The 121,896-nt window shown below is 41.1% G+C and overlaps 7 protein-coding genes across 9 annotated transcripts in view; 3 read left to right on the top strand and 4 right to left on the bottom strand.

The window, feature by feature from the left end:
• Positions 1-1,636: 1,636 nt before the first annotated feature.
• Positions 1,637-12,215, bottom strand: parp14rs1 (poly(ADP-ribose) polymerase family member 14-related sequence 1; the record flags this gene model as incomplete). Its single annotated transcript, XM_080839167.1, has 17 exons — positions 1,637-2,156; positions 2,357-2,531; positions 2,715-2,854; positions 3,157-3,816; positions 4,319-4,549; positions 4,814-4,990; positions 5,117-5,179; positions 5,337-5,486; positions 5,685-5,745; positions 6,029-6,250; positions 6,480-6,713; positions 6,800-9,066; positions 9,442-9,666; positions 9,844-10,098; positions 11,683-11,716; positions 11,817-11,923; positions 12,035-12,215. 17 exons carry the CDS (start codon positions 12,213-12,215, stop codon positions 1,873-1,875), a joined length of 5,466 nt encoding a protein of 1,821 aa, XP_080695293.1. The 3' UTR covers positions 1,637-1,872.
• A 200-nt stretch (positions 12,216-12,415) lies between these two features.
• Positions 12,416-19,895, top strand: parp9 (poly(ADP-ribose) polymerase family member 9). Of its 3 annotated transcripts, XM_080838881.1 has the most exons (9): positions 12,416-12,467; positions 14,852-15,749; positions 16,472-16,699; positions 17,021-17,239; positions 17,437-17,509; positions 17,739-18,293; positions 18,457-18,578; positions 18,768-18,924; positions 19,250-19,895. In XM_080838881.1, the coding sequence occupies exons 2-9, from the start codon at positions 14,880-14,882 to the stop codon at positions 19,528-19,530; spliced, it is 2,505 nt and encodes an 834-aa protein (XP_080695007.1). In that variant the 5' UTR covers positions 12,416-12,467; positions 14,852-14,879; the 3' UTR covers positions 19,531-19,895. The 3 variants fall into 3 exon arrangements, with proteins under 3 accessions (XP_080695007.1, XP_080695006.1, XP_080695008.1); XM_080838880.1 differs by lacking the exon at positions 12,416-12,467 and having other exon boundaries at positions 14,599-15,749; XM_080838882.1 differs by lacking the exons at positions 12,416-12,467; positions 19,250-19,895 and having other exon boundaries at positions 14,599-15,749; positions 17,739-18,247; positions 18,768-18,918.
• Positions 19,896-21,832: 1,937 nt separating this feature from the next.
• faima (Fas apoptotic inhibitory molecule a) lies at positions 21,833-25,006 on the bottom strand (the record flags this gene model as incomplete). The annotated part of the gene is made up of 4 exons (XM_080838418.1): positions 21,833-21,982; positions 22,173-22,222; positions 24,409-24,637; positions 24,893-25,006. The coding sequence occupies 4 exons, from the start codon at positions 25,004-25,006 to the stop codon at positions 21,833-21,835; spliced, it is 543 nt and encodes a 180-aa protein (XP_080694544.1).
• A 6,108-nt stretch (positions 25,007-31,114) lies between these two features.
• On the bottom strand, positions 31,115-49,227 carry LOC308366083 (aryl hydrocarbon receptor-like; the record flags this gene model as incomplete). Its single annotated transcript, XM_080839719.1, has 11 exons — positions 31,115-31,264; positions 32,897-34,493; positions 34,649-34,790; positions 35,571-35,680; positions 35,881-36,083; positions 36,501-36,637; positions 37,203-37,329; positions 38,778-38,867; positions 39,431-39,549; positions 47,800-47,987; positions 49,187-49,227. 11 exons carry the CDS (start codon positions 49,225-49,227, stop codon positions 31,115-31,117), a joined length of 2,904 nt encoding a protein of 967 aa, XP_080695845.1.
• A 2,559-nt stretch (positions 49,228-51,786) lies between these two features.
• On the top strand, positions 51,787-76,055 carry LOC308366082 (aryl hydrocarbon receptor-like). The gene is made up of 11 exons (XM_080839718.1): positions 51,787-52,123; positions 56,271-56,452; positions 66,258-66,358; positions 67,142-67,231; positions 70,930-71,050; positions 71,225-71,364; positions 72,539-72,741; positions 72,920-73,029; positions 73,210-73,351; positions 73,450-75,220; positions 75,585-76,055. Exons 1-11 carry the CDS (start codon positions 52,053-52,055, stop codon positions 75,690-75,692), a joined length of 3,039 nt encoding a protein of 1,012 aa, XP_080695844.1. The 5' UTR covers positions 51,787-52,052; the 3' UTR covers positions 75,693-76,055.
• A 2,530-nt stretch (positions 76,056-78,585) lies between these two features.
• On the top strand, positions 78,586-85,055 carry ndufa10 (NADH:ubiquinone oxidoreductase subunit A10). The gene is made up of 10 exons (XM_080840011.1): positions 78,586-78,725; positions 79,297-79,465; positions 79,972-80,187; positions 80,347-80,433; positions 80,645-80,766; positions 82,116-82,195; positions 82,293-82,347; positions 82,434-82,519; positions 82,935-83,043; positions 84,813-85,055. Exons 1-10 carry the CDS (start codon positions 78,654-78,656, stop codon positions 84,879-84,881), a joined length of 1,065 nt encoding a protein of 354 aa, XP_080696137.1. The 5' UTR covers positions 78,586-78,653; the 3' UTR covers positions 84,882-85,055.
• A 17,014-nt stretch (positions 85,056-102,069) lies between these two features.
• gypc (glycophorin C (Gerbich blood group)) overlaps positions 102,070-121,896 on the bottom strand; it is a 20,364-nt gene continuing 537 nt past the window's right edge. The window contains exons 2-4 of the mRNA XM_080839408.1: positions 120,504-120,715; positions 103,652-103,690; positions 102,070-102,853 (exon numbers count right to left, since the gene is read on the bottom strand). Of these exons, the coding sequence (XP_080695534.1) occupies positions 102,657-102,853; positions 103,652-103,690; positions 120,504-120,561 (294 nt within the window). The 5' untranslated portion in view covers positions 120,562-120,715 and the 3' untranslated portion in view covers positions 102,070-102,656. The remainder of the gene's footprint in view (positions 102,854-103,651; positions 103,691-120,503; positions 120,716-121,896) is intronic.

The raw sequence follows: 121,896 nt of genomic DNA, 5'->3' as shown, positions 1-121,896 counted from the left end.
TAATGTATGTAGAACATCTAGGTTGGTGGGGTGGTGGCTCTGGCCTATAGTACCGCAAATACTAGTCCATGATGCTTTGGCCTTCTGCAGTTGTCCTACTGGTACGTAATCACTCTCCCAATAGAGCTTTACTATAGACTACAACAGGTTTTGTCTTGTGATATTGTGTGGATTTTATTTTCATTAATCCTCTTTAATTCTAAAAAGTTTTGCAGTTCCTGCAATCGAGAAATATCTATGAGGTTACCACTGCCATATTTCACGATTGGGATGCTGTTTCTTGGTGGTGTTAGATTGGCACCACATAGAGCGCTTTGCCAAAAGCTCTATTTTGGTCTCATACGACATAAAACCCTTTCCCCCATATCTTAGTCAACCTTCAAACATGCTTTCATGTGGATTTTCTAAAGCAATTTCTTTTTTGCCCCCCTCAAATAGAGTCCAGTTTTATGGATAGTTCTTAAGACTGTGAAATCCTACACCTAATGGCAGCCACTACATTTTGGAGATGTTTTGGGGTGAGATGTGGACAGTGGAGGAGTCTATCACCAGTCAATATCTTTTGTGGATGCTTGGTTTGGGGGACATGCTTTTCTACACAGCATATGGGTGGTGTGATGCAACTTCCACTTCATTCATATGGATCCAGTGGTGCTCAATTAGACATCAAAACACTTTGTGACGGTTGTGGTGCGACCGCACATTAACTGCACACTTCTGCCCCATTTTTGCAACCACAAGCGCACCCAACACACATGGTTTGCAGACACACGCACACACAAACACTCACACCACTGATTACAATTGGATCCACCTAATTGAAACACCTAATTGCCTAGACTGGCAGGAGGGGAACTTAAAATGGTCTGGGGCAGAACACCTGGACAAGGTGGTTGGTTTGACATACCTTTTGAGACATTATTTATTACATTGTGACTGCTTTTGTTTATAATTGTGGGGAAATGCTATGTTCATGTCTCTGGGTCTGTCTTGTTATTGGGTATTGTTTGGTTTTTCTCCTCTGCCTTTTGAGAGGCTTAGCAGTTCTCCAGAATATTGGAAGGATAATAAACCTTATATTTGAACTCTGTGCTTTTCGGGCCAAGCCCGCACATTTTGACAGCAACCGAGGCTCGGTCCGTCACACACTTGCACTCTGTTTTTTCCTTACTTAAGCATCTGAATAACCTTGTCTCTGTAAGCTTTATTCTCTCTATTGGTCCCCTAAGATCTTTTATATCCAGAAGGTATGATCAGCCAACTCCGTGGCACCTCTGTATCATTTTTGAATAACTTGTCACCTGCCTAAATCTGGAACTCAATAGCAAATGGGTGTGAATACTTATGCTTAATTAAAATAATGTATTTTGCCTTCAAAATATACTAGCACATAAATGTTAACAATAACAATACTGATTTGGAAAGTATGCGTAAGTAACTTTTTACTTGTGAAATCATAAGTGATTTTCTGGGGGAGTGAATTATTTTCCAAACCACGATGTGTATTACACTTTATTATATAGATTACATATTGCACATGCTGAAACAAACACTCGACATAATCAACATAATATCAAGAATACACAATGATTCTTAACTTTATGTATTATTAAAGAGTTACAAAAAAGCAGCAAAAACTACAGTTGATTATCTTACAGAACAAATAACAAACTGCTAAAATGTCAGTTTGGACTGCGCCCATCTTGAAAACAACCTAATACACCATAGATAGACGGTTGCTGAAATATCTATTTAGTTTATTTAAGACATTCAAATAGTGTTTCACAGCAAAGGCACTTTTAGCAATAGAAAATGGACAAAAACAAACCAAATCTATTAAATCTTTGATGCACATTTGTCCCTTTGCTAATTTTACCTGAAAGTGATCAAATACTCTGGATATGCTTGAATGTCGTTGAAGACCACAAAAATGGTTGGTGCGTTGGGGTTTTCGGTTACAGTATCATATAGGTCGGTGCTGTTGGGATTTTTGGCCGGGGGCACAATCATTCCTTGGATTCCCTTTGTGAAGTCGCCTGTGAGGACTCGACACAGGTACATGTACTTTTGTCCCTGAGAGTCAGGAACTGAGTAGGTGCCATGCGCAGAGTACTTTGCATTGACTGCAAAGTAGGTTCCGTTACCATAGTAAGCAGCTGCAACAGATGATGGCACAAACGTAATACCGCATTAGAGGGTAAGCAGAAATATTTTACAGCAACTGTGTGTTTGAAGCATATGTGTTGTACATGTTTAATCCCTGATAATGTTATTCCCAATTTCCCAATCCAATTATGCCAACATCTAGTTCACCCCTCACTCAATGTTTTACATGAAGGCCAAAAGATGTATTTACCATTTTTGCCCGCATAGCTGCGGTTAAATCCATTGTTGTTGATGTGGTCTATGGAATCCTGTCTGGTTCCATGAAACAGTTTCCTCTCATTGTTCTGGTGGCCATTTTTTACTTCCATGGCTTGCTTTTTGATCTCATAGTTCCTCCACAGGTATTGGTTTTGGACTCTCTCAATCTGAAAAGCAAAATATATTACGCACTCACATTTGGAGACAAATGATTTTGTAGAAATAATCAGCTAAATTACTCATACTTGGACAAACATTTCAGTACAAAGATGTAAGAAAGCCTTACAGTTTGAATTCTGAAATTGAAGACAAGAACCATTGAAATGCAATTTATATAGTAAAAAGCATACCTTCAAAATGTTATTAAGGCAAGAGGCACGGAAAAGTTTCTGAACATCAAGATATTCTTGGCTGTCATTTTTCAGGGGAAATACTTGGCACTGTTTCTGGGCAGTCATGCTATCCCAGTGACCAGGAAAACTGGCATCACCTTGAAAATTGGGGAAAAGGATATAGAGGACATTAGTGATAGTGTACAGTGTGCCACTATACTGAACGCTGAACTTTATATCATATAATATCCCATTCTGTTTCCCTGTATGAAGAAAATTAGATGATTCATTTCCATTAACTTTCTTGCATGATTAACAAAATAATCATGACAGATAAGGATGACAATGTTATGACAGAGCGTAATACTACCCCTTAAATACATATAAAGCTCAGTCGAGTGTGTAAATGTGGGGATAAAACAAAGTTATAATATATAAAACTTGTTAAGAGAAATATTACCTCCTAATTTATCTCTGCGTCTCAATTTGACCTGCTTTCCATGGATGTCCACAGAAGGCCCGTCTGGAAGAGTGACTGTGAACACTTGGCCTTGAATGATGACTTCCATCTGTCTCTTCCCGTTCTCCTTGCCTTGCTCCAGCCTGAAGTTAGTCTCAGGATCAAAGGCCTGGTATTGGTCCTGAAGATTGAACTCCCACTGCACCAGGTTGCTAGTGAGTTCTGTCTGCCTCTTGACACTCTCCCTCTCCCGGCTCTTCCTCAGGAGAGTCTGCACCTCTCTGGAGGCCACCAGCACATCTCTGCTGATGCCCTCGATGGTCAGGCTGGCATCCACTGCATCCAACGTGCCCTGTGATTTAGGGCACAGGGTCATCTTCACATCATACTTGTCCTGAAGGTCTTGGATGATCTGTAGGTCGCTGCTGGGCAAACTCAGAAGCATCTCGTCTGAGATGGGGTCTGTGTACTGGTCTTGGGTGATCAGGTCATCAATCCATTTCTTGACTTGGTCGACGCTGTCTTGTGACTCCCCACAGATGTGGAAAAAGACTGGGTCCAACACTTTGGATTTGATGATTCTTTGGATTTGATGAAAATTGCTTATCTCTGGTTTAACATCTTTGACCAGTGATCCGGTGAAGAACGATTTGAGGTTTGCTGTAGGAACAGATGGTACAGTTTTATGTTTTCCCAGAGTGAATTGGGGGTGCTTGCTTTTTTTCTTTTCAAAAACTTCAAACGTGCTTTGAGAAGATAAGATAATGTTGCATGTTCAAGCCAAATAATTTCATTGTCTGCAGTAGGAAGTCATAATCTCCATAATGAATACAATACTATCTACTTACTAACCAAGAGTGAGGTCATGCCGGGAAATATCAAACTTGGCCCAAGTTTGATATTTCCCAGCATGACCGAACGGTCAAGTTAGTTAGTAAGTCTTCTCACAAAAAAGTTTCGTCGGAGGGCAATACGCAATTCCGTATCGCCCGCTGAGGCCCCTGACCGGGCAATACGCGAGAGGCATGACTATGCATTAGCCAATCAGAACGTTCATACTATCGTTGCCATATAATAAATCACAATATATTGCCAATATATCCCAACAACTAGACATGCTTGTGGAACATTTAAGCATAAACAGTATAAAAAGACAACATACACATCATCATGGACACAGCGCCCTTTTTTTCTGGCTTGCTTGGGCCTTCCTCTTCTGGCTCGCTTGTACCCTCTCTCTCCTGCATGCTTTTGTGAAAGTTTGCCAGCATTGGGGCCTGGAAGATAACTATGCGGACCAGCTGTAAGGATGACACGGACATCCTCCCCACCACATCTATCACTGCATCCAGCATGGCATCTGCCACCAGTCCTGGAGCCACATTGCCTTGACCTATTCCAGAAACAAACAAACAAACAAAAAAATACTGGTAAGTGACAATAGAGATTTATTTGTTATTTGAAATCGTGTAAGGGACTGGTTGAGAGCCTTTGATATAGAGAGGTAATTTGTCATCATTTCCACATTTTCAGCCCCCTTTTATGTCCTTATAAGAGGCGAATGATTCTGTATACTAACATAAGTCAACATCCTGTTTTTCTTCCTTAAATTTCCCCCTGTTATAGGAGATCAGCAGTTATGGTAGTCATCGCATACCTGTGCCAAGAGCTGGGAAAGAGATGGATCTCATGTTGTTCTGAATGCACATTGAGATTGCATCACCAACAATCTTTCGTATAATCTTAGGCTGGCTCTGCCCATGCAGATGAAGAATCTTCTTACACTTCAAATTACCAGGCTGGGTCATTATCATTGCTGCACCTGGTTGCCGTCCTGTCAAAGTCACATATGCCACAGCTGTATTCATATTTTTGTCCGATATCAAAACTGATGTAGAATTAATCTTTGTGACAACAAGGTGTAGTGTGAGATGTTTTCCACCAGGGGGCGGTTACTCACCCTGTAGCTGGCATTCTAATGAAACAGTTGGACCAGCAGCATTAAGAATGGCTTTTGAGACACCTGTGATTCAAAATGGCAAATTCAATCATGTGTTTAAAGCTGGTTCAGTTCAAGATCACCAGGATGTATTCTTTGAGACTTTACCATTAAGAAAAAAAAAGAAAAGCTTAAAAGACAAGGAGAACATATATCTTAGTAAACAGAAAAATATGCCTACCTGAATTCAGGGTAAAAGTCTCATTGGAAGAATTAACAATAACATCAGTTTTCTCTTTAGTAATATCGCCAGTGGTAATCTGGAGAATAACTGCCTCCACTGTTGTTTGATACAGTCCTGAACTTGGGGATGTGATCTTGGAGAATGGACCTGTCAAACATCATGTAAACTATTAAACATACACTGAATGCTCCACTCTTTAAGCACAAACAATTAAACATAAGAGAAAGCAAAGGAGCTCAAATGATTAAAGTGAGATTGTGAGAAACACAGGCTGGGAGAAACATCAGATAAGATTTTGATGACACTGACTCTCATAAAGATTAAAGCATCAAAACAGATCTGTACCTCTCCTCGGGGAGGATGCAGACTGGTCTGAGAATCTTTGGTTGAATTCATCTGTAAAGGCCTGTGACACACAATAAATGACAATTTCCATTAACTCAAACTTAACACACAAATAAATAATCTCACTGTCCAATGTCAGACTGTGGCTGACGTCACATTTAACCCTCATGTTCCGTTTTCAATCAAAAATGACAATTTTGAAACTTGACCAGAACCACAAAAAATGTAACCATGTTGCGAACACAGCACAACACAGCACTAGGTTTGTGCTGTTCAATTAACACAGCACTAGGTTTACAGTGACTCTTCCTTCACCATGACAGAATTCTATTTTGGCTTCTTACCTTTGTGGTGTCGGTGTCGCTAGGGTGGAGGATGAATACCACCTCTTGCACGTTCGCTGATGCTCTTTTCTGGCTGAAATTGAGCACAGTGTCCAGCATGAGGCTGGCCACCTCCGCTCTGGGGAAGCGCAGGTTTCCAGTGCCGATGGCAGGGAAGGTCAAAGAGCTCTGCTCGTGCTGCTCTGCCTGTGCTAAGCAGTCAGCCACAATGTTGCCCAAAACCTGTGAATTGTTACACAATTATCCCAATCACAATTCGTTACGAAATGTTCCTTCAGAAATGTAAGTCACCAAATATGCACAGTTCTTCTTTTCCACTAACATTGAAACGACATTTTATTTGTGGCTGCCATGATTGGTACACTGTAACTGATCTTTCAGCAGATGTAACTATTTTGACTTACCTCAGAGGAATTGTCTATCTTATAAATAGAGTTAAAATGAAAAGTACCCTCTTTGCGTTGCCTTGACCTCCGTCCCACTCCGGGGCAACAACATGGAACACCATCTTGCTTCTCAGATTGCAGCCCTCTGTTACAATGACGGCTCCTTCAGTGGCAGGAGCTGCTGACTGTTGGTCGACCAGAACCTGAAGCTCTGGTCCGGACGCTCTGAAGAGGGCATTAGAAACAGCCCCTTGATCAAGCTTCAGACCAGGGCCCACCGTGTTCACCACCACATCCGTCTGCAGAGAGACATCGACATGTATTACAATGTTGCACCTGTTATCACCTGTAACATCATGATTCAGCACCTGAGCAGGTCACTTACTGTAGTATCCTGTATCTGTCCTTTCAACAGTGAGATGATCAGTCCTTCTTTTGTCTTCACACTCTGAGTCGTGTTGCTAGTATGAGCGCGTCTTTGGCCTTGGTTTTGTCCTAGGCTTTGAGTTGTGTTGACTTGGGCTCTATCTTGCGGCTGGCGCTGCACAGGTCTGCTAAACATCTTTCTCACAGCAGCCACCATGGCCTGAACGGTCTTGTCGTCCTTGCTAACCAGATGTATTTTTTTAAGCAAGCAGTCACTGTACATGTCTTCACAGTGCTCCTTTATTGCCCCGGCGATGGTGTCGGCGCAGATGTCCAGTGGGAATCCGAATATACCTGAGCTTATGGCAGGAATTGCTACGGAGTGGTAATTAGAGGTCTCTGCCACTCTCAAGCACCCTTTTACAGCCATTTTCAACAAACCAACAGCCCTTTGTGGATTGTCACTGCTAAACCTTGGTCCAACCGCGTGTATAATGTGTTCACACTGGAGCTGCCCGCATGCTGCCGTGACAACGACCTCCCCCGTGGCCAGATGCCCTCGGCTGGAGATTATGTCGTTACACATCTCCTGGAGCCGAGGACCAGCAGCCTCGAGAAGCGCTGCCGCCAGACCCCCGTCGTGCTGAAGGGTCTCGTTAGCAGCATTGACGACAGCATCCGCTCTGAAGCGGGACAAGTCGGCCTTGAAGACGGTGATCTCCATACCATCAGGTGTTTGCAAGTGATAGACAGGCTTGCTCTCTCTTCCTGAGGCGCTTTCCTGGGGTGTGTCTACCTCATCCGCCAGCTGGACTAAGCAGCCCCACTTGGAGATTGCTGTGCTCACATACAGAGTCTCTTTGTCCAAGAATGACTTCTTTGCTCCTGGTTTGGCCACTCTGAGAACATCATGATGGACAGTTGAGATCAGATCGTTCATGGTCTGCAAACACTCTGTGACACGGACTCTGGGTCCACACAGGGAAATAGAATCCTCCTCGAAATCAATTTTGATGTCATCTTTGGTCATCTCTTTCCACACATCTCCTTTCTGTTCACGAATAAATTTGATCAGGATCTTTCTGCTCGTCACGGTCCTGGTCACGGAGGAGTTGTCATGTACAAAATCATGTAACTGTTTCTGTATGGCATCAACTGCCTCAATAAAGCCAGACACCACAACTAGTGTACCATCAGTGTGTACTGTGACTCTGCTCTCTGATTGATTGAAGGATGTTTCCAAACTATTCACTAGCTGCTGCCACTCTGTCATTCTGAGGACATTACAATCTTCTACTTCAATGCAGCTGTGGGTCAAAAGCTTCTCTAGTTGTGCCTCTCCAGCCCGGAGGGTATCCTCTGTTTTGGCCAGAAGGTTAACTCTGTTCCCCTGAATTTCTAGGGCAGCGTTGATTTCTTGAGACGTGAATAACTGTTCATTTAGCTCCTCCTGGTCTCCTTCACACAAGAACCGTATGATGCTATCATCGAGATCTACTAGTTTTCCATTCCTGGAAAAAGCCAACGCCTCCTCTAAGAAGCAAGCCTTCACTGACAAAATCTCGTTTTGAAGTCCATAAAATTCTATGTTTTGACTTGACTTGTTGTATGTGAACTTAAGCTCTGGGAAGTCATTCGTGATTTTCTGATGCAAGCCAACATGCTCAAGGAGGTGGTACATGGAAAACGCGAAAGGGACATCTACATCTTGGCTATTTAACTCCCTTTCAGCCTTTTTAGTCATTTTCTCGACAATCATCTTCAAATCACCAAGGTTATCAACATTCTCATGGAGCCCTGCGATTATGATACGTTTCTGAGTCTGATCCAGGACCAGTGACACATTCTTCTGCTGAACGGCTTCCTTAATCGCCGATTCTGACTCTGTCCACGCTACAGCTGGCACATCCAGTTGAAGGCACTTGAACCTTGAGAGCAGCTCTTTAAATCCAGAAGCAGCATTGTCCCTCCAGGAACGAATAAGCTTGGCTGTTAGTTTTTTCTGCTGGAGCAAGGATGGTGAGGGGCTGATCTTCACGGGCTGAAGCTGGAGATCTACTTGAGAGAAAAGCTTGGCCATCTCGTTGAGGATCAGTGCACTACACTCTGGGTTTTCTTGGAGGCACTTCAGCAGAACAGAGTCAATGTCCTCTGTAAAGGCATCGGGAAGTTTCCAGGTGGGCCTGTCTTTTCCATACAGCGCCATTCCCAATGACTCGTAGTACGGAAACACTTTAAAAGGGTGCCCCGAAATAACATGCTGTCTTTTGAGAACTCTCGCCACAGCTGCAAAGATAAATATGCACATTTAATGCAACAGCCTTCACCATTAAGTCTCTCATAAAGATGTGTACTTATCTCATAGTAGATAGGATTACAAAAATGTATAATTTGGTCTAAATTAAAAAATCCATTCTAGAGCTTAATTAATAACAAATCGATTCCTGGAATGAACCATAATGGCTTTTCACAAAATGGCTTTTATAGCTACCAATTCAATCTTTAACACTTTTTACACTTTAAACTTTTTGGCAAGTATTATATTGTATCTACATTCTGCCATGGCACAACATGACTGACACAATCACATCATAAAAAGTTATCCATATACAGGCAATGGTACAACTTTTAAATCTGCATCTTTTTTTGAGAATTTCTTACTGGTGGGATCACTAAAGGTGACAATGGCTGCTTGTTCCTCCTCCAGAATTTCAACATCTTCTTTTACATCTCCATCCTTTTGAAAGTAAAGCTGTAGGTGGTCAGATGTGAGGTCATTGATGTCTTCAGCTTTTACTTTCACTGGAACCTCAAGGAGCCTGACAGTTAAATTCTTCATGCTGAACATCTTGTTTGATGGGCATGTTTTGACGAAATGCCTTGCATCTACAAATGTTACAGATAAGAATATGACCAGACAAGGTTAGCCATAAACATCTACAATTGAATGCACCAAAGTAGATTATTGTGGTTACTTTAGAAACTGAAAAGGTAACCAAAAATCTTGAGAAAATGATTGCCAAATAGAAAATGCTTTAGGTAATCACTTAGTTCTCCACTTACTTCCTGCGTTATCAAACTTCACTACAGCACAGCTGATCTCAGGTAGGATCTCCACAGTGAAGGAGGAGGGCGAGGGAAGGTGACCTCTGAGAATGTTCTCCACAAGCAACTCCAGAAACTCCAGCTTCTGTCCCTCTGCATTCCCCAGGACGGCAGCCACAGCCTGAGAGCCCTCAGGACCCTCCCCTGGGTCCGTCTCCTTCTCCCCTGGCTGGTTCGGAGGCTCCACGTCAAGGAGGGGGGTCTCATCCTCACCTGTTCTCACAATTTGATGTCATGATAAACATAAATAAATTCCCACACCACACAGTTTACTATTTGGTCATTGTCTTAGATTTGAGGGGATCATGACGAGTCATAGATAAATATAACCAGTCTGTGCTGTGCTGATCTGTTTTACACTTCTTTTTTTAAACTCTGTAGTTCTCAGTTATCGCCTACTGTAATTTTTTCATATTGTATGACATTTATCGTATCATTTATCACAGCCTTTATCACATTCTCTTTTAAGGATTATCTGGTGACGTTTGCCTGTGTCTTAGAAAAAAGACAAAATTATTTTGTTGAAAGTAACATTTGTATTGTGATATGTTCACTAGAGTCCTCATTACACTATTAAGAAAGACAAAAGCAATGTTTGAGTAAAAGTCAGACCTAATGACCTATAGCGCTTCTTTGCTTAGGGCCTAACATGGTAAATGTGCTGGCACCATCTTTCCTCTTGTGATGGCTGTACGCTGAGCACGTTTTACAAACAACTATTGTTAAGTTTTACATACATGCAAACATAAATTGAAATTAATAGTATAGCCAAATCAAGGGGAACAAACAGTGCCAAACCTTAATAGCATCTTTAATATGATGACTGCTGCAGTTTTAGTTAAAACACCTTGCCCTTAAATTGTAAGAGTTTTTTGGTGTTTTACTTGTCGTTTTAATTAACTCATAATTAAATGTGTCCTACATAAATACTGTCCTATTTAAATTTACAGCAATGTGTCACGGTGGCTCAGGTGCTTGCACTGTCGCCTCACAGCAAGAAGGTCATGGGTTCGATTCCCACATGGGGAGCTGTTGGCTCTGGGGGCGGCAAGTCCTCCCCCGACCTTCAGTGCTCAGGTGGGCTATCTCCCGGGCTTTTCTGTGTGAAGTTTGCATGTTCTCTCCGTGTTCACAAGGGGTTTCCTCCAATAAGGACCCCAACAGAAAAAAACATGCAAAACAGAACATTCTCCTGTCTGTTTCTGACCGAGACGGACGGTTCACTTTGTCCCCGGGCGCTGAGAAGCTGCCCACTGCTCCTGGAGGGTCCTGGAGGAAGGACAGTCTGGGATGGGTGAAATGCAGAGTGTACATTTCACAGCGGCCACAGGTCTGCGTGTGTGTCCTGTGTCGCCTACATAAAATCCAGTGTGTTGCAGTGTGTCGCTTGTGGAAATAAAGACTGACTGAAGTCAGCCTTGTTTGTTGTTTGTATGTTTTTAATGTGAGGTATTCTGATATTGCAGCCTATCTCTTTTTTTTTCAGGACAAATTTCGCATTTACTGCATTCTCAACACGTACGTCAATATATTGTAATGACACTGTCTTTAAATTGCTACCAAATCATCACATGCCCTGTTTATTTTGTATTTGTTTCATGTGCAACCAGGAAACGGACTGCCATGTACTCCTTACATTTTACACAGCCAGTTGTCATGCTAAAATGACAATGTAGGCCTAATTTTACGTTAGGTTTTACGTTAGCGTAGTCATGGACATACAGGATATAAGCATTATATTTTATTTATGATCTATTGTTTTCTAAATCATTTATATTAGTGAACTGCCCCACTCACCTGCTATATCTGAACTGTCGACACTCAGTGATTTCTGGAAATAAACATGCAAACAGAGAACATTAATCGATGATATACACCGTGTCTTCAATGTAATGTTGTCTTTTCTCGTGTTTCGAAGCCTTTGCACCCACCTCAATCTCATCCTCAGTTGCCTCAGGGTGCAGTCGTACCGACAAACTCAAGACATTCTGACCCAGCTTTAGTTCGTGTGGACATTTTCCAAGAACATTTAACCTCACTGTTCGGAGGGAAATGTTGACACAGGCATCAGCATAATGTATTTCAAATAATTGACAGCATTTGTATGCTACTAGGCCTGTGCTGTTTCTTCCACAACAAAACAACTTACCTAGTTCGTTTTTAAACCACACGATAGCTCGCTGGCCGTCAGAAACATCATGTTGCACACAGCAGTCGCCACCGTTAGATTTTTTGCTTTGGAAATAAATGGTTAGCTTGTTCTTCAGGTTGGGTAGACCTGGATTCCACTCGCCTTCCACGAGTAGAGGGAAAGAAAAGTTATCGTCCATGTCCTCTGCGATACTAAAAGCACAAGCTGATCAACTGGCTCCTGGCTTTACTCATAAGTTTCACTTTTCATTCGCCAAAATTGGTGAGGGTTGGTGAACATGACATTGCAAATAGACCAAGACCATGTGTAACCTTCCCGGAACACGGAAGTTTCCAGTTCATAGTTGGAAACATTTTCGCTTTCGATTTTAGGAAAGTCCAGACAGATCAAGTTCTTCAGTGCTCACCAGTGAAAACCTTTACGCTGAAAGGTAAGATGTTGTTTGTTTGTTTTGTGTCACTCTTTTGTTACTGCATGGCTGATGCAAACACGCTCGTATCTGGTAAATGTTCTACATGTTGCTATGCCGTCCGAAGATCAAATAGCATTTCCCTACTAAACAACAAAGTTGTGGAATTGGTGCACGATGTAGAGGTCTGGGGCCTCGTTTATAAAACTGTGCGAAGGCTTCACCTCAAAAAGTGGCGTACGGACGAAGCACGGTAAGTGCTCAAAAATATTCTGATTATTAACACAGTCCGTTGATAAACGAACATAACAAACTCGCCAGTTGTGACGAACGTGAGCGAGCGTCTTGTCCCACCCTTAACGCCCATTAAATTAAAGAGTCAGTGCAACGCCCCTAACATTCATACAAACTCTGCACTGCATGAATAAAACGACGGAGTTAAGAGAAATAAGAAATGTTTTGTGTAACATAAGAGACATTGAAAGTCAATATGTGTTTATTGTGTTCTCACAAGGTGCGTCAATACAATTAGACCTCCTAACATGTCTGGCAAAACGCGGCTAAAAGTTGGCTGAGACAGAGATCCCTGACCTGTCAGAAATTCCCTGTGTCTATCCCTAGGTTTGTCAGGACTTCAAATGGGACAGGCACGGCTTGGTTTCTGTGGGTGCTTCTCTGTAAAGCTGTCCCGCAACAGAGATCCAAGGTAGCTCTTGGTAATCCTTCTCTGAAAATTTGCTCCGAATTCTTCCATTGGCTAAAACTTCCCACAGTGCCAAATCAGCCATTGTGCGTCCTTAAGCATATTATACTCACCCACGAACATGTGATAATGATATTTGAAACAGCACTGCCCGACTGAAGAATGGGAACCGTCATCAGCTTAACGCAATTTTTCCTACTGTTCACCGTATTATGTATGCAAATAAATGTTATAATGCAGGTATTGTTTAATAATTACAGATCCAATATGTTCAATATATTTGAGGGGTTCAGAGATCTCTGTCTTCATTCATTATCCCAGATCACGTTTGTGTGCGCTCTTTATATAGTGTACGTGAGAGGTAATATTTCGCTTTATTTTACACAATGGTATCAATTCCAAGGCGCTTCTCGAGTTTCATTCTTCTGCCGTCATAGTCCAGGCAAAATAGCGTTTTACGACAGACTAATTGCTAATTGTGAATCACTAATTGTCAATTGTCAATTCAGCATAGATCATTTATATAAGGTGTCCAGAACAACATACTAAAAGTCCTAAGAAATCCTAGTTGAGGAAATATGTTTAATTCTCATCAACCTGAGATGTGTGCTAATAATACATGCATGGTAAAACATTTTTTTTCTTACTCCTATCAAAATGAAACTTCACAAAATGAAAGTACCCATGAAAATGAATTTGAATATGCACATGAGCTCCACACTTATTGAATATGTCCATAGGCAGAGACACCATTCATATGAATGACAAATAAATTGGCCTAATCTTCATCCAATCATCCTACTGCCAATGGGAGATGGCAATGTTGCTTTTAGACTGGCCTCTAACCTGGAAACTGCCTGGCTTGGTAGTACCTGCCAGGGTTATGGTGTTTTTGCCTATGCAATCAGGACATATTCAATAAGTGTGACGCTCGATGTGCATATTCAAATTAATATCAAAAGAAACTTGTAATACAAAAAAAGTTACTTTTTATGTATACTTGCACTATGTAAAGTTTTATTGTGGTAGGAGTAAAGGAAAAACATTTTTTTTTTAGGTGTATATTTGCCATGCATTATTAGCACACAACTCAGATTGATGAGATTTAATCATATTTCCTCAACTAGGATTTCTAAGGACTTTTAGTATGTTGTTCTGGAAACCACATAGAAATGAAAAAAAAATCTTTTACAATTTATTCTATTTTTGGCTCCAAAATGGGCTATTTTGCCTGGACTATCAGAGTCGTAGTTTCTAATATCTCCTGTTGATTTGCGTAGGCATGGGTCACAGTGTCCGTGGCGGTCCGCACATTCTCGCCTAAAGTTTGTATTTTATGAATCCCAAAGTTTGCATAGAAAGTGGTGCACGCGTTCTTTTGTGCCTGAAGTAGCGTTTATAAATGAGGCCACTGATCTTTAAGCACATTGATTTAATGGGGTATATGAACTCAGTTGTAAGTGGGAAACATCGAAGAGCCATTTAAGAGCCATTCATTCTCCTAGGAAAACAAGGAGGACGTTTGCCACTTACTCTGAGTTAACCTAACTTGAAAATATCCCCTCAGCATGAACTTAAGAATATAACTAATATAGTTGGTGAGGATGGAAAGGCAGATGTGTGACTGAGTGTGTGCCTGTATATGTTCTGACATGTGCATGTTTGTCAATATATTGTATGTTTGCGATTATATTTGTTTCAGGTTATTATCTAGCAAGTGTTTCTTCACCATGGAGATGATTTTCCTACAAAAACAGGAGGCCCAAGTTGTGGCACAGTGTGGGCCAGCCTTGAACACAGCTGTGTACAGGAAATTTGGCTGCACTACTATATTGCATGGAATGGATGCAACCTCCTTGGACATCAGCACTGATAGTAAGTTGAAAGTCATCCCAGTGGAGAGGTACTCCATTCGTCTTCCCAAGGGCCTCAGGGTAGAGGTGTGGAAAGATGACCTCACAACCCATAAAGTGGATGCTGTAGTGAATGCTGCCAATGAAGATCTCAATCATTGTGGAGGTCTTGCTGCCGCCCTTGTCCAAGCTGGTGGTCAACTTATTCAGCAAGAGAGTGACAAGATTACAAAACATAAGAATATGAAGGTGTCGACAGGAGAAGCTGTAGTCACGTCAGCTGGAAGGCTACCATGCAAGAAGATCATCCATGCTGTAGGTCCTCGAGTGAGCCCTAATGCCACTTCCTTGGGAATTGATGATGCTTCCAAATTGTTGGCAAAAGCCATTGACAGCATCCTTAAAAAAGCGGAGGAAGAAAATCTGAAGTCAGTTGCTATTCCAGCTCTTAGTTCTGGCATTTTTAATTTCCCTTTGAAACGCTGTGCTGATATCATTGTGAGTAGACTGAAAAAATATGACGATAGCTATGCAAGAAATAAGATATCGGAAGTCCATTTGGTAAACCATGATGATCCTTCTGTGTCTGAGATGGTGAGAGCCTGTAAAGAGTTCCTTGGCACTCCTGCTCCGACTCCTAAGACCTACTCTGGGGCAGTAGGGGCATCAGGGAGTGCACATCTTTCTCCTGTGAAACTGAGCCAAGTGACACTGCACACCAAGAAAGGATACATTGAAAAGCAAAAGGTAAGTAAAAGTGAATGACTGATATCCTCTGCCTAAAATTGCCTGAGTTATATTCTCACATTGTATAAGATGCCTTTCCCAGGCCACATCATTACCTGGCATTAATCTCGGTGGAACCTCCATTTAAAAGGATAAGAATTGATCCTAATCAACGGAGACTCAGTCAAGTGAATATGGAATGTCAAGATTCAGGTTTAATCTTACAATGATGATCACCAGAGGAGGGAGAGACAAGACCAGGCTGCACTACAAGATATAGTTTCACCTAGGTTGTTTTTTCACTAACTAACTGAAGAGAGGTCTCCTGTATTTAACCTATACAACATGTTGGAGTGGGTGGTTACCAGAATGCTAATATTTGCCTAAGAGACAGGAGGGCTAGGAACTCTATATTTAAATGGGGAGTTCCTGTCCTGAAGTGTTATCACTTCTCACAGTGATCAGGGCATCTGGGAGCTGTGACCATTTGGGTTCTTAAAGAATCCACAGGAAGCTATATAATTAACATTGTATAGCTTTGACTGTGGATTACATTGAAATAAATGATCTTCTATTTCTCAGATACTATCATAAGGAATTTGTTTGAAGATAAACTGAGTTTTTAATTTTACTGATTACAAATTCATTTGAGTATTACTTCTCTGTGTGTGAAATTTAGCTTCTTGCTCACCAATTTCAATATAATATATTGTGGCTAAATATAATTTTTTTCTTCTGGCCAGACATTTGTCACTGTGAACACCATCACTCCTGATCTGAGTTTGTCATATGGGGCAGTATCCAACGCCATCCTAAAGAAAGCTGGCAGTAAACTTCAGAATGAAGTTTGGACATACAGTGGGAAATGCAAGTTGGGTGATGTACTGAGAACTAAAGGATACGACCTGACTTCAAAGTTTGTGTATCATGTACTTTGTGCACACAGGACATCAGGGATCAAGGTTGAACAGGTGTGTGATATACAGTATAATCTTCTGCTGGAATCTTACTCAGTGTCATATCATTTTACTAATACTAAAACATATTCAATCTACTGTCCTCAGACATTCGTTTTAATTATGGGTGTTAATTGAGGCTGTCCTCAGACATTCGTTTTAATTATGGGTGTTAATTGAGGCTAAACGTGCTGCAACTAGCTGTATGTTCCAATGATTCTGCATTATCATTCTAAAATCAATGTTGTTCTATTATAGAATTGGCCTGATGTGTTGTAAAGATGTATTTTGCTGTAACTTCCTCATTACTCATTTTGAATGTATTCCCTATAACAGGCGCTTGCTGATGTTGTCTCAGAGTGCTTGCGCATGGCAGTGAAAGACAACTGTTTCTCAATTGCCTTTCCTGCCATTGGATGTGGTGGGTTGGGGTTCAGTAAAAGTGAGGCGGCCCAAATCATGACAAAAGCAGTTAAAGACTTTTCCAGTTCATACAAGGGAAACTGCATGGAAGTACACTTTGTAATATACCCTTCAGAAGAGGAGACATTCCAGGTACTTATTTGTATTATCCTTGTAGTTGTTTTTTGTAGGTCACACAGGTCTGGAATTTGTTTGTAATACTGCTGTTTAGTTTTTCTTTTATCAAAATAAAGTGGAAGCTGTGATCAACCATTATAACCCTGGACAACACATCTTATTTTAAACTAGCAGGGTCCTCTATCTCAACCAGTGATGCATTTCTATTGTAGGCGTTTGCAGAACAACATGCATCTCTGCAGCAGCCAAGTCTTTATGCCAGCACTTCCTACACAGGACAAAATGGTATGCAAAGCAGTCATATTTATACTAAGGACTCCTAATTGTGATGGATTAGTGAACCCTTGAAGTAAACAAATCAGTATTACCAGGAATAATTGAATACTATCTTTTGAAATGTGTAGGACCCCAGTAATAAAACCAAAGTAATTAAAGACATTGCAGGTATATCAGACCTTGTCTGCTGTTTTACAAAACTCTAAAAGCTTTCCCTCAATCTTCAACATATCTTCAGAATCTTCAACATATGAGAAAGAGTACAACACATCCACTCCTTGTATTGAGCTCGGGGCTCGTTTTCCTGAGGCACAGCAGGCTGCCAAGAGATGGATAAAAGACATTTTGAACATAGCGAGAGTCTCTACTAACTACATCATCAGAAATAATCATGTCCTACATTTTGGCCTGCAAGAACATGAGGAGCTGCCTTCCCTTCTAGACAAATTCAAGGTGGGGTTGCAGGTGTTCTTCAACGATGGCCAGGCTGGCATCAAAATCACGGGGTCCCCTTCAGGTGTGGCATCTGCAGTGCTGGAGGTGGAAGCTATGTGTTGCAAGGTACAGGAGGCTTATGCGCAAGCTGAGGAAGCTGCCATGCTGTATTCACTTGTGCGCTGGAGATGCAAGGATTGCTCCCAGCTGGAAACCCCAGAAATCAATGCTGCCCTGGAAAAGGCCTATCTTGCAGGCAGTGAGAGTAAAGTCATTGATTCTGACATCAGGGTCGACTTCACATTTAACGAGGTACACACCAAGCAACCAGCAGGGAGATACAAAATTGAAAGAATTTGTAAGTCATGTTTGCGTCCCGTGCCACTATTAATATATTTTATAATATTTGCATTTTAATAATAATAATAATAATAATAATATATAACATTAAAATATAATATATAGCAGATTAATACTTGCTTTTGCTTGACAGTCTGGTGTACTTCACCTCTTGTTTGTAGGCTTTTTCAAGCACTACTTTGCTGGAACACGATCATCTACAAAATCATACTTTGAGCGAAAGCTTAAGGACCATAGTAGGTATCAGAATAAGTTTGGAGATGCTGGACTTCATGTTGTTCGGGTGAGTAAAAACTGTTTATTGGTCTTGGTAGATATGAAGCTGTAAAGAGGTCAAATTATAACGTGTGAAAAGTTCACACTGCATTTACTGTGTACACAATATATTACATATTTTATACATGAGTGATTATGAATGCAGTTTGATTTAATGCTGTAGCACTAATGGAATGTGGTTTTGGTGTTTTGTCAGGAGGAAACAGTTGAGAACCAGGCCCTGAAGCAGCTCTTTGAGTTGAACAGAAAACGTATCTCGGGTGGACAGAGCGTCCATTACCAGCGTGTGCCAGCACAGTTTTGCCAGCTGGTCAGCTGGGTGGGCTTTCAGAGAGAGTATGCCCCACCCGACGGTAAATGCCCCATCTTAATCCTTCAATAATAGATTCTGAAGTAATGCTGAAAGACGCTGACAGTTGGCTTAGCACATGATCACACTCACAGCTAGGACACAGGATTTTCCAGTCTGTCAGAATCTACACTGGCATTGTTTACCTTCTCAAAGCTGGCCTGAGATCAGGATTCTACTTGACACAAAAGTATCCATTTTGTTGTAGAGGAGCATTCTCCAATTTAATTAGAATTAGACTGCACAGTTTTACAGCACATTGCACTGAAGTCAGGGCTGATTAATGTTCTACTTTTCATGGATGTCATTGTGTCTCTTGTTCCCCTCAGAGCAAGGATATGGGCAGGGGATCTACTTCAGTGGCAGTGTCAGATCAGCCATGAGTATGTGGAAAGGAATGGAGGAAGAGGAGTTTGTGTACATAATTGAAGCTGAAGTTCTCACTGGCAGAGACACCCAAGGATCACCAGATTTAATCGTTCCACCACCAACCAGTGACCCCCTGATTCATTATGACAGTGTAAAAGGAGGCACAGATACGATTGTGATCTTTAATGGCCACCAGGCCCTGCCACTGTCCATTTACACCTGCAAAAAAACAAAAGCATGATGGCCCAGAGTATGAGATATCATCTCATAGTGAGGTCTCTGGTATTATCTTGACCACATGATGAATGCTGAGCATATACATTAATGAAGATGAATGCCTGAATTACATTTGTTCCTTTTTCTATTTACATTACAAATACTTACAATATGGGGCTGTATACATTTGAAATGACTGCTTTTCTTCTCATATACCACTGTGACCATTTTCTTTTCCCTTGTAACAGTCTGGTGTTCCTGGAATGTGTATCCGTGCAGGTATTGTATTTTATACTGCACATTTTGGTAAGCAGTAGAATGCCAAACTGCTGAAACTCAGAAGAGCTGTTTGTTTGCAAAAGGTTATGGGAAGTATTATTGTAGAGACAAGGGTGTCAAATTCTGTTGATGTGTCGTTGTGAATTCAGTACACTAAACCTGTAATAAAGCTAATCATTAATATCGTTTTGATTGATTATTTGTTTAATCTGTTTCATGACCCAAGAGCATAAAATAATCTGAAAGGGAGTGTTGGGTTTTAAGGAGTAATCTGATATAAAACTGAATGCAAACAAATCAAATATTTTATTATAAAATACATTTACAGTTGTACACTGATTGTTGGACACATCTTTGTAACAAAAAGTATTGGATAATAATAAATATAAACAATCAAATGTAATATGTATTTTATACTGCACATTTTGTTAAGCAGTATTATGCTAAGTGGCTGAAAATAGTGCCTTTACTATGATGAAGATCTATGTGTTTGCAAAGGATTATGGGAAGTATTACCATAGGGACAAAGGTGTACATTTCTGTTGATGTGTGGGTCTGAATTCAGTACACTAATTCTGTAATAATGCTTATCATTAATATTGTTTCGATTGATTATCATTTCCCAAGAGAATGAGTAATCTGATACAAATCTGAAAACAAACAAATCAAATGTTTTATCATACAATACATTTACAGCCGTACACTGATTGTAGCACACATCTTTGTATCAATAAGTATTAGATAATAATACATATAACAATCATTTGATATAAAATAAACAAATCCTATTTTAGGGCCTTAAGACAATACAACAATGTCTACTCCATTACCAAACAACCCAATGCCTGGTAGTTAACCACCAGGCCACAATATACAACATCAGCTTCAATATATCAATATCTCTGGGTAAATTACAAAAAATAACCATCTATGTGTTTCATAATCACAGTAAAATGACAAAAAAAGAAAGAAATTTGTTGGCTGGTTTGTTTCTAGATTATTTTCACACAGTAACATGAACACCTCTGACTAGGTTAACAATTAAATACTCCTACTGTGATCCCAACGTGCAAAATTCACAATGTTTTCGACTGCTGAGCCAACAAGTCAAAAAAAATTCATGATAACTGTTTTACAAGCACGAAACTTGGTCAGAAAGGTTAGTTTCATATTTTGTTGGCTGACAGTAGTGTTTTAATCAGAGACCCTGCCAAAAAATAAATCAGTCAAAATGGTCCATGTTTGTACGACGATAAACCAAGTATTTGGTGTAACACTGTCAAGGACTATGGCTTTGTAGCTGCACTGTGAATCAGATGCTCTATATGTTTTTGTGTGCATGTGTGCAGCTAAACTCACAAGTAGTGCAGTGGGAATGTCACATATCTCTCCATTATAAAATGCCTGTACTCCACTGTTACAGGATCTCAAAATGAGAAAGGTCAGCCACTTTATATGACACAAAGTCAGCATCAAGGGAGGGTGAAGAAGAAAAGAAACTTCATTACTCATCTCCAGTCTACTCACACTATTCGAAGATACTACTGGTGTATAAAATACCACTGTATAACTGAATAGATGAAAGGGCAAGACTGGCACATCGTTGAAGTTTTAACTAGTAAACACTGAAACCTCGGGCTGTGTGAGTGTCACAAAAAAACCCAGTGACAGCAAGGGCACTTCCTAAAAACTACTTTTACTAAAGTGTTGCTGCTGTTATTGCCTTACTCTGTCTTCACAACCAACTAAGATGACTGCTCATACAAGGCTGCCTATAATCAGACCAGTGTAATTGTGATTCATGCTGGTGATTAGGACTGCACATAATATCGCTGAGCCTATATTCCTGTTTGTGGTATTTGTGTTTCTGGAGACCTTGATATGATGGACCTGTAAAACTTGTTGCTAGTAAGAATAACCGTTGTCATGAACAGCCAATGCTCTTTCTCTCTCTCTCTCTCTCTCTCTATCTCGCACTCTCATTCAAAACCTGTATAAATTCTCTGTCCGTCTGTCTGTCCCTCCCTCTCTCTCGTCACACATGCCGTTTAGTCAGTGCACTCGGCCACTTCGTTGCCATCCACTAAAAGCGTGTGGATGATGCCATCTCTTCTTTTCCCACTGCTGACAGCCTTGATGCAACAGTCATGGTCGGCCAGGGTAAAATGTGTCTCTGTGCCATCTTCCACAAACTCACCCTGTGTGAGGGAGAGAGAGGGCAGAGACAGAGAGAGGCTGTGTGGGATATTGTGCAAGGCTTCACAGGAAACAAGCATCTGGTTGATGTTTTTTATTTACCATAGTGTGAGTTTGTGTGTGTGTGTGTGTGTGTGTGTGTGTGTGTGTGTGTGTGTGTGTGTGTGTTCGTAGGTATGGGCTGATACTTACAGCTGTTTCCATCATTTGTCCATTACTCCAGATGTCCATGGTATCTTTCTCTGTGAAGTGTTAAGAAGATCCCGACAGTTAAAAATCAAGAAGGTCTAAAATTGGTCAACTTATCTGGAAATCACTGCATCAAAATTGAATTCATCCCATCTCTTCCTGTGCTACCATTTGTCCCATTGAATGCCACACGGTGTCTAATGAGCAATACCATACTGAATATAACAAGTCAACAGTTATAAGAGGAAGAGCAGTGTCTTGACTGTCATGCCTGGCATAAAGACCCTTCTTCAGTGGGTGTTTGATTGATAGAGCAGTGTATGGTTTGGTTTCCACATTATTTTTGCAATACGTGTGTAAGATAAATTCAGTTCACTATAGTTTATTGTGCCATACAGGTACAATTGTCTCTCTGTGGACAGAGCTTAGAAAGAACAGGCAGTTACAGCCTTTGCCACAACTGGTCAAATGGAATGTGAGCTATGCTCAGTGTTTCCCCTACAATGATATTAGGTTGGCGGCCCGCCCCCCCAACGGCCCCGCCCGCCCCCCCTGGAAGGTCAAGTAAAAAAAAAAAAAAAAAAAAAAAAATTTTTTTTTTTTTTTTTTTTATAAATATAGCGCCAGATCACAAAATAAGTCATTTAAGGTTACCTTTACCATAAAACATGTAAAATTATACTTATTGACTGCTGTCATTCAAAGAAACACATAATCATAATTTATTTAAGTGTTTGTGTCCGTGTCCGCCGCCGCGGCGCGTCCGCCGCCGCGGTGCATCGCGCCCCGCCCCTGCCGCCGTCCCCCTCCCCCCCCCCCTAAGCTGTAAACCTAGGGGAAACACTGTATGCTACATTGTAAGTTATAGGTTGGCCTCTGGAGATAAGACATGTTCAACTTTTCCATGACACACAATTACACATAATTAATGTCTTTATTGCTGAGAACAGGGCGTAGGAGATGAAACATGTCACAGGTCCCATGACCACCTGGCCCACGAAATGACATCAGTGAGAAATGGACTATAAGAACTGTTTCTCTCTTGGACTCATCAGAGTCTAGAGATCTCTGGTTGTGTTGACACGATTAAATTGATCTGTTAAACATAACTGTATTTGTGCCACAATTTACCATATAAAACTCTATCTTGTTACAACAACTTTGTACTGGCGTTTTCCATTCCTAAACTAACACGCAAGAGTACAAATACTCTTACACGTGTGTAATTCTCAATAAAAAAAAAAAAACAAGTATATTGACGTAACAGTGTGGACTACGGTCAATCCCCCAAGTAATTGACTATGAATCATAAGGTGCAGACCTGCTAAACCTGTGATATAAAAAGTTGATAGTAGTGAAAAAGCATGTGAGTGTTAAACGTTACAATGCGCAGGTGCACAGTTGAAGATGTCTACAATCAATCACAGAGTACAAAGGTGTGGGAAGTCCCATGTTGGATACAGAAAGTTAAAATAGAATTCCTTCTGTACCATATAGGCTAATGGCACTGGGGCACCCAGTAAAAAATGCAATCCTATAAACAAACAACCAATATCAAAAAGGTTTAGAGATTCATGTTCCTGTGGTGTCTGGGAGGGTGGCTATTTAATGCCTGTCTATAAGATAAGGCATGTCTGCAATCAGCCAATGAGGACAAAGGTGTGCAACATGGTGGCTACATAAAAAGATAAATGCTTTCCTCACCAGAAACAGCCACTAAGCCACCCAGTTTTAGCAAATATGCAATTTCAATATATTTTTTAGATTCATGTTCCTGTGGTCCCTGGGAGGGGTACCTGTGAAATGTGTTGTCTTCATCAAAGCCATGCTGACGAGTATCATGTAATTCTGTATTCATCAGATAATTGCCTTATTCTTTCTAGCCAGCATGTACAGCTGGATGTGACTGAATCAGCTGTGGCTCCAAGAACCTTAGTTTTATTTTCAGTGGCCTTACAGAAGGCAATATGATGTGAGGTCAATAAGTCAAGGTGCCTGACAGGTGCTGACTGCATGCAGATGGTGAGCTGTAAGCAGGTTAAGAGATCAGAGGCCTTTCAATTTGCTGACAGGCTCAATGCTTAAGCATGTCACTACAGGCTGCCAGTGAACCCGTTATCACCCAGAGCCAAGCTTAGCTCCGTTTCCATTTTGGCCACAAACACGTCGCTTTTGTTTTTGTTTGTACTGCGCTGTGCTCACTCTTTTGAGTACTTTATGAAAAGGTTAAAAGTCTTACCCAGGACAACCCTGCAGTCTGTACCATCCAGGTTGAGTAACCAGGTGCTGGTCATCTTTGAACGATTCTCCATGTACTTCTTCAAGCTCTTTCCATTAATCTCGAGCGTGTACTCGTAGGCAAAACCGCTCACCGCATCAATATTTATGGTGGCCTTAGTCTCTGAGTTCCCTACATAAAATGTCTCCTTGCCAACCAGTTTGAACATCCAGTCCCGTCGCAGAACTTCCTGTAGAACGCACAAACACAACCAAAGAGGGTAAAGGTATGAACATTTTACTACCCTCACAAATATGATTCGAATGTGCTCAAGTACACAGCTCTCTATGTATGTATTTAAATAGGCACACTAGGTTCACATAATTAGTCAGCATACTTTGGGTCTATGAATAAATGTAGCATTATCAACAAATGGAATAGACTTTTTCACTCTTTGATATCGCCCGGGGGAAGCAGGTACACTTTGGGGTTGATAAATATTTACCTTCCCATCAATGCAGACTACCCGCTTCCCAGTGGTTGTGCCATGCTCAAACTCGATCCTGTGGACTCCATCACTCAGAGCAACCTCCCACACGCCCACCAGGTCGTTTGACATCCTGGCCCGATGTAAAGCCGCACCAGTATTTCAACCTCTGGACACAAGTACCTGCAAGACATAGTAAAAGTGACGATTTCTCAAGGCCCATTGAATAAGCTGCCCATAAGGACCTATGTATATGTGTGTGTGTGTCTAACGTTAATAGTAGCTGTTTTGCTTTAACCACGTCGCTTTGTATCGGTTGTGCAGTTAAAGCAGAGTTCAAATTGAATTCGATTAACTAGCCAACATACCTAGTTATCGTAGCGATGGATGTTTGTTGGTTGCCATATGTTTTCAGTTAACGATGGTTGGCTATCCTAGTTCGCCATGGCTTACAAACTGATTGCAGTTGCCAAGCAGAAGTCCACAAGAGCAAACAGCAAGCGACGACAAGCTGATTACACACTTTTCTCACGGGATTGCTAGGGTTACGAAGCATTAACCTAGCCAATTATACCTAGCTAGCATATGTAACGTTAGCTAGCATCAGTAGGTTGTGATGTTACCTAGCAGGCTAACTTCAATGAACATAGGGCAACGTTACCCAATAACGTTGTATCGATATATTACTGGGCTAATCATTTTGTTAAGTTATTAATGATAGTTTATTTTAAATCATCAACACCTAACTTAACGTTAGCCAAGTTTTTGTCTGGATAGTTAGATGTATGATGTAGATACCAAGCATAACATCTGCGGATGCTAACGACAACTATGTTATCGTTAGCAATGGCATCATGATACATAGCAAGCTAACTAGCATTTCTTACCTGCATTCAGAATAAAGACAAGACAAAGTTGTTGTTTTTTTCAACTTTGTTGTCCTAACTGGTAAGTTGCGCTTTCGCTGGAAGGAGGGCGTTAGCAGGGCTGAGCCTATGAATAGAGTTAGCAAGGTTGATATGGCTAGCTAGTTGATCAAATTAAAAACAACTGATTGGTCACTATGGAAACGAAAGAGGTTCTTCTTCTCGGGTGGCTTATTGGTGGGTTAACCCCCTCAACACACACTGACACTTAGGGGTTTGGAAAGTCTGTAAAGAAGCCTCTGGCATTTTAACCTGTACGTTTTAGTTATTGGTGCACTTGCCATGAATGTCATTTTGCGTTTGTTTACTGACAGGTTACAGTTGAAGCATGGATAGGCTACTGGACGCAGAATTTCAAAGCACCCCACAGCCTGCTCACTACCAAGTTTAGCCCTCTTGTGGAAGTGGAAGTAAACACATAAAGATAATAAAATTACTATGATATACAGTGATCTGACATGTAATGAGTAAGTGCACTTAGGTGCCGAATGCTTCCATGCATGCATGCTTGGATTGTGCATCTTAGAGTAAAGGAGAAAGCCCTAGTAATGCTGAGTTTTCTCAGGATGTCTCTTTAAGACTGAGCAGGTGGGTTATCTGTGTACTTTGTACTCCATGGCTGCCATGATAATGATACAGGGAATGTAAATCCAACGTGGCAAGTTGTGGAAATGAATATCAACCAAAGAACTAATTCAGATATGGAATCTGTTGACTTGTTTATTTAATTGCAAAAGGTGGGGAATGGCTTTGGATGCTGATAAAGATGGTTAGTATACTGTTTCAATAAGTCCTTTATATTATGCTTTATATTATCAGTATTATTGCTTTCAGTATGCTGTTTTAGCTGGCATTGTAGATATTCTACACTTGAACACCCCTACAGTCTTTGATGAACGATTGAATCCAATTATGTTAGTGTTTTGTCAAACAGGGTGAATTATATCCTTGTATCTGATAGTAGTGCTGTTGACAGTGTGACGATAAAAGCAAAAGTCAGAGTAAACATTTAGTTGTTTCCTCTCTGTACATCTCAGCGCATTCACTGTCACGACTGTAATGCATTTATCTTTAACAGGTCAATGTTTGCCTCTAAAAGAGCTAAGGATTGTTCTCCTGGGATGGAACCAGTTAGAAAACAGATTAGTTGGCAATGCCATACTCGGCCATGAAGCATTTGACACAGAGAGAGACACAGATATGTGTATAAGGAAACATGGCATCAACGCAGATGGAACTCAGCTCACTGTAGTGAGCACACCACAGAACTGGCTTCACTATGCTGTCCACGACCCCACTTTTGTTGAGCACCGGATGGCCACGAGTGCATCAATGTGTCAACCAGGGCCTCATGTCTTCCTTGTTGTCGTCCCCGTGGATTCACTGCCAGGGAAAGAGCGCCCCCTAGAGGCTGCTCTTATTCTACTGAGTGACATTGTGTGGCAATACTCTATGGTTGTGTTCACAGGTCTGGAAAAACGAACAGCGTTGCCAATACAAAATATGGAATGTGAGTGTCTTCAAAGCATTTTTGAAAAGTGTGGGCACAGATACCACATTCTAAACACAAGCCAGCTGTCTCACTATGGTGGCACTCAAGCTATGGAGCTGCTGAAGAGCATGATGGCAATGGTGGGAAGCAACCAGTGCCAGACTGGTGAAAACTTTCTCTGTACCAACATTATGTTGAAGAAGGCTGAGAGGAGGATTATGCTGATTAATGAAAAGGCAAAAGATAGAATCTTAACAGCGCAAAAAGAATATCAGACACACAAACTTTTACAGGCTGGTAAGAAGTTATTTTTAATAGCTCTTTTCTTCTAATGCTTTCTGTAGTTGCATGTGTTCAAATCCAGTTTCAATGTCAGATGCACACCTCAATTTTAAAAGATGTGAACATCTGTTTTTTAACTTTTGAGATGTAAATATCTGTTTTACTAGGTAGTCCAAGTCGACAAACAGCGCTGAGGGTTGTGATGGTCGGTGCCAGACTGGTAGGGAAGAGCACGGCAGGAAATGTCATACTTGGTCAAGAAGTTTTTCAATCTGGACACCCAACTAGGTGCTGCGTAGAGAGGGAGGGGGATGCAATGGGGAGACACATCTCATTGGTAGACACTCCAGGTTGGCATGGGCGAGGCTGCTCAATAGATACATCAAAAGAAGCCAGCCGACAGATTACTCAAAGCACCTATTTCGGTGATGTGGAACCAAATGCATTTCTTGTGGTCATCCGCTGTGATGAGACATTTACAGAGACCGATAAGTGTCTACTGCAAGAGCACCTGAACCTGTGGGGCAGAGATGTGTGGCGAAGGAGCATCGCCCTGTTCACCTGGGGTGATCGGCTTGGAGATACAACCGTGGAGCAGCACATCGAGAGGTGGCCAGCCCTTGTGTGGTTCATGGAAAAATTGGGGAATAGGTACCACGTGCTGGACAATGTTGTCAGGACATGCAACTGTAAGGTGAAGGAGCTGGTGGAAGAAATTGAGGAAGTTGACCTGATCAATGACAGCCAGCTCTTACTTCAAATGCTCTTGAAGGCTGAGCAGAAGAAGAAGAAGCAGCAGTCCAAGGTAAAGGAACTTCAGAAGAAGGTGAGAGATCTTCAGAGGGACTACGAGAAGCTGGAGAAGCTCCAGGATGAGAGGAACAAAAGAGTGCAAGAAACTCTTCAAAGCTGTTCTGAGCGGGAAAGGCTCACGAAAGAAAAGGAACAATTGATAAAGAAAAGCTCGACAGAGTCTGAGAAGAAAAAAAAGGAACTGCAAGAAGAGATAGAGCAACTGACCCAGAAATGCGATGAGCAGGATAGAATGCTTCAATTGATGAGAAGGGATCAGATGGCATCGAGGCAAGCCATACTTAACGAAGAAAAGGAATCAAGACATCACAAACGTCGGTACAGTGACCAATACAACACGTTTGAAAATATCTGCAGTGATATGGAAACTGAGCTGCTGAAAAGTAATAACCTGCAGCACATCCCATCAGAAGATCTGCAACTGAACTGGCAGAGGGAAGTGAAGACTCTGCCCCTGAATGAGGCAGAGGGGAGACCAGAGAGAGGACAAACAGACATTGGAACTGAAAGCATGAGCAGGACTGAAAACATGCATTTGACTGAAGCTGCTATTGATCATTTGAAGTTGGATTCCGCTGGTAAGTATAGACAGATCACAGGCATTAATCAGAGGCTAATCAGGGACATTTGTGGGCATATAAACTAAACTAATGTCTCAACCATCTGAAAATGTGAAGACAATGTTTATTATTGTCTCAAATAAGCATCTGAACTCTGTAAACCTTACCTTCCAGTGGCTCAGAGAGCTGAGGAGCCTACTCAGGAAGTCAAGGCCACAGAGCAACACCCACAACAACAGCCGATCGAACATGCGGGGACAACAAACGGGCTTGAGGGAGCGGTTATAGGAGCACTGGTTGGGACCCTGACAGGACTCCGTGGGGGGCCGCGGAGGGCAGCAATCGCCACTGCCATTGGAGCCTCTGTGGGGGCTCTGCTGGACACCTACCTCTGGGCAAATGTCAAACACTGAGGAAACCAGGTCTGTGTCCTTTGACCATTTGTCCTCATACAACATGGCTGATACACTAGGAAATGTTTCATATGTTCAAACATACATTACACTGGTTAATTAAGGTGTTTTAAGCTATTATATGGAATCTTGTTATGTTTTCCTGGTGGATTGAAATCGTACATGAAACCTCACAAGCCTGAAATGTATTATTGTTTTCATACCATGTTTGCCAAGATGTTTACATTTAAACTAAATACAATGCAACTTCATAGTATGAATTGTTTGTCATAGAACCTCCATAGGTGGGAAGTGACTAAGGCAATGACGAAATGGTTAACCTTGTCAAAACAGAGCTGGTGTACTTTATAATGTTAACTTAAGAGTAAACTTAAGAGTGCGGACTAGGCTACCATTTGACTTAATGTCATGCTTAACCTAAGAGTCACTTACTTCTGAGTGATCTAAGTTATGTCACCTTTGAGTCTAGTTTTAGTCTTTTGAGTCAAAACCGACAAAACAAGTGTCCACTCCATTTGCACATACTCTTTATTTCAAAAGAACAAAATAAAACATTTCGAACAATAAATTGAAGACAAACATGAATGATCCAACAGGACAAAAAAATCAGTAGGTATGGCACAGTTTCCTTCCTGTAAGAAAATACATTTTTCCTGCAGATCATGGCTTGCACAATGACAATACTGGGAGGTATTTATTTCTTTATATACACAACATTTTCTATCTACAGTCAATACATGAGATTTAGAAGCAGCAACAAGTAAATCATGTAAAAAAAAAAAAAAAAAGTGAAATATCCCCGAAACATTTGTATCTAGTATTTGAATTATGATGGTACCTGAACTGTGTAATCGCATTGCAGATTCGTTGGTCTGTGTGAATATATTAAACATGACTTTAAAAAGAAGAAGGGGATTTAATAAAATAAAAAAAAATCAGAATGTAAAACTGTAGATACATAAAAATGGTGTATTCATTCATCACATTATGTCCAGTGTAGAGCCATTCAAAATCTTTTAGGGTCAGCTTCTGTGTAAAGACAGACAAACACATGCACCCACATATACTTCCACGCATAAACACACACCCACACGCAGGCACGCACGCATACACACACACACACACACACACACACACACACACACACACACACACACACTCACACAGACTCCCACACTCACAAACACATGAAGGCCTCAGACAGGAGAAGGTCGGGCCCATTCAGAATTATCACTGTGCATATTGCTCTATAAAAACAATATGCACATATTCTTCAAGCTCCTTCTGATCTCTCCTCCATCCTAGGGAGAGTAAAAACCTTTCCTGTTTATATAAAAAATGTATTAAGTAATCTACAGAGAGGTAAAAGTGATGTTCACAGCTGACATGAAGAAGGGTTAACAAAGACTTCGTAAAGCACAGGTCCTTGGATTCCAACTTGTGCCTATCCATTTGATGAACCAAAAGAGGTAATCACCATTTTGCCTGTTTTCTCTGTCTTTGAAACAGAGATGTAGACAAGTACATTTGAAGAACAATTCACGTCTGACATGCATCATAGTTATTCTGAGAGAGAAACTCTTCAGCATTGGTCTCACACACCTGCCCACTCTATGTTGTAAACATATCAGATGATATAGTTCCATTTGATTACAAATATGGAAAACACACACACACACACACACACACACACACACACGCACACAAATGTCCTGACATTTTCCAGTTGCTGCTTCTTCACCTGACCAGCCCTGTCAGAGGAAGAAGCCTGTTGTCTGTGGGTCACTAAAACTGGGTAATGTCTCTGGATGCGGTGCCATGCCGTTGGGCATCGTCAGTCCATTCCCACCGGGCGGGGCGCTGCCTCCTGGATGGGTGGCGCTGGGTAGGCAGCCATTCTGCAACTAATGGATACATAGATACCAGTGAGTAACATGACCTGCTAAGGTGAAAGCCATGAATGAATACATATAGATTTCTTGATAGATTTCCTCTTCAAAGATGGATGTTATTCTGTGTCACACCACAAGGTGGTGTACATGAAACAGGGCTGTAATTTTCAGAACAAGACGAAAGACGGACCTCAAAGTGTTAGTTGGCAAGGAGAGTTTAAACTTCCTCCTTGCTTCTGTTTGGCAAAAAATATCCAAAAGCAACAAAGGAAACAGAATTGAATGTCCCATTGAAAGCATAGAAGTATAATGTTGAACTGTTTGATACGATCAAGAAATGAAAAGAGAAATTAAAAGTGAAATGAAAAAGTGAATAAGGGCCATTGGATTATTATTATCATATAATTATAGGAGCACTTTAATTCAAGTATTGGCCAAATAATAACTCAAATTACTTAAGTACAATACAAATAATAAGCTTTGTCAGAATGCACTGGATTCAGGGCAAAATATCAGAACTTGCTCAGATGAAGTATATGGCCAAGAAACTAAAAGGTTCTTTTTTATCTTATAAATGTATAACCCCTCAAAAAAGGATAATGCTTTGCACTCAACAAACTCTCTCTCTCTCCCTTCCTCTCTCTCCCCCTCTCTCTCTTTCTCCCCCTCTCTCACTCCCTCTCTCTTTCACTCTCTGTCTTTTTCTCCCTTCCTCTCTCTTTCTCTCTCCCCCTCACTCCCTCTCTCTCTTTCTCCCTCTCTGTCTCACTCTCTCTGTCTCTCTCTCCCTCCCTCTCTATTTCTCTCTTTCTCCCTCTCTGTCTCACTCTCTCGGTCTCTCCCTCCCTCCCTCTATATTTCTCCCTCTCTCTCTGTCTCTCTCTATCCCTCTCTCCCCCTCTCTCTCTCCCCGTTTATTAGGCAGTGGATAGTTGAACAAAATGTTTGAGGTCAGTGGGAGAAGAGAATACGTGCTTGGCATCCCAGCAGAGCTCTGTTGTCCCCCCCCCCCCCCCCCCCCCCCCCCCCCCCCTCAGTTTAGACCACTGACCCTGAACAAAAACAAACAGAGCATAGGAAAGATGGGACGAGAGGGAGCATGCATAAAAGACAGCAAGCATGAACGGCGATGGTTCCTATTGCAATCACACACAAATCTCTTTCACTTTCATTTAGCTCTGTGAAAATGGGGTCTCGAAATATGACCCAAATCTTTCTTAATGGCCTAAAGCCATGCCATTTCCTTCCCTCAATGACACCAAGGACATAACAGTTATATGAGATATATGATTTGATATATATTTAAATGTATTATTATAAATGTATCTTTTTGCAGCACCTAAAGCAGACATTACAGGACTCTGTCTAAAGGCTGAAAAGTCTTATGCCATACATTAACACAACTTTGCTAAATGAGGGTCCAGACTGAAACTGCTGTTTAGGACACTTTTTTCTGAACCCAGTTTACATTTATGTCATATGCTGTCCAATGTCATGTCCTCTACATATTCATGTTAAACATACAAAATAGTTTTTTTAGTGTTCTTTGTCAAAGGTTTAGTGAATTTCACAACCATGTAAAATGCACTGTGAATTATGTAAAACTGTAAAAATGTAAGCATTTGAGTGACAGATGTTTCTTACCTTGTGCTGTGCTGGACTTTGAGCAAGCTCTGAGGTAAACAGTCCGCAGGACTCGATTGAGGACAGTTGTCTGCAGGGCTGACCTGAACCCATGATCTGATTTGAAATACTGGACAAAACCTGGGCTAGTTGCTCCTGACCCTTTGGATTGACCATCTGGTAAGAAGAAATGGAATTCATTGCACTCTGGTGAATCCCATTCCCCCTCACTATGCCTCCATTGACTGTGACGGGAACATCCACCATGCAGTAATTAATACAGGAGTCTGTGGCGCAGGTTGATGGGACAGGTCCGTTATAGAAGCAGGGGCCAGAGTTCAGCGTCGGCCCTTGGCTGGTCTGGTTGAACCCCGGCCAGTGGTCTTTGGTGGTAAAATGGTCTGTTTTAAAAGGTGGCTGTATTCCGCTAACAGTACTATCCTTATGGCTGTTGTGGCACTGAGGTTGAAGCTGAGGAAACTGGTTGTGCTGGTTGTGCTGGGGATGATGCTGTTGCAAGGGGAACTGCTGGTAGTGGAGAGTTTGGCTACCACCACCCTCCAGCTGTGAGGTCTGTTGGTTTACTAAAAACGTCTGTTGGAGTTCAGGTTGAACACTAACATTACCTATGTTGGCCAGCACATGCTGTGCTGAGCCGTATCCATTGGACACAGAGTGTCTTTCCAATGCCACACCTGAATGACTGCACTGCTGTCCCCATGAGTCGAAAGCTGACATCGCAGGTTGTTTCAAACTCAGATGCTGATGCATTTGCTGGGAAAGCGTCACGATCGGAGGCTGACCGCCGACTGGTGGTCTCTGAGTGAGCGTGTTCACACTGGAGGCGTGAGCACCGCAAGATTCAGGCACCTGGGCTGTAACCGTCTGCGGGGCTGGGAGCGGCAAGGTGGAGGCCAACTGTCCCTCTGCATCACCCCTGTGCTCCAGAGAGTCGTGGATGTAGGACAGTATCTCGTCGCCGGTGAGCAGGTCGTCGAGAGAGGGCACGTGCTCTGGGTCCATCTCCACGCGGATCATCCGCTCGTCCAGCAGAAGCAGTTCCAGGTCCTCCGCGCTCAGCCCCAAGCCCTCCAGAGCGCTGAACAACTCGCCATTCGAGAGATTGTCCTTGCTTCCCTCCCCAGGCCCCTCGCCCCCCAGAGACAGCGAGTCCAAGGTGGCCAGGAGAGGGTCGAAACTCTTTCCGTTCTCGGGCAGCCCCAGCACTGAGGCCCCGTTCGTCATCTCCTCCCAGCGCTCAAACATCTCTGAGCACTGGGACACTGGGATACCCCCGGCAAACTGGTGCTGTCCCTTGAGGTCGCTGAACAGTTGGCTCTGGAGGGACGCCTTGGCCTCGACGGCCGGCTGGCTTATGTAGACTGACTCGTCCTGGCTCATCATGGCCCCCAGCAAGGAGCCGGGGTCCAGGGTGTCCTTGGACTCCTTGTTGGCCTGTCCTTTCTTGGAATTGCCGCTACCCTCACCGCTGCCCATATGGCTGTCGCCGAAGCCTGGGATGGGGTGGCTGCTGTGGTAGAGCGTGGCTTCGCCGGTGGTGAAGGTGAAGGGCAGGTGCATCGATCGCTTCCGCAGGTGCTCGCCTCCCTCCTCCTCCCTAGATGACATCAACACAAAGACAAATTAAACACAACGGCCGTCGTAGCACCATAAAGGCAACAAGCGATCCTCATAATTAGCATTACAGCATCCACTGGGAATAAACCTCACGTCAGTGGTATACTGGAAGAGCAGTGGATCATCACAACTTACAGTAGAGGTCGCTGGGTGGCGATGATGTAATCAGGCCTGCCATTTTTGTACACTAGGCGAGCGTTGGCCTGGACCCACTTCCAGAGGTTGTCCTTTGTGAGGAGCCTAAACACAGTCAGCCCGCTCTCACCTGTCTTTATCACTGCAAACACAAAGGGCAAACATCAGAGCACAAAAACATGGACGATCCAGTTTAAACGATTTACAAGCATTTGCTTTTGAAAGCATGGATTATAAAACATTCCTACCTCAGTAGTCAGTGTAATTGAACCGGTGACATTTTATTTCCTCATTAACAACCTATTTTTACCTATTTTGCCTAAATGACCTATTATTTACACTGACAGACTAATGAATAATGTTTCTAAAGCACAGGCTACCTTCCAAAAGGAACACATGTTGGTAATTCCCATTGTCATTTCATCTATCTCTACAGTGCACCATCATTTCAACTCTTTTTAGACTAAGGGCCTCTGCTTGTACTTGTACTTCAGTGCAGTACATCAGTGTGGTGGCCTTGCTGTGAGTCTGAATGCTTATTGGGACTTTATCTGTGGATAACAACACAGTGGACTGATAGGGCGTATGTGAGCCCTAAGTCTATCCTCCAGCTACTCTGCAGCTTTGCTCAATCTGTCCCATAATCCATAGGGATTATTTCGAAAAGCCTACCGAATGCTGTGGGCAGTGCCTAGCGACCCTGCTGACTCAAATCATGATGACCTTTCCGGTGCAAAAACAAGACCAGATCTCAATTCCTTTAATGGTGCTAACCTCTGCAAGGATCATTTTGATAATCGTCTGAAAACAAGCACTGGGAACAAACTTCTGATCTTTGCCCTGGGAGTTTTAATCATCGAGTGCCAGACACTACAAACACGTTTAACACTGCAGCCACGAAGATCATTAGGGTACCACTCACTGCGGACATGGTTCTCTGCACAGTAGAGCATGTCTGCTGCATGGATGAACTGATAGCCGGAACCACGAACCCTGAGCTCTGCTTCCGTGTAGCCCAAAACTATCTTGCCCCTGGAGGACAGACGAAGAGCCAAAAATACCGTATCACAGGGAAATACAAACACAATAACAGTGGTTACATAATTGTTACAACAACAGCCAGTTAGCTATTTCTCAATGTAAGCAGCAGAGGATAATATAGTCATTTTAATGGTGTGGTTGAATCACTTAGAGGCTGAGTGTGGTGTGCAGTGTGTAGTTGCACTGTTTACTTTGCATCACAAGCCATGGGGGTAAAGTCCAGTTTGTGCTTGGTTCGGAAGATCATGTTCTTTGTCCGAATCTCCAAGATGGAGGGCGATTGCAGGGGTGTGGCGATAGCAAACAGGGCCAGCTCAGGTGGAGCCTTAACTCCGTTAGGCCCTTGCTGGCTCTGACCATGCAGGAATTTGAGCCTTCCCTGAAGATTAAGAGCCTGGGGAAGGGAACATGTTTGCATATGCTTCAGTGTGACAGAATTGATTTGGTTATACACTTGTTGGGCTTTTTCATTGATTGATGAAAATGTTGGAATTTGTGAGCACTATATGTGTATGTCGATGTTTATATATGAGTATATGTAGGTGAGTTTTTCTGAGTGGCTTTTGCTTGGTGTATGTCTTTATGTGTGTGTGTGTGTGTGTGTGTGTGTGTGTGTGTGTACAGTATGTGTGTGTGTGTGTTTATGTCTTTATGTGTGTGTGTGTGTGTGTGTGTGTGTGTGTGTGTGTGTGTGTGTGTGTGTGTGTGTGTGTGTGTGTGTGTGTGTGTGTGTGTTGTGTGTGTTTGTGTGTTTTACTGTGCATGTCTTAGGCATGTTTAATTCAGAGTTCGCACATTAGCTATCACTCACTAAGAAGCCAGAGGAGTTGTCCAAGAGACATCGGAAGCGACACACAAAGCTCCTTTCAAGGAATGATGAGTTCTCAGGGGGCAGCTGCTCCGGATTGCAGGGGGGGGCAACCAATGAATTGCCGACTCGTTCGCCATCTGTAGAGGGGATGGGGTTGCGGATGGGGGTTGGGGTGGGCGGTAGTGGGTGAGGAGGTCACGTCATGAACATTTCAAGCGTTTGGATCAGTGTGCCCAACCACATCAGCCATAACCACACAAGATGCGTGTTCGCCTGACAAAATCCTCTCCATTGCTCCCCGTACTCTCTCAACCCCCTCCTCGTCATATTCCATTCATGTCGCCATGCTAGCTAGCTAGCGGCCCTGCTGCAGCTTTGCAGTGCGGGAGTGGTGTGCTCTCTTCAAAGGCTGACCTGAGAAGCTCCCTGCTGCAGAAATGCACTTATGTAATTAGCCCAGTGGCTCATCGCCACTTTAAACATGTGACAAGGCTGAGCTTGCAAAGGGGGCAAACACACTCTCTCCACCACTGTGAAAAACTGTGTAGGGGAAGGGCTATGAATCTTTGCCATTTTGTTGAAGCAGTTTTGTCTATTTCTATTTTGCCTACAACTATTATTACTCACAGTTTTACTATTTATGTTAGATTGTATTAGCGCTGTTAGCTAGCAGTTAGCAGTTGCTATGCAGGGCTTCCTCACCGGTGGGAGAGTCCTGAGGTGTGGGGTAGGCTGAGGGAGGGTTCAGGGCCCAATGAAGGCTTCGCCTGAGCTCCTGCTGGTCCTCCGTGTGAACCATCTCAAACACACTCTGGTGCATGACATCCGTCTAAAGGAGGCCAGAGAGAAACACCAAAGAGAGACACAATTAGCAATCATAATCATAATCTGTCATAAAGTAAAAAACCATACAAGTTTTCGAATCCCATTATGATAATAATGAAATAAAGAGATATCACCTATAAACTCCTACATTTGTTATGTGGCTGGCTTAAAATGTTTATATTTAGAAACTAAATGAAAAAGTATTTATTAGATTATTTGAGGCTGTTACATGTCGCTGCACAGCTCTGGACTTTGTGTTCAGTGTCCTGATTCATCTTGTTGACTTGTAGTGTGACCTACTTTTTTTTACTGTGACAAGGACAAAATATACACTCATGTCTACCAAATAATCATTTCACGTGTTTTGTTGACAGAGATGAGTACACAGGAGATTAAGTATACAAATAAAGACATTCCAAAAGATGAAAAGTCATCAACACAACTAGTTTGTGACTCCTCATTGTTGTATTGATGGTGTTGCAGTGAAATGATCAGGGAAATATTCATGGAAAGAAACAGTAGGACAGATAATACAATGGAGCTTACAGCAGAAAAAAAACTGCTTTGAGCAAGCCTTGATCATGTGAAAATACAATTAAAAATTCTGTTTCTTGAATCATCATGCATCGATGGTGTGTTATCTTCCACTGCTAAACTCATCCACGGGCCGTGCTATAAATACACTCACTCACACTGGTTTGTCTAAATAATATCTGTCGACAAACAACTGCAGAAAAGTCAAAGGCATATCCCCTGTCATTCATGAAGAAATTAATTTACAGCTAACATACGCAAACACACATCATGTCACGTAACATGTAATATAGGCACATACTTAAAGGAATGCATTCAGATTTGGTGAATGCTTTTTTTAAGCTGAACACTTCCGATATATTTAGAATCTAGCCATATAACAAACATTTCAGCACCTTGGAGAATGATCTCTACTTCACAATTACTGACATAATCATGGACATTTTCCCCTACTGAAAAAGCAACAGAATGTATTGAATAGATATATTCTAGTGAAAAACCTACCATATTCGACTAAAGATAAGTTTCCATTGTTAATTCCTGACAATATGATAACTGGGCAATGACTTGGGACATGACACAATACACCTGACTGGATGGCTCTGGGGAAATTCTCTGTCAGTGTTGGCAAACATCTCCTCTGTCCTCGTATTAATCTGGTTTATACTCAAAACATTATGCTATTAGTCTGTCAGAAAAAAATAAACCACAAGGACAGAAGGACTGGTCTAACAGATGCTACCCTTCATGCTTTCTCAGGGTCAGTGAGATAGGCAAAGCAACTATCTCCTGCACTGCACCTCACCGCCTAGTGGTGCAGGTAGCAGATACCTCCAACATTGGAGATAGTTTGGAGGTGAACTGTAAAAACTCGTGGTGTGAAAATCCATCCAGCAGAATTGTAAGAGCTGTACCTACCTGATGGAAACCCAGATAATCCTGAATGGTGTGTGATGTGTAAAATATGGTTCCATCAGCAGTGATGACCAAGACAAAGCCATTCAGGGCCTGTAATCAATACATAAAGGCATGATGAAAATTCTTGTGGCGAGAAAGGGGCAGGGGTTACATTTTGCTGAGGTGGAACAAGGGGTTTTGGTTACATATCAGTGGTGTTCCAAGGAGCAGAAGCAGAGACAGAGGGAGCAGTGAACATCTAGTCAGTGTGATTACTGGGTAGTAAACATAGACGTGGTTCCTCTTTACACAAATATTTAGACAGCATTTGTCCCCAAAGAACAATGAAGGCTTTGCCTCTCTCATTCTCTCCTCTAATTGAATAATTCATCACCTGACAGGTCATCTATAATTTAACCTATCGGTGCTGAAAAATTGCTTAAACAATGCACAGAAATAAATAAAAAATGATAACTGCAACCAAAAACTATGGGAAACCTCTCTCAATAAACTACTGCTTTTAAAGAGATTCATATACAAAAGATATACATGAAGACAAAGTAATGAAGAATCAACATTACTTGATTAACATATCGATTGCAGGAGGTACAATCCATTCTTCTCGACTGAAGAATACACATACAGTCTCAGAGTATCAGTATCAGAGCACTGACCTGCAGTAGGAGTTCACCTTCAAGCATCCAGCCGTCTGCCAATCTAGCTGCTTTGCCATTGTCATGCCTACCCACCATGGCGGTCACCCCATTCTTGCATGTGTGGTTTTTTAGGGCAACTGGGTGAAGAGAGAGTGAGTGAGGTAGAGAGAGATAGAAAGAGAGAGAGAGAGAGAGAGAGAGTGAGGGAGAGAGTTGCTTTATTGTTGTAATAATGTTTACAAAGCACTGCTGTGAATGTCACAATGCCTCATGTTTGGTGTGCTAAGCCCACGGTATCCCCTGCCAGCCCCAAGCTCATTAACTATTAATCAAATTCCATCTTGAAAATGACAAAAGAGACATAATATTTTTGTTCTGTGTTTAACATCACGTTCTTCTGGGTATGGAAGCGTCATACATACATCACTCCAGAATTTGTCATATGCTTGACCTCATACTCATTGGTTAACAAAGTGTGTCCATGTGACATACGAACATAAATAAATATGTTTTTAAACCCATATTGCGAATGGATGCCCCTTCCGGTCAGCTTGGCAAGTAAGGGAGGGTGTCATGGTAGACACACTAAGCCCTTTTCCCAAAAAACACAAAATATTTGTTTTTCGAACTAATTCTAATACTAACCAAGATAGAGGTCATGCTGGGAAATATCAAAATGAGGCTTTGGTGTATCGGCAGAGCGATACATAATAATATATATATATAAATAATATATGTTAGTGCACAATTATTGCATTTCATGATGCATGAATATGCCTGTCCTAATAAAAAGGAGACCACGGGGAGAGTTTGAAGCAAACAACAATGCTTGGCCTATTAGTGCAGCATCAGAGTGAAACAAGGTGACATTTGCTCTGGGCATCTCTCTATATATACTCTTCTGCCTGCCTGGCAACATTCAGCCCATTCGCATGTCTCCCATACTGCTTGTTTTTTTGTGCTACATGGAAGACAACTGCAGACATCACGCTTTATGGAAAAGTAATGTTAAAGTTTTTGTAGACAAACAGTACCTTCTAAGTGAGGTTGATGTCAAAGTCGATACTAATTGGGCATTTTGAGAAGGTGCAGTGCCAATATATGAGAGGTTGGCTCTCATAGAAAACAAGCTGTTGTTTGCTCATACAGTTGGTCAAACATGGACATATGTGCAAGATTACAATATGCCTATACAGCAAATTACCTTAAATAAAGCACTAAGGACCCACATGTAATGTATAATGCAGCACATATACATAAATCTCCTGCGCATGCCCTCTCATGCAGTGCCACTCCCATCTCACCACACATCAAGTGAAGGGGGTAGGGGCAAGTGAAGGGGGTAGGGGCAGTCCAGTGATGGCACTCCCATCACAGCAAACATCAAGTGAAGGGGGTAGGGACAGTCCAGTGATGGCACAACGCCAGATCCCATCTGTGCCCTGTGTAATGGCTGTTTATTTCCCACCAGAAGCATTGGCATTGACCCCAAACCACTGATGCTGGGTAGAAATGCCTTAAAACCGATGTTAAAACCGAGGGGAAAAAAACAAATTGCTTTTGAAATACAATTAAATGATGCAAAATATGAATTCATAATGCATAAGGTAGAGCAACACTGGGTTACTGCAAAGCAACCCTTTAATCAATGAGAATTTAAAATTCACGCATAAATGATATAGGATGCTCACATTTTATGCACAGTATTTTCATTATTTTTTCAGAACTTCATAGTCAGCCAAGCACTAAAATATGTGCGTATGTAAGTGCAGAAAAGGAGAGCTATTGCATCAGTATTATTATTGCAACGCCTTTACTTTACACTAATGCTTTGTGACAACCTCTAACCTGCCGCAATACACAGGGGCTGAGGACATGGCCAGCTGTGGCCTGATTCTAGAGGCAGACATGCTACCTTTATTAAAGGCAGGCACAAAAGTCATATAAATCATGAACAAAGACTGAAAATATTCATGCTGTGGCAGATTTTCAGAGATGTTCTTGACAGCTCGTGATTTATTTTGAAATTAAATTTTGAAACTATTTCACAAAGGTTTCTTTGTTTCTTATATTTCTAGAGCCGTTTCAGCTCAACATGCCTTGTTGTGAAACATATTGCAAAATGACTATAACTAAGTGCCGGCTAAGCTTGTTAGACCACAGGTAGTGCGATGTTTCAAGTCAGGCATTAATGTTACTGTTTCAAGCCAGGCATTATGGTTACTGTTTCAAGCCAGGCATTATGGTTACTGTTTCAAGCCAGGCATTATGGTTACTGTTTCAAGCCAGGCATTATGGTTACTGATTAGCATGTCACCTTATATTGTGTGTGAACTGGCTGAGAAAGTAGATAGATCATCACGACTAAGCCATGTAGTGAGCCAGGGCTCTGGTGCTGCTCGCACTAAAGGCCGGAATTATTTCTTAACAAAAAGTCTTTGAAGGACATGGGTGTTACGTGCAAACCACAAATATGTGGTTGTTTTTATAGGCATACTGCTACTTCAAACTATTATGCATGCACAAATAAGTTATCATCCAAAACCTTTGTGGATTTTCTATATAGGGACGAAAATGTTACACCGAGCAACAAATGGACCATCTGACACCTTGGGTGCCTTGACATGAAGTAGATATTAGACTCGACCTGTGGTCACATACAATACCCTTGTCACTTGCGTTTTTGATTATCACAATATAACACAAAAGCGTTGCACCCAATCCAATGCCTTGGAACAGAAGAGGGCTGAGAATTTGATTAAGTAAATCCGACAAAAACCTCTGACCCAGAAAATTGAACAGCTTGTGAAAGGGCCATGGGCCGTGAGCTACGTGTTTGTAATTCGTTGCTAGCATGGGGGCGTGGGTGGAAGTAGCATCAGGTGTCATGGAAGGTTAAGATGGTCCGAGGCAGAGGCTCCCACTATGTCTCCCCCTGCCAAACGGTCCCCCTGATGTGGGCAGTCACACACCTCCCTGCTGGGCCAGTCACCCTGACCTCCATTCACCACGGAGGAGAGAGCTTCAGAGAACCTCCCTTCAGTCCACAGCTAGCAGGCTAGTCTATCTGACTACTTTATTCTTAATCATGATTCATGAATATCACCACTGACAAATATATAGAAGTCCAGGTTTTTCTAACATTTTACTGTCATTCCAAACTAATTACATCTGGATCAGTTGAGACATTTTAGGATAAGCACAAGCTCATAATTCCTGTTCCTCTATGTCTGTAGAGAAGCAGAAAAATGAACAAAGCTAAACGAACAAGGACTGTTTCAACTGCATATTCTATTTGACGTAGCTCCGTATTTCCAAGCAAGCAAAGCAAAACAACAGTGTCATAAGGGAGCAAATGCCAGTGTTTTGATTGCATCACTCAGGCCTACGTTGTCATGTCATGTAGGATCACCCAGAGAAGAGGTTATGAATCACGGAATGCTCCTATATTTGGCGAGCATTAGCAGTATTAAGAGCAAGGGGGATGGGCCTGCTTGTTAGACATTTTCAGAGCCTATGGTCGCACTAATCATGGATGGTTGCTCCGCCCTGTGACCCGTATGAATCACGTGATTAGTTTCAGGGATTGTGTCGTGATATGTCAGAGGGAGAAAACCCCCAACACACACACAGACACACATCATCAGAATATGTTTGTGTATCTCGACACAGCCTCTCAAGCAAAAATAAATAAATAAATAAAAATAAAAGAAATAAATAAAAGAAGTGTGCGTGTCAGCAGGCCCATTTGCGTGCACATACATTTCTGAGCACATATGTATATGAATGTTAATTATGCTAACACCATGTCAGGAGACCGCTTACTTTCCCCTGACTGGCAGAGCATAAATACAGCGAACTGTTACACACATTCTCTCTCTCTCTCTCTCTCTATCTCTCTCTCTCTTTCTCTCGCTTTCTCTCTCTGTTTCGTTCTCTCTCCGCCTCCACAGAATGGAGTGAATGAACACGCAATCTACAACGCCCCCGTGCATGGGGTGGGGGGAAACACATGGCAAGCGAAGAAAAACACATACGCGTGAGCAAACACACACACACACACACACACACACACACACACACACACACTTAAGACTAGCATAGGCATGTAGCAGCTGATGCCGACCACCCTGTTCAGTGTTTTGTGAAAGTGCCTTGGTCACATGCCCATATGAGCTTGTGGGTTTGGAACTCCTGGATAGAAAACAAATACAGGCACTAGCCTATGACACCATGCTCCCCATCAGTCCCCTTCTCTTCCATCTCTTTCAGCCAAGTGGCTAGGCGACTGTGATCAAGAGGGGGATGGGGATTGCCCCAATTAGAAAGAAAGGGGGAGGATAAGGAGTATGTCTCGCTCTGATCACGTCCCAGGGGCGACATCTCGTTTAGATCGAAGGGTGAAGAGGGAACAAATGAGAGGACAATGAACTGAATTATTGTCAAAAAGAAGGCTGATTGAATAAGATGAAGTCAAAGACATAGAGTTGTCCCACTATCAGATTGATAAATACGTTTTTTTGTTGGTGGACCCAGAACACTTTACCTCACAGAAGCCTACACTTTGACCTCGTTGGCATCCCTACAGTTTTAAGTTGTTGTACTTCTCAGTCACTCATCCCAGAGTATGTCGACTGACTTACTTAATTACTGTTTTGTGTGATTGGGCAAAGTTGATGTTATTGTAAAATAAGTTCATGTTTTATTTTGAATTCAGTGAAGGCCTCCCAGATGCATTAAAACAGCTAAATGTGGGCAAGAACATTACAACTACAGGCACATGTGACTAGTTCACCTCGGTGGTAGAATTACTGTGTATCAGCAAATTTCTCAAAAAAATTATTCTTATAACAAAGGCATACAATCAGAATATGTCAGAAGCATGAAATATACATGAGTATTTCTGAGAGATTGTGTAGGATTGTTGTGTGTGCATTGGTGAAAAAAAAAACATAGGCATTATTCTATGACACAGGTATATGCTGTGCAACATTTGGCACCAAATATTTAATTATTAAGCGTAGATTAATTATGAGTATGACCACTGCTAATTGTCCTGGTGATTGCTGCCAGCATCTGAAAGTATGTCATCTCAGATTTGCTGGACTTTCTATAATCAGCTGAACCATTATGCAAAGTGATTTAAACAACCTCCTGACAGCAATTACAACAGAGCTGAACACTCAGGATAAAATAAGGGATTCCCCTACTCAGGACTCCTGAGAAAGACCTGGTTTCCAGGGACCCAAGAGAGTAATAATTGGCTTAGCACTGGTATCCTTGTAAAGGGGTTACCCTGTTTGGCCTGTTCTGTGAAACATCAAAGCAGTGACATGCAGGCCTAGCTGTGCCTTTCAACCTTTCTCTCGGACGATTCTCTAGTACCAAGAGTGCATTGATGTTCCCCATGTCAGTATGGGTGCAATAATCCTCCTTAACAGCATGCCTAGAGACACTAATGATCTTCATCTACTGCTACTTGGGAGCATTTAGCCAACTTCTCTTTTTTTCAACTGAGATGGTACATGTGAGGTGATTAAATATTGAGTAAATACTACTTAACCTAGATCTCAAAATATTCAAAGTTTCATTAGAAGATTTAGCTGCTGCTGAGTCCTAATTGTCATACCTAAGGAGAAATATGGGCAAATAAGGCACTTAAACTGTTTTCCCGTTGATCTAAAAAGTGGAGACTGAAATCAATTTGAATTTAATTTCCCTGGACTCATGTGACTTTTGGCAAGGTATGACAGAAAGAGGGTCCTGTTTAAATGGTTACAACTGATTCCTGTTTTCACTTCAAGTGGCTCCGTTTAGAAAACTTCCATGGCAAACTCAAACAGCCAGGACTGCTCAGTCAGACTGAAGATTAAAATGTTCTATGAAAAAGAAATGGCTACACTGGGGTTGTCAAGTACTCTGTATCTCCTCATAATAGTGCACAATATGCTTGTGACAACAGCATGGCCCATGACCATTTTTCCTCTCTATACTTGGCGATATTTTCAACAATGCGCACATCTCACTTCAATAGACACACTGCATGATGTACAGAGAACAAATCCCTTTTTGAGAAGTTTGAGAATGGTAGAGATGAGGCAGCTGGGCCAGGATAATGCTATTGCATGGATTAAGTGGACAGTGGATGGCTTTGTGCTAGTACAAGACATTTCATTAGACCCACTCCCTCTGCCAATCATACACTAAGGATCCAGCTACCCTTAATACCAAGGCGAAATATACATTCTGCTCCTCATTCTGCGTTTTACATGACAAAAAACTCTCGGTCACTATGCTGGTCGGTGTTTCCAGCGCTCGGAATAGTCTGGTACTAGATTTCACATCTGTTCGATTTTTCCTTCCATTATTTAAAAGAGAAAAGGAAAAAAAAACTAACACATGATGAGTGACCCAGTGACCCACAGCACAGCTTATTTGCAAACAGTAATTACTTATATAAAAAAGCAAGTGGAGTGCACATATTGTGCACCGAGTCACATCTATGACTCATAAGCAGCAACCCTGTGGTGACCTACAATCCCGGCATGCTTGTGAACAATTAAAGTGTTTACATTCAACACACCATGGCTTCTATAACAACCTTTACATAATTCCCAAAGGCAGGAATGGGATCTGTGACAAATGGGGCAAATCTATGAACGCTGGCTTTCTCAGCTTACAGTGATTATACCCCTGCTGTTTAATCAAGAGGCCCCATTGGGGCTGAGTTTACAGAATACGTTCATTTAGGAGAATCATGGCAATTACTTTAAGTGAATGCTTAAAGTATGAATGCTTTAAAGAAGGTTAATCTATTGGGCAATGCCTATGGAAAGGCTGGCATCAACTGGTGTGTTTATTCAGAAAAAAAATAGCTTTTAGAGAAATTGAGAAGATTGAGCTGTTTGTTATTTGTGTTGCTTGACACTTGGCACATTACGTCCTAGATGCACTACTGATATGGACACTGACAAAAACAACTGATCAGTATCACTGTATCTAGTGCTCATTCTCAAAATGAGAAGATAACCACCCTAACAAGTGAGCATGCACCAAACTCCTCTCTTGCCAGTTGGGGATTCAAACACACGGCACATTTACCAACTTGTTTGCTGGATCTATTCATACTCCAGGTACCATATGGGTGCCATATCCTACCCATCACTGTCTGAAAACAGCCTTTTTCGAGAACCTTGCAGGCTTAAATAAACATTGCGTCCCCCTCCATTTCATAAATTCTTTAAAGTCATGGGTTTCCCGTCAATAATTCATGCCGCGAGTGCATCCCTCGCCTGCACTGCAGTATTCTCATTCTAAGTACACTGCTGACAATGTTTTTATCCATCCTTCCTTCATAAGTGAGAAATTGTCATTGCGATTTCTTCTTCACACTGACAATGGTCATTGGGGATGATCCCACTCCAGGCTATAATGTGTTGAGGGTGACATCATGGACCACTGTGAAACAACGAAAGCCATTCCTTGGCAGGAAGAGTAATGAGGAGGAGTGGTTTCCGCTTCGTAGGAGATCTGCACATCAAAGCTGGCTCTTCAAGGTGCCTGAGATGCTAAAGGGCTCTATGGTAGTGACATGTCTGTTAGAGTTAGAGGGACTTAGCGCAAGGGCAGAGCATTCTGAAGCCCAGACATGAGCTGTGGTGGCGATCATACCACTTGACCAACAGTCACAACCACAACATTCAAATGAAACCGAGCTCAAAGTACCATTCCTCAAAAGTATAGAAAACAGTGAAATAATTATTTTGCAATTTGCAATTTGCTAATTTGTATCATTGCATTTATAATATCATATTAACTATACTTCATAAAAGAATAGTGATAGATGGTTGTGAGCAGGGAACAAATGCAACATCTAGCAAACTCTGTGCTGTCCAATAACCACAAAGCTCTTTAGATATGATACTCAACAACAACAACAACAACAGCAACAACAACAACAATCCCCAATGACGAGTGAGGACTACAATGTCCTATTTCCTGACAGTCAGTCAGTGTTCTGGTTGGGAAGAAGAGTTTCGCACACAATTACAGCAGGTTTTACAGGTGTATCACATGCTGGCCTGGTGGTGCCATTTGGTATGTGCTGAATAATGTCCTCCAACAGAGCACCAACTTTACTCTTTGTGAGTATAGTTTACCTACAATGTACATTCTGTGGTATATACCCTTGTGGGTACTATAAAAACTCAAATAATATCAGATGTTTCAAATGAGGAATTGTGAATTGACATTTACTTTTCACTCGGTTCAAAATTAATCTCCAGTGCATAACAGGAAACAGCGCACTTGACACTGAGTGTGACAGTCATTCAAGGAAAAGTTGCTGTTTTGTATCTTCCTGGTTGCTTGCTTCAGAATGTCCTTACCTGAGAAGAAGTTCTTGGCTCGTAAGTAGCTGACACTCAGGCGTAGAATGGAGAGTTTGTCCAAACTTGTGGTGATGTCCTCAGGAAAAGGAAGCAGGCTGGCCAGACGCTCCAGTTCTCCATTCAGCCTGTCACGGTGGCGCTTGGAAGGGTTAGACTTCACTGCCTCAGTCGGGGGTGGTTTTGCCCTGCCGCCCCAAAAAATATGGATGATTAATAAGTAAATAATTACCGAGTGAACATCTGACAGCACAGACAAAGCTGAAATGTACAGGTGTTTGATATCTCCAGTGGAGAATCAAAATCTGCCTACCCCTTCAATGGACATATTGTTCACTGAACTGAATTGAAACTGATATTTCTAAACTTGACGACAAAATATGGCTTCCATTAGGAGTAACATGATATCACCAGATGTGGCCTACTATATCTCCACAATTACATAACTTTTATAGCTCAGAGAAGCACATTGACAGCGTGATGCTATGTCCATTTTGAAGATGTGGGCCCCCAATGTTTGGTCCAGCTGTGTCCAATATAACTGTTTTGAATTCATGCCTTCAGGCTAAATGACAGCATGTTCAAAAATAACTCAACACAAGGACTCTCCTGGCTGCCTAGCAGGGTGCAACTGCCCTGACTAGACCAGATGATTTTCCACAACTGACACATGGTTCCCCCTGATGTATAACTACATAAAATGGGATCATTCTTCATATTTGCTTACGGCAATATATTATATTATAATGACATGAACACAGCTGAGTATGTCATGCTTTGAACATTTGTAAAGCTATAGGCATGCAAGACATGCAGTAATGTCAGAACTGTAAATATTTGCAGAAACTGCTAAGATCTATGCTGTCTGTTTGGCTCTCCCAAATTGATTAATACTTAATACGTTTGTTTGGTGCCCAGGACCATACATTTCAAGAGCATGTCACACTGACTAGCCTACCATATCCAGAAAAGGTCAGTGATGTGGAGGGACGTCCTTCATTTTTGACTGAACATACACTGTTAGTCCGATAAATTCGCCCTTTTGACAAACATGAAAACGTCCATCCTAATCTGATCTGGGACATACTGTACTCTATTCTGATGGGTTTTTATTTAAACGCTTCCAAGTTTAGGTCAAGACATTACATGTGGAATGTGTCAGGTGCCAAAAGGCACACATTGAAAAGAAAAGCCACATCTAACAAACAGGTGGAACAAATAAACTGCCGTCCATGCCTTTGTTATTTTATTGTGGACTAACCAAAAGGCCTAGCAACTCCACGGTGCGATTAATTTGTGAATGCGGTGCCTGGTCACGTCACCCCATGATTTCCTTTGGGCCTGTTCGCAAAACAAATAAAACAATCACAATTTCAAGTAAACTTACGTTTTCGTAACCGGCTTCCTCCTTTTGCGTCCAGCATACATTATACGGCCCTGCCAAGAGCCTTCTGATTAATAGAAATACGTCACTGTGTGGTGCACATGCATCCCATTCATCAAGAATTAGGTCCAATGCAGGTGCTCCAAGGCGCAATGGAATTCTGCGAGCCGCAAATAGGAGACTGTAGATCAAAATCACTTGAAATATATTCGAATGTAACTTCACGATTTACAAAGAGTTGGTAAAATAATCCATGGATTATAGATTTCGTGTATATCCTTTCAGTGGAAATTGCGATTCTTGTCAGAGCTGTGCTAAATCGTTCCAATGCATTGCGCACTTTTAGAACACTAACTGTTTTCAAACTAAATTGTTCCGAAAATCAAACTTTACACAACCCAAGTGAAAATGCCAGTAATTAATTTCCAGAAGAAAGTGTCCAAGAAGGTAATTTGATTAACACGTCTAAAAGAAAAAAAAAAATCAATGATCACTCATGCAAAAGTAAAAGTATAGGGCCTGCTGTCAGACCAATATGCTTCCATAATCCAAAACAAAGTTCCTTTCCCCCACAAATAACACCTCAAAAATACAATGCCTCTTGCACAGAGCTTGCAGTCCAGTGTCAGCGCTTACCAACTACAGACTCATGACTGAGCACACGCATTCTTTCTGACAGAGGAACCAGCACAGATTTGCGCGAGAGCGAGCAAAAGGGCTTACAGCGCAGGGTTGGAGGGGGCCAGATGAAAAACCTCCCAGATACACAGGCGCGCACGTCAGAGTTAGCGCGTCCACAAGCGACCTATTCTGTCCAATCACATGGAGGATGAAAGGGTAGCCGTTTATGTTGAACCTAAGTGGCTTTTGCTCTATGTAGGTCAGGGGTTAGACCATTCAATAATGGAGTGCTAAGTGTATGGGTATTTCCCATAATGTAAAGAATGGCTTCAAGTATGAGTTGCTTATTATATGGATCTTAAAAAAGATGTGTAGGCTATCTATTTTTATCATATGTTAACAAAACATGGCACCCTGCGGGTTTATCTACCATCACAGAGTCACTGTTTTTTTTACTAACAACTATTCTGATTTGCATAGGAGTTGCTGTAGGGTCATCTCTAGTAAGCTTACATTAACAATGAGCAATGGATGACTTGAAAAAGTGGACCGCTGCTTATAGTAGTTCTGCCACTAATGATTAGTACACTCATGTGATCTGGAAACTTATGTAGGGATCTGTTGGAGGATGGGTATTCCTGTCACTCTAAAGGTAATTCTTACATTTGGGGATGTATTACCTAAAATTAACTGATGCGAAGCAAAGGATTGTCTTAGGCACTTTTCACATTCCTAGCCCAGTCTGACAAATGCATGGGAGCACAATGACGTACACTTTTGTAACATGCCCTTTAAATTGAAAGTTTAGTTTTGTTGTTTTTCAGGTCTCATTGGTTGATAGTACAATTTCAGTGCCTCCCTATCACATGTGACAAAGATGCTACATGATTAAGACTAAATTGTGTAGTCGTGGTGTAGGATGTAGAACCAGAAAGTATGAAAAGAGGAAAAGAAAATACTGTTGGGCCCAACTGCACCCATCACCATTCAATGCACAAATAGCTTATCTGTTTCCATGACTGCCTAAGTCATTGATAACACATGACCATTATGTGTGTGTGTGTGTTTCTGAGAGGGAAATATATATAGGCTATATATATATATATATATATATATATATATATATATATATATATATTTAGAGAGAGAGAGAGAGATTTAAATGGATATTCACCTCATGTTCAGAGTGAAACATGTTCAGAACATACCAAACGCAGCTTTTTACACCAAGTTTTAAATCCACAAAGCATAGTGTAAATGCTCTGAGACAGAAATCAAAAGTGAGCTGCTCTGATCTCACGTCACAACACATGTTGAGAAGTCAAAGTGCGCCACCTGGGCGTATGTTTGTAAAACTGCTATTATTGCAACTATTTGAGCAAAGGTCCAAACCATGATCACAAGGTTATTTTATTTAGAAGATGAAGCACACAATAATGTTTAATATAACAACAAAATACATTGAAGGGGGGATGTTTAAACAAATGTCATCACAGCCTGTTTTATTTGTATCGTGTGGTTGATAAGAATCTTCGCCGAACTGAACTTATGTCAGACTGCCTACAACTGCTTTCAAACTTCTGTAAATTTGCGAGTAGACCTACAACAGGTGGAAGGACAGATCGGCTCTTGAAATGACAGAATGTTTAAAGAGTTCTGTTGTATGCTTAAGATCTAATAGACTGATACACACAATCAGAACGCTGGGAAATATTGCAAGTAAAAGTGGAAACATAATGTTTAAAATAAATATATGAATGTAACCACCATGTTGATTAGGATAGGCCTACAGCAAAACTCCACGATTTACTGGATTTAGCCAAAATTAGTTGCATAACTTCTCGGTCTACCTTAAAAAGAGCGTATGACAAACAGTGCGATTTCCTGAAACGCCCCTCACTGTCGCAAAGGGCCTATATTCCCTGTTGGGATCTACACTGACATAAGTCAGAGTTGCCTTGAAGACGAAGGCGCTTGTGAGGGTCTTTTTTTCTTGGTATGATAAGGGTTTATGAGAGGCAAATTACATAGTAAATAGTCCACAGTTTATGATTTGTTCACCATAGTTAGGAGAAACTTTTCATAGATGGAGTGTCTCTGGATTTGAAGCGCACAGCGATAAGGTCAATTTCATTCCGAGGGCTTGGAATATTTGTCTGAACAGTTTCATTATTATCGAAGACTAAAGGAGCTAGAAGAGGAAGGCGTGTGACGGAATAGTGTGAAGAATTCTCCGAGAGAGAACGTCATGTTGGGTAACGATGCGACCTACGCTGGGACCTATGCTATCAAAAAGCGGAAGAAGCCCGTACAAAAAAAGTAAGCATGTCAAACAAACCTGTCAGACGCGACTAATTAATGGTCTATGAATGTCATTCTTGAGTAGCCTACTTCTTGCTAGTCAGGGTAGACCTTTGTGCCTCTTTCTTCTTTTCAATAGTAGACTACATTCTTCTCTAAATATCGGTGCTGCAATCGTACATTCTTCTCTAAATATCGGTGCTGCAATCGTTTACCGGTATCATTAATGTGTATCGGTATCATTAATGGGATTATTATTGTTGTTATTAGAGACGGAAAATTGGGGCTAAGTCTTTAAAACGTACAATAACTAACATGTTGTTGCCTAATAGTTTAGTGATGCCTTAGAAATGGGTTCGTTTTTTAGTTTTACAGTTTTCACAACATTGATTTATTCTTCTTTCTCTCACACATATCACCTTCTTGTTGTGGTGAGCGAAGTTAATTTCTAAGCCTGAGATGCAAAGTGCAATGTTCTGTGTGCTATCCAATGCTTTCTCCAGTCTTTTGGGGTGTCCTTAAAAATCTCTGTTCGTGTACAGTGTTGGTCTGGCATGGAAATAGTACTCCTGCATTTATCACTATCAAGCTCCAGAGTCGGGCTCCGCTCGCACGCGATGCTTACAAGGGGGAGGGGGGCGGCGGGTTCGCTGGCCTGAAGTAGGCTATGTTATTGTAATCTGATATAGCCTAAGCTTTCTTCGCACATGAGAACGGGCTGGTGCGCTTCTCCCACTTTTTGTTTTCTTTCTTTGGCTGTTTTGTCGATGCTTTTAATAAGGTTGAGTTTCATATTCATATTTATAAGTATGCCATTTATTGGCTGATGTTTAACCTGACCATTTGGACTCTTTTTGTGTGCACTGGGTGCAACAAGCCTGTTGCCAATATAGGCCAATGTATTGCAGATCCTCTCCTTCTCTTTAATGATGCAGCTTGCAATTATATTTATACAATTACATATACAATTCATACATACATGATACATTACATAAAAGTATACAATGACATTCATTTTTAACTTGTATTTTAGGTGAAGGTTATTATTATTTTTTACTACAGGAAATAATAGTGAATATAACGTCATGTAGGCCCATGTCCAAATCTTACTTATCAGTGCCTCAGCACCTTTGTATGTTCTGGTATGACCTGTTATTGGTGTATCACTGAACGATAACATCTACCATTATCACATACTATCATCAATGTGCTTGATAAACAAATGGGCGTAGCTAGAATGCCCCCTAAAAAAAAAAATCTCAGCCTTGACTCTCCTAAATCACAGAGCCTCAGAGATCTGCTGGATCCTATCCCACTTCCTATGTATCTTAATTTATGAACAGCAGTCCTGGTCTTTTAAGCATGCTCAGTTTGTTTAAGTATGTGTGTGAATTATGTTACCGTTGTTTATTACTGTGTTCTTAAAGCAAAGCATATGCGACATATGTCCTTACTTAAATTGTGCTCACAGGCACCTGTGTCACCCCTGCAGTGCATCACAAGAGGCATAAAGATGCAGAAATAATAGATATATATCTTATTGTAACCCATAGTGAAATTCTGTGAAATAGCCATACGGTGCAGTGTTGAGTAAGTTCTGTGTGTCCAGTTTATGGTGGATTTGTGCCGTGTGTAATGTGGGATTCCTTAGCAGACATCTGGGCTTGGTTGCATAGAGAGACTATTCAGATTGGCCGTAAAAAAAGGCTGTGGCCACTGCTTGGTAGGATAAAAAAAGCTTTTGGCTGCAGCGCTTTCTTTTTGTGTCTAAACTTCTCTCTTTGTCCAATCTCTCTCTCACTCCCCTTTCTCGCTCTCTTTTGCGCATGCACACACACAAACACACACACACACACACACACACACACACACACACACACACACACATTAACACACACCCACACTTTCTATGTCTGTCTGTTATGTATAGTGCAGTTAACAATATAGTTTCACATAACAGAGTTGTTGCTACTCGAAACATCCCATACTTGCTGACCTATTTAGCTGAAAAAAAGTGTTACATATTTATTTATAGCACAGTCATTGCCATGTAATTTGACTGTTGCATTCTCAGATTTCGCCCATCTTGTACTGATTAGTTACAGACTTAACCACGTGAAAACATGGTTTTATAGCAATACGTTTTTTTTTGTGCTCAGACAGTGCTCTGGCTCTGTGTGTTGTGGAGGGTCTGAAAGAATTGCACAAAGGATTGACTGAGTAGAAATAGAACAATTCAAATTGACAAGGCATTGTTCTACAATAACAGCAATACAACATTGTTACTATCTTCCCAGAAGGAACGCTCTGTAACTGGATGAAACCACGATATTTAAAAAAATTAATAATTTGAGAATTGCAAAGTTATTGAATTAGCAAAGGCTGGGGGATTGGAAGAGGAAAGGTTTTAGGCAGCTAATGATTTTGAAATGTTTACAACAATGAGAAAGTCATTAGACTACTGGAGACATGAGAAAAGACAAAAGAAATTAGTTAGTTTAGTATTTTTTTGTTCATCAAGAATACGTTGAAAGACATTTTGAATGTCTTTTGTGTTTGTTGCACAATCGCGTTTTTCTTGGCATAGATCCAGATGAAAGTATCATTGAGTGTTTGCACACACACTCACACACACACACACACACACGCACACACGCACACACGCAAACACACACACACGCAAACACACACACACACACACACACACACACACACACACACACACACTACTGGCTCTCTGCTTGATACAGTCAGGGAATAACTGAAAGCTTCGCCAACAACAAACACATGAGAACAAGTGCTGTGACATTAAAGCCTCGAGTGCCATTTCCACTTTTTGACAAAGGTCAAAGGCCGTCTCCCCTCTCCTGTGGTACAGATCAATGGATCACATTCTTAGTTCCCCTGCAAGCACTAGCAATCCACTGTGGGACCTACCGAGCACTCGGAGGTAGGCCCACATTGGAGTCGAAGGAGCCAGGAAATCCATTTTCCTAGCCATGACTAAGAGAGCTCAGTTTGAAGGAATGCCAGGAGTTCACTGTAGGACACAGTAAAAGCCGGGGGATAAGGTGGAGAAACAGTGCAGGGCACTATTTCTATTCATTTGAAAATGGTTTGCTTTAACAGTACATATCTTTATGATGAGGATTATGCTTGGTAGATTCTGTGATTGTAAATACTTACCCATGAATTTTTGCTTTAGCTTAGATGATCTTCATGATTTCCTCTTTCAGGCGAAAGGGAAACAAGTGCTTACGTTGTCTATGACAGATCTGGCAGAAAGTGTGGATCAGTTCTGTGCCCTCTGCTTTGGGAAGAACTCTCTGTTTTCAAGTTTCGATATGAAATATTAGATGTGAAAGTTGGATATGGAAGTTTTTCACTTCTGCATTAGTCAAGTACGAATCTGTATGATATAGCATTTAGTCATGAATGATTTATTTCACCACCATAACTGTAATAATATCTCTATATTATTGTTGTATATTTCATATTATTATGCTTAGGCATTAGCTGATTTGATTTGCAGTATTGTTTTGTGTGGCATTGCCTGAGAAATGTGTTTGGAATGTCCCCCATGCAGAAAGATAGATAGATAGAGAGAGAGAGAGAGAGAGAGAGAGAGAGACAGAGGAACAGGGAGGCTGATCTTTGTTCTAGTTTTCTGTGCATTATCAGTCGTAGCTCCCGCGCTGCTCTGTTGTCAAGGCAAGCCTGGCTTTAGCTTCAGGCGCTAGCTGAGCTCTGTCTCGCTCGACTGCTCTCCGCTCATGAAGGTAATTCACAAGTAGGTGTGTTTCTTCTCACAGCCCCAGTGTCTCATTCACATTTACAATCCTGGCATCTGAGTATGTTGGCCCGCTCCAAACGTGGGCTGCTTCTGGCAAAGTATGTGTCTGGTCTATTGCCATGTGTGCGTTGGAAAGTCTGGCAGTCAAGTTTTTTTTTTCTTTGTTAAAAAGTGAAACTTAGCCATGGTTCCTTCCTCATTAATTCAAATACAGAAATATGGTGAAATACCAATAATAGATTGTACCAAATAATACATAATGCATCTGTTCTCTTAAATAACATGCAGGGATGAATCAGATAGTGGATGAAATCATGTGGTGGTTACTTATGGAATAGCAAGGTCACTATCAATATTTTTCTTTTCCATTAGCAAACCTCGTCCTGAAAATGTTAAGACCAACCCCTCTAAGCGCCACCGGGATCGGCTGAATGGGGAGCTGGACAAGCTGACCAGTCTGCTGCCCTTCTCAGAGGATGTGTGCTCTCGATTGGACAAGCTCTCAGTGCTGCGCCTCAGCGTGGCCTACATCAAGGTCAAGAACTCCTTCAATGGTGAGTGTGTTTTCAACAAGTTAAAAAAAGAATCGGACAGAAATACAATACAACATTTTACAAGTAGAGTAGACAACACACAGGAATAGAAGAGATGAAATAGAAACAAAATAATGAACTGGAGATATTAAATCCATAGCTAGCTTTAGCAATGGCAAGGTTGAAACAACAGTACTGACAAATGTGCTAAGCTGTCTATTAGCAACAGGACACAGGGTGTTTCTCAGGTTTGTCACTCCATGACAGGGCAGAAAGACCAATGGCAGAGAGTTATAGAACCGGTATGGAGGTAAGCTTAAAGCATACCGGCGAAAAAGTAAGTGCAGGAATTTCAAGCACGTTGGGAATCCAATTCAACTGAAACGCCACATCCTACATTTTTAGATAGGTGGCTCCACCTTCCTCTTGGTCAACTCAAAAGCCAAACTGAGAGTTTGTCCGAGGACTTATATTCATATAATTTGGATAACAATGCTTTATTTGAGATGAACCCAGTTGTATTTGGCACAGGAGGGTAGGGTAGGACCTGACCTACACCTTTGGTATTCGAAGAAAATCCAGACCTTATATGAACATTTAAAATGGGCGACCTGTTACTATAACACAACTTAGTCACATTCAGAGGAAGTTGACTCAGATGAGTCATGACAACATGGAGTCTGCAGTATAATTCCCGTCATGTCACGTCGTGACTCATCTTCTAACTTGCAATGCAAGACACGTCTTGGAGCCATTTCATTGTTGACTGGAGATCAAAGCTCATGGCATGAATCACATTAAGACGTCTGCATACTTCCAGCAGAGTATGCTGCTCAAACGAAGAGCCATTTGTTGAGCAGACTTCCTTTGGAGCCTCAGTGTCTTCCAGAGTGGGACTGCTTTTAGGCTGGCTAACAGTTATTTTGTTTTCATAACCTGGCCAACCGTTTAGTCACCCTCCTAAGGTGTTCTCCACATTACAAGCCTTCACAAACAAGTGGGATTCGAAATTATGAGGGTCATTTTCATAACAGGCATCACAAGGTTGTCTGACAGGGAGGTAAACTTTTTAGAAGCAGTCTTTATCATGTTGCCAGAATGCTTGTAGCAGATTTTTTGACAGAGTGTAGATTGCTTCACTTTAGTAAACTGTTTGTTATATGTACACTTTATTAGTTTGCATAGAACTAAACAGTAATAATATCAGCCAGTCAATCATGAGCAAAACTAATACCCTGGGTGTATTTGTTTACCTCTCTGTATTTACTGAATGGCTATATGTGCTCTTTGTAACTGACATTCCTGCGTCAACATGGCCTAAGGCATAACATACATTACGTCTCTTTCCCACGTTGCTTGCCCTTTTTCATGCTCACAAGGTGACAGACTTTTTCATACTCACAAGGTGACAGCCTTGTTGTAAGCATGAAAAGTTGTTTTTAAAACCAGTCCTGTGGTTGCTGGGAATCTGTTGCCATAGACTGTTGATTTCTTTACCGATGTTTCACTGAAGTTTGAGGTCATTTTCTGTACTGAAGCTATCCCTTCACATGTATGTGGACTGTTGAGTTATATACATAATAATATATATATACGTATATATATATATATAATATAAATGTAATATAAAACATATAATACACACACACATACTTATATATACTGTATATATGTGTGTGTGTGTATTATATGTTTCTGCTGCGTGCTCTCTTCCTGAGATCAGGCAGAGCTCGTCCTGTCCTCCTTTTACAATGTAAATAGTGTGGGGGTTGACATGGAGGTCAAGTGCACTGGGTGAAGGGAGTGAGGTCCCGACTCTCAATCACGACTCCAGGATTCCACAGCAAAGAGCAGACCCCCCCCCCCACACACACACTTTGATACTTATATGCTAAGGTGCCTGAACAGGCTGAGGGTAAGAATTTGCATAGTGGAGTTATAGTGGAGTTGCCACTGAAATGAAAGACCTAGTTAAAGTTATGGCATAGTGTTGTTATAGTTTATGATTTAAACATGAAAAATTAGTTAAGGCTGAACTCTAAATTCAAACAGAAACTGTATCTCAAATGTATTTAACCACCAAATGCAAAGGTCACCTTTTCTCTTCACCCTGTATACCTCATACTTCCAATACAACTCAGAGTCCTGTCGTCTGCAGGAATTTCCAGATGACTTTGCAGTTGTGGAGTGTGTCAGGAGACTGGCACCAATGAACCGCTTTGTGGCATGGTGTGGGAACAACCACCTCCTCTTAAATGTGGCCAAGGCAAAGGAGGTGGTTGTGGATTTTAAGAGGGCTAGGACTAAGCTGAACACTATTTCCTCTGGGAGAAGAGGTGGGGGGGGGGGGGGGGGGGGGGCTTTATCTGAGTGTTCCCCCTGGACAATAGACTGGACTGGAAAATTAACACTGATGCGATCTACAGGAAGGGACAGAGCAGACTCTACTTTTAGAGTCATTTAATGTGTGCAGCAAGAGTGCTGTGTGTTGTTGCAAGTATGATTTATTCTGCAGCCTTCGAGCCAGCAGAATCTGAGCCAGTGGCTCTAAGAAACTGAACAAGCTGATAAAAGAAGGTTGACTCTGTGCTGGGGACTGCTCTGGAGCCCCTGGAGTTGGTTTATCACCAAGTCTTTCACTGTAACAACAACTCGAGCCGTGAATTGAATGTTTACGTAGTGCTCATGACGGTCCCGTGAGCGTGTCTTCCCACGTGGCAATGCCACCTCGACGGGGTGTCTGCTCTCTGGCACATACGTGGCCGTGTTTTAAAGAAAGGGTTACTGCACCTCCCACATGATGATTTGTATGTGTGCATCCATCCAAGGGGAGGCACATGGAGGCATCAAAAGGCTCCAATCTTGTAGGTCTGTGACAACACCGAAGCTAAGGGAGGTGATACCATCGGAAGGCTTGAGCTCTTGAGGCAGAACTTGCCTCCTATCCCAGTCAAAACAAACACTTGATGGGCTCATGTAGGGACAGGTTCAAGTATCAGATATAGACCCCATAAACAGTTCCAGAGAATAGAGGACATGGGGTGGATGGGGAAAACAGAACAAAGGATCTGTTAGGGAGGTAGCTGAGGTGACGAGTTGTTTGGCTGGCCGTTTGCTTTTGAACGGGAACGAGCAGTGTTTGCCACATGTCTGAAATACACTTGTTGTGGTAGTCAGTGAAGTCGATTTCATATAATATATTTCACAGATCCAACCGTCCTTCGTAAAACGCTCTTTAGTGTGTAGTACAAAGATGGCCCTGTTTGGAACTGTGCTGCTTGGTCACCTGCACAGGCTTCAACCACACTGGGACCTGGTGCTGGTGCCTCTCCCTACTTGTGCCACTGGCTGACTGGGATTGAAAGCAAGGTCGAGAAGCTTGAGCACAAGCTTGAATTTAGTTTGGCATTTCATCTCACTGTTGACTGCAAGTGTAATTTCACATCAAATGAACTGATAAATGTAATTGTTGAGGCTTATACATTTATGTATTTATTTCCATTTCACACTAAATGCTAAAGTTGGCTTGTTGCTAGTTGAAGTTAACTCTGCCGATGAAGGACATGGACAGTAGGATTTATTTTGTGTAAGACGGGGCATCAGGTAAAAAAGTGGGCATCAGGCACCTACAAACAGTAGGCCTACTGGCAAATGGGGCAAAGCACTGGATTAGAGATGATATTGGTAGACAATTTTCAAATTCCAGACATGGTGTTGTATTCTGAGTGTGAACACATTGATTGTTTTATTGAGTGAACAATTCCCTTTGAAGATGCAACTTAGGAAGTATTTGAAAGAAAGAAGCTAAGGTATGCTGAATTGGTAAGTAACTGTAAGTACCAGAGGTTGCCAAGCACACACAAAACCAGTGGAGATAGGTGTAGAGACGCTTTGTAGCTAAATCAACCGCAACACTTCTGTTGGATTTTGGTTTTCGAGGATGGTCACTCAAAGGAGCTTTTAAAGGAGGTGTCTGAGGCTGCTGAAAAAGCTGGCCATTGGTTGTGGCTGATGCGCTGGCAGACCTCTTGGGGTCGTTAATAATTAAAACTGACATATGTGAAATCTTGTCAAGGTGTATCTTGAGATGTATCTCTTGTTGTGTCTGGTAGTGGCCTGTGTTGTAACCCATCATGAGTTTGGAGGGGGTTGGTTCAGGGACGCCAGACACCACAGTTCAGTTTTCTGGTGGTGTCTTGGGTCTAATTCAATGAAACACTGATGAAGGAAGGAGCCTGCTTGAAAATACCAGTGAAATGCTTACAAAGGCAGCTTTGTTGTTGTTGTTGCTGCTCAGGTTCTAGGGTTGGGCGGTCGTGTTGTTGTGTTTTGCACTTGTGGGCTACAGACAGTTTATGTTGTACTATGAAGGAGGATCCCAGGTACAACACACAGCTGTGCATTGTTGTTGTATCAATGGTTGGGCAGTTGTTATATTGGTTAGGGTTAGGTTGCTGGGCTTTGCCACCCAGTTAAAATCTTTGTGTGAAAAACACTGATGATGGTCATATAGGTCAAACTTAGAATTCATTGCCAGTTACTGCCATATACTGACGCATACTGCTCTATTGAGATAGATTATTTGTGTAAATGTTTACCCTTCAAAAAAAGGGTTGCTTGACAAGCCCTGAAAACCTTGTGTCTTGGTCATCAAACAGTGCCGCAGAAGGATCTGTGCAGATATTTTAAGGAGTCACTGTGTTGTTCAAAGCTTATACTGTATATATATACTATAATACTTATACATGTATATTTAAAATATATATCACTGTGTGTTTGGTTTGAATCTTAGGTCTTCATGTGTCAGTGAAGAATAATTTGTTTAAGCCAATGTGTACAAGGATAGAAACCCACTCAATGGGAAACTTAGTTAACTAAATACTGTTTACTGCCACTCTGTCTTCACTACAAACTAATCTGATAGAGAGTTTATATTTAGACTGATGTGTTTTTCCCCCCCCACTCTCTGACTCACTGCGCTGTGTTCAGTGCTGGCATGGTAAACACTGATTAGTTGCGGGAAACTTGATAAGAATCGGTATGAAATTTTCAAACAATCACAAATCTAAAACATTTCACCACATCGCTACGGGCACCAACAGCGTTAGAACAGAATAACGGCCAGGGTCACATTGCAATCCTTTACAGTCTGTTTAGACTGTTTGTTTTTGAATAGTGCTGCCATTCGTTTCAGCTTCACAAGAATGAGCATGTGAAAGATTGCACAATGATCCTAATGTAAACCATTTGAAGAATGAAATGTTTACTTGCACCCATGTATTACTGATATAGATAAATGCACAGAACAAGAATGAAGGATGTGTTATAGTAGCAATTGAGTTCATCCCTATTAAGTGAAAAGCTATTTGTTCTGTTTATTGACACAAAGAAAATACATTTACAAAGTGTTTAAGTAAAACAACACATCCCCTTGTGTAGCATTGGACTCTTTGTTTGTGTGGCAGATGGCCGTATGAGGGTGGAGAAGTCATTGCCCAGTCCAAATATACCTCATGGGGATTATCTGAAGATAATGTGGTTTCCTGGCCTTTTGTTTGATGCTCTCCAAACCTTGAACTTAATGACATGGACGTGAAACGTCTTTAACTAACGTAAGGCTGCCAGGTCTCATTTTTGGGGACTTGCTCTTCTCAGACTTGAGTGAATCACTGTAAACATGACTCAGCGTTTGCCTCACGTTTCTGAAAGTGGTGATGGCAGGCTTGGACTAGTCATTTGACAGGATATGTTACTGAGAGGAGTGGCTCTAATGCATGAAATTGACTTTTGTCACAGTTATACAAATTGATGGAATAGTCTGGTTACATAGTAATGAGGCATGTTTTGCTTAAGTCCCCTGTTTGTCATAAGCAAATGATTAGCTTACTTGGAGTCAGTGTTCTCCTTTGAATATCAAATGATTATGCAAGTAGAGGGTCTACACAGTGATCATACAGTGCACAGGGATTACAGACTGTGACAAAAAGCAGTTTTGTCTTCCTCATTGTAAGATTGGATATAATATTGCACTCAAACTGGTGTATGGTGAAGGTAGTGGCTAAGAGTGATTTGGTTTTTATTCTTAAACTAAGAATAAAAGTAAAAAATACAACAACAACACATCTTTGGAATTTGGCTGACTTTGCATAGAGTATTACTGAATGAAGAACTGAGGCCACTGGTATATACAACTCAAAAACAAAGACTTCTATTCTCATTCCCGATGTGGCAGTCAAAGAGCACTTGTCATTGATGTTGACTGGACTCCCTGACCTTCACCGAACCAATCAGAGCCCTCCCAGGCTCTCGTTCTCACTTCATGAATGGTGTCACTTGGGGCCTCTGTGCCCTGTGATTAGAGTGTGTATGCCTAGCATATCACTTTCAGATGACTTCATGTCTACACCCACTAGCATTTAGCATAACACTAGCACTTTTATCAGTAAAATCTTCAGACATACTTACACCGTGTGCAATGGGAGTGTATGATATGGATTATATTTCTGGGACATTTGAAGGAAGAAAGCAAAAAAAGGGTGAAAATCATTTCAATTTTGATTAAAATGGGCTCAAAGGTGACAACCATGAAGGTAAAAAGTTACGGAGGCTAAAGTAATGGAGTCTGGGTCTGTGCTAGAGTACCTTCTTCAGCCAGTTGTGTGTGTGTGTGTGTGTGTGTGTGTGTGTGTGTGTGTGTGTGGCCTCAAAAAAACAGCGTGGTCCGTTTGGCTCTGATGAGTGTTGATTGTGTTAAAGTTTGGTCTGATGCCAGTTAGCGGGTTTTCTCATTGCAAGACACACACACACACACACACACACAAACACACACACACACACACACACACACACACACACACACACACACACACACACACACACACACACACACACACACACACACACACATTCCTCCCTCCTCCTGCATGGGCCCCTGGGGCTTCTGTAAGCAATGCTGACAAGAATGCTTCCTTATCTGCACAGCTGCCACAGGAAAATCCCAGGATGTGGCCTCTCCCTGGTCCGGCCGTCCACTCTAGTCACGCGATACAGGCTGTTGCCCCTTAGCCTCTCCAAGCATGATAGTGTGCAGAAAAGATATACACGAGAAATGTGCACACATATATACACACACACAGGCACACACAGACACACACAAACACACACACACACACACACACACACCCACGCACACGCACACGCACACGCACACGCACACGCACACGCACACACACAAGCTTGTGTATAAAAGTCCACAAATATTTGTTTACATGCAGTCGCGCACAGTTGTCTATAAGTCCATAAGTAACTTTGTAATATACACAAATAGACACACATTCATACACAAAGCCACAGACACGTATATATATACACACACACACACACACACACACATGCACAGACATATGCATTGTAAATCATGAGTTATTTTTTTCACCTCCGTGTGAATAAGTGGGTTTCAGATGAATCATAACATTTACATTAGTAAGATTCTCCACCCCCAAAATTCAGATGCATGGACACACACACACACAAACACACACAAGCACACACACACACAAGCACACGCACAGCACTGTATCATGTTGAAACCTGGAAAACTTCACGTCTTTTTTTTCTCCCCTCCCAATGATCGCGTGAGTAAGCAGGCCCCTCGCCGTATTGTTTTTTTCTCCCCTCGCCCCAGTGGTAAATTGTGCATTGTGTTTTCTCTTTCCGCAGTAACTACTCTTTATTGCGCTGCGTTGCCTTGACGTAGATGTCTTGATCCGCAGCTTTTTGTTCTTTTCCCCCTAACCGATCCATATTTTACAAGCCTGGCAAGGCTTTTGAAGAAATTAGAAACAAAGTTGTGATAAATGGTGTAGTAATCTCCTGCCGTAGAAATGTTGCAAGTAACCACTGAAAAATGCTATCTGATGCAGCATTGTTCTGAGCCATATATAACAGTTTCATGAGTTACTCCTCCTCTGGATAAGTGCAATGTCTTTATATATGTCATATATATTTTATATGTCATATTGTATGCATAGATTATATATGGACATGCTATACAATGGTCATGGTCAGTGTAAAAGATCTAACTTTAGTAAACTGTGACTTTCCAGTTTCCAAATTGTATTATATTTGTCTAATTTGCACTTTTTAAATGGTTTTAACCTATCTAGCTCCTTTTTCTACATAACTTGAGGAAGGCTATATGAACAAAGATAGCGTTAGAAGGGAAACCATTGCGGCGGAACATTCTCTCTCCATCCAATCAGTAATGTTCACGAGTTCATTAAACTAAAACATGCCGTTCATCAGTGCCGCTCAACTCAACACCCCTGCCCAGAGAGTAAAGCAGCTCCACAAGTTAGTACTCGCCCTGCAGATGATGTGTGGCGGCTTTGAACTGGGAGAAACAGAGGCTTTGTTTGCAGAAAAAAAGGCACTGTTTATAAATGCTGAGCCATAAGCTATTGTGGGTTGGTGAATCGCACTGCTCGGAAAAGATAAGGGGGATGAATGAAAGAAGCGATTGATCAAGCTGTTACTAGATTTAGTCCCACTCTAAGATTCAACCAACAGAAAAAAATAAGAAATGCAGTTACCTAAAACAGCTGAATTGAGGAGAAGACATCCAAAACAAAAGACAAAGTGTTTATAGGCTTATGAGAATAATGCAATTTTGCAAGCAAATATCTAAAGTCAGTTCTGAATATTCTGAAAAATGAAAAAACAAATCGTAGAAACCTTCCTTAAGGAATGAATGCATTGAGGAATTGTATATTTTCACTGTTACATCATTATGGTAGGTCTGGAATGTTTTTATTTCACACCGCAAAAAAATGACATTTGCTTTAAACGGAGAGCAGAAAGGTCAACACCGATATTGACAAATCTCACAACCCTATCAGACTGGGACGTGGCACAGCGAGCCATGCGTTTATCGGCTGAAATGGAATACAGTACTCCGCAATAACAAACACACCTCAATCTTACTGGCTGCCAGTCACCGCCCATGGAGCAGCATAGGCGATAGAGACTCCCAAGTGCTCTCGTATGAAAACACAGCCCCTAGATAATGCTATGCCAAATGGAACCTTATCATAACTGTGTGGTAGGAAATATGGCCTCTATCTGCTTTTTGCCTCCAGACCTCACACTGATTGTGATTGCGTTGTGGTTTTAATGTTTCGTATACAAAATCAAAATATCACACGTCACATAAGCACACTCATGGAGAGCCACACAAATACACACACACACCTACACACGCACACACACCAGATGATGACACACACAATGATGTGAAAGAGTTTTGCTCAAATAGACACAGAGATTACTACTTGTTGGCTATGAGTGTATTTTTATTGTTGCTGGTTTCCCTGTTCTGAAATCTCAGTTTTCCATTTACTCCTTTTTTTCGAAATGGCATGAGTTTTAGCGAAAAGCACAGAGGTCATGTAACGAGGGCCTGCTCTTACCTGTTTCCTGTCATGTATTCTCTTCCCCCCTTAGGCTTCAGAGGCCTGGGATTACAAAACAAATATTTTCTAAACCCAACTACTGAACAGACATTTTTAAGCCGTCGACTCTCACCAGAAAGTATACCTCAGTTGACAGTGAAAGTAACAAATTCTGGAAAGAGGCATCATAACCTCAAGCTTTTCAGACCTTTTGTTAAATCTATTTTTGTGTGTTGAGCTGGCTGGCACTCTGACAGTGCTCTGGGCTAGAGTAGATCTGTATGACCATCTCGGAGGGGTAGCCGTTCATATTGCTTTCAGCTTCGCGTGCTGATGTGAACTTTGTTTCTCCTCTCCCACTTTTCTCTCCGCCACAGCGACCGTGAAGAATAACAGTCCAGAGTTTCCCGCTGGGAAAGGCCTCGGCACGAACGGAGTGGATGCGGTAAACCTCTCGGAGGGAGACCTCCTGCTCCAGGTAAAGAGTCTTCATGTCTCCAACACAAACAGCTTGGAGGGGAAGTAGGAAATTAAGAAATAAACGTGGAAGGAGACTGACGGACAGACAAGCAGATTAAATGCACTGAGATACAGACAGAACTGTGGAGAGATGGATGTCCATACTGGTCTGGTGTCATATTTAGATATGCTGGCATATTTATAATTCATTATAATAATGAATACATTCATGGTGTTATTTGGGTGAATGAATTAGAGTCTTAGTTGTCTAGCTAAAGATGTATGAAAGAATTCACTCAACCTCTGCCACCTGCTTAATGCTTGATTAAGGACATTGCACAAATTCTGTGGCTGGTTGATTTTCACTGACACTCCCTGCTAGAGCTGAAAAGTCCTTAGATTTAAGATCAAGACTTGAGATACTGTGTGCTTCAGTGTTATATTGAATTCTTAATCTCAAGTCATGTAACACTCGAGCCAATACTGACATGTTAGGCTTCCACTCATATCTTGAAGGGTTTGTTAAACACTTACCTGACCTGACACTTTGGCCCGTGGTGAACAGGATCATCCACTGGTTACACAGAGTCCAGAGACGTGGCTGTGTATTACGTGGGTTCTATATGGGTTCATATACATGGACATTATTGCTTACATTCAGAATGAGTAAAATGCCCTACAGTAGTCCCAGTTGACCCAAATATTGACACATACGTACATACATACAGTACATACATACATACATACATACAGTATATATATATTCTTAAATGAGTTAAATTACACTCTGTTTTCTTGTCAGGCACTAAATGGCTTTGTGTTGGTTGTGACATCAGAGGGGTATGTTTTCTATGTCTCCCCCACCGTTCAGGACTACCTGGGATTCCATCAGGTGAGTGGCATTGGGACTCACAAGTGTATGTGATGAAAACCAGAAATGACGCCTACCCATTCACTGTACAGAACAAAGCAATTAATTGATTGAATATTGATTATGTGTTATAAAAGAGACTGAGTTAGGCAAAGGTATAATGATTTGTTACTTGATGTGTCTCTTTTCTAAAAAAAGATAAGTAAATGAGGAAAAGGCTTTGAATGCCCAAAAGAGTACATTTTTATCAACTGTACTAAGTATAAATCAATCACCTATCTGTAAAGAAGATGGCCGCAGCTTAAATCTTTCCTCTGGATAGCAAAGGGCTCCTTATCTATTGAGCCACAGAAAACACTACAATGTGGCAATGGGTCCATAGAACTGTTGACGGTGTGTCTAATATTGTAGGGAAGAAGTCTTGTTATTTCACAACTCTAACTGCAATTAGCAAAACTGCACACACAATATGCAAAGCACCTCACATCTTCTGAAAAATCAAACACTGCATTCAAAACTTAGTGATCTTTTTTTCCAAATTTCTTAGTGAAATTGAAAACACTAATAATCATATGACAAATATCACAAACTACACTCTAGTATGATACATCTAAAATTCCTGTCTTTGTAAAGCTAAGTTTATAGTACTCCGAGCCCTCTATCCAAACCCTCTCCGAGCACCTCGGAGAGGCTTTCGTACGGGAAGTTAGAAAAATAAGTAGGTGCAGGACAGCCTTTCAGAGATGCTCGGAGAGGGTTCGGAGAGGGTTCGGAGAGAGCGGTTAAAAATTGGAGAGGCGTTCCCTGTGTCCAACTCCGTGAATCGGAGTAGCATACATTTAGCTTTAGGCTAAAGCCTTTTTCATTTACCGTGGTACAGTGAACACGGTAGCAATAGACTGTATACATAAATACTAGTGCTGTCAGTTTAACGCGTTATTAACGGCGTTAACGCAAGCCCATTTTAACGGCGTTAATTTTTTTATCGCGCGATTAACGCGTTGTAAAAAAAACAAAACGTTTGTTTTTTTTTTTTTTTTTTTTTTAAGATTAACGTTCTTTTTGCTCTCCCAAACTGTGTAGTAGGCTAACGTTATGTTTGAGTGAATGGTGAGCGCGATACGGCGGAATGGATGATAAAAAGCTTCTGAATAGAAAATGTACTTTTAAAAGTTGTGTTGTGCAAAAAAAAGCGAGCTTCACTGTTGTCTGAAAATGTCAACAGGCAGCTGGCTGAAAGCACAGAAGTAGTAGGCTTACCTTTTATTGGTAACCTAACTGTTACGGTTCATTGTTTTTTAAATAAGAGGCCTGACTTCTATGTTCACAGCAAACTTGAAAAAAAGAAAATATTAAGCCATGGTTTAACTGCACTATAGGCTGAGTCCTTGTTTATCTGAAATGTGCATTTTATAATTTTATTTTGTACCGCCCTGTTTGGCAATGTTGTTTTTCAATAAAATAAAGCAAGCCAATCCACTTTTCCATGTTGAAAAGAGCATTAAAAAAAAAAAAATTATTGAAGGGACATTTGCGATTTGCGATTTGCGATTAATATATTTACGATTAATCACGATTAATTTTAAGTTAACTATGACAAAAATGCGATTAATCGCGATTAAATATTTGAATCGTTTAACAGCACTAATAAATACACAAACAGAGCACTTTCGCAAAAGTCATTTTTTTCCCAGTTTTCCAGATCACTGGACCACAGTGTTACACATAATGTATACAGTGCACCCTTTTGCATTTCCCATGATAGAATGTACAAAATACAAAATAGTATGCTAAAAAAAACTAATAGCATTAGTCAACACATACAGTAAATGTCAGGCTAGTTGAGGAAAATAGGGTTATAACGGAAATTAAGACATTTTACAGTACAGTGCATTACAATATTCAGTAAGAAAACACATCATACATGATGTTTTATAGTATGTCAATGACGAAATGAAATTGAGCATTTATACATGCTAACACTTCCAGCCTCATATTTGGGTTCTGTCCCAGCAACTCATCAATATCACTGCCAATATCTTCTTCTTAAAAAGGCACAAACATGTTCAATCTCGCATATGTTGTCTCCTATAAAATGAATAGTGTGTGTAATGTTTTGCAAAAAAACAAATGAGTGAAAGGCTGGGAATTAGCCTACAGTTTTGCAGGTTTGGTGTCAGCCTCTGCTGTTTGAGAGACAGGTTTCAAGGGTTAGTGATTTCTTTTTCGATGAGTGTGGCAGGATCCCCACTGTAATGTGTCCGTGTGATATATATGAGCTGTTGAGACACATGTGCAGTTTGTTATTAAAGCTCTCTGTAACTCTTTATGTTTTACTCTGAAACTGTGCAGCTCCACAATCAATCATGCAAAAACTGGGCTGCTCTTTGATCTTTCCCAGGAGTGGTTTCTTCTCTTCTAGTGACTCACACGATGCAAGGTCTCTAAAAATAGTGGTGCACTAAAACATAATAAACAGCATTTCAAAAGAAATATTTCTGTTGACCAACAGCATATTTTGACTTGCCTCTGCTCCAAATTAGAGACCAGTTCTTTTTCCAGTCCCTGAGGGTCAAAGCAGAGAAGCACTACTGCTGTCATTTGCAGTGCTCTTGTATTTATCGATTAAACCTAAGATGTTTATAAACTCAGATAGGCACATTATGTTTCATACACTAAAAGTAATGTAATGGAATAATGTGTTATTTTATCCGTTGCTGTCTCCAACATGCTCGGCTACTGCTTTTAATCTGCTGGGTCATTTGTGACAGTTGATTTTTCTCCAGTCAAACTGAACAGACTTGATTGGACAAGCTTACTTATAGACCCCGGTATGAATAATTCCCCTTTAATACAGTATGTGGTGGCATAGCAGGGGTCTAAAAACAAAGGCTTCTCCATCGCACTCGATAGTATCTTTGTTCAGTGCAGTAGAAGCAATGAAAGGATTATCTCTGAGTTTGCCAATGCAGTCCAACCTAGTGGTTGTGTGAATCACTCCTTGGGCTGTTAGTCTTGGAGCCTTTCCAAAAGTTGGAGTGATATTGATTTAGTGACTCAGATGTGGTAAGGGTTAGCACTTCAACGTTTGATCTGTTTCTCTACTTTTTGGACTTCGATCTACAGAGGTATTGATCTACAGAGGTACTGACATTCCGGAATTTAATGGAACTTTGTGGCTTCACTTATCTGCTCTGTATGTCTTTATGTGGGAGGTAATTGGTTACGGCCCATTCAACAGTGACCATATACTGCTGTTCAGCGATCATGTTTACATTTTAGCGTAAGGGTTTGTAGAACCATCCGGGATGACCAGTTGTGAAAGAGCAGTCATACTTCAGCTTAAAAAAACAAAGATTCTGACACCAGGCACCTCTTAAATACCAAAGCTCTGAATGGCAAACAAACAATGGCGACTGTGAAAAGACACCATGCACAGCTGTATTCAATGAGGGCTTTCTGAAGAGCAGATGAGGGCTTGAAGAAGAATAGCCTCCCTGACATTTTAGGATTACCACAGCTCAATTACTTGGCACAATTGCCAGCACATTTCTGTTGCATAACACCATCCCTCCAGCTCAAATGCCAAAAAATATTAATCATTGTATATACAATAATTTGCCTAATGCAACGTTTATTTCTAAAGATGCTGTCACGGTTGTGGGGTGTGTAATAACTTGCTTGGTTTCTTTGTCTTGTCTCTTCTTTTTTTCATGCAGTCTGATGTGCTTCATCAGAGCGTGTTTGAGCTCATCCACACAGAAGACAGGGCTATGTTCCGTCGCCAACTTCACTTTGCCCTCAATCCTCAGCCTTTCAGCCAGGACCAAGGAGGAGACGGTTAGTAAACTGACAGTCAAAGGGCTAAACTGTTGAGGATGAGGCACATAGTGGCACATCATTTCCTCGAGATGAGAAGTAGTGTACGAGAGAGAGAGAGAGAGAGAGAGAGAGAGAGAGAGAGATAACCTGGTGCTTTGCATGGATTTACTTTGCCTTGCTCTTGCCCTCCAGACATGCAAAAAAGCAGCGACATCACCCGGAACATCATGGCCTATGACCCCCAGCACATCCCGCCCGAGAACTCATCCTTCCTCGACAGATCGTTTGTGTGTCGCATGCGATGTCTCCTGGATAACTCATCCGGCTTCCTGGTAGGGTCCGAAGCCTCAGACTTCACACTTGCTTAATACTAGTGACTAAGAAGAGTTACCTAAAAGACACTAATTAGTCTCACTTTATATGAAGTGTCCTTCTTGTGCTCCATACTAAGGAAGTGTATAGTGTAACATGCTACTAAAACTAACCCTAACCTCAAGTCCCAGCCTTTGGAATACTCTGCCAGAATACCTAAGAATGGCTGAAACGGTTGATACATTTAAACATACACTCAAGACATACCTCTTTTATCTGGCTTATCACTCACTGTAAAAATGTATTAATTTAACATATTTGAAACATTTATTTATTTACGAATCCGTGCCTCTTTACAAGTGTTTGTAACCCCCAATTAAGTACCGCTACATCAAATGTGTTTCCTGTTTGCCGAGTGGATGCATGTACGGCCCCGGCAAACAGAACACAACAGAGATGTGGTGCCCTGTTGTCATGTGATGCCCTGTTGACATGTGTCGCCTGTTGACATGTGATGCCCTGTTGACATGCGTTATGTGATGCCCTGTTGCTATGTGATGCCCTGTTATCATGTAAAATGTATCTATTTTACATTTATGGAACGTTTACTTATTTATTTATCTATGTCTCTTTACAAGTATTTGTAACCCCCAATTAAGTACCGCTACATCAAATGTGTTTCCTGTTTGCCGAGTGGATGCATGTACGGCCCCGGCAAACAGAACACAACAGAAATGTGGTGCCCTGTTGTCATGTGATGCTCTGTTGTCATGTGATGCCCTGTTGACATGTGTCGCCTGTTGACATGTGATGCCCTGTTGACATGCGTTATGTGATGCCCTGTTGCTATGTGATGCCCTGTTATCATGTAAAATGTATCTATTTTACATTTATGGAACGTTTACTTATTTATCTATCTATGTCTCTTTACAAGTATTTGTAACCCCCCCCCCTTTATTTCCCTTCTTTCCTACTGTGTGGCGCATTGTGTTACCTTTGTGTATGAAATGCGCCGTACAAATAAAGTTTGATTTGATTTGATTTGATTTATGACTAAATGCAGAAAAGGTACATTGTATTCTCTTAAAAATTAGGTATTAAGGACATTGTACCTACAGATACTTGATATGAAGTGTGACCTAATCATTTATAGTGTCCTGCTTTTATTTTACTTCTGCCCGCCTTTGCCTTTAGGCTTTAAATTTCCAGGGGAGGCTGAAGTATCTCCATGGACCGGGTCTATGGTCTGGAAACGGAACCAGTGGCCAGCCCCAGCTCTCCCTGTTTGCTGTGGCCAAACCTGTGCAGCCCCCGACCATCCTTGAGATTCGCACCAAGACGCTCATCTTTCAGACTAAACACAAGCTGGACTTCACCCCAATTGGGATAGACCCCAGGTAGTCAACCGCAGGTCACGCTGAACCCAGTACTCACTGAGAAAGACCTAAGTGTGAAGCGCGTCCTTTTAATGAGTCAAGAGGCCATTCCTGCATCAAGTATGCCAACCGTATTAGGAGCAATTTGTGTCTGTATTTTATTTGTTTTTTTACTCTGTTTCTCTGCTTTTTTTTACAGGGGGAAGGTTGTTCTTGGTTATACGGAGTTGGAGCTGTTCACGAAAGGGTCTGGGTATCAGTTCATCCATGCCGCTGATATGATGCACTGTGCCGACAATCATGTCATAAGTATGTTCTATGTCTTGACATCTGTGTGTTTATAAACAGTCATTGCCATTTCATAAATGATGCATATGTCTTGGCAATTATTTTGAGGCACTGGAAATGCAAACTTCAGAAATAATAGAATTATATTGGTATTACATTCCCCCCTGACTGATCTATGGCTGTGTTTCTTTTTCCTCCCAGTGATGAAGACAGGAGAAACTGGCCTTACAGTTTTCAGGCTGCTAACCAAAGAGGAAACCTGGGTGTGGGTGCAATCCAATGCCAGGCTCATATACAAAGACGGGCGCCCTGACTTCATCATTGCCCGTCAGAGAGTCCTACTGTAAGTATGAATCCTATACTCAGTAATTACACTCATATCTGTGGCATATATCTTCAGCATTTCATTGCTAATGCAAACTCCGCTCTCTGTCTGTCCAGAAACGAGGAAGGTGAAGAGCATGTGCGCCAGCGCAAGATGCAGGTTCCCTTCAACTTCGCCTCAGGGGAGGCTGTCCTCTACGATAACAGCCCATCCATCAATGTCACAGAGATCTGTGGCGATGATGGCAAGGCAGCCAAGATCAGGAAGGTCTTTGAAGATAACGAGGTGAATCCAGACTCCCTCCTGGGGTCTTTCTACAGCCAAAGCCGTACCGCCTACATGCGGCCAGACAGTGTGTCTCAATTCTCGCAGGAGAAGGTCTTCACCGAGTCCAGGGCCCTGGTTACCCTGCCCAGTAACTCTTGGCAAAGGGAGGAACCTGAGGCAGATAATGCCATGTTGGCAACCGTGTTGGAAGCCTTCGAGCAGATGGCTGATGACAGCGACCTGGATGGTGCTTTGCAGCGGATGAACACGGGCAATTCCACGCCGAATGACTGGGAGAATGCCCTACTGAGGCTAGGAAAGACCAAAGATGTCATTGAGAGTTCCAGGAGCCTTGATGACATTCTCACCAACGACATCCTGTCTTACTTGGAAGAGACCCTATTGAAGGAAAGTTCCAACTGCCATCTCACTCATCCTCAGAACTGTGCAGGACCAGACAACGGTATACAGATATCAAAGTTCCCTATGGGCCAGAGCGTGAACTGTGGTAGCAGCTATGTTAATGGTGCAGAGACAAACCTAAGATCGGTTCAGCAAGCATATGGAGCAGAAGACAGAGATATCAAAGACATTCAGATTGACTTGCCTGAAAATTATTTCATTCCCCACCTTCAGGATCTACAGTTAGAGGATATATTCCCCCAATCTGGTGAGCTACCAGAGCTCAGGGATTCAATCGGCTTACAACTAAATGGAACGGCCACTTTCAGCCCCTGGGAGAAACCATCCCAGGTGGGAATGAGTAACGAAGGAGGTCTACATTCCCCAGCATCCACCTGCAATTTTGTCAAGCCTAATGGGTGGAGTTTGAGCTCCCAGAATCATGGCGCTTCATCCAACTGCAATTTTCCGCCAACACCAGGTCAACCACATGTGGGAGTTCCCATTTCAAGTACAGCCCAACACAGTTGTGATCAGTCCGGTCACATCTCACTCGACAACAAAAGGAATGTTGTAATGGATCAAAGGAATCCTTCTGGAAAGCTCTCAACCCCTGGGACTAACTTTACCACCAAGCAGGTGAATCACAGGAACACTTATGGACCAAATACCCATCCGAATGGCTGTATTCCAAGTCATGTAAGTGTGCCATTTCAGAACCCCCACTGCCCGTGGCCACAGAACGCTCCACACCATGTCAGACTGAATGGACTCTCAGCAGAGTGTCAAAGCCAAGTGCCTGTCCAAGCTGGACAGTGGGTTCCAAACTCTCAGAACTTCCAGACCCAAAACCATTTAAATGTTGTCAATGAGAAGTACCACTCCAAGCCACCGGGCGGACTGACCAGCAGTGAGCACTCGTCTCTCAGCAGCTGCAGGTTTGAGACACGCCCTCCGCCTAGCGCAGGCCTGAGTCAGCCACTTCACGCAGGGCAGGCAGCCGCCTTGTCATCACCCTGGAAGCCAGTGAATCAGAACCAGAGCCCGCCACAGGGATCGTGCTACTTTCAGTGGCTCCCCAGTAAGCCAGTCATTGGCACAGCATCCATACCCCAGGAAAATGCCTGTATTAGTCCCCCAGCCTGCCAAGCCACACCGGGGCTATTGGCCTCTGATATGATCCTTCAGCAGTACCGTAACAGCAGTGGACAGACACAGGTATAGCCTGCACCTTGACCTTGTTATATATAGATTATTTGTATCTATGAAATAAACCTTTACTGGTTAGAGCCTCTCTCTATATTCTATGTCTGTTTACTCTGTTCAGTGGATAGTTGAGTTGTGTTGGTTTTAAACTAGGTTTAACTGTGCATTATAAAGATGTTTTGATATAGCTAGGAAACCGTAGGGTCAGCAATTTAATTCTAAATATTAAAAAAAAAAAAAGGTATGCATTGCATAACATGACAAATATATGTGTTAACAACTAATTTGATAAAGCTGAATGATTGGCTATTATGTGTTTCATTGTGGCTTTAGTATATGGCTGCTTTGTCTTTATGATGTATGTCTTTTGTTTCAGATCCAGCGCCATCGGACTGAAGACAATGAGTCCCCTCCCTTACCTCCCCTTGTCAAAGGGACTGTCTACTTTTCGGAGACCGACCCAAAGCACTGCTACAACTTTTAAAGATGCCCTGGTTCGTCCCCTAAAGACATTGGAAGAGGGGGAAATGAAATTTGGACATTGGCGTGCATTCCACCGAACACATTGGGCAAATTGACTTCAACGCTAATCTATTACTGCAATGAAGAAAAAGAAAGGGGCGATTGTGGATAGCCTTTAAAATCACAACAGAGAATTATTTATTTTCTTCCGTCTTACTTGTGGAGATTCCCCCCACACTGATTGTTCAGTGTTTTTTTTTTAATCTTTGAATGAAACTGAAAATACACCTATATTTTGTAAAACAAAGTAATGAAGAACTGAAAGTTTTGTGTTAGATTATGTTGCATTCAGGTAAATGCAGATAAAGTTATTCCTTGCCGAGCCTCACCGTTTTACTCTGCACTTGAGCAGTCAGCATACAGTATAGTACACGTGCCTCAGACATCTTTCTTGTGTGTGTGTGTGTGTGTGGTGTGTGTGTGTGTGTGTGTGTGTGTGTGTGTGTGTGTGTGTGTGTGTGTGTGTGTGTGTGTGTATATGTATGTGTGTGTGTGCATGATTGTGTGACTGTGTGTGTGTATCTGGTAACCTATACATACTTTTTTTTTTTTTTTTTTTTTTACAAGTGGCAGCCATAGTGCATTAGTTAAAAATTGTGTATAACACAAAGCATGTTCAGGGCTTTGATACATTTTGCCAAAGAATATGTTGAACCTTTATAAAAAAAATGTCCCATCCTAATGTGATATATACAAATATTCTACTTTAAACATATACAATATTGTATATATATACTTTATTAAAAACGACATATTGTATTGCATTTTAGCGGTTTAACACTAGGTATTTCATGTACAATCTTTTTATGTGCCTTTGTTTTACATGCTGCTGAGCCATACTCTATATGTGGCTTTACTTTGTTGTTTATTCATGATTTGCGTAATAAAACCTTCGATATTTGGATGGCATTCATCTCAGGTAATTTATATTACCTCAACATTTACAAACAATGTAAGGAGGCAAAGCATACTGAAAGGGTTTACTGGTGAGGTGAGTACTCAGAGTATTGAGTTCTGCCCTCTTGTTTACAGCTATTACATACATAACGTTACCCTTTTCCTTATGTCATTTTTCTAAGCTTTTCTAAACACTGGTGGAACATTCAGCAACTGAATTGTTTTTAATTGCATGCGTTGTCTTTGTAAACTCTACTTCACCACATCATCTGAGCAAAAAAAGATATCAGGTGACATATGGAATCTTTGTAGGGATGTGAAAATGCTTTCTTCTCCCCAGGTTGTAAACTTAGAGAGAGAGAAAGAATACCTAAAAGAGGTAGGTCTTAGGGACTGGTAAACAAGCTTCTTGCTCTGCAACAGAATTGTGGTGACCTCTGGTCTTATGGTGTGAACCCAGCATGTCTGTGGGCATGAAGTCTTACTGTGGGCCACCAAAACACACTATGGGAGAGCTCTTCCTAGGCATTGGTCCATGTTAAACCAAGAAAAAAAAAGACTTTGACACAGACCTTTACATACATTACATACATTGGCAATGGCTCTTAGGGTTCAATGTTCATGCTTGCCTAACCTTTAAATGGGCTGGGAAACAAGTGATAACCAAACTTTGAAAATGGCAGTTACTCAGGATATGGCCCTCCTGAAGTGTGTGTGTGTGCGCGCGTGTGTCACATTTCTGAAGTTATTGCAAATCGCATCTCTATCATTATCTCTAAACTGCCCTAGAGATGTGTAAAGTGCCTGTGTATACCTATATGATCTACATTTGAACTGAAATGCTTTTCATCAGGTGACTATTTCCCAGGCATTGCAGGCCCTCATCTGTTGGTGAATGAGGAAGAATTCGGGGTAAGACATTCAAACTTGCACAATTGATGGTAAGGTATGAAGGGAACGCCGCGCCCTGATAGGAGAAAAATGTGTTGAGCCTTTTTTGACATGATTGTCAGGAGGCCATGTTGACATTAGTGGTATCCTTGACAACGTAGGAATCAGCCAGACAAGTCATGCTCTGGTGCTGACAGATTGGAATTGTTACATACATTTTGGCAATGTGCTGACCTTGTGGAGTGAAAATAATACAAGCCTAAACAATCGCCTCTAAATTAGAACATTATTTTTGGTGTCACTATATAAATCAAGTAACAAAGATATCGTAAAACGCAACAAGGTAAAAACATTTCAAAAGCGTATATTGTAGACTATTCTGTGAAGAATTGGTCATTATGTGCACCAACCAAGACTTTCAATATATTTCAACAAGAGACCTTTATTTTATAACAGTGACGAAGGGAACTGCTCTTTGTTTATTAAAAGTCCTGTAATACAATAAATATACAACTGGACATGTTTGTGTTCTTTTAATCCTGAAAAGTCATTGACGCGCCACTCTGGTAGGGCTTGTGTTATTATCGTGGTTGACATGGAACTGCAATTAAGATTTAATCGATATTGCTTTGATTCTTGAGTTTAATATGGAACAACTCAATAGCTCCATCTACAGTAGCCTATACGTATTATGTTACTACTTAACAACTGCGATGTCCATATAAAACTAATTAAACCCCACCATTTCAAAGAAAGACAATGTAAATGTAAAAAAAAATGGTATAGCTTATTTATGTGATAAACTTATTTAAGGCAGTTGATTAATCATAGATTTCCTATTTGTATCTAACCTAAATCAGCCTTTCAGATTTTTACAGTCAATCAGATTTTTTTTGTATACAAAAATGTGTACAATAAAAAAACCAATCAAACAATTGTAAACAAAAAAAATCCAGGCCTGCAATTGTTAATGGGGACGTGTGGTACTAAGGATGGAAAAATAACATAGAATTTCGATCGGGCACCAAGAAGAGCGCCTTCGAGACGTCATTGTCGAGCGACACAAGGCAGGAAGGCCAACGTCGGTCTCCGAGTAAAGGGTCAGAAAGATTAGGTGAAATTTAGAAATTTAGCTATGGCGTTACGGGTGATACGCCTGCTTATACCTTCAGGTGCAGCTCTCAAGGCAGGTGGACCAATACAGAAGGTACATCTCATTTGTGTGTTTGATTATTTGGTACAATTTATTATCCACAGAGTTGTCTATCGAACTTAAGCTAAAGGTCTGCAGCAAGGACACCAAAACAACTGCCCACCAGCTAGCCTAGGTTGCCTGTGCTCTATCGCTAGCTAGTACCGTTAGCTACCAGTTTTCTATCCTTTTACCCTTCAGTGTAAGACTTCCATGCTATTCAACATTTTATTATCAACTTGTGACTTGCTAGGAATATAGAAAGGCTTACTGTCGAATTAGTCAATATTATTGATGTTAGCCACGTTAGCTTAGTATGGAACGTCAGATGAGGCAGTTTAGAGAGGCTGACAGTTTTCGTTGTTGTATGCCGTTTGGTTGTTGGTCAGCTTTAACTGTACCAACTTTCATTGTACAATGTCATATTGCAAGCAGTCGCATTCTCAAATTATCGACATATGTTGTCACCTTCAAAAGTATGGCAACCATCCCTTTTCCTGTATTCTAATTGTCTTGGTGTTATTTGAAGCTGTATGTATTGTCAGTAGGACTTGCGAGTTCAGTGTGTCACATCTGTTCTTTTCAGGCAGGAATCCACACAAGTACTGTAAACAACCTGCAGTATGGTTGGTTTGCATACGCATTGGGTGAGAGGACAAGCCCCAGACTAAAGGAGAACAGCAAGATCATCACTATCGATGGCAACTTGGCTTCAGGAAAGGGGGCCCTAGCTCTAAAACTTGCAGAGAAGTTGGGTAAGAACAATCTGTTATGATTTGGTTTGAATGTTGGGAACACTTCCTGACTTTTCCTACCAAGTGTCTTATCCTGTCAAACAAACAACACTACCTGGTATGCCTGCTCTACATACTAGTAACTATTATTACATTACACATAGCCTACACTGCAAAAAATGCTTTTCTAACCTAGTGTTATTACTCTTATATTGAGATGAAAAATCTAGTTGGTCTTGTTTCTAGCTAAATTGTACTTACCTAGTGCTTTCTTGGTAAGGTTATTTGTACCTATTTCAAGCAAATATTACTTATTTTAAGAAATCTTAACAAGCCAAATTTGCTTAACGCACTGGCAGCCAAATTTGCTTGTTTTAAGCAAAATCGTGCTTAAATATGTAATTATTTGTCTTAAATCTAGAAGGGCATTTTTTTACAGTGTAAACTAATACCTTTATATTGAATTTATTGAAATATATGATTTGTTTTGGGCTGTAGTAACATTTGAGTCATTCTGTACCTTTAAGATATGCTGTACATGCCTGAGGCCGACATTAACTATGTGGACCGAATTACCGGTGAAAAGGAACCGCTGGATGCCAAATTCAATGGGAACTGCAGCTTGGAGAAATTCTACATGGACCCCAAGGCAAAGGACGGCAACTCGTACCGCCTCCAGGTTTGGATGTATCAGATGCGACTGCTGCAGTATGCAGATGCCGTTGAGCACCTGCTCACCACAGGTAATCACCAGGGATTTATTTGGCTCTCTTCCTTCACCATGGACAGTCTAACTTTTAAGTTTGTGGTATGGTCCGCATTGAAGCTATTATTTGAGATCTGAAGATACCTTTTGCATGCAATTTCATTGGGATTGTAGATTCACTTACTTTTCAATGCAGGCCAGGGGGTCGTTTTGGAGCGTTCTCCCTTCAGTGACGTGGTGTTTTTGGAGGCCATGATGAAACAGGGGTACATAAGGAAACAGTGTAAGTAAATGCAACGCTTGACCCCTTAATCTCCCTTAGTTCCAGGCACAGGGCTGTTTTATTGATGTAAATATCAAACTAATACTCATGAATACAAATATCAAATGAATGAAATGTAGTTAGTGATAAATGCAGACATAACTCCGCAGTAGCAACGGACAAACATGGTGCTCCACAAACTGAATGAGGGTGATGGGTGTTGGCATCTTAGGTGTCGAACACTACAATGAGATCAAGAGCATCAGCATCTGTGAGTTCCTGCCTCCTCACCTGGTTATCTATGTGGACCAGCCCGCAGAGGAGGTGCAGAAGAAACTGAAAGCTTCAGGCAAGGTGAGTAAACGCCCTGCTTTGCTGTCTGAGCAATCATTTATTTGGGTTAGGGCTGTCAGTTCCTTCAAAAAGGACATCCAGTGCACGTGGTAAGCCAACGTTCCAGTTGGAATCTGTTTGAAGGCTGCTCTGGCTGCATATAATACAAATAAGGATGAAGCTAAAAGAGTATTCAAAGTAGTAAGTGCAGGTATGAAGAAATATCTAGTAAGGCCGCGTTCACACTAGACTTCTTTTTTTAGAAAAAAGCGCCGCCTTCTGCGCCTTTTTTACATGCAACTCTATGGGAAAAAGCAAAAAGGCGGACGCCTTTTCAGAAAGGCGCCGCCTTTTATAAACTTCTAAAAAAGCGCAACCTCCGACGCCTTTTTGAGTTCAATTTTCTCAACTTTTCAGAAAGGCGCCGGGTGACGTCAAGCGCCTTTTTGACAGCTGACCTATCAGGACGAGGAGAGTAGGTAGTCGCGTACCTTCCCTAGTAACCTGCTATCTTAGTTTAACCGACCAAAACGCCGTAGACCATGTATTTGAACCTAGAAGTTTTAAGTTTAACTTTTTTTTGCTTATATTTTTAGAAAGTTACCGAGAAATAGACACTGTACAATTTACAAACCACATTATTGTAACTGAAAAATACGTCTAAGAGGATTTGCGAGGTGTCTGAGCTACCTAACTAATGTTAGCATGCTACTAGCCGTTAGCGATTAACTGTGTTTTTGCAAAGCATCTGCCCCAACTTTCTTTTCCCGACATTGACATGTATCTTGTACATAATCCATTCCCATAAACCGGAGATTTCAAGCGTACAGAAACTCTTCTAAGCAGGCAAGAGTGCCAATATAGGCTAACGAGTTGTAGCCAAATTCCTGGGTGAAGGGCTAAATAGCTTGCTAGCTTTGAAGATATAGCTTTGATAATACACAGCCATTACTACGACTGTATCAACGTGCTGCGTTTCACTTAACAGGTCAGTCATTCCCTTAATCTTTAGCAATTGTATATTTAGGTTGTCACATTCAACAGCGCAACTTATCCCCTAGCGTTTTGAACTTTCTGTGAGTTGTGACCGTATGTTATGACCGTAATGTGTTTGCATCAGACACAAATATGGCGGTGCTTAAAAGACAGTGACGTCACATAATATCCATGAATTCTGAAGCGCTCAAAAGGCGCTGAAGGCTGCGCTTTTTTCTTAAAAAAGAAGTCTAGTGTGAACGCCGCTTAATGTGCAAGTAAAACTATACTGAAAGTAAACAAACAGCAGCAGAAGTGTCCGACATTCTGAACTCGGATCCCCCTACAGTGAATACAGTACATGACGTAGTGAATGTGCACTTCATTTTTTCTAGTCATATCTTCAGAACGTGTCCTTACCATACCTGAAGAGTATCGAGCAGGCATACAAAACAACCTTCTTGCCCAGCATCAGGTAATATTTAGCCACTAGCTTTGCATTTTTTTACATATGATATGAGAGGTTATTGAGTGGCCAAATGTTTTATATTTTGTTATTTTTTTTTATTCAGTGAGCAATCAGAGGTTCTTGCCTATGACACAACACAGGTCAAGGATGTTGATAAGGTAAAGGATTCGATACACAGCAGTATAATGAGTAATATTGGTCCACAAACAACGGTTGGAACAACTCCTGATCTCTCTGTCTTTAGGTTGTTGAAGATATTGAGTATCTGAAGTTCGGCAAAGGGCCCTGGAAGGATCAGGACGACGTCTCTTACCATCACATGAGAATTTTGTAAGTATGTCTGAAAAGAATCTCTTCGATTTCCATGTAGATCACCTGTATGATAATTGAATTAAGTTTAACATGCTTCTGTCCTTAGAGAAGTTGACCTTTCTATTTGAAGGGAACTGAAATTGAACTAATTCAATGTCATCAAACAACATGCATTTTTTGAGCTTATGTTTTAATTAAACATGTGTGCTCCAATAGCCCTGCAGTTAGGGCCAGTGACGACACATATGTCATGGGTCGGATACCCAGGGAGTAGCCATGCTGATGTAAATATAAGGCTGTGCTGTACCGCTAGCCTCTTTGGATAAAAGCATGTAATGCATGTAGATGCGTCTCTGTTGCTCCTTTCCTGTAGTAAAATTATGTGGAGTCGTCCATTCTGAGCCTCCTGTTTTTTCTCCCCTCTCCGCACTAGGGTCGAGGACAAACAGTTTGTGGCTAACATGACCTGCATTCCCCGCTACCTGCCCGAGATCACCGTCAGCGCCCACGAAGTGGATGAGACATACTACGCCTTTAAATCCGTAAGTTTGTCCTCAATGCGATGAAGTAATGAAGTGAGGGTACATTATTTGTGTTGCTTCCAGTGTGCCTTGCACATAGGTTTTAGGTGTTATGTTTTTAATAGTGTTCCAAGTTTATTTGTGTGTTCATTCACACGACAGCTATTTGCTATAGTAATTTAAGAATTTGCTGTGCTGGTTGCTAGGACATTGTTAGGGTAGTCGTGGTGGTTGCTAGGGTGCTAAGTGTCAGAAAGGAGTGAAAATGCTTGCTGTTTAAAGTCTAAGTTAAAAGGAGAGACATACATGATACATGATTCAGCATACAGATTTAATAAAACAGTGAAGAGAGTGAAGATGGCAAGGAGAGAATAGAGTGATGCACAGAAATTGAGAGAGTGTGCCAAACAGGATATGAAAAAGGATAGATACATAGGTGCAAACGTTTATGCATGCATACGGGAGAGAAAGAGGGATAGAGAGGGGGGGGAGTGAAATGTTTTGCTTCATAAATTGGAGTTAAAAAGAAGATGATCAAAAAAGAGGGAGAAGAGTGGGAATTGATGGAAGAATATTGATAAAGAGTGTATATACATATAAACAGGGTGAAGAGAAAGCAAAACAAGTTGTACGGAAGGTGCCTCTTATCAATACTCCTAGTTCTACAGTTCTATTGAGAGGGACCGAGAGAGGGAGCAGGTGACAGTGAGGAACAGGCCAAACCACCTTTATCAACCTATTATGATGTCAAAATAGTCCAAGTCTATTGGTGGAATTCCACTACTGTTTTTAATCTGAAAAAGGACAAAGTATAGACAAATTAAAACATACCACAGGTGTCAGTTGCAAGACCTATGCGTCAAAGTTTCTACGTTATACAATTAAACAGATGAATTATGTGCAGAAAATGGGTTAGAAGAAAAACAAGCCTGGGAAGAATAACATTTTTATGAAGACATTTAAAGAGTTGCATGTTGTATGTTAAAAACATGAGCATTGCTGATGAGGTGCCTGTTAAAATCGTGCCTGTAATAAGGCCAAAGAAAATCCTCTGTGATTCTTTGTTGTCTGTTGTCTGTATATTATCCGGATTTGAAAGTCAATTGCTGAAATGACTTGAATATTACTTTGAACTCGTTGCTATAGCTCTTTGCAGTAGATTGTGTTTCCTTTAGTTCTCTTTGGTGCATATCAATTTCCAATTTAATATCGTAAATCCCTTTTCTGGGAAAGCCTCTGGGCATCGGACCTCAGTAGGAAGTATAGATGAGTCAGTGTGTGTCTGCAGGAAATGCATTTTAAGTTGGTGTGTGCCTGACTCCAGTGATTTATTGTCTTCTATGTGTCTCTGCAGCACTGTAGAGAGGTGTGTGTGTGTGTGTGTGTGTGTGTGTGTGTGTGTGTGTGTGTGTGTGTGTGTGTGTGTGTGTCAGACATGAGCAAGTAGCCTCACAAAAGGTGTGGGTTTCCTCAGGTACTTGAGTACACTCTCGTCTGCCACTGGAGTTTGTTGACTCTCGGTTCAATACGTCTCCACCCACGCCACAAAAAATACATGTGATGGTTAGCGAGGACAGGGACAAGGACAGTTCCATTACTCTTCACACACGCAGTTTGTTTGTCAACTGACAATTGAAGTTCAGTGAGACTTTTCTGTCATAGTTTATTCTGCAACCAGATATGTGATCCACTCTCACTTGTATCACGACCTGTGCTTATTCTCTAACAAACACGTATGAAATGTTCATTGTGTTTGAAAACATTTTCCCCAACCCCCTTCTGCTCCTCAGCGTCCCGGAAAGAAATACGCAGAAGGCTACAACGCAGACGCGGGAGACAAGAGCATCCTGTTCAAGTGAACAGTTCTGACCGTAAAATCAAACCCACCCCACCTTCACCATTTCAACACCTGTCTCTCAGATCCACTGAGCTAAGAAATGTGTGGAGGTACTAGGTCCTTGTGAAGAATAAATATGTACATTTATTATTGTTGAAAAAAATATATATTAAAAAGTCATCATCTTTGGGTCTTATTTTTGATTCTGCGAGATCCTTGACTGTACTGCACAGCTCACACAAGCGCCATAGCCAACCTATGTGCAACTAAAGCCAAAGCAAATGGAGTCCACATGAGGTAATGAGGCTGAGTGTGCCGAATCGCAAAGAGAATCTTGTAACTTGATTCGCTCATGGGTTTCATGAGATATTAATGTTCATTAAAGCGTGAAAGCATGTTAAGCAGTGTGTTATATGAGGTATTAGAAGATGGCCTTGGTACGATGCAAAGCTCTGACCACAAGGGAGGGTATGAATCATTAAGACATGGCTGTCATGAACGTTTAATGTATGTTTATTAATAGCTTTACATTTACCAAACACCTACTGTATTTTATTGATTTTTGCTGTTTTAGTTTTTATGGTTGCCAATCAAACAACGTGATTTATCAGGTAGCTTACATTTTAATGAAAAAGAGTACTTTGAATGCTTTTTGGAATAGTCAAATTTGTTTATGATGCCTGGGTAAACCGTTTCAATCAGTGTCTGTTGCAAAAGTCCCTAAGGTCATGGTTAAATTTAGGTCAACTCAGCTCTGTAGATGTCTTTGATGCATCATTGAGGGAATACCTTGCACATGGCTTAATGTTTTAATGTAGACAGTAGTGACATGCAACACATCCAGAAATGTCCCTAAACTGTCCTGTTTGCTTTGTTGAAAACTCAGTTTTTTTTTCTTTTTTTCTCTGTGGTATGCGGCATGGATTTTAAGTCTGTTGACCAGAATATGTGGTAGGAATTTATCTGTGGTTTAAAAGACTATCTTTTTGCTATTCCCTTCGGAATATTCACTGTTAAACCTAGGGCCGGTGCCAGGGGAGGACACAAGGGGGCGCTGTCCCGTCAGAGAAAAACAATTCCGCCTCAGTTTTTGCTTGGTAAAATTGATTAAAAATACGATTAATTCAATAATATATGCGCTCAATAATATTGCTTGAAAGAAACTTTTTAGTTTTAGCCAAACCAAATAAATCAATAGGCTATAGGACGTACGCTAAAGCCCGTCGTAAGATTAAATAATACATTATTATTATTATAAGATCTCTTCTTAGTGCCATTGCTTTGATGAAAGTCTTGTTTTGTTGCAGGCTATAAATTGCATAGGTCTATAGGTTATGACAGAAACGGGGTATATAAGAAATATGGTGTGTAGCTAGCAACAGTACAATGCCTTTCTGGGGTCCTTTTTGTCTTAGAAAGATGTGTGCATTGAATATTGTTTTTATTATCTCCGGCAATAGGACTTTTTCCTTTTTTTCATGTCTTTTGTTTTTCAGTTTCAGCTTGCGAATGGCAGTTTTTCATGGCATCAAATTAGAATAGTTTAGTGTTAAGCACGATCATGTAATTTAGACCTAACACTAGAAAAGGTTGCCCCCCTTGCAAATCTCAAATGCCCACGCAGCCGGCCCCACGGCGTTCAAAGTAACTTTAGATTTGCCTTACTCTCGGTGTTTTAGGTCTGCCCACCCGATGGCGCCCACGAACGCCTCATCCGACCCCACTGTATGGCAGTTGAGGCGTTCACAATACAAGAGATACGCATGGTGACAGCCTCCGTCTCAACAGACCAAATTGCCGTAGCTCTGAAAGGTGTCATCTGAGTCTTTATTAATTAAATTCATTCCGTGGGGTGGGATTTGAAGTGCCCCTCTCCCCTCAGGCATGCCCCTTCGTCTGGGCTCCCTTGAGGTGTCAGGCTGATCAAGCCTCTTCCTGTAAAAAAGCGTGTCAGGAACAACCTTCAAAATGATTCTCTGTATTTTCTTTATGTTGCCTTTGCATCGTGACCTTCAGTGTGTTTGACAGCAAGCTGAGGAGTTAGAGAAGTTCATAGACTTAAAATGGACTTGAGATTCAATTTTAGTCGAGGTTTGTGAAGGTGTTTTAAGACTGGTGAATTCCGAATGTCAATACGAAAGCGCTATTCTTGGTCTAAAAAAAACATGGTAAAAAAGGAAAGAAAAAAACAAAACACGCACACACTGAATGACCCTACTCTTCCCTCTCGTTAAGGCCTATTCATTTCCAGTCTTTTAGCCTAGACCAATAAAGCCTCAAAGCAACCAAGCCAATTAAAAGTCACTTTTAAAAAGTATGCTCTTCACTGCTGATGCTGCCAGAGTGCAGCCGGTGTGGCAATTTGAGACTAGATGATTATTGTTCCACAAGCAATGCTATCTGCTCGGCGGTGCTGTTTACTTTTCTGTGCCTGTGCTGCCAGTAAGCGAGAGACAGCCTTCCAGAAATAGCTTAGACTGCGTGCAACTGCTGATTAATTCCTGTGTCTTTTGTGCACCTCATATTACTCTAATGAACATGCGATTGCCGGCATCGATACTCAAAATGGTTTCTGTGGTTGAAAACTGGTGAGAATGTGAAGGAACTCTCCATTTAGAATGATGTAGATGATAACATTATAAAAACGGTTTTCAGTTCGTATGGCATGTCTGCCACCATCAATTCATTGATTTTGATCATTTCATGCCAGACGTGGTCAAGTTATTTCAACGTAATGGCCTTCAGGAGGCAGCAATGAAATTAATATTCTAAACCGTGGTCCAGGTTATTTGATAGTGCTGGAATTAATTATCCACCCAAGTGTTCAAGTGAGAGAAATTCAATGTTCTCTTCGTGTTGTGTCTGCAGTTTTAAGAATGCCCTATAATGTGTAAAACTATTGATTGCAAGGTTTTAGTCGACCATTCTTTGTGATCCACTCTTCCACATCGCTTGTGTCTGTGATTTCGTTCATTTTAATTTTCATTGACATATCTTAATAGGCTCCTGGTTCGAAAGGATTCTCTGTAGCCTATTGTAGGCTACTGTTAGAAAGCCCTAGCACTTATTAGACCACAACAGAGGGCAGTATTGTGCCTTCAAAAACGGAAGAGATCCAAGAATGTTTAGATGAAGTGAAAATTGTGTAAATGTTAAATGTGAGGAAAAAAATCTTGTTGTATTACTGGTACCAACGATTTTGATATTAATGTGATTCAAGGCACCTTTGATTAAAAACAATAAGAAGGCTAAGTAGGCTACAGTAACAAATAAAATGCGTGATGATGTTCAGAAAAAAAACAGAAGACACAAAAAGCCAGTTAAGTTATAATGTATCCTATTGTCAAGTCACGTTGTTTATGATTTCTGCAAAAACACTGCTTGCGATTGTCATTAATGATTATGTCCACATTAGTCACTGTGTTGATACTACTCTAAGCCTTTTTTATGGTCTTTAACTTTTTATATCTTCATAGACATACAGGAGGTGGTGATCTGAGGAGATAAAAAGTGAAGTTGAATTTAAAAACAAATTAATATCTAGGCACTTAGAATTCCCATGATTTATTCCTGCTACACTTACATGTCTGCCATATGAAAGTGTTCTTCTAGGAACAGAGGACCCAGGAAGCCAAGTGGACCAGCAGTAGAAGGTGGCCATATTGACAGATGTCAGAGGAGTATTGAAATGAGAGCATCCATCTGTCAAAAAAAAGAAGAGCGGCCTCTGTTTCATACGAGAAACCAGACAACAAGTTGACTGACGTCTCCCTTGGAAACAGTGTTCATCATGTGAGTTATATTAAACAAAGACTTGTCAGAGTGACTTCAGATGACTCCACTGCAGCCTCTCAAACCAAAACAAGCTATTATGTGATTAGTAGCCTGATACTGCTCAATGTTCCTGGCAGTTGAGTTTTTATTATAAAACAGGAGACCCATGGGTATTGTATATGTCTATAGTATAAATCCGTGAGCTAGTTTAAGGGATTTCTGTCATTATTAGGGGAATCGCTAACATTTGACAACCAGCTGACTTTGGAATTGCCTCTAGCCTGTTGTAAATCTAGTCACTGATCTATTTCCAGCCGGCAATCTTTCTTATGGGACTGCCACAGTGGGAGAAGGTGTGTTTAGTCCTATTCCAGCAAGTACACAACTAACTTTTGCTCTATTGTCACAGGCCTCATCCTTAAAACAAAACAAGTTCCCATCAAAGGCTTCCATGACGCTAAGTAAATGAGTTTGACGGTAATGCCCAACTTGTTTTTTTTAACACTATTTCAGTCTGCCTTGAGGGTTACATTTGACCTTTGACAGTCTATTGTCACCGGGCAATCCTAGTTCCTTCCTCATCACATTTTAATTATTTAGCCAAGATGGAAAGGTGACATTGTCTTTGTTCAAGAACCCACCTGACCTAAAATTGGTGCCATTTCCTGTGAAGGATCCTTGTGTCCTTGTCGAGAAAAATGGAAAGTCCTGACACATAAACTGAAAGAGGGCCTCAGGATACAATTTCACAGTCATAAGTACTGGAGGCGACTAAGTCTCATTTTGACAGCATCCCACTTTTCGCACCACTGTAATCAAATTTCACACCTCATTTTGAATTAATAATTGACATGCTGAGTTCAAATGAGATTTGCATGACTTTGATTACTTTTAGGCCCAAACAGTGTGACCATAGCGCTAGTTCCGCATGCATCTCTGATGACAAAACACTACCTCAGCATTTTCCATTGATAGTGTTGATCAATAAGCCTTTGGTTCTTTTCCTTAAAAAAGGCATGAGACGGTTCAAGACCTCCAGGAAACTGCCTAAGCAGAGGAAGAATTTGGTTGTGTGGTACTGTAACTTTTCCCTAAACAAAAAGAGGTTATAAGATATAAAACAGAATATAGTTCACTGTCCTGTATAATGCATGTATTTATCAGTCTTAATGTCTTTAGTAAAGCAATCATGCAGTGTAGCATTTTATGAGATCCCCACCACCACACACAGACTCACATTCAGTCTCTTATCGCTAACATAACAGCCCTTGAGTGCAGTTACTTATATGTGTGCTGAACACATTACTGATAGCTTTATGAGCCATTCGTCCATCATCTCCTCTGTAAGACACATACATGTATGTTTCTACACAACCACATGGTGCTTTAGAAAATCCCCTTGTCATACCCAAATGGCTACAATAAAAGCTAGCATGGTTCAGTGAAAGTGGTGAGTATTCATTGTGGGTATTCATGACTGGTGCAGTGAGCCTCATAAACAGTGCGAGAGAATAGCCAATGATTAAATCATTTTTCATTTAGTTACTTTATGAGATATGCTGCCTTTATGAGGTTACGCTTTATTTGTTCATGTTGAAATTAATGTTGTGTAGAAAATAAGAGAACAGGGGGCATTGCATGTTGAATAAACATAGCCAGGTGTGCTATTTTCATGCAATTTCATGTTATTTTTTTCTTTGATCCTCTAGCTCTACACCTTGTTGTGAAGGCATACACACACCGATAATTAGATACAGGCTATTTTCTGACAATGTGTAACCAGCTTGTTCGGTAGCTTTACAATGGGGATGCTGCTCATATTGTCGAGATGCTGTGAAACACTGAAATATAAACAACACATGCACAGATTCGCTACGAGAAAAAAAGCACACTCTGAAGGGACCGGTCATTTAAGATTCATAGTTAATAAGGATATGCCATAGTCAATAATTCAATCTTATTTATACCTAGTATAAATGTTACTCTTATTTGTATCCTACTAGCAGCATGTCAACATTTTATGTCAACATTTAACAGGGATAGTCAGATAAGCTTAGGTGAAACGCTGTGAGTGAGTGTGGAACTTCAGCCTCTGTCTCAACAATGTGTGGCCGACATTGTTCAAGAATAAACCTGGATCTAAGACTGGATCTCATAATATATGGTATAAAACTAGTTACCATCAACTCCCAGCTTCCTCTTTGTCATTTAAACTGGACATTAACAATAGCTGATGACCTTGTTTGTTTTTGCTATGTTAGGCCTGAAAACAGGACAGGATCAGGGAGACCTCAAAACATCTGCACACTGAAAGCGTTAAGATGAAAAGTCGTCAAGAAATATAAACTGTTCATAGAGATATTGTGATGGGATGGAACTGATGAACACATGGCACCAAGAGCAGGTACATTAGAACCACAGAGAGCCCTGACATTTGGACTTTACATTATCGACTATTTAGCAGTTCACCTACTTGAAAGTGACTGTGCTGAAAAGTTAAAACAAAAACACGACACTGGCGAGTTCTTCTTCTTTTTTTTTCCCTGCGTGAGGTGTGATCATGAGGTGTGGGAACCAGTCAGGCCTAAGACTCAAAATTGTCAGTGTAAAAAAATATTCACAGATTGGACGGGTGTGATGATTATGCATCATTCTAAGTTTTGTTCTTTCCATTTCATTATTCATTTATGAAGCCAGAGGTAGAGCCACGGGGTAAAGGCATCAGCTACCGGCTATGCTATATGTTAGCCCCTTCCGGCCATAAACCCAGTAAATCTCAGGCTGATGGAGGAAAATCAATGCCCTGTATACACATTCCCCTCTTTTCCAAATCACAAAGGCTTGTTTCTCCAAATCCAAATGTCAGTACTGTAAGCTTTAAATAGAAGTTTTAATAATATTTCCATATGTTAAACACATTGAGGATAAAAATGAGACGGGAAATGACTTTGGGGAATCTCTGGAAATCCAGTTAATTTGCTCCCTGGCCAGAATTAGGCCCGCAGCGCTCATAAATTACCATTTCATTACGATTCAGAAGCCAAACAGACTTAAATATTCATGTATTCCCCATCTCTGATTAGATTTTAATTACATGACTTTGTCTTAAACAAATGGGGGGCGTCAGCATAAAGGAGCTATTTGTTTTGGCTGATAATGAGCGCACCTGAAAGGTAGAGCGGCAGAGAAGAGAAAAGCATTCAGAGGCAGAGACAAAAAGACTCCCAAGGCCTCTTCATGTGTGCATGAAGAAGAAGAAGAGAGAGAGAGGGAGAGAGAGAGAGAGAGAGAGAGAGAGAGAGGAAGTGAGATCAAACCACAGACGTTTTATACCCAAGTCCCAAAGACATCTCTCCACACAGTGGAGTCAAAAAATGGCGAGACCCTTACTCTCAAGAATGACTTTCTTCTTCAAAGTCACCCCCCTCCCCATTTTCCACCCCTCTTGTTAAAATTCCTCTCTTCTTGTTAAAATTTTATGACATTGAACATTTTTTTAATATGGTAAGGGAAATGACTCAATCAAAGCTGGTGCATAGTAAGTATTTCAGCTGCTCACGAAAAGTTGCGATGTAACAGGCAGGCACTGGGAAGAGACTGCTCAGTTATTACATAGAAGACACATTCAAGACCTCTCACGTTGGGTCGTGAAAGTATGGGACACTGAAGGGGCTATAATTCAATGTGGCTAATATAATATATCTCTCTGTACTACCCTTCTTCCAGGCTTCATATAGCCTATTTTTAGCATAGTTATATCCTAATGGGGAATTCTAAACATTTCACATTCTTATATCTTAATTTGCCTAGCTATGTACAATATCAATAATCTTTCACTGTAGCAAAGAGTAGGATAACTGATTAGGTATATGTAATAAGGGTCTTCAACTTCAACACACTCTCTCTCTCTCTCTCTCTTAGTTTTCATTGTGATTAATGTCAGTAAAAAGGGACACAATTAAGATCAACATCCTCTGGAAAATGAGTGTGCAGCAGTCGATCATTAAGAAAAGAAACCTTTTATAAACTCACTATACAATCAGCAGGCATTCTTATGGCTTGGGATGTTTGTGTGAAACTTGAGACAAATCAACATGATGAATTTATTTCAAATCATGTCACACAATGTCACAATGTCACAGCGGGTGTGGAGGCAGTCCGTGTCTACTGCCTGGTATTGCTGGGTGGTTAGGGAAGTGTGTATTCATGGTCTTGCCAACCATCCACAAGCCTCAGCAATGGTAGGCGGTATTAAGTAAATGTCATAAATTTCCACTAATTTAACAGAGACTTTCTCATCCAAGCGCTGTAATCTTTCCATGAGAGAGTTAACTTATCACACACAGATAATTGGAAAATGCCTCATCAGAAATGTCTATTTCCCACTGTTTATATCGTCTGTCTCCAGTCTGCACATTCACTGGCTTGACATATTTTGAGGACAACCTAATGTTCTACACACAAATATAAATGGAAAAATTACATTTCATAAGCATTATCTGAGTTCCTCCTAAATCACAGAAGAGAATTCTGACGGAGCTTTTAATCCCTTCAGAATTGGAATGATGTTGATGTGGGCCTATTCGAGTTCAGCTAAATGAGCTAATGCCCTTGTTCCTGAATCCCTGCAGGGCCCAGTGAAGTGCAGACATCCAACAGAATTACAGAAACAACGTTCTAGAAGTTTCATAAAGTGTTTCTGCCCTGAAATGTGCGTAGGGGATTAGTTGATAGGGTCAGGAAAATATCTTTTATCAGTTATATGACATGTTTATCAAGAAGCTTTTACAAAAGCATCTTTTGAACATGAGTGGAAGTTAGCCTCACAAAGCATTTACTTTGTTCTCTGTTCTTATTTCTTCCTTGATTAAACAGTTTTAAGCACTAATACTCTACTCTGTAATTTTTGCAAAGATTTTTCTGCACAGATTGAATGTTTGTGAACAAGAGCATAAGTTGTCTAGCGTGCATTCTTTAACTACCAGGCTGTCTGTTGGAGGCAAACCTAAAGTTCTTACTTTTATTTTTTCCATTTTTTTTCCGCTGATGCAAACTCACAGGGGTTCAGGTCTACATGCTAACTCCCTCTTCCAGGACACCCAGTCAGCCTTTTTTTTTCATGAACTCATTAAGTCTGTTCACAAGAGGGGAGAATTGGTCCAGTTTATTGCCGGCAAGCTGACCAGGGCTTCACGGCCAATATGCGACCCATGGCACACTTTCAAAACAATATCTGAGAAATACTGATGAGAGCATCCTGGAGGTATCATGGCAGAATCTGCCAGCCCATCTTCATATTTCTGCATTACATAGACTGTTTGAAGTGCACTAGAGGGGTGAGAGAGAACCCAGAGCACTTACTGGGTGATAGGGACCAAAAATAGTCAGGTTGCTGATGCAAGTTGGAATGATACATCCAGACTTACCAGACAGAGGCCAAAACCAGTGTGTGATGCGTGGCCTCCAATATGGAAGCATCGCACAAGATAAGTGAAGATTAACAAGGTCTTTCTTCTGGTAATTATTTAGGGGATTCTTGGGCTTGGCATAATTGCCTTCCTAAACACACTGATTAGGACAAAAGCAGGCGCTGAGTCAGCTCATGCTTTGAGAGAGAGAGGGAGAGAGAGAGAAAGAGAGAGAGAGAGAGAGGGAGAGAGAGAGTGAGTGAGGGAGTGAAGGAGAGAGAGAGAGAGAGGGAGAGAGAGAGAGTGAGAGGGAGAGAGAGAAAGAGAGAGGGCCAGAGACATGGAGTGCACTGGTTTACATTCAGAAGTATGCTATCACTCGTTTTTTTTGTAGTGCTGTGTAATTTGTTGGAGTGCTGACCAGCCGAGGTGCAGTAAAACCCTAATGAGTTTTGAGCATTTATGTTAATGTGAACAGGTTTTTGACCAGGACATGTGAACATGGCGTCCACTCAAAAGGTCATTTTTGTTAGAGAACATTAGAGAGAAAGAGGCGATTTTCCTCTGTCAGATATCCAATGTCGTGTCATGAACACCCTCGGCTTTTGACTCGGTGTAGTGATCAGAGTGAATTCTATTACATTTTTAATTACAGTCTTTGATAAATATGTTGCCTCACAGTGAAATTAAAAGGATCCTCAACAGTCTAAAATATCTCCCAACAAATAGCCACAAATATTTTTTTGTAGTAGCCCATAGCTCTCATTTGCACAGCAACACCATGCCAACTGCCCTATCTAACATGTACAGTTAAGCCTTACAGCGGTGCTTTTTTCATGATTGATATAAATTATAATAGCCTCACACTAACCAGTCAATTGTGACAGTGCACTAGTAATTGGATAACTCTCCCAGTTTATCAGTATAACACGCTGGCACTGGAAAGAAATTGTCTTGTTGGAGGATTTTCTGTTCTACTGAAGCATATGGTGCTCCAGTTAAGACCTGCCTCCCTCAAATAGAGCCAATAAACATTTTCTCTGTTTTTTTTCACAATTTGGTTTTGTTCCACCACTTACTGTGGATAGAGTCAAGCCTTTCAGAGTAATTTCCAATTCAATATGTTTCTGCTTTGGATACTGAACATTCTGCCGGATAAGCAGTTCTGAGCGCTTTGTCTCACAAAATGGCTTTGGCTCTTTTCATGAATGGACTCAATGTTCAATGACGTGTCACCAACCAGGCAAAGGGGTTTAATTCTCTCGACTGACTCTGCCTTGCGAAGATGAATGTTGGAGTGCTTGTTGGCCCTGGCAAGTGTGTGCCTTGTACAATACAAACCCAGCTGGTTTGCTAGCTTTTTTCCCCACAATTCTCAAGCATGCCCTTAGTAGAATGGAGGAATCTGTTAATGTCACAAATAGCACGGTGAGTGACACAGTGAAGCGATTCTGTTCAAGTGTAAACTCGTAACTTCAGATGTGCTGTGAAAACACGAAGCGACACTCTACAACCCCTTCCTTCGGCAGCCTCGCTCACTAATAACAAAGACTGCCGAACAAGATCACCTTGACCAGAACTCCAAAATATGAAAAGCCCTTGTTCTCCCCCACCCCACCCCCCCAGTGGTGGTGCAGAGGGCGGTCAGGTGTCACGGCCGTCCTGGAGACGGACTTTCAGAGGTCTAAATTTAACCGCCGTAGCAGCGGCTCGACCTCTCCTCCTGTGAGGACAGATGTCACTGAGTCAACAAGGGGACGGAATGCCCTCTAACCCACACCACATCCCCACCACATCCCTGTTCGCTTTTCCACAGGAAAACAACAAAACAAACAGCCAGGCAAACTGAAAGTAGAGTTGAGAGGAATGCACAGACTTGCATCTAGGCAATGAAAGGACAAATGATGTCCGATTGGACACTGTTTTGCTTTGCAAGTTTTGATTAAGCTTCAAAACATGATAGTGGGGGCTAGGTTTCTCTGGAATAGATTTATTTCTTTTTATTTTAACAATTATCACCTTCATTGAGTTTTTTTGGATAATGACTTGCAACAGACACAGAACAACATAAATCTGTCCAGCTGAAGTGATAATTATGCATGTTTGTTTTTCTTTCTGTTGTTCTCAGTAAGCAGTGCTGCTGCTGACTAGTCTATAATTTTCTGTTTATTTATGTCCTTACTCATCCAAGGATCTGTGACTGCCATAAGTGCTTTTGGAGAATAATAATGCAGTCATGTTCTCTGATCTTCTGCAAACACGCTTGAATGAGTCAGACAAACTCCTGTGTAGGATCTTGTAAACTGTTTGGGATTAAAGGACAGGAAATAGAGCTGTTCTGAACCAAGGTAGTCTTCAGATGGATTAGATCAGTCTCTCTTTGGCTTCTACATGAGGTGACATGCCAACAGAATCGCTTGAGGTGTAATAAACTTGTGGGGTGTTGCAGTGCCCTAGAGATAAATGATTAACTTGTAAGCAAAATAAGGTCCTGTCAGGTAGTAACTGTAGAGCTATGTTGAACATACTGATCCAAAGTCAGTAAATGGGTGTGATTGAACATTGATTAGGAATGTATTGATCATGAAAATAATACTGTCAGACATTTTAAGTGTGGAGAAAACATTGACTGTGGGAATTATTCCTATTGAGATTGAGTGAGTTAGAAAAGTAAGCCAGTCAGTAAGTGTGTGAGTGTAAAAGGTTATTAAAATGGTATAACTGCAAATTACACTTCATAGAAGGACGAATTATATGGGTAATGATTATTTCAAGATCTCACAGTAGAATAGAGTATTCACAATAGAAGTACCACCATTTTGATTCTGATTCAATTTAAGATCATTCTGATTCTCTTGAAATACAACTACAGAAGAGGAGAGGTTACATGATAGCTACAATATTAAGAAGTTGTCCACACACGTTCTACGTTTTGGATAATAGCCATAGAAATTATAGACATAGACATTATTTTCATATTATTTTATAGGTCACTTGTAAAGAAAGCCACACATTGACTTCATTGCCATTTTGGATGAGAATACGTTCAATTAATGAGTTTTAATATAGCAGTATTATGATTTCCTCAAAACTATGTGACAGTTTATTCAGGAGAGACTTGAGTTATCTTTTAATGGCAAGAGTCTGATTGAGAAAACGGGCACATTTGTAGAAAAACTCATTAAAGCTCGGGAATAAATTCTCAATGTGTCTCTCCGCTCCCTCTCATTATGTCTCTACCCTTTTCCACAAGTACCACCCAGCATGAACTGATATTTCACTCGCTGTGTGCATTAGGCCCGGCTCAACTCTGCCTTGCCATTGGGGCAATGTGCTTCAACAGAGAAAAAGAAGGGTTTGAACATTCGCTATTGAGTCTCGACTTTGATATGACAATACCCAGCACACATGTCAGTCCATGGTGATGCTGAACACAGTGACTCAAACGGAGCTCTAAGCTTTTGAACACAAAGGGAACATTTAAACAGTTTCCCCTCCTCCCCCTTATCTCACAGCACAAGAGGGAGCTTTTGGAGTTTTGAGAGAAGCTAAAATAAACTTCAAGATGGTGATTTGTCTCGTGTGCGTGGTGGAATTTTGAGTGGGATAGGGAACGTGCAATGCAGAGTGGCAGCAAGGGAGAGGAAACAGCTTTTACTGTCTGATCTTTGTACTTCCAGCACAACTGTGTGATTTCACAGCATTACCTTTTGGCTTGCAGGTGTGCATTAAATGCCTAAATAGCTTTAAGCCGATGTTCCCCTATCATGGTGATCTAAAGTAATTGGCAAGCAAGGGTATAGGAAGAAATGCCTGTTGACACAGAAAAATCCCTGTTATGCTGATTGAGTCGACCTAGAGAGCAAATTTATGAACGCTCCCCAAGAAAGCATGTTCTGTAGTTGGTGGATCAGTAGCTAGCTTAGCGTCTAACATTTATGATTGGACTATCAGCGAGCTCTAAAGCTCTAGTGCTTAAATTAAGACCTACAGGGGTCTGTTTGCCTCGACCAACTTAATGTAATATATAAATATAAATCGATGTTAAGGGAGAAACTAATGAAAACTTGGATATCTTTCAATCATATAAATGTTTCCATGCTACATGTAGCCTTTAGCCTCCGCCACCATGGCCAAACGTATGGTTTACTTCTTCGAAGGGAGGAGGAGGTAAGGATGCACAAACAGATTAATACACAAAACATATGGCTCGTTAGCCAACCGCTAGTCAAGCTTACTTACAGCCCCTTTTATTAAAGCAGGCACCCATTAAAGAATTATGTGGGTGTTCATAAGAGTTAATAACATATTAATGATGCTTGATATAAGCCTTAGTTATTATTCATAAAATATTCACAACAGCATATACAAGAATATAAGGCTGTCACGTAAAATAATGCATTATAAGTGTTTCACTAAGTAAAAATAGTATTGATAAGACCAGTATTTTGCCATGAAGAGATGAAATATATGTTCCAACAAATGATGTGGTCCCAAAAACTTTACATTTTCACATTATAACAATTAATTTACATCAGTTGTATATTAATTAATACAATTAAGAACACTGACGTCTTATTTGTATGTTAAAGGAGAAGTATTACAAATACATTATTTTAATACTTGTTTTAAGGTAAGTAGAATTTTAACTGAAGGAATTTGGAGTGTGACTCATCTAGTTTTCCCTCCTAGGCAACTTCTGTGTAAGTATGTATAATTAGAGCAACTGTCGGTATAGAGACACATATAAAGCCAAGATGGATTACACAAGGAAACGTGCTCTCAGAATGAAGGCGAATGTATACATAAACCTATAGTGAAGCCTGGGGCACGTCACTGCAAATTCAATCACTAAGCGCACATATGCCCAGAATATGCAGCCTCATAAATAACAAAACATGAATGCATTATGCAGTACACTTATTGCACTTATTGGCAACAAAATGATCGGAGGAGGGTGGTCGTGGAGGATATAGACTCGTTTGGGGCTTTTTGTTACAGCTGAAAAAAGTCTCACTCATCCCCTCTCTGTGTGTTTTGTTTTTGGTGAACATTACATTGTTGATATCCAGCTTCTGTAAAGGTAAAAGCCATATGCTGTATATGCACAAGTCCAAATGTAATTACAAATCCAATGTTTTGCACAAGACAACAGAGAATGGATTGGTTTCTATAGCAAAGATAAGAGACTTGAGTAATTGCTTGTTTGTTATATGGCAGGGTCAAAAAGATGCACAAGGCAATCTACTCCTGAAAGATCACAATTACAACAAATAGAAAACCTCCTTTGTATCGTGTTTTTAATGAGTCGGTAACTGCGACCAGTTTAATTTTTTATTCTTAACGTCTGACCATGTTATGGCTTCTTCCCTTGGTTGTTGTTATCATGAACTTTATAATATTGTAATTATATGTACTTTAAACTCAAAATTACCTTAATTTAAGAGACTAGGATCTGAGTGCAAAACATTGATGTGACTGATTTGTCAATAATTGCCCACAAAGCTCAAAATAGTCTGCGATGCAGTTTGAGTGTTATATCTATACACGGTCATTTCAGTCTAAAGTGTAACAATTCTGATGCAGTAAAAATACTGTATGTTAAAAGACATATTTGTATGTTGATCCACAGTAACATTACAAAAAGGCTAACAGTGTCAATCAATCTCTGATATTTAAGGTCATTTTAAGCTTGGTTATTTGAACTATTTTTTCTACCAGTATTTGCGTGCCTCTGAAGTTTTGATAGGTCATTTGCAGGATGTTTCATTCAGAAAAGATGAAAGTCTTTGTTTACCTTTGATGCCATTTAAGGGGAGAGAGGGGGCTTTCGGTAGGTAGCTAATAATTCCACTGCTCTGTTAGTCTGGGACTTCCTTGACAAAGGCTAATCATACTCAAACTCAAAGCACTGAGTCCCAGCTTTACTCAATAACAGCATTGTTAGCATCTCACCTGTCTGCTCTATTTGTGTTTATTTCCTGCTCTCCTGTTCAAAGTTGATGTTCAGAACAGAACAACAAAGTCTAGGGTATGGGGTGACATCACATTCAATTGATACCAGGGAAATGAACGAGGTGTTATATTATGGGATATTGGGTCAGGGGATTATTTTCAGCTCTTGTTCCATTTCCGTTCTGCTTAACTTCATTCACACCATCGCTGAAAGGTGAAATGGCATGGCGTTCACTCTGCACATTGTTGCTTAGTTTAATCCCAGCCATGCAGAGTTGATATGCCTCAATTGCCATTGTCATTGTAATGTGGATGCACTGTGTTAGCCTGGTGACACCAGCCTACGTATTTCCGCCTGAATTGATTTCAAGCTCATACTCAGTCTGGCCCAACCCCGTTGACAATCGTTTCCCGGCCTCAAAATCCAACCGCACCAATCAGCGAACAGTTCAGAGCTGTGACGCAAAACTCGCCTTGGAGGAAGAGACACGAAAAGCTATCGGGAAAGTTGTCTCAACTCTCGAGAACATCAGAAAATTAAAAGGAGAACAAGAGTATTGTCTTGTAAGTTTTATGATTGGAAAGGACGTCGTAGCTCTTCTAATCTACCGAATGCTTACCAAACGTTACTGATTGGTTAAGGGAACTCCAATGACTTTAAACCTCAAGCTAAGCACCCGCCCATCTCGGAAACGAAAATGCACGGGGTTAGGCCAGACTGACTGATGGAAAAAAATTGAGTCACAGGCTGGTAATGGCCAGGCTAGCACTGTGTACTAAATAGACTTTAATTTAATTTCTAAATTAGGAAGAGTGCCACCACTGGGGTATCGCTGATTGGGGCCTTATAGGTAAAGTGAAGTCTCTGAAAGATTCCATGAGGTTAGCAGCCACATGCTTTCTCCTCTGAGAACCTGAGAAATATTGATATATCACTTCAATTCTGACCTCAAGCTCCTAAAAGATATCCCTTCTGGCTAATATTGGAAAAAAACCCTTCAGGACAAAACAAGAACGGACTACTTGTGGAATTATATGAAAGATGTGAAAGCACAAAACCCGTTACCAATGGCAGCGGTCATTAATATTGTGCAGCGGTCAATAGAAAAAAAAATATCAGACCTCCGAACGTTGGGGTTGCCATTGGCAACATTGTGAGGAGCTGTATAATAAACAACATTAACCTGAGTGGACAACAGAATGGAAACCTGATTGGCCAGGTTTTGATGCTACATTTCTGTATTCCAGCCATGAAATGTCCACTTTAACTAGGGTGCTGTTGTATGGACAAATCTGGCTTGTTTTGTATTTCCTGTGACCACAGACAAGTTGAACAAACATATACCATTTCACTGCTGCTGGTTATTTATGCTGGTTATTTATTTTGGTTATTATCTCATGGCCTAAGCAGGACTTTGTTCAGTCACTGATAAATAAATGCTAAACCTGTTTTGTTTTTTTACAGGGAAACAGATTCCAGATTGCCATTTGATTGCAATAGAAACAACTCAAAATATTCAGTTTTCAGATACCATACAAAGCAGTCCTCAATACAAAGAGTTAGACTTTCTATGAAACCAAATACCTGTCTGTGGAGCCGAACAAAACAGACAGTATAATGAAAAACAATTCATTACAGGCCCACCCTCTCCTGTGTTCATTTACATAACACTTCAGATAATTACTGTGGCTTGATGCCTCCTGCAACTGATGTCTGTGAGTCAGTTTTGAAATGTATCTCGTTATATTTCTTTATTGCCACCCTTACTGGAGGGGTTAGGACTAGTTTTGAGCACCTCAGTCTTTGCACTTCCATATACATATGGCTCAAAACAATATGTCGTCAACTGATAGATTATAACGGATATACCTAATGATTGCATGTATATCTGATATGTTTTTCTTGTTGCAAGGATGTTTTATGCCATTGCAAATACTTGATAGTTGGATACAAAATTATATTTTCCCCTTACTCTGTCCAGGTAAATAAATTCAAAACAAATTTCACATATGTTATGATGTACTGTAAATGTTTAGCTTTAAAAGGAGCGTCACAAAACATACAAAAACAAATCCAGTCAAAACAATTTACTTAATATTAGCTATATTCGTTAGTGCTTGAAATGTGAACAACATTTGTGTTATATTTCCAGACCACAACAAAAATATTGGTTGTGCATTTAATTTTTGCTAAAATCTTTTCTTGGATTTCAATAGGACATCCTGCCACATCCAATTCTTCACCACATTGCTCTTCTGAGAGAGCTTTGCTATCATCATGCCGACTATGGCCTGCGTCTGTTTAGGTAGAAAATGTTTTTTTCACGTTTGTTTCTGCAGGACCCCATGAGTAATGTGTATCCACAAAATACTGGACATCGTAATTAATGTCTCTCCAAAAGGCATTATCTCTTTGGTCTACACTTCTCACATCATTAACTTCATGTCCTTTACACAGGAAAAAAGGAGAGTGGGCTTTCTGTGAGTGGAAAATAAAAATTCCCATTGCATAATTTGGCATTTTAATTCTGCAATTGAGTCTGATCAGACTGGACCCTGGACCCTTACAGATGGGTCACGTGTTGTTGAGCAGTCTCTCTGTCTGTATGCGTTAAAGAGAGGGTCTACGACAGGGAACATCCTTCAGCCTGTGTTTTAGGTCAGATAAAGTATTCTTTCTTGCTCTCGTCCATGGCGTCCTGCAGAGCAGGGTCGCCCCGGAGCGCGGCATCCGCTGTCTCCGCAAACTCGGTGCCCTTGGCCTCGTTAGTGTGGTAGGTGCCCTTGTGCCGGTACATGTAACGCAGCAGCACCACCACTAAGCAGAGGATGACCAGGACGACCGTGGCAATAACCGCTAAGAGTGGGATAGAGAGAGGGAGAGAGAGAGAGAGGGGAAGAATAATGGAATAGAGAATACAATAGGACACTTAGTGGAATCAGGTAAATTAATGTGAAATGGGGTCAAAGGAAATCTGGCTGCTAATTTAAAGAATATTTTTTGTATCTTCTAATTGGATGACCTGTATTTTAATGAACAATCCAGTCTGGGTATGGGTTCAACACTCATAGAAACGAAAGCAAATAATAAGAAAGGAACGGTCAAGAAAGGTCTGCTAAAACATTGGTTATATTGGGGTATTGTCACCTTTCCTGACCCTATGACACTGTACGACTGAACAACTTGCGGGGGTTTAGAAGCATCTCCTCAAAACAATCTGAATAATCATCATCGTGTTCTTACTCATTGACACTTAATAATAATGTTAAACCATGGCCAAAGATTCATCAAAGGCATGAAAGTGGACACAAATATATCTCAATGACTAACAGCTGGTCATGGTCACTGCGGCCAGACTGTGAAAACATTTTTATTAGTTTGCCTTGGCAATAAGGTGGCTAATCTATTATGTTTTGGACCTGCTCCTTTGCTTGTCTAAATTCACAATGCTGGCTTTGTTGAAATATATTCCAGCACATTAAGCATAGAAGAGATTGCACTCTTTCAAGGAGAAAGTCATATTGCTGTTATCAAACAATTCACTTTGTCTGGCTCTCAGACTAATGTTTCTATCTGTCTGAGATTAATTCAAGTGGTAGTAAGTACTCCTGAAGGCCTGCTGACCACTGGAGGCGAACTCATATATTTACTCACCTCCTAGGATTGCATCGAAATAGCCATTATCCACTCCATCTGGAAGAAAGCACAAATAAACATGAGAAATTGCACCCATTACCTGGCACTGAACAGCCATGCTTGATAATGCCTGGAGAATAACTTAACTTGTTCAACACATTCAGTTCCTGTGACTTTGTTATGGTAAAAGTTCACAATTTATGAGGGGTTGTTTTAATAGACAGCTGTTTCTCTTGCCTGCAGACTCAGAAAGGGATCTCTATATCCATCACTGGGGACAAAAGGCTCATTAAAGATAGTGATTAAAGGTAATCATGAATTATTGCAGTAGCAACATCTGCCTGCCATGCCTTGACTTTCGCTGAAGGACATAAAATTGACTGCATCATCACTTGTGACAGCAACCAGGTAAGATTTAAAATGGAGATGGATGTAACGTGTCCCGCAACATATCTTTCAAAGGCAAAGAGCAGTAACTTAAACTTAAAAGTTTCCGTAATGAATGCCTGGCATACTCATTAGTGTCTAATAAACCACAACATTGAGTCGTTCGCATGTCATTAAAATCTCATTATTTTGTCTTGTTGACAATGGAGTCATTGCTGAATGGAGATGTCTAGGTGAAGTTGAAGGGCACTTCATTTGGGTTGCTGTTAAGACATTGTTATAGATGCAGTGATGGAACAGTGATGAGATACTCAGAGTCCACACAGTGTACATGGCTCCTTCTAGGTCTGTACCCAAGAGACAGGAAAAAATCTCATGAGTTTGACAATGAAATGAAAATGTTTAACATTTGTTTCTGGAAAGACAGTGCCTTTGGTTTCTTTGTGATATGATATTTTTCTGTAATCATAACTGAATAAATACATCTTAAATACACACAGAATACATTTCATTCTCAGCTGTACTACAGTAGCAGAATAGCAGTTGAAATGAAGAGATTTTTCTTTTCCAGGACAGTGAGGAGACATGGTGGCTTGAGAAGCAGAAATCCCTGCTAAATTTGCTAAGCAAACACAGGGGGCCCAGTGTTGCCTTGAGGTGCCCCCTTGTTAGCCTCGTTAGTGAGATCCGCCTGCCGCCATGACACACATCGAGACATCTGCGTCGCTCAGGCACACCCGTGGACAGCTTTTTTTCAACGGCTGCCATGGAGCCCCGAGGACCCAGCAGACAGGCAACCGGAGCCAACGCCATGAGATGGCACAGAGTGTTAGAGGCATCAGTCATCACACGTTTTTTTTTTCTTTTTTCCTGTCTTTACACATTTTAGTTTGCACATTCACACACGTTCACACACTCACAGGCACAGACACACACACACACACACACAACCACAGGGGCACACAGACACAAGAAAAGCTAACCTAGGGGCTAAGACATTCACTTTCATCACTTTCCCAGAAGTGCCGCTAATCTTGCCCAAATGCAGGGCTTTGAAGCGCAGTGGTAATTGTCTCCCGGTAGGAAGGACAGTGAAACTGGGAGCTAAATTAATTCCACCCTCCAGCCTCACGGCAGACACCGCACTGATATAATATTCTCAGGAATAAACTCATGCTAATATCTAGATCACTTCTATGTATGGCAGCATAGCCAGTGACCTTTTTTGTCACCTCTGGGAGCATTTTTTTTTATCCAATGGCACAAAGAGACATGCAGAGGACAGCTTGTCATGATGTTGCTCACTGGACAGGCAGTGCTACTTAATTTGTCTGCCATGGTGGTCTTGGGTTTGATAGAGCCACTCAGCTCACAGTCGGACTTTTGATTGAACTTAATTTACACAGACAGCGCCTTCAAGACCAGATGGTGGAAGTTATTTATTTAAAAAAAGCATAGCTAACACCTTATGTTGTTCTTCTATCTGCAGATTAACTGCTAGTGAGCATGATTGTATGCCATTGAATTTTATGACAGTGTCATATTTTAAGACTAATCTATGACAGTGTAAAGTGAAAAAGAAAGGGGAGCAATTTGAAATTGATTATAAAACAATTGGGTTCATGCGCGTAATTTAGCTGTTTCTGATTGGACGAGAGACGTTCCATGCTATAGGTTATTCGTCAACATACCTACAGTTACGGGACTTTTCACAGCTAAAAAAAAATCACTCCGCGATGAAACATTCGCATTGATGATAACCGTTAATTCAAAGTTTTTAAAATTCCAAACCAAGACGTTGACAATGGAACTATTTTTTGTTGCGTAGAAACAATGGCGAAACAAACCATTTTTAATCAATAACTTTGTGTTGAAATGTTAATTTGTTGACAGAAGAATTGTTTTATAAAAGCAATATAGCACTCGTGGGAGTGGGGTAGGTAAGGGATAATCCCACGGGTGTTGTATCATGTATTTACCACCAGATGTATGTATATATATGTCCAGTGACCAAATGCTGGCTGTGTATTGCCCCTGTTGCTTCCTTTCCCCTTCTGCCACACAACCCTTCCCCTTCCCCCCTTCCCCCCGTCCCACCTTCCTGTCTCCACCCGGCCGACCTCAAGCAGATGGGTCCCCCCTTATGTGCCGTGGTTCTGCTTAAGGTTTCTTCCTGCCTAACAGGGAGTTTTTCCTTGCCCCTGTTGCCATTGTGCATGCACTAAGGGGGTTCAGGCTCTGGGCTCTGTTAAGCGCCGAGAGGCAATTGTATTGTTATGGCGCTATACAAATAAAATTGAATTGAATTGAATTGAATTGTTGCCTACGCCACTCGGCCTTCAGCCTCGATGGCTACGGCCGAACACCACCCGTGGGATTATCCCTTACCTACCCCACTCCCACTCGTGCTATATTGCTTAAGTATCCCACATTCACACAAAGTTGGAAAATCAGAACACCCTTCTGTGGGGTTAGATTTCTAGGCTATGATTCTAACTTCCCATTTCACTGAGGGAAGACATGTATGGTATTGCTAATGGACATTTAAACACTGACCAAGGAATTTGGGTGAGGGTGTTATATTTGTTAAGGCGCTGGTATGCTCGACGGATTGGTTATTGCACGTGCCAACAGTGACTTCAACACAGCGCCAAAACCTTTATGCTTAAGCATGGTGTGTGACTTGCTGCAGTCTTCTCCTTAACGATACATATCGCTGCCGAGAAAAATACCATATACACCGCTTGAAAGTGATGCACAGAAATAGACCACAGTCAAATATAAAAGATGTAAAATATAAAACTGTATCACCAGTATTCATTTGTGGATTAACTGCTGGAAACAGCAATAAAAAGAGGTAATGTGCTGAATAGAGGACAATGAAAGAACCTAGGCTATATGACATGACAGTTAAACTTAATCACCTATATTAATTTGAAGACTAAACTGGATGGCTCCTAAAAGTTTTTGGTTAGTGTTTTATTGCTTGTCGGCATGGAAACTAACCTGTTACCTAACTTTAGGTTATCATAATGTGTTATGGTAACAAAAGACAGTCTCAACTGCATTATAAAACAGTGTTTTTGTGTTAAATTGTCTTGCAATTTTCATCCGAAAAACATTTGTACAATTGTTACAGTAATCTCCCTCCACGAGTTCTGTGTCATCTGGGAATCCCTATACTCCTGCATTGAACGGTCATAGGGACGCCTGTACAGATGGCTGTGACTTCTGCTTGTTCATTTTGTATATGTGTCAGCCGTGCTGCATGCAACAAGTTAATAGGGAAGTTTCTAACCGGCCAGCCAGCGGAAACAGTGTTGTTGCACAGTGCAAAGGGATGGAAACAACGAGCAAAAGTTCCCCTTTAGACATAGAGGTTTGGCTATGTATAGTAGCTTTTTATCAGTATGTGTACGCCATGTGTAGTGAACCCATGCTGTTGCTGCTGCTGGCACCTTACCAGTTGACTGACAGGAAACACAGCTTGCTTATGAAAATAAAAACGGCAAAAAGCAATTATCAACATGATTTCAAAGACTTTTATTTGAGACCTGAATTTGATGCAAGAAGGGTCCAATCACAATTGTATTATGAACTGTCTGCAGCTTTGGTACAACATCAGTGAGATCATTTAATTTGGCTTTCAGTCATTGTTCAATTGTGAAACATTTTTGGGTGTCAGATGAAATGGGATTCCTCATTCAAAACATGTCATTATTTTAAGTCATTTTCTAAAGAGTGGGCTGATTCCATTAGAAAACACAATGAGGTGGCAACACAATATGAACGTAGACACGTCCACTGTTTATTCTCGCCACTCACTCAAGTCTGTCAGACGAGGAAACATTGCCGCCGTCTCTTTTGTCTCTTGTTTATCAGTGGCTGTCCCTTTTATTTTAATGTGTCACATAAGTCAAGAATGTTTACCTGATGAGCTCTTCTGATTTGTTGTTGAATGAGAGTGTATGTCACCGGATGGGCTATTTCACTTCATCTTAACCCCTCAAACAATGTTCAGCTCATCTGTTTTGACATTTAGGTTCAGGTGTATGTGTCTGAACCCTTGAGTCTGTGTGGTGACTGTATTTAGTTCTTCAAACTCATCATGCTCTCCCAATAGTAATCAGTTAACCAGGGGTCAAAGGTCATGGCTATTGAGTATTTTTTTAAAAAAAACATGCTGTTAGATCTCTATGAGCTATATTGGTTAACTCATTTTTTAATACAGGAAAAGATGTTTAATTCCTAGTGAAATTGGATGGGGACTTCACACAGTGGCCAATCCCTTAGTCACATGAAATCACTCATACCCAACAACCTAGCCTAAGTATTATAACAACAGTGTGCACTGCAACCATCATAACGATACTTAACAATACTTAACAACAACAAAGATGCCTTCGTGAGCATTTCACAAGATGTCACGTGGGCCCCCTCTTTCATCAGTGTCTCGTTGACACCACGACACCTCCACAAGGCTTAGCAGTGGTGTCTTGTGTCTGGTGACAACAACTGATACACCTCCAGATACACCTTGAAAAGATTTCACATGCATATCTCAGTGTCTGAGCGATGCACTGCCATTATACTACTTCATGCCACAGGCTATCCAGGGTGAGGGGTGGGACGGTTTGGGGGGTAATCCCCTCTGGAGTATAAACCCAGGTAAAGATAATGGAATTCGAACCCTGGTCATTTTAGCCGTCCAAACATCTTGCGACAACAGACTTATTCAGGATACAGGTTAATTTACATGTCCTTAAGTAGTTTATGAGCGCCTCAGCCATAACCACTGGATTGCTTTTTCAGCAGCCTCCGACAACTCTTTTAAAGCTCCTTTGATCGACCGTTCTCGAAAACTAAAATCCAAAAGAAGCGTTGTGGTTGATTTAGCTATAAAGCCTATCTCCACTGGTCTTATGTGTGCTTGCCAACCTCGTTCCCTCGCTTCCACTACCAGTTTTGCATACTTTAGCATTCTCCCTTTCAAAGGCTTCCTCAATAGCATCTTCAAAGGGAATCATTAACTCAGTAAACAATGTGGTCGCACTCAGAACAACCGTAGACAATGCGCTCGCACTCAGAATACAACAGCATGTCTGGTTTTGCCCCATTTGCCCGTACTGTTTGTTCTGTATGTGCCTTGTAGTCCACTTTCCTGCCCCTATTGCACAGAAGAAATACTACTGTCTTTGACACCGTCATTAACCGGCAAAGAGTTAATCCCAGCCTGTTTATTCTAAAACAAACATCTGCCAAAAAACAACGCCACTGATTTTAAAACCTGATTATGCCTCCATGTATCGCTATACTAGCTATTCTTGCTACCAAACTAGTTTTACAACCAGACATAATGTGTTTTAATGAACCAACACCCATACACAACTTCCAGCTTCTGTCTTCACCCACCCACCCACTGAGAACAGTTGGGAGAACATAAGTGGCTCAAACAATGAATTTAATGTGGTTAGCATCCATACCCCACAATTCTCTACAGCTTATCTTCCTGTTCTCAACATTATGCCAGTTCATCCATTGCCTGAGAAGCCTTCTTGCTCGTGAACAAAGCTGGTAACCATCTGCCTCCTCTCTGGCAATTTGGTCTCACCCTATGCTTTCCAACTGTCACTTAACCCAAATCCCGCTCTTCCATTCTGTTCCTGCCCAATGACATCCCTATGCTGTAAAGCTCCTCATACATGTTGAATCACTTCTCGTGGATTCCACTTCTTCCCTGTTTTAACGATTGGAGCAGTGTTCTTGAATGCTGGATCCTTATATAAAGTCATCTCCAGGCTGGTCTTAGCACAGAGCTCCTCCATCAAGCTGGTCATTGGTTACTCCAAAATTATTTTTCCACACAATCATACTGTGATTTGTATTTCATTTCTAGTGCTTAGACAACGTGGCACCCCAAGCCATTTCCAAGCTGCCTTATTTATGATTCTCTCAAATTTCTCCACCTCTGAAATAGCAACATACAACCAGCCAATGGCCACATTATACCACCAAATGATAAACAGATATAAACTATCGTATAGATTTTCTGTGCGGAAAAGAAATGAATCTCACATTTCAAGGCATATGGCTGCTTTCCAATGGTTCACGTATTATTGAAACTCTTCGAGATTATGTACGTCAGTACAACTTTTTAAAGACAAAGTTTCCTGTGCTGATATCAACAAGTTTTCTTCAAGAAATCTACAAAGTGTACACATTTCTTTAAAGACTGACATTTGACCCATGGAATTGTATCATATTTATACATTATAAATTTCAGCTCATATATGTCAAGTGGCAGAGCTGTCTCAAGGTTTTATCAGTGCAACTGAAGAACACCATTTCTGAATCCTTCCAATAACATCAACATTAGCTCTTTATGACTAGAAGCAATCACATTAAAACACACAGATGAGCTCTAGCCAATGGATGGGCAAAAATACATCTAAATTAATTAGTTGTAAAATTATCCAAATAAAATACAAAATACAGCAACCAGAACATGCATCAAAAGGCAACAGGACATCATATCACAAAACTCCACTCCACATACAGTAGGCATATGTCTGGCAGATGTAGTAACATGTTCCAGGAGTAATTTTGTTCCAATTAGCACTTTTTTGTTAATGTCGTCACATGCAGACTAAAATCCAATCTACGTTTAAAAAAAAGACATGATATCCATGTGTACATTTCATTTCAATCATACCATGCACAGCATCAGCCGGTGATTAAGCAATTAGGCGAATCTGCATACGATTCACATATTAGCTGAACACCCGCCTAATTATCAATCTGGGATGGAGATCAAACTAGACATATTGGTGGTATTTACACGATGAGTCGCTTGAGGAACCTTATAGCTCTCTCTCTCATAGTGAGCATGTTTATGTTTAATAAACAGTTTTTCTAGCCATTAGTTTCCACGGTAACCCCTGAAAACTCAGGAAATTAAGACTTTATTTATCTGAATTACTCAGATTACTCATTCATAACAGTATAGTCCTCAATTATGCACATTATCACTGTTTAAAATATGCATTTATGTATAGTTATTATATTCCAAGTCTTGGATTCAACATAAGTCGGTACTTTATTCTCTGCCATTATCATTGGTACAGCACATAACTTTTTACCTCAAGCTCCAAAACTGCCTCTTTTTTAAAAAGAAGACACTTTTTCTCAAGCTAAACTGATTCCTGCTGAGAATGGCTCCTGAATGGTGACTGGTCTTAATTTCTCCCCGAGTCCTCCCAGATGAATCTCCACACAGGGAGGAAAGGGTTACCTGGGGTCAAGCTGAGGAATGGAATTCATCTACTAGTATTTTCAACAGCTTAGCAAGGAGAGAGAGAGTAAAGATGACTTTGTGATTGGGTCATTTTGTGGCAAACATTCAGGATTCAAGAACTGGGACTTCACAGAGAGAAGATTAAGTAACATAAAGTTGCCAATGTAGAACAATTTTTCAATACCTATGTGCTTTGCTTTGCCGATAAAGCAATATAAAATTGCAGACAATAATCTTTTTCAACGTATTTTTACATCTGAACGTTCTGATAGATTCAAATGTTTCCTCCAGGAGGTGCATTTCTGTGTGGTTTCATACATACGTTTATTGGAATTCACATACAGTACATGTTATCAATCAATATGATATTGAACAAATTGATTGATCAATCGTTTTATATCTCAATCACTTCTAGACTAGTCTTTGAGAGTCAGATGCCCCTAGTCAGTTTGGATTTCCTTTGGATTAACCCTACAAGATCTAGGGTTACTCTTTAGAACTGGGTTACTGTAAAAAAAACAGTACATTTTCATGGAGCCCTGGTAACATATGGTCCTTCTGAACCTGTGTAAGAAGAAGACTACTGTATACTGTCTGACTGTGTGTGCCTGGATGTGCATCCACTTAGTGCCTGTAAAGGAGGTTATGTCGGAATGAGATTATGCATGTGACGTGCATTTCTGAGTGTTTATTCATAGGCTTAGGGGGAGTCTCTGTACATCATATCAATTAGCCTCTCAAAAACTTTATTAAGACACCAGTCTATTCAGTATGTTCACACCTCTTCAATTAAGAACGTGATTTCTCATTTCTTCAAGCAAGTTTTAAAAATCTGTTAAAGCGACGTCTTGAGTTCATTGCACCATTTTTTAACCAAGGGATGAAAGATGATTTATATGTGGAGAGCTTCACATTTGTCAGTGTGGTAAACAGTGCTGTTAGGTAGTTGGGACAGGTCATTATTTAAGGTGTTTCTCATTTGGCTTGGCCTGTAGGACGACACAACTGAAAAAGAGACTCACCAGTCCATGTTATTTACAGCTCATGTTGTGAAAGGTTTCATTCAATGTGGTGGCTCTGTACAGCCTTGAGTGAAACTGTGTAAAGGGCTAAATAAATCAGATCGCTTCAAGCAAGATTGCCTGAGGTTTAGCTCGCTATACCTCTTAGTTACAGAAGCGCTTTGTTATATGGCCAAGGCTATCCAGTCCTTTATTTTCCTCTTAAACTCTTCATACCATCAGACCATCAAACATGTGGAAATCAGACACTATTTTTTACTCAACTAGGAAGAAGTCTCTTCTGCAGATCTGATCAGAAAAAAGGCCTAGAGGAACACGTAGGAATTGACGGCTGTTCTTCAGATGCTGTGTACTTTTGCAATGTTGGCTCAGTGGAGCCAAAAACATGGATAATGTCTAGCATTCCACCATTCTGTTTTTTGTAATCAGTGGTGAAATTGACTAACGTGTGATTGTGTTCTGTCGTTTTAGTGAGACAAATGTAAGGGGGCCATACTTTGGTCTGTGGCTCTGAAATGGAGAGCTTACAAGAACTGCCAGAAACAGATACAGCAGGAGATGAGAGACTCACGCATCATGTTGAGCAATCCCAGAAATGGCAGCTGAGACCCAGATGGAGGGTGGAAGGAGAGAGGGAGAGGAACAGAAAGAGAGAGAGAGAGAAAGAAAGAGAGAAAGAGAAAGGGAGAGAGAGATGAGTTTAGATTGAGTGAAAAGGGGAAGACCAGACAACAGGTTCCAGCTCAGTACCACCACAACTTGTAGACATTTCCTCCTGATCTGTGATGCAAAGCATTTGGTAATTGTTCTTAGTTTCTACTTGCATGTATTTCTATCCAGTCAGAGATGAAAGGTGGGCAGACAGTAGAATGCTATTTTCATTGAATACTCAAACAACAACATGTCTGCAAATTGATCAGCATTGGTCCGTGTCTATAGAATATGTCCTTGAATATGAAGCTGAGAGAACAATGCTTGTTTTGTTGTATTTCCTCTTTTGTAATGCTGTTCTTTTTTGTAAAGTAGGATCCTCCTCTTCTTCTTCTTCTTCTTCTTCTTCTTCTTCTTTTTCTTTTTCTTCTTCTACTTCAGCTGCAGACCTACATGCGTTCTCTTTGTCTATGTATATCCATATGTATTATCCTTGCAAATGCTTCCTTTATTGATTCGCCCCAATTTCCACGGTCTCCATTGGGAACTTGAAAGCAAAAGAGGTCTTTTCAGTGCACATTCATAACTATTGCACTATAATTATGATTATGAAGATTTTGTCATTGTATGGCACTCGCCCTTGTCAAGGTCAGTCTACAATCACAGAGAACAGGACATTTAATCTTTTATGGCAGGTAAGGCGGAGGAAATGGATTAAGAATCTCAGAAAAAGTAACGAATGGGAAATTGCAAATGACCCCAAGGTCACATGGACACTGATATAGTTATTCAGTGACCTAGAAATCAGATTATAGTGCTGGAGGGAAAGAAATATCAAATTGAGAAATAAACCTGCAAGGGTACCAGTTCCTCTGTGAAGATAAGGTGAGGAATCCCAGAGACACCCTTGGGTTCTTGAACCGAGGAGTGCGAAGGCATTTCAAACTTTTGAGTTTGCATCTGTGAAAAAAGTTTGAAGAGCCTGTGAGCAAAAAGAGAGCCTCTTCATGCCTTTCTTGTTCTGTGATTGGTCCGCTTGCCCGACATGTGCAGAGCCTCCACCGTAGCCTACGCGAATGGCCTATGCGAGTGGCCTATGCCATTGTGAGCTTTAATACTTGTGTGCCGATGTTTCTGAGTCGCGCTGGTTGGAAAAAAAAATAAACAAAGACGGTGGACCAAACTCTGTAGACTGCCGTGTTTGTGTATTAATGAAATTCGTTTGGCTTATATTTATTATTTATTTATCATTATTATATTTTAAGATTCCGTTTTTAGAAGTTACTGAGAAATAGACATGGTACACATTAACCAGAAAGTAGACAGCTTGCTAGCGAAATGAAACAGCAGTCAGTGGTTCATAGTGGTGTGATTGGTTTACCAACAGATCAACATTGGGCAAGCAGAGCAATGACAGTTGTTGGAGCCTATGCTGCCGCAACATGTAGTTACATTTCTGGGGAGGTGTGCATCAGGATATGGCGTAGGCTAGAAATAGCTTTAGATTGTTTTACCCTTAAGAAGCTCTTGAAGAGCCAATTCTTTATAGAGCACCTCCTTTCCTACCTTGCATTTCCTCTCCTTTCCTCTTCCTTCCTCTACCTCTCCTTATCTTTCCTCTAATGCTATCTCCTCTAACTAGTACTTAACTCGCACTTACAGTAGTTAAATTCCTGCACTTTTCTTATGTGAAGTAGTATTTATTGTTACACCCTATGGCTCACCCTTCAGTGGATACTCCATAATGCCCACTCTGGGAAAAGCTTCCTATGTCTTGCACATTAGTGCTCAAAGCTCAGACTAGATGCAGAGGATATGGCCTTAGCTCTTCTCCGTTGTTATATGCGTGTGGATATAAACAAATTTCAGTCGCCTTTTACCAAAAGTCCAACACAGTCACATTATGCTGAGGACATGTCTATTACTACAATACTGATGTGGACAAAAGGTGGTGATAAGGGAAACCTTCCCATGAAGAGAGAGGCACATGTACTTTTTTAGTTTTGCTATCCGACTCTTCTCAACATGCGCAACCAACAGGGACAGTTAGGGGCAATAGGTGTGAAACTGCATCTTGTGTGGACGACATCAACTTGTCCACCCCTGTCTCTACAAGATAGTAGTGTGGGTTCAGTCACTGGAGACATAGAGGAAATGCAATTTCAAATGGGGGGCCAACATCCTCACCACCTGTCCTGGTGTTAGGGTGAACTATTTAAGATGACTCGTCGGAACTGGTAGGGTTTCATAGAGAGCAGCTGTCTGTGGTTGGCTGTCCATTGACTTTTAAGAGCGAATCAGCTCTTAAAGCCATTTGATGAAGTTGAAGGAAACTAAACATGCTCTGTACATATCCTGAAGTGTCTGTTGACAACTTCTGGGCGCATTTCCATAAACTTATCTCCAACTCACCTTTCTTTGGAAACCTTGATAGCTCCACTCAATCAATTTTATGGACATTGCCCTTGGCACATTTACTAAAATTACTATTTGCAACCTGCACTGACCCCTCAAAAGGGTATCTTAATCTACCTTCCGTTACTAATCTTAGGAAATAGAACCATCTTTAATCATGTTGTGGAAAAAGGGTAGTGGAAAAATATTAGAAGGTTACTTGTAAAGAAGAAAGATCACTGCATCACACAAAAAGGTGGCAACACAAAATAAAAGCACTTCTATCATCTTGCATTGTATCTAAAGTTTCTTAACGTGGAACAGATCTCAAGTGAACTAACCTTTTCTTTAAAACCAAGGGTGTATTTGGTTTTAAAGAAAAGGTTAGTTCACTTGAGACCTGTTCCACGTTAAGAAATTTAGATATATACAGTATGCTTCAAATTACAGTTTATATGAATGTTATATCAAGGCCAGTTGGATGCTGATGAACTGTGATTGTTTTTTTATTCAAATGTGTGCTTTCCAGGTACAGCAGGACTGCATTGCCTCCACTGGGAAAGCACGACATTAATAGAGATGTGATATCACTTGTGTCAAACTAAATCTGTCCGGGCCATTTCACTTACCCTGTTTCTATTTTTGCTGCAAAACTAGAACTGGAGGTGTGGGATGGGATTAGTCTATATAGTTCTCCCAAGTTTTCATTCAGCTTACTTTATAAAATGCCACTTACCCTCTTTTAGTGAATGACAGTTGAAGGTAAAAATTGTACAATAAATAAAACACCATTTAAGAGCTGAGGGGCTGAAAATGGGGATTGAATTTTTAGAAAGAAGATGACATTTTGTGTAAAAATGTGGCTGATGAGGTAGAGGAGTCGTTCAGCGATCCAAGGATTGCTCGTTCCATCCCGACTCGCTATATCAATGCAGTCCATCTACCTCATTTGTAAGTTACTTTGGATAAAAGTGTCTAGCAAATTAATAAATGTAAATGTCACCATCATTTGGTTAAAGTAAAAGATTATTAACAGTACATACTCAGTTTTATGTTATTTACTATTTACTGAATATTGCAGAGCATTTATCCATTATGCTTAATAAAGTCATTACCTTCGCTGACATCTTCAGCCAATACTCAAATTTGAAAGATATGGAGATGAGTGTCAAATGAGAGGGATAGTGGAATGAATTTCCCCTTTTCGATCCATACGCACGGACACACACACACACACACAGAGACACACACACACACACACACACACACACACACACACACACATTACACACAGAAGCCTCTTTCTTAGAGAGTCTAACCTTCCCTGAACGAGTAAAGGCAAGGCCATTCTTCCCAAACCCCCTCCTCCTCCTCCTCCTCCTCCTCCACCATTGGACACTGTGTGTCTTCTCTCTCCCCCCCCCCCCCCCCCCCTTACTCCTCACATTCCCCCTTTGCCTCGGGTTCCGTCTGGCAGAGAATTTGAAGCGGAGAACATATTCTGTTCGTATCTCAACAAAACATATGACCTGGCCCAACCACAACATCAGAACACCCCCTCACCCAATCCCCCTCTAGTCTCTTCTCTTTACTGGCTGGAACTGGCCTCAGGGCCTCTGTCCTTTTCCTTGTCTGGCTGTAGGGATTTGGACTGGAGAGGTTCAGAAAAAGAAAGAGAGAGATAGAAGGAGAGCGGGAGAAAGCGAGAGAGAAGGAGAGCGGAAGAAAGCAAGGGGGAGGGGGAGGGGGGAGGGGGGCGTGAACAGTGGAGGACTCAGTGGGCCTAATGGGAATGAGTTCTTATGACTGAATCAGATGACTGGGGATGATTGGGTGCAGATGGTGCGCTGCCTCGTGCTCCTCTCCGCCTGTTAGCGACAAGCGTCTGTGGAAGACTCATACATCCAAACAAATGATAAAAACACAGCCAGTAAATGAATCTCAACTAAGACAGAGGAGTGTGAGTGCGACGTTCTTTTTTTGTACTCAGTGTGAGTTTAGATCTTAGTGTTGTTGCAGCCTAGGAGAGGAAGCCAGCGTAAGTTTGCCATCTACTAGAGCAGGGCTTAAGAGCAGGATGTGAGGGACCGTGCACGCCAGAGATAAACTCCCCACATCCAGCGCTGTCTCCAGACTTTCTCTTGGCAAATTTCACACATCCCTTTCCCTCCCCCCTCCCCCCCCCCAAGGGCTGAAGAACATTTCCAACTCCCTGGGTGCACATGCAGCGCACTGCTCTCCAAGAAAATATCGAACGCAGCGTCCCGCTCTTACTTTCCTCCCCCCCAACCAGAGAAGTCTTCTCTTGTCTCTTTGAATGCAGATATCAAGCCGTTTTCCCTTTTTCCTCAAGCAACCTCAGAGCCTTGTTGTGCTATTGTCTCTCTGGTGTGTGCACTGTAGCATTCTGGGAGAAGAGGAGTGCATGAGTGCAGACACAGTCAGGATGCACATGTTGTGCAGACTCTGAACTGGCTCTGTGCCAACGATACACAAGGCGCTTTCCCAGCAGCGGAGGCCTAACTGAGAAAGAGTGGATGACATGCATGGATGCTTTTAAAAAGACCCACCTGATAATTGAGGCTTTCTTTTGTTCTGCTGTGAATGGAGCGTGATTGAAAATACAATATAACCTTGTGACACAGGTGCTGTAGATGATAGAGGGCCTTGAACTCATCCCTGTAAATATAGACTTATGTATGCTGTATTGTCATCTGAGCTAAACGTTTCATATTTGTATAATTTGATGGATTTGCTATTTGTTAGCTACATACAGTTCATACAGGCTTCTCTTGAAAGATCCTGACGTTCCACTAACACATACATTATTGACGCTCAAGACAGCATTGCAGTCTCCGCTCATTTGCCTTTAAGAACAGAATGTCGGAAAATCACATGTCCAATAAGCTGTCGAGATTTTCTGTCAAAATTCGGTATTCTCTGGGGACATGTAAATGGGCTGAGGCAACACGCAGTGTCAGTGCACCCATAGGTTACACCCAAAATATAATCAACCGCTCACAGCAGGCAACCATCATTTAACAGCAACATCAAATCTGATTTTGCCCCCACCCACCAGGGACACCAGCGGTGAAGGGTATGGTAAATATTATCCTTCCATACCAAATGCTATGCAAATACACTGCATGCTCTAGCCCCCTGAGTGTTTCCCCATCACAAAATGTAAACAAGCCTTTTAAGCTCAGAATGAAGTCTTGTGTTATTTCCACCTCACTCTCTCAGTGGCTGCACGCAGCGAGAGCGCTCACTAAATTGGGAATCTTGTATTTGTTGCCACGTTAGAGTGAGCGGTTATTAGCTTTCACACATTCTTTGAACTGTTCTGGCTGATTTGATGCCACATCCCAGTTTTTCAATATTGTTTTCCCTTTGGAGTGGAGAAGCTGCTTATCTGTTTTCCCAGCCTCTGGTTACAGGCAGATGTAAAATCGACGAGGTTAAATGGGAAACAGCAGGAGATGAGCAGACCCATACAATGTTTGTTATTCCTCTGTCACATATTGGCAGGGCAGTTTTGTTTGCATTAGGATGTTTGTGTAGAGGACACAGTTCCGGCTATGTAGTTTCCCTTCTGAGGCTGCAACTGCAACACGCAATTTGTGATTCGTGATCTGGTTCAACAACTTCAGGAAAAGTCCTCTTTAGTTACTATACTACTGTACTTCAAAATCAATAAAGATAGATAGAGTACACAAACCATATATGTTTGCAGAGGTACAGCAACAATGTTAGATGAACCTTTTATAATTTGTTTATGTAATGATCCTTACTGATTTTGCATAGCATTTTCTTGTTTGCCCAAAAAAAGAGCATGGGACATAGACTTTGTGCGTGTCAGGTGGAGTGTTGTCTAAGTGGTTTGGCTTTGTCTACTGTGTTTTGTTGTTTTCACAGCTGGTGGCAGCTGGTCTAGCCAAACACATTCAGTTATGTTCTTTCGAAGCTTTGCTGCATTGTTTGCCTCCTGTCATCAGACAGAGCCTCATCTCATTCACACTACTTACATGAGTCAACGCTCTCCTTATGTTTAGGTGTTGTAGATGTAGATTTGATACGTTAAAGAGTGTGATCGAAATTATGCTCACCGTATGGTCAGCTGTCTTTCGCTGAACCACAAAGAAGGCATTAATAAAGTAGAACTTCAGCTACTTCAGTTTTCTGTCATAATTGACTGTTATTTTTATGATGGGTAATTTGATGAGAAAATTGCTTTGGGGAGGTGTACTGCCAGGTGTAGGAAGGCTTCTACTTCTACATCAGTACACCATATCAGGTACGCAGCATAACATCTCCAAATGTAACCTCTTCATAACAGTCAATGGCTCAAGAAAATGTAATAATGTCACTGACAGCAGTTCTTCACACTGACATTGATACAAATTGGATAACGGAATTACCACTATATATCAAATGCCACTGTAAGCTGAGAGCAATCTTGAGATGAAATGAGCAGCCTGAATTCTGAGATGGATCTATTTACAGTTATGCATACGCCTGAAGAATGCATTTTCTCATTCTTCACATTTTACTAATGGTGACAGTTTCCAAACTGAAATTAATCATTTGTATTTACCAGGTTGGTCAATGTCACATATTCATTTGGGGGCCCCTTTATTTGATTTAATTAAAGTGTGTGTTGATTGTGTGTTTGGGGCGGGGACATTCTTACATGGCAATTAATCTATTTCCAGTGTCTATATCAATAATTGTTATGGATATTACCAAGAACCTTATCATAATTCAACGTATATCAGCCATTGCAAAGGCATGACAGAGTATTATGATGTTGGCTGTGAGGTTATTTTCCAGTGTATCTGTATTTTGTTCACACATGCACATACAATTGCCCTCCCCAGTCTTGTTTGGGCATTGTTGTCGTGTGGCTAGTACAACTACAGCGTGCCAAGGCGCTGACAACTAATGCATGCAGAGAAAAACAGAGCTACATGACACGTCTCCTGTGTGCCCTTTTAAAGATGGAATAACAATGACTCTGCGTTTCTAAATATCACTGCAGTGCTGTTATGTACATGGCACCTTTTTTTCAATGTTTTTGTATCATTATTTATAGGTTGCACTGTCAGAATCGTGGCCCACTCACCTGCGTTGGTGACCTGGGTTTGGTCAGTTACATTCTGTTCCCCTGCGGTGGAGTCCATGGAGTCCAGAGTGCTAGGGCTTCCTGAGATCAGATTGAGAGGGACAGCTGACGGGAGCGAAAGTATCCGGAGGCTGTGAGTACTCCTAAGAGAGGAGGAGGGGGTAGGGTGGGGCGGGGGGGATTGCAATGCTGTCCTCTTTGGTTTCAGCTTTCTATGGGAAAGTGGAAGGAGATGGAGAACATGGGCCTGAGCAGTTCTTGTTATGCCAGTGTTATGTTCAGGATGTGAACATACATAACAGCTTCAGGATTCATACTGTATATAATTAGAGAAGGTCTGGGATATACTGTATGAAATGTATGAAACAAGGAATAAATAAGACATTTTTCTGAAATAGAACACATATCTGTACATGTATTCAGTTATTCACTTTTTATTTTAATCATCTTTATGTACATATTTTATGACAGTTGTAAATTCCATAATGATATCAATATTATATAAATTCCTAAGCTGTAATTTTACTAAGAATTTACTAAGAGAGTTATAAACAACTATATAATTAGGAGCCTGTGTTATGAAAACCCTACTTTTTAAGTACCAGTCCTTGCAAAAATAGCTTAGATTACTCATTCAAACGTCTTCAAGCTTTCCCTTGATTTTACCTTTGTTCTGTCAAGGTAGTTTAAATGTCTAAGCACTTCTATCATATTTGAGCTCTGTGGGAATTGAACTCTGTTGACCTCTCCCACAACAAACACAGGAAAAGGAAACCAGCCTACTGCACTATCAAGGCCCAGCAGCCCTGAGAATGCCAGAGGACTGTTTTTGATTAGTCTCGAGTAACTGACATCAGCCTGATTCCTCGGGACTGAATCATCCCCTCCAGTTTCCCCCCTCCCACCTAGTCCAACTACCTCATGTCTTATCAGTGTGATAGAATATCAAAAATACTTCAGTCTCTTCTCTCACTATTTCACCCGTTAAATACCACACATACCAAAACACATCTGTAGTTCATCATCGTGTCTCGAGCTTTGCCAGTCAAACCTGTTGCACTTTCGCACATAAGCTACTAACTAAAATGTTGCCCAGAGAAGGCAATAGACAATCTAAAACTGGAAGCTTTCCACACATTTGATTTTCACATTATTTGGTCTGTGACTGCAAATTGCTCTAGTTTCTATGTGACACAAGGAGTGATTGACTTCAGATGTTGATTGCCGCTACTGGGAGATGACACTGTTGCTGCCTGTGACAGATGTCATTCACAGATGCTGCATGATTTATTGTGCTTGAGCTCTCTGATAACTTTTCCATTTAGTTTATTAAGCATGCAACTATTGTGCAGAAGGTTAGGTTTTCACTTCAGCATTTCATGGGTAGTGTCTG

The sequence above is a fragment of the Sprattus sprattus genome (genome assembly GCF_963457725.1).
Source record: "Sprattus sprattus genome assembly, chromosome: 5".
Taxonomy (NCBI): Eukaryota; Metazoa; Chordata; class Actinopteri; order Clupeiformes; family Clupeidae; genus Sprattus; species Sprattus sprattus.
The sequence above is the reverse complement of the archived record's forward strand: the minus strand, read 5'-3'. Positions and strand labels throughout refer to the sequence as shown.

Coding starts and splice junctions, on each gene's coding strand:
- parp9 (XM_080838880.1), top strand. CDS start 14,802: ATGTGCATGTTTGTCAATATATTGTATGTTTGCGATTATATTTGTTTC. Junction 15,750..16,471: donor GATACATTGAAAAGCAAAAG/GTAAGTAAAAGT, acceptor TCTTCTGGCCAG/ACATTTGTCACTGTGAACAC. Junction 17,240..17,436: donor CAGAAGAGGAGACATTCCAG/GTACTTATTTGT, acceptor TTTCTATTGTAG/GCGTTTGCAGAACAACATGC.
- LOC308366082 (XM_080839718.1), top strand. CDS start 52,053: ATGTTGGGTAACGATGCGACCTACGCTGGGACCTATGCTATCAAAAAG. Junction 73,030..73,209: donor TGCCGACAATCATGTCATAA/GTATGTTCTATG, acceptor TTTTCCTCCCAG/TGATGAAGACAGGAGAAACT. Junction 75,221..75,584: donor ACAGCAGTGGACAGACACAG/GTATAGCCTGCA, acceptor CTTTTGTTTCAG/ATCCAGCGCCATCGGACTGA.
- ndufa10 (XM_080840011.1), top strand. CDS start 78,654: ATGGCGTTACGGGTGATACGCCTGCTTATACCTTCAGGTGCAGCTCTC. Junction 78,726..79,296: donor CAGGTGGACCAATACAGAAG/GTACATCTCATT, acceptor TGTTCTTTTCAG/GCAGGAATCCACACAAGTAC. Junction 80,434..80,644: donor GGGGTACATAAGGAAACAGT/GTAAGTAAATGC, acceptor TTGGCATCTTAG/GTGTCGAACACTACAATGAG.